We start from the raw sequence: 144,179 nt of genomic DNA, 5'->3' as shown, positions 1-144,179 counted from the left end.
GTGGAAAAAATATTAAAACGACGTACGGTCAAGGGAGTCAAACAGGTTTTTGTAAGCTGGAAAAACTGGCCTGAGAAATTCAACAGTTGGATCAAGTTTGATGAACTTCGAAACGTATAAAAAGGTTTGCACTAAACCTCACAGTTGACACAGCATCATGAACCGTCAGGTAGAGGATGATGGCTTTTACGTTACTCTTCCATCTAATGCTAGCATGGAAGTGTTTAAAAATAATACCAGTTCAAGTTTCCGTGTAAATTTAGCTCAACATATTGATTTAGAAGGCCAATGGATGGTTGCATTAGCAGAGATTTCATACCCTCATACATGGCATAATTTACCGGATTATGATGTTTTTCAAAAAATTTAAATCGGGTTTACGCATTAAATTCAGCAAAGTTCAAAAGAGATTTGCATTTCAAGCAAGCAGTCCGTATGAAATGCGCTTCTTCAGCACTCTAGCTTATATGATGGGCGTGAAACCAGGGGAATGGATTCATGTTTCTGAACCAAAACTGGCTCCTTTTCCGGCGGATATAAAGGCTGGTTTCTATCACCTATATTGTTACAGCGACGTGGTCAGCCCTCAAATAGTAGGCGACACTTTTGCACCTTTACTGCGGACCGTCAAAGTACAAGACAAATTCAGTGATATGATTACTCAGACGCTTAACCAGAAGACATATTGAAAATATCAATATAGACATTAAATCGGACCAAAACGTTCCTGTAAATTTCGTCTATGGAAAGACCGTCATAAGACTACACTTCAGACCGGTGATATCACAACGTAGCCTGAGATAAATTTTATTTGTATAAACTATTCCAGAGATATGTATATAACCTCTAAGACTGATCGGTTATCATTCATATTACCCTGGTCATTCAACACTGCATCAAGCAGGCAAGAGAGAACATGGCACAGAATTTGGATTTGGATCACGTCTGAGACGTGATCCAAATCGCTTTGTAAATTACTATGTAAGTCAATCAGGCGGTAATCTGCCAGGGTTTTATGGGGCTCCGGTCATGTACGGACGCGGAATTGGATCATTATTTTCAAAATTATTCCGCTTCATATCCCCTCTGGTTAAAAAAGGATTTGCAATTGCAAAACCCCATCTTAAAACGGCTGCATCAAATATCGCTTCGGATGTCATCGGTAGAGCCGTGAGTAAAATGAGTGGTTCTACACACACCGACGGTCAAGAAGGTTCAGGAATTATGGTTTTATCCAAAAGACCCAGAACAAGACCCCCTGGTGATTGTTTAAGGACGGTTAAAAAACAACGACAAACGCGAAAAAGGAGATCAGTCGGAGCAGACAAACGAAGAGGAAGGAAGTCATCCGCCTGTTTTGATATATTTAAATAATGGCTCTTTTACATAACAAATCATCAGAGTGCACGCTGGCAGAGTTGGACTTAGTTTCTGCCCCGATGATGCAGCTATCGATCGAAGATAAAATTTACACCGATGTTGGATGGGTGCAAAAACTTGTTATCACTCATGTAAAAACCTTGGGTTGCAAGGCACCTGCACTATGCCTTCCTCCCTGTGTGTGTGAGATCATTGTTATCTTTGTGAGAACCAGCCTCCTTTCCGTCTCACACACACACACCCTGTCTGAACTGTCTGTTGAACTGTGCATATAAATAAAGAGATAGGGTGTCAAAACTTTGTAGTTTCACTGCAAAGTGGGCTACCCTTGTCACAAGTAACTATGACTGTATCGTTCTTACCTCTGAGTTGACTAAATAATACAAAACATTTATTGGTCCTTCGAAGCCAGATTAATTCAATAACCTTATTTCTCTTTGCTTTAACAGTGACTCTGGGATCCGTGGGGGAAGCCTGACGTCGAGCGAAGCACCGCTGCACAGCCTCCACTAGCCGGAGTGGCTGAAAGTCCCGGTGTGTGTGAATTCACACCTGGCCAGTGGGTTATTGCCTTCCTCTGCGCGGGGTGACTCTCCCAGGGTCCAAAGAGTCACCAAGAAGTCAACTCCGAGGTGAGACAGTTTTAAAATACAGTTCATAGGAAAAGTACTTAACAGTCGTTGGTAGTGCGTCGCCGGTAAGGACGCTGCATTCGAATGGTTTTATTCCACCGTGAAAGGAATAGTGACAAATTTGGTACAATTCCGCCGTGAAGGGGATTAAAGAAAACGACTGAGGATTATTCTCCTGAGAGGGAATAGAGTAAGCGCTATATAAATAAAAGAAGAAAAGTACTTAAAAGTCGTTGGTAGTGCGTCGCCGGTAAGGACGCTGCATTGGGATGGTTTTATTCCACCGTGAAAGGAATAGTGACAAATTAAGGTAGGGCCCCGCCAAGAAGGGGGCCAAATAAAACGACTAAGGGTTATTCCCCTGCGAGGGAATAGAATAAGCGCTATAAAAGTAAAAAGAACGGAGTAAATTGAGCTCATAAAATAACACCAAGTTAACTTAGAAAAAATTACAAGGTACCTGAAACTAACTGTGTGACTGTGTTGTGTGTGTTTGGAGGACTAAGCATTTTAATAGAATCATAGCAGGATTCTGCTAGTCCTGTGTTTTCTTTTGCCCAGATTAAAACTACGTACTGGTGACTTTGGAGATTCAGGTCGGATTTCATTCCAGAAAATTAACACCGCTGCGAATTAGTCGCAGTAGAAGGCCGTGTTAATGTCCTCTCCTTAAAGTCTCATGCCAGTGACCTTTTATCTGGGACATTTATACTATAATTAAACTAACATAAAACATAATGGGGAAGAAACAAAGTAAACTAATTGACTTAGAAGGGGATGTAAAGTTTATGGAGAACTATGTAAAAGGAGCAGGTATAATCTGTCATAGATGGAATAAAAAATAAAAAACATGGGTTTTTGGGCAAATTAGATACAAAGGATGTCTTAAAATTACAAGGGGATCTAAAATTAGCAATAATGAAAACTAAAAAGAGAAAAATAACAAAGAACAATGGGGGAAGAACAGAGAAAAAGCTCTGATTTAACAGAAATATGTGCACGATGGCATAAAAATACGGATTTTCAGGTAACTTAATTATCACTGAAATCCTAAAACTACACGGGGATCTTAAACTGGAGATTATGCATTCAAAAGATTCAAGAGACAATAAAAAACCTTGCCAGATTATAATTTCAAAGGGGACTTTTCAGTCCCTGAGTGCTCACAGTTGATAAACAGATTAAAACAAAAAGATGAATTAAAAAAACAACAATAAGAGCAGCTTTTAACTGACATAGCCATAATACTGAGGCCTTAAGAAAAGCACAGGAAAAAACTTTCAGCTTAACTGAAAACAAATAAAGGGGGGGGGCGGACCGCCACCCATCCCAGGCTAAATTATAAAGACTAAGAGATGGTTTTAGAGGACGTGGTAAAAGAAGTTAAAAGAGGAGGTGACAATGTGGACAACATGGAAACTGTCCAACTGGACAACCCAGTGAACAATGACTAGAGAAGAGAGAACAGAATGTTGTTAAAGAAGTAATCTGAGAGTAAAAGATTTTGTAGGCAAGCATTAGTGAGAAACAGGTGCTTTAAAAATCATTCTATGGTGTTATACTACCAACAATATCATGATAAAATGCAAAAGATTCATTTTACAGGGAAATAATTCCATATTTGGCTCAGATTTTGTGCATTCTTGATTTTTCCTCTTTGAGAGAAGTTAAATTTCAGCTCTGTGAAACGACCTTGACAAAGAGATGCAGCTGCCTGAAAACAAAGATAAAACTTCTGCAAACAGCAGAAGCCTGTCTCTGCTGAAAGGTCTGAAAAAAAATTGTAACTCTACCCTGCATGTGTCAAACTCAAGGTCCGCGGGCCAAAACCGGACCCCAAAAGTTTAGTGATTCTCTAGAAGTAGAGCCTTTTAATATGTTGATTGTGTGCTTGAATGTTATTTTGTCAATCAATAAGCAGTTTTGTCTACATTCTGCCACAATCTGCCTTTTGAAAATGTTTTGAATCTTGCTCTTTATGTATAAAAAAAAAAAAAGAAAGAAAAGAGAAATTGGCTAAAGTCTGCAGACACAAAATGAACCTGGATTGAAGCTCTAACTATGTTTATTTAATCTGAGATCCTCTCCAAATGCAACAGTATATGTCAGTCTACATGAGATACTAACAACTTCACCTACTGGTATAATATAAAGATGTGATTGAATATGTGAAACAAACAATGATGAAAGTTTTTCAACAGGTGATGCTCATCCAGGAGGAAGACAGTGTTCCTAGGAAATGCAGCTCATTCATTAACAATCATTTTTTCTCCTATAGGTGGAAGTTTTGCTGACTAATCATAGGCTGGATCTATGAAACATTATGTGCACAGAACAAATGACCAAGGTTCTGACTGACTTATGAACCTCACTGACCTGACAATGATAACATGACACCCAACAGACAACACCTTTAAGGTGGACCCCACTAAGACCACCTTATTGATTCTTGGTGAATAAAAAAAAAAAATTGAAGCGTTCAAAACAGACCTTGTGGAAACAAAAGGGGTTATGAGGAAACAATGTGCATTTTAAGAATAATAGAAGTCAAATTATGTTCAAATCTTTGCAAATAAAATGACTCTGACAGAGAAATAAGTAAGTAGTGTGTGAATGTGTGTGAATGGGAATGACTGATTTCATTGTAATGCATCTTTGAGGGACATTAAAAGCGCTAATAAAGGTCTGATGTTCTGATGATCTTTGCCAAATTTATATCTTAATAAGGTTTCCAGAATCTTTTTCAAAAAATCATTTAAAGATGGCAAAGGTTCTACCTCTACTGAAAATACTGATAACCATAAGAAAGTTCATAGACCCGTCTTGAATTTTTCCTAATTCTTTTACAAACAGGTTATTTAAACTTTCATGTGGCCAAATGTCTGTGTTTGACTTTCTGTTTTTGTGAAATAAATGTCTGTTTCATGTTATGTAAAAATTAGAGTCCTCAACATTACCATAATAATATTAGGTCAGTTCTCTATGGTAAAACAAAAAGATTTTAACAGATGTTTAGACGTTTTCCAGTCAGGTTCAAAATGATTGAATTAGACTCAAACTTAACATAAGATTAAATTAACCTTAACAGAATTACTGAACTGGACTGAAATAGAGAAAACTTGAGTTAATTGAAACAAACTTTAGTTACTTGAACTAAATACAAAGCTGACTGAAACTGTATGTTGTATCTATAAAACTGGGTAAGATAAACTAAGATTATAAGATATAATATGCCCTTCATTTTTTTGTGTTCATCAGTGAGTGAGTTTTTATTTTTTATTTTTAATAAGAACTAAACCAAGCATTATTTATAATAATAGCAACTACCAAAAATATTGATCTCATTTTTAAATGTAATAAGGACTTACTTTATAAAATATAATAAAAAAGAATAATAAGAATTTGGAAAAACAGAGGCTTTAAACCTCTGCAGGAACAGCACTGACACTGTCAAAGGTAGATCCTAATACAGGAATCTGGAAGCTCATTCTGGCGTGGATAGTCAAAGTCCATCCAAGGATACATTTAGATGAGGCAGAGGGACAAATACAGGGCTTAGCTGAGAGCAACATGCATCCTGTCCTAGCTGCTGTCCCACCTGAACTATGGTCCCAATCATCAACTGATGTAGGACTTATAAAGGGGTTCCCACCATACAAGGTTAAACTAATATCTGAAAAAAGGCCATTAGTCCGTCAATACCCCTTAAAGCCAGAAGCTGAAGAAGGTACTAAGCCAGTAATACAAGATATGTTGAAGTCAGGAATATTAAGAGAAGCACCTGACGCTACATGCAAGACATATCACACTGACATCACTATTATTATCACAGCCAAACATAACTCTAAAAAGATGTGCCCTTTAAATCCAAGTACTCTAATACCTACTGCAGAAGATGGAAAACCACATTCTTATAAAGCAAAAGTTGAAGAAGACACCAAACCCAGACAAGACATTTCTCAAACCCTTATACCAGATTCATGTGTTGTGTTTGTAGATGGCTCAGCATCTAAAGATGAATATGGAAAGAATAGAGTTGGTTATGCAGTAACAACCATCGATAGGATAATAGAAGCTAAATCTCTACCCAATACATGCTCAGCCCAAACAGCAGAATTATATGCTGTAGTAAGAGCATGTGAATTACATGAGGGACAAATACTTACTATATACACAGACAGCCAATACGTTTTCGGATCAGTACATCACCATGCTAAGATTTGGCAAAATAGAGGTTTTAAAACATCATCAGGGACAGAACTAACTCATTTCAACCTATTAAAGAGAAAATGTCAGATCTGCTATTTATAGACACAGATGTGCTGAAAGACGCCCAACAGTCAGCAACCAAGACAGAAATAAAGGCCTGGCTAAAGAGAGGAGCACAGAAAAAAGATGACATCTATCAGATAGAAGATAAACCAATCCTCCCAAAAACATTTAACAACACAGCGGCTACAGTGACACATTGGGAAGACCCACGTGTCAAGGGGGGAATATGTCACATCTGGTAAAGCATTAATGCTACACTATAAATATTTCTGACTATGCAAATCATTTTTGCAGATCATGCATAATTTGTTGCAAACACGGGGAAAGAAATATTGCCTAGTTGTAATAGATGAACCTAGTGACACATTTCTTCCCCACATATGGTATCCCACAGATTATAAGGTCAGATAATGGAACTCATTTTGTAAATAAATTAATAGAACTAAGTTCTAATGCATTAGGGTTTCAGTTAAAGATTAAGGAAAACAATGGAAGAAACAGGGAGGCCATGGCCCGAATGCCTATCCCTGGTTAAATTATGGATGAGAATAACTCCAAATAAAACTGGTCTTACTCCATTTGCCACCTACTGTACATCATTGTATGGCTCCACCCACTATATTCTGAGTCTGAGATCACGTGACACCAAGTTGCTGATGTGAATTTGTATTCTCAAAGAAATAGTACATGGCAGACCGTTTTCTCTGCCCTCTGACATGAATGAAATAGAGAAAGCACAACAGGAACCTTCATTAGCTGAGTGGATGAATAAAATGTTGCAGACAAAAGAAGAACAAATGTCCAGTGGTCTGCCGATAATCTCTGCTCCTATCCCACAGAATGAGGCCTGGAGACATGGTCCTGATTAAGACACTCCACCGGAAGGATTGAAGCACTCCTTGGTGGAAAGGGCCGTTTCAAATACTCCTGACAACGCCCACAGCTCTGAAAATAGCAGAGAGGCCTTCCTGGATCCATAAAAGCCACTGTAAGCCAGTTTTGCCGTTACAGGAGCCAAACCAACCGACGGGGTAGCAGAGGAAGTCCGGGTTCAAAGATGGCCCAGCGTCTCAAACCGGTGAAGAAAACAGCTGATCTGCGCCCAATTATAAAATGGCTCTCTGTAACATGTGGACAGGACTGATAAGCCTGAGCTTAATTCTGGTAGCAGGACTCTTTCTCTATCTAAAGCAGGATCCACAGGAAGTGATACCGAACCAGAAGAGATGGACATCAGACGGGACCCATCTCAGAACACTGACGGAAGAACATGACGCACATCCATTCCTACAGAATTTCTGGTATCGTTCATGGTGGCATATGCAACACTGAACTAGGTAGAAATACACAAAAATGAAGGGGACGATTATGATGACATGTTGTAAATAAATCACATCAAAAGCCTGAGTGTACTCATACATTATATTTCATAAAATGACCTTACAGCAGAAAATCGAAAGAAGTTGTTGCTTAAGTGAAATGAGAAAAAGTACAATGATGACATAAACAGGGCAGATTTTTTAATTCTTTTATTTTTATGATTTCAAGTATTATTCTTTTATTTTTATGATTTCAAGTATTATTCTTTTATTTTTATGATTTCAAGTATTATTCTTTTATTTTTATGATTTCAAGTATTATTCTTTTATTTTTATGATTTCAAGTATCATTCTTTTATTTTTATGATTTCAAGTATCATTATTTTATTTTTATGATTTCAAGTATCATTTTATTTTTATGATTTCAAGTATTAATCAACATTTAACTTTTAATGGTCGCCGAGGGCGGCGGGGCCGTATGAGTATTTCCCACAAAATATAATCTGTTTACCGTCCGTGGGTTTTCGCTCATACAAAGTATTTTTCTTACTCGTTTTTATATTAAATGTTTTTACTTGTGATAAAAGGAGGGACTGTTGGATGGGTGCAAAAACTTGTTATCACTCATGTAAAAACCTTGGGTTGCAAGGCACCTGCACTATGCCTTCCTCCCTGTGTGTGTGAGATCATTGTTATCTTTGTGAGAACCAGCCTCCTTTCCGTCTCACACACACACACCCTGTCTGAACTGTCTGTTGAACTGTGCATATAAATAAAGAGATAGGGTGTCAAAACTTTGTAGTTTCACTGCAAAGTGGGCTACCCTTGTCACAAGTAACTATGACTGTATCGTTCTTACCTCTGAGTTGACTAAATAATACCTAACAACCGAGATCCAGCCTTTATCAGCAATCACCGATGGAGGCCCGATCGAGTTTTTCATTCCGGGAGATGGAGAAAAGTATCTGGATCTCAACGATACACTGTTGCATCTCAGAGTGAAAATTACTAACGAGGATGGAACAAACCTGCCAGATGATGCACCTGTAGAGCTCATCAACTACCCGTTAAACACCATCTTCAGTCAGTGTGATGTCACTCTCGGAGATCGAATGATTTCACAATCCAGCGCTACACATCCATATAGAGCCATGATTGAGACATTGTTAAACTTTTCTGAGGATTCTTTAAAAACCCAGTTTAGCTCTGGTCTTTTTTATAAAGACACTGCAGGTGCTCTGAACTCTATTGTTACAACTAACGGGCCAAATCAAGGTCTTAACAGCAGAGCAGGCTTTACGGCAAATTCCAGGGAGGTACATCTCCTAGGCCCCCTGCATGCAGACATATTTTTCTGTGAGAAACTTCTTTTAAACTCTGTTGACCTCAAAATTAAAGAGCCAACAATGCCTTTTGTCTCATGGCAGCAAGAAACTCCACTTACAAACTCAGGATATTAGGAGCATCTCTTTTCATCAAAAAAGTTACCGTCTCTCCAGCTGTACGACTGGGGCACGCTTCAGCTTTAATGAAGGCAAATGCTCTGTATCCACTTTCACGTGTGAATGTAAAAACATATTCTATCCCTGAAAATTCAAGGGTATGCAACCAAGAGAATCTTTTCTTAGGCGTCTTTCCCAAGTATGTGGTGATTGCATTACTGAATCATGATGCTTTTACAGGAACACGCAATCTCAATCCGTTTGACTTTAATCATTTTGATATGGAATATTTAGCTTTGTGTAAGGATGGCAGACAAATTCCTGCTAAAGCCTTCCAGCCCAATTTTAACCAAGGTCATTCAGTGAGAGAGTATTATAACTTGTTTACGGCTACAGGACAACATCTAAAAGATCTTCCGCTGAGTATAACACGTCCGGAATTTAATCAAGGATACTCTCTATTCACATTTAATCTTAACCCGGGGGAGGACACAGATGCTCTATCTCCAGTTTCCAGTGGAAATTTAAGATTGGAATGCGCTTCAGAAACCCGTTGCCTCATACCACCATCTACGCTTGTTATGACTCTATTTTAGAGATTGATTCAAAGAGGCGTGTGCTGGTGGATTATTATTAATCTAATCAGACATGAATAATCATGAAATTGAGAGCCTGATGCATCATCTGCTGGGAGATTTGTTTTGTGGTGTATGGCCGTGCGACCAGCTGCCGGTGCTAGCTGACAAATTCCCAGGGCCGGCCTACTTTATTGTGAACACACATCCTTCACACATGCCGGGAGAACACTGGTTAGCTCTGACTTTGAATGAGAATGGTCAATCCAGCTTTTTTGACTCTTATGGATTCTCTCCGGATTTCGAGTTCTACCCGTCAAGCATCGTAACATTTTTAGAAGACAGATCCTCAAAAATATTGTATCATAATAATCAGCTTCAAAACACTCTGTCCACTGTGTGCGGTCACCATTGCATTTTTTATCTATGTCATAGAGCGTGCGGATTATCAATGCAGCAAGTGTTGACGAAATACACCGGAGATGTGATTAAGAATGATTTAATGGTATCTAACTTTGTGAACAAATATCAGAAATGTGTCGTTAATCAAAGTTGTACATTTTATACTCACAGAACATGCTCTTTGGAGATATTTATGGATTGTTCTGGAATTTAAATTGTCTTATTTTTTTTTTTTCATTGTTTTTTTTTTCTTATGATTTAATATTTGTGTAATGATATCATATGTTAGTGTGTGAAGTAGAGAACGAAGTTAGACTTGAAAAATATAATCAATAAATATTTTATTGAATAAAAGAAATAGGCTACATGTTTCATTTTCTTATAACGGTTTATGGTGAAAATGTAATCCATCGAGGTGGTATTGTCGTCTTACAAAGAGACTTTTTTGATCTCCCGTCAGCATTTTTTGGATCTTGGGGAGAATGAGGTATCTGCCTTCTTCTTCTTGTTCTTCTCTGCTTAACGCTGCTTACCCCCATTTTCAATAGATGTGCCCTCTGTTTTGAACCGTCTATATTCTTCACGAGCATAAGGGTTAATGACTGAAGATATAGGGATGTTTACCTCTGACAAGGTGTGTAGAAAGTCAGACCATCCTCGGGTTTGTGATGCTCCAGATTTTTTAAATGGCAGCATGAGATTTTTCAACAAATCAATCATGTGGGACCCTTTTACAACATTTCCTTTAAATACAAATTCACCTCGCGAAGTCCAACTCTCACTTCTTTCGGATAATTTCTTCAAAATGTACTCGGCATTTTTACAGTTGTGTTTAGGTAGGCTTTTCAGTACTTTCGTAAGAACCTGATCCTTAGGGGCCTCGTCCTGCCCTCGGCCTTGTTTTTCTTGGGACCGCTCATGTTCAGGAACCTCTGTGTCACGCTGCAGCGTTAAACTTACCCGCTGTTTTTCTTCTTTGACACCTTGCTTAAGTAAAGTCAGATACCTCTGGAGAAGAGCATCGTATCTCTTGATTTTTTCATAAGAAGTCAAACCTGGCTCATTTAATATCGCTCTCATTTCAGCATCCAAATTCTCCTCTGCCGTCTGTCTGATGGACGTGTCTGACTGGGTCAGACGCTTGAATTGATGAGGGGAAATGAGAAACATCTTCTGCGATGTTCTGAGAGACATTATCTCCTGATTATACCACCCACTAGATCACCGATCAAGGGAGCAAGAGCCGTTAAGATGGGGATAATAAAACCACCTCGTGGCTTTTTGAGAGCCAGCTGTTTAGTTTTTATCGCGGTTCTTTTATCACCCAACAATCTGATGATATTTCTTTTGTTTCTTCAATTGTCGGTGTTGAGAGGGTGATAGTTTAATGTTACCTTTTAGGATATTCAGTGCAATCTCGCACAGAGCCTGAATAAAGTCGGGAGAGCAGTGTGCGAGAATATCTTTGTGCTTCTGCGGAGTGGCCTCAAACAAGGCTCTGAATAATGGTACATTCCTTTTTATACGCGCAGACATGATGACTTACTTTGTTCTGGGCACGTACACAGCAGGCCACTGCTGAGGAAATATGCCCGTTCTCAGTCTGAAATGTTCTGGGCAGGTAGGCGTAAAATCGATGATTAAATATCCATGAGCTTCTCTCGTTGCGTCTTCAAAACTCTCCAAGAAGAGACCCTTTTGAGATGGAAACATTTGGCGGGCCAGTATATTCAGCTGGAGTTTATCTCTCGGGTTCTTAAACAACACCATATAATTACAGTTCAAACTAATAGTGCGACTGAACTTTCCCTGATGAAAAACATTCCGAGTCAGCATAATAACGCTCATATTTCGATGATGTCGATACTGGGTAAAGACTTTCATCACGTTTTCATCAACTGAGGCTTGAGCAATAGCATCGTCTAGAATGATCAGATGATTCTGATCAGGAGGAAACAGGTTTTCATCTTCAAAAGAATGAGGCAATCCTTCCACAAAGGTAATATTTTTATTCATCTTCTGCAATTCAGCATACATGGGTTGAAAAGATGTGTAAATCCATACAATATTTTCTGGAACAACATCCATGACATGATTACAGTTTTGTAAAATACTTTTTACAAAGAAAGTTTTCCCGCAGCCGCCGGGTCCAACTATCATACATGAGAAAGGTGTTCTAAATCTAGGACCAAAATCAATCTCCTGTAAATCCATGTGACTTTTTATTTTATTTCTTCTTCTTCTTCAACTCTAATAACCGAAAGGCAGAGTTGTCCCGTCAGAAAAAAGGCATCTCTTATCATACACCAATCGAAGCTTTTTAAGAAATGTCGCGTTTGTCAAACGGAATCTCTTTTTATCCCTCCTGATCGTGTGTTGAGGGATTTCAATGACACCCTCACTTGACCTCTGTAAGTAGCCCTCGACCAGCTCTTTGATGCTGTCAAAATTGACCCTCTCGCTGCATTCATGCGTCTGAGTGATGCCTTTAGCACGTATCACTACTTTTTTAAGGTTTTTAGTTTGGTATGCATAACTCTTGGGTCCTGTCGATGCAAACTTTGAAATGCTGTCACCATCTAACTCGTGAGTAAGATCACCCAGATAATTTCCCGATTCCAGAGGAGTTTCACCACTTTTTGTCACATAAATCAAACTGTCCGTGTCAATACAAATCAATCTGTCCTGTAACTTCTCCATGCTGCTGAGAAGTTTTAAACGTGCATAAGCGGTGGTGAATGCTGCAATAAACACATTGTTTGCCTTGCTTGGAGGAGAGATGACACGTTTACTGAAATTCCACTGCACTACACACATTTCAGGGTTGAAAAAATGAAAATAGTTAACCCTGTATTTACTCGAGAACATGAAGCTGAAAAATTCTTCAGGGTTAGTGATGACTGTGGTCTGAGACAGATCACTTCTTTGTGCAAATTTCCCCCAAAAACTGTTTAAACACAATTTTGCAACCTGCCTTTTGGCAAGATTCACCTCGATTTTCTCAGGGTCTAATTGGATGCCCTGATGCAGTTTGTAGTCGCTTATATACTTTGACTTACTCTCCTGATCCACTGCTTCAGACGGATAGCCTGAAGCCTCCTGCTTACCTTTCAGGAAGGTGTAGATATACCCTTTAAAGATTGTGTCACTGCATTTAACATTTACTTACCATATTCTGATTGTGTCAAGATGAAATCATCAAGGTCATCAGCAGTGGGTTCTATGACAAAGAAACAAATATATATATATATATATATATATATATATATATAAACAATATATATAAACAATATTAGAGAACATTCACATGCATTTAATGATTTCTTAAAGATGAATACTTACTTACTTACTTTTAAAGATGTCATTGTACTTTTGTGAATCATTAGAAGTAGATGCCACAATTTCCAGGTTTCCTGAAATATTTACCGACATTTTTTCTTGTCAGTACTGGTATTTTCAATGTAACAAGTGTTGTGTTTCAAAAGACATTCAGCATTTGAAGACCCTGACACTGAGGTTAGCCAATGAAACAGAGCCCCCGAACAACATTTACACACAATATTTATACCAGAACATGACAGTGTTATCTGTTGTGGAATTTTCCTAACCATCAAAACGTCTGATAATGGTTTTTGCAGCTTTCTCCAATAACACAGAGGTTCAGACGGATGAGGCAACCCAAATGACAGTGTTATCTCAACTGCAAAGACTCTATGTTTTAAGACCAAAACCCTTCTTGAGTTCAAAGGTGATATGGTTATCTAAGGAACAGACCTAACTGCTCTTCCTGACATCGCCCCTAACAGATGGATATAGAATAACTGTAACTCCCTGAATAACCTTTTACTCTAAGATGAAAAAGTAAACGTTTTAGAAAAGCTACAGGTAACTAAAATTATCATTCCTTTTTCCTAAAATGGAGTCTCTCATGATTCAAAACAAACACATCATTGCTAGAGTCAATTTATAACTTGGAAACAGTATACTGAGGGATTGTAAAGTTTTTTTTTTTTTTCTGTTAATCTCATTTTCGTCTTACCTTTCACCTGCTTTCCTGTCTGTTGACGCAGAAGCTGAAGGTTTTCTCGTTCCATCGATGTAGGGATGCACAATCTTTTATTTACTTTTTTTAGGTCTTTTCTATTTTGAACTGATTTAGACTGGCTCATATATTCAACAAATAGGTCCTGCTGTAAAGCAAAATGAACTTACAGTTCTGTCAGGTTACATTTATTAGGATTTCATGTGATAGGTCAACATTAAGTTGATTATACCTTTAAAATATAAAAGGATGCATGTCTTTTTGTTTTTAGATGTATTAACGCCTGAAAAACATACATATTATTAATAACACCCTTAAACACACCCCTGTGTGTTTTAATTGGCTCATTTAAGGCCTTCCCCGTAACACCCTTAAACACACCCTTGTGTTTTAATTGACTCATTTAAGGTAATGACGACAAGCAATCAGCATCCACGGTTACGCCCCTTGGACACACCCCCCTGCTTGACCACGTGACCTCCCGCCCACATGGCGCCAACTGGAAGTCCCGCCCTCACCGGAAGTCCCGTCCACCTGTCAAAAAGTTTGACAAAAGGGTGTACTTAAATTCTCTTGCAAGGAAGCTACGACTCACTGCTAGTACTGCAAAAAGAGTGCCCAAACGAAGCACTACCAACCCACAAAAATGCATAAATTAACACTTGCACCCCACCTTCATGGGCAGCAAGGCAACTAAATATGGGAAAGAAAATGAAGACAAAGCCATACAGCTCATGGAGGCCCAAGGGCACACTGTAGAGCGGAGGGGCCTGGTGTTGTGTCCTGACCATCCCTGGTTTGGAGCAAGCCCAGATGGAATTTTGGATTCAGCACAGCTCCTAGAGATCAAGTGTCCCCTAAAGAGTGCCATGTCCCTTGCAGAGTTTATTACTCGTCCAAATGGTGACATCAGACGCTTGGAAGACGGGAACTATGTCATTCTTCCAAATGGGCAACATGGATACTACCTCCAGGTGATTGTTACCTTTAATCAATGATCTAATATAATAAGTTACTTGTGAATCTTCATTAAAAGAAACCATGGCATTAATTCTTCCAGGTCCAGCTTACAATGATGTGCCTCAGGCTGGAGAGCTGCAAGCTGGTCATCTGGGCACCAACTGAGCACCTGGAGTTTGACACTTCATTTGACAAAGACTTTACAGATGCACAAATGAAGCATCTTGAAAATTTCTACTTTTCACACATGCTTCCAACATTAGTCGATGAATTTGCTGCAAAGAAAATACAGCTCTGCCCAAAATACCTCGATCTCTTGAAAATACAATAGGCAAATAACTGGTTTTATGTGTAATACACTTCCAAAATGCTCCAAACACTAGAACATTAAAAAATAAACAGAAAACTCCTCCAGACATATTAGGACATACAATGGGATTAGACAAAAGTACTTTATTAATCTCCAATTGGAATATTGTATATTACAACAGAGAAAAAATATTTCTTATATCTATATGTATTTCTTATATATGTATTCTTATAAGAATACATATGTTAATAAGTGACGGTATGAACACAAGAATCACAAATACTTTAAACATTTTTTTAGTTCCTAGTTCAATAACAGGTTGAAAGGTTAAGAATTTTGTTTAGCTTTAACACAAATATTGCACTTTTAAAACTATTCAGCACATTACCATATTAGAGTTGTGTTAACGTTATTGTAAGTAAATTGGCATCTCAGATGTTTGAGGTAATGTTCAATAAAAGAAGTACATCTAAGAGCAATATTACATTTCTTTTCACTTGAAATAAGCTCAGCTCTTAAATTCACTAAGCCTGCACAAATCCTGAGCATTTTGTCAATTTTAGGCACCAAGTTAATTGGCACCGTTTGAGACAGAATCTTGTACACCTTGAGACGCCTTATTGCTCGTTCAACATGAATTCAGGCGTGTGCAATGCGGCGTGTGCGAGTGACTTCCTTGTTGGTCAGCTGGCATCCTTTGCGTGTGAATGCTGGAATGATAAGATTCACACCACGCTCCTCCAGCAAGTCCCCAACTGTGAAACCACGGTTACCCATTACCTCATCTCCAGCATGTAAATAGTCCAGAAACCCTGAGTTCTGTGTAATGTACCTGTCACTGTATTTGCCACCATAAGCATCTGAAATAAACATGATAAGCCCAGAGGGAGAAACAGCCACTAAATATTTCACTGTGTTGTTGGCATAGTAGTGACTGTATGATTCACTTCTGGAGTCCAGATTTTTTGCTTTCTGCAAAACTGTCTCTGTGCAGTCAATTACACTGGTGGTGTTAGCGAAGTGCTCCCTAAAAGCTTTTGGCAATGTTGCTTTGATAGTTTCACGGGGCAACCAGATAACGAGGTCCTTGGTGTGCTCAGACATTATGTCTATCCAGATTCCAGTAGTTTTACTGACCTGACCCTGTGACAGTTTAAACCGCCGCGCTAAATCTGCCATGACAAAGTTTTGTCTTAGCTTCATCAAAGTAATTAGAATTTGGTCAACAACAGGCACTGATGAGGAAGCTGGAGCAAATGGCTGAAGGCAAGACACAAGTGTGAGAAACTCAATGAGTGGAATCCCTGTATATAGGAGAGAGTCCTCATCAGTCTGCAAAACACTTTCTGAAACAGAGTTAGGCAATGCTGGGGATTGTGCACTCATTACACATGAGATTGTGGGCCCCTGAGAGTAGCTGTGGTCCTCCATCCCAGGGCATGACCATTGTTGTTGGGCATCACAGGATGGCTTCAGTGTTGTACACAGTTCCTCACTCTTGTCAAGCTGATCTGATGATAAAAATACAGCAAAAGATATTGAAGATGTGTCAAATTAGGGTTTTCCCTATTATCTCTCATATATATATATATATATATATATATATATATATATATATATATATATATATATACACACACACACACATTTTAGTTACTGCGTTTATGCCTAACCCTGACAAAAGTCTAGTAAACATACCAGAAAATGTCCTAAATAGATAACAAGTACACACATACACACGCACCTATATACACATTTACACAGCAAATAGTCATATTAAACGACATCATTGCCGGTAAAATCCAACAATCCGTCTCCTTACACAAGAAATCATACCTGATCTCATGTCGCTGCTGTCAATCCTTCTAAGGATCCGGCGTCTCTTCTCCAGTGGTCTGTCGTAGCCCAGCCACAAACTAGGATACTGGTTTTCCTACGTTGGCTTTTTGTCCACAAAATGAAACGAGCATACATACAGCGTTTTGGGTGGTCTCTTCAAATTCAGATTTTTCAACCACATTCTTTTTTTCTTTTTTTCCCCTCATCGGTGGGCAGACGATGAAAACTGTACCGCTTTTCACAAGAACACTGACTTTTAGCATTAGGCGCATGTTCAACGCACTGTTGTTGAAGCCACAAATTAAGCTTGGTCTGGTTATTAGTACAGCCACGAATAGCGCAACACGTACCAGAGCTCCGCAAAGACATTTTAGAAAACAAAACTTTTGCTTGATGTCCTCTAGAAAACGCAACTGTAACTTTTAAACTATAAGCAGATTAGCAACGAATCACAAGCAAGAGCAGTAAGACTACCTTAAAACTACTTCCGGTGTTCCGCCGGAAGTTCTACCCATAATCGTAACTACATAGGCCCTCCCAGGAATAAGGTGGATAGAAAAGTAAATACACTGAGATCAGGCACAAACACTTGGATGTGAATGCCATGTTTTACGTGAGTTCTGCCTCAGTAAAACCGGATTACAGACGTAATAAAAGCACAAACACATAGTCTGAGAGTAAGTCCTGTGAAGTGATATAATGAACTGTGAGCTGACATAAAATTCAGCAAGACCAGGCTTTTTGGTAAAAAACTCATGAGCTGTGCGCAGAGGAAATAATCTGTGTTACAGACATTATAGGCGGAGTGAGTGAAAATTTGTGTATGACTGGAGAAGCAGCTGTGGAGAGCAGCTCTCTCATAAGCAGGTGACTGAATGTAGTTTTCTATCTGGAAATCTTACGGATAGACTGCCGATTGCTGCTTTTGATGAGTAACAAAATATTTATCTGTGAAAACTCAGATTACAGACGTCTGCACAAACACAGAAGGAACAATATAAGCGGTGGAGATAACACCGTAAGATATAAAAATAAATGAGCTGTGAGTTGGGTAAAACCAACGACATCAGACAGAAATGAAAGTAAAAATAATGAGCTGTAAGTTGTGTATAAATAAACCAACAAACAGACTTTAGGGTTAGAAAAGTGAATGAGCTGGACACACAACACTCTGGCAAATATTAGACAAGATTTATAGTTTAAGTCCATGAGCTGTGAGACACTCACACACACTGGCCACTAAAAACAGGCTTTTGGGGGTAGAATGTGTTCTGGTGTTTTGGAGGTTGGTCAGAACTGAATGAGTGAGTGACTGAGATAACGCATTAAATATATCTTTTAGAAAATAGAATAGTAATTGTCATAAGATGGAAAGAACAAGACAGATAGAGAGTGGTTTTGTAAGAAAAACAAAATGCAAAAAAAAGGAGAGGGATTTGGCACTAACTAAAGGATAATTAATTAGATATGAGGCGGACGTCGTTCTACAACACCACAGGGTCGACCCAAAACAAAAGGTAAGGAGATCTATATTTATTCTCCTTTTGCCTGCTAATAGTGTAGGTGGTGTTGTGGAATAGATATCTAGATGTCTTGATCAGTTTTGGGTAAAATATTTGTTGGCTGAACTAATGAATTACGGTAAAGAAAGGATATATTGCGTAAAAATATTTGTTGCCTGTTGTGTTTTCGTATTTGTCTAACTGGATTTACTATGCATATGAGTGAGGAGAGAATACAAATGAGTGGCTGCGAATGGCTGCACTTGAGTGTGAGTGACTGTAGAAGCGGTGATTATATTACAACTGTATTGCCATAGATTCAACAGAAGAAAAAAAAAGACAAGTTGTTCAACATGGCAGGAGAGATTGATTGTCGAAGGAGGGGTAGGAATGGATGACAGGAAACCGTTAGGTAGATGGTTGAACCAAGAATATAAGAGGTATCTGAAGGATAAAGAAAGTTGGTTGATTAAAGCTGATGAGGAAGGGCGACTTGGTGGAATAAAGTGTAAAGTTGAAGCAAAAGAGCTGAAGTAGGGCCTAAGAGAGACACAAGCACAAGAAACGTTTAGACTTTTAAGAGGGGTTACACTATTTGAATCAAAAGTGCATGATTTATATGAGAAAGCTTCTCAACAGATGACAGAAAAACAGTTTAAAGATTCTGGAAGAACACACACCATAACTACTCGTAGCCAGAGCGGTCCATCCAGATTTCAATGTCCGTTGTTGACTTCATCAATTGGAATGACAAATTATGTCCCTTTTTTATTGGGAGATGTACAGGCATTAGTGGATAAGTTGCCACCTATTGTAGGATGCGGACGGGTCAGGTTACAGGAATTAGATACATTGATTAAAGGCATGACACTGGCCTTGGGTGACTTTAGAGCAATTTTGGGACGATCTGTGCGTCCCTCGGTGGCTAGGGAGATAGAACAGAATGCTGATTGCAGTAAGGATCCTGATGACACACCCCTGACAAATGTAATGACAGCCCTATGAAGGCCATAAGAAATCAGACTCCGTTGCAGTCCCTCAAATTGATAGGGACCCTAATCAGCATCCTAATGAACACATTAGTGCTGCAGTGGACACGTGGATGAGACACACAGGAGTTAATCCTAAGGGTGACGGGACAGGAATGGGACAGCTGTTTAAAAAGCCATATTAAAAGGAGTTCCTGTTGACATGTGTCAAAAGATGAAAAATAATCCTGATTTGCAGGGAACAGACTTTACAAAGTGGGAAAAACATTTAATTCACCATTGACATACAGCTCAGGAGGCAGAGAAAAAGAAAAGAGGAGAAAGAGCATTTACAGAATCAGCTCCTTAAAATGCTGCTTAAAGAGGCCAAAGACAAATTAAATAAGAGAAAAAGTGATAAAACTGAAAATGTAATGTTAGCTGCACCTCAACCTGTTCCTCCGGCTGCATCTCCATTAACACACCCCTACGTCTGTGACTGATCAGTGGCAAGGAGGGGGGTTACCCCCTCCTCCACCCTATCTATTTTTATAATTACAGGTATAGAGGCCCTGGTCGTGGAGGCGGATGGCATGTTGGTGGTCAGTTGGTCAATGGTGGATGGTGTAGGGCACCCAGAGGACGGGGTGGAGCCAGCAGGGCACTGGGAGATGTGTGCTACAACTGCGGTCAGTCTGGACATTGGGATCCACAGATGGGTGGACACCTGTCTTATAGCCCATACTGACACCCCTGAGGAGGACCAAGGCAGCATGGGCACAGCAGATCCCATGTTGCCTGCAAAGGTGGAAGAGAATTGTCTGAATTTTTAGTGGACACTGGAGCTACTTATTCCACCATAACACAGCAACCTCCTAAACCACTGCTCTCTACCAAGACTGTTTCTGTGATGGGCTTCTCAGGGGCTGCATAAATTCTGCCTGTGACTGTACCACCTCCTGTTCAGATTGGGACTCAGAGAGTAACTCACTCTTTTGTGCGTTCACCCAGCACACCTGTTAATTTGATGGGCAGAGACTTATTAGTGAAGCTGGGAGCATCAGTGCTGTGTGGTACTGATGGGTTAACGGTAACTTTTCCAGATGGTTCCTTTTTGGCATGTGGACAAATGCTTCAGCATGGACAATATTTTTTACAGCCAGTTGCAGAGGAATATGCTGACATCTACTGGGGACTGCTGACCGCACCTTCTTCTCCAAGCAGCATCTTCTCTGTGTATCAGCTGTAGAAACCCTGGATTCAAAGTCTCTGCCTCTACACCTCTCCGCCTGACCCGCCCCATGTCACTCTGTTCTACGACCGTTGTCACACTGAATGGTACCAGGATTTGTTTAATGAAACAGTAGAAGGTAGGACATGGCTGCAACAGTTGATTTAACACCTGACCAAGCAGAATGGTATTTAATGTCAGATGAAGCTGTTCCTCATGTTTCTCTTTCTTTGCATCCTGAGCATCAAGCTTAGGAATTGGGAGGAGTGGTAAAGCGCTCTCTGGCAGCTGGGGACTGGCAGGACACCTCAGTCACCAACTTAAGTTTCTTTTCAGGTTGCATCTCCCTTGCTTATTTGGGTTCCACAGTATCTGCCAAAACAAATAAGCTCAGGAAGGCGTCAGAGACACTATTGAAGGCCTGAAGGCAGCAGGTGTGTGAGACACCTCAGCCTCAGCATGGAACACGCCCATCCTTCCTGTAGAGAAATAAGGTACTGGAAAATACCGCATGGCACATGATTTAACAGCAATAAATTCAGTTCGGGTGACTCCTACTGTTCCTGTCCCAAATCCCTATGTTGTTCTCTCCAACCTTGAACTTTCACCTCAATGGTACACATGTATTGATCTAGCTAATGCTTTTTCTGCAGCACTTACGCTCCCAGACTACACCACACCATTTTATTTGGATGTTCCTGTAACAAAACTGGCAGTAAATGGAGTTTTGTTTCAGAAAAAAGGGGGAGAGAGGAGAGTGCTGATGTACATTTCAGTAATGATGGATAACATGGAAAAACGCCACCCACAATGTACACAACATGCAGTAGGGTTGGCAAAATTAATTCAAAAAACAGTTCACCTAGTGATGGGACACCCTCTGAATGTTTCAACAACTCACAGTGTGGTAGCATATGTGAACTCTCAAAGTTTCACCATGACAGCTCTGAGACAACACAGGCTCAGCAAAATCTTGGAGGCACAAACATCACATACACACATGAAGGGATAAACATGGCAGATAGAATAACTACCGGTACACCACATGTCTGCGCAGAAAAAGTGGAGTTTAATGAAAAAATCAGACCAGATCTACAAAGTACATCCCTAACAGACGCCCGAAACCTGTACACAGATGGGTGCTGCTTCAGACATGACACAGAAAGACTTAAGGCAGCATACGCGGTTGTGGAAGACACAAGGACAGATTTTGTCACAGTACAGGCTGAGGACAGGATTCAGAACTGCAGGACAGAAACCCATTAAACATGAACAGGAAATGAGAAAGTTGGCTGAAGCTTTGTTGCTCCCTCAAGAAGTAGCCATCATTAAATGCAAAGGACATGACAGCAGTAACACCAGAGTAGCACAAGGTAATCAGGCCGCTGACCGGGCATCTAAACAGTGTGCAGGATATCAACCCAGGCACAGAATGCTGTGTTCAGAAGCGGGGTGGACACCAGAACCCACCCTGGAAGAAGTAACAAAACTACAAAAGGGGGCCTCTCCTGAGGAAAAATCAGTTTGGAAGGCACGAGGGGGCTCACAAGATCAGAATGGTCTCTGGAGAAGCCCAGATGGACATCCCATCTTGCCACCAGGTCTTACCAAAGTAGCTCTAGAAGAAGCACACGGAGTAGGACATGTGGGAACAATGCAAATGTTGAAAAATCTTGAACACTGGTGGCATCCTTTTTTGAAACCAATGGCAGTGCATTGGATTAATTCATGTGAGATGTGCAGGCAGTTCAATGCCAGACCAACCTTGAAGCCAGCACTTGGAAAGTTCCCAGTAGACCCAATATCAGGAAAAGAGGTTATCATTGATTATACAGACATGACTGAGAGAGTAAATGGGTTCAGATATCTGTTGGTGTGTGTGGATGCATTTACTGGATGGCCGGAGGCGTGGCCTACAAAAAAGGAAGACAGCAAATCTGTGGTGAAGTGTTTGATAAATCATTATATCCCTAGACACGGAGATGGAGACAAGAGTGAGTTATGCTTTTATCAGCAACATCTAGGGACTGGTACCGAGTCCTCACTCCCTCTCTGTTTAAAATCAAGACACATGAACCCTGGCCTTTCTGACCCCACACACACCCACCCTGAATGTTTGTTGAGCTGTGTGTGAGCCAGCATGTGTAGATGGAGAGGGAGGGGTGCTAATACTTTGTGGTCTGTACTGCAGAGCTACCCTTGCCGCATGTAAAAACTGACTCTGTGTCGTTCTTGCCTCTGAGTTGACTAATTAATACCTAACACAGGGGAAGGTTGAAAGAATGAATCAAACCCTTTAAACCAAATTGGCTAAGATCTGTGCACAGTCCAAAAGGAATTGGGTTACCCCTTTACCATTAGCTCTGATGTCTGTACGGAGTTCTGTAAATCAGAAACATGGTTTGACCCCACATGAGCTGCAAACAGGGAGGCCATTTCCAGGCCCACAAACAAGGTTACCGTTTCTCACTGAGTGTGAACAATCTATGTCTCATCGTGATTATTACAGATCTCTCCACAGTCTTGTTACAGCTTTCTCCAAACAGATCCCAGCAGAACCAGAGACCAGGGTTGGAATTACTATATCAGAAGCCAAGTGGGTCCTCCTTAAAGTCATCAAAAGAAAGTGGTCAGAGCCAAGGTGGACCGGTCCATTCCAGGTCACAGAGAGGACAACCCATGCAGTCATACTTGGTATCACTGGAGCCAGTGTGCAGGAGCAGAACCACCTCAACGATCCCTTTCTCAGGTCCAGGAGGATCTGAGCGAAAATACAGGAGAAGACAATCCCACTTTTCTCACCCAAGAAGGGGAAAAATAATCCCCGGGTGAGAGAAATTAGCTCTAGGTCAGTCTACATCTGAGAGCTGAAGATCAGATTTCTCACACCACTGAAGGGGCAGAATAATCCCCAGGTGTGAGAATGCAAGGCTCCAGGTCAGTCTACACCTGGGAGCTGAAGAGAAGAAAGAACAGCAGAAGGAGAGGCGGGAGTGAATGAGTTTCTCTCTCACTGGGAGTGGTGGAGCTTCCCTCCAAATCAAACTGGTCTTACTCCATTTGAAATAGTATATGGCAGACCTTTTCCATTGCCATCAGAAATGGATGACAAAGGAAAAGCACAGCAGGAAACATCATTAGCTGAATGGATGAATAAAATGTTACAAAATCGGAGCAGTAAATTCTGCTCCGATTTCACAGAACAACCTGAGGCCTGGAGACCTGGTCCTGATTAAGACACTTCACAGAAAAGACTGGAGCACCCCCTGCTGGAGAGGGCCATACCGTGTTCTCCTGACCACACCGACACCTCTGAAAATCGCAGAGAGACCATCCTGGATCCACAAGAGCCACTGTAAGCTAATATTGCCGTTACAGGAGCCAAACCAACCGACGGGGAAAGACCGGGTACAAAGGGGTTGGAAACCCATATGGTCCAACATCTCAAACCGGCGAAGAAAACAACTGACCTGTGCCCAATTTAGCATGGCTTTTTGTAACGTGTGGACAGGACTGATAAGCCTGAGCTTAATCCTGGTAACAGGGCTCTTTCTCTGTTTAAGACAAGATCCAGAGGATGCAACATCACACAAGAAGAGATGGACAATATATGAACAAGGCTTGTTTTAATTCTTTTACTTTTATTACATGTTGTTTTCTTTGTTTTATTATATTGTTTCACTCTGCCATGATTGGTGGTTGCCTAGGGGCGGAGGTGTGAGTGTTTCCCACACATAATCTGCACAGAGTGTTTCAATTTACATGTATTTACTCATGACTTATTTGTGATAACACAGGGGGGACTGTTAGGGTTTTTATAACTTTTGTATTGTTTATCACTCATGTAAGTGCTTTTCCTTCCTTACATGTTACAGGAAGGGAGATGGTCACAAGAATGAGTTATGCTTTTATTATTTTATTAGCAGCATCTGGGGGCTATTCACCAGGTCCCCACTTCCCACTTCCTCTGTTTGTTTATAATCAAGACAATGAACCCTAACCTTTCTGACCCCCCACACACACACCCACACACACACACACACACCCTGAATGTTGTTTGAACTGTGTGTGACCAAGCATGTATAAATAAAGAGGGAGGAGTGTTAATACTTCGTAGTTTATATTGCACAGCTACCTTTGCCGCAAGTAAAACTGACTATGTGTCGTTCCTTACCTCTGAGTTGATTAAATAATACCTAACATAAATGAATACATACAGAATAACACAAAGAAACAAACTTACGTAAGGCCTAATGGAGAGATTGCAGGTTTCAGCAAAGCATGGCTGTCTTTACTCAGATGTCTACCTCATTACAAATGCCAGCGCATCTTATACCATCGACTTCAAAGCTTACTGACTGTGCCTCCCCCTTATGCAGTCTGGTGCTGTAAATCAGCCAAGCTCCCTTGTGGTATCTATACCATGCCCAAAAGTCGACATTTATTGCTCTATTGTCCATACAACCAGCATTTATTGCTTGCAGTTGTTGCTTTATTATCCATACAGCCTGCATTTACTGCTTGCAGCTGTTGAGAACTTCCTAACCTCTGTTTCACGCTTGTTCCATCCTGACTCCTGCTGTGACCCTGTGATTTCTCTCCTCTCAGGCTCACAATACATGTTATGTCTCAGTTTTATGGTTATACATGCGAACTTAACTAATAGCATGAAAGTACATAATTTTAATTCTCAACACTAAGCAGTTTCTTTTTTAAACATTCCGGTCCAAAGACGACAACTTCTGTCTTGTCAGAATTTAGAAGCAGAAAATTTAAAGTCATCCAATTTTTATGTCTTCAAGACATGCTTGTTGTCTATCTAACTGGTTGGGTTCATCAGGATTCATGGATAAGTAAAGCTGAGTGTCATCAGCGTAACAGTGAAAATGTATTCTATGCTGCCTGATATTTACCCATTGGAAGCATATATATAGAAAAGAGAATTGGCCCAAGTACTGAACCCTGTGGTACTCCACAATTAACACTGGAGTTTAAAGATGATTTATCATTTACATAAACAAACTGGAATCTGTCAGACAGATAAGATTTAAACCAGCCTAGAGCTGTTCCCCTGATCCCTACAGCATATTCCAGTCTTTCTAAGAGAATATTGTGATCGACTGTATCAAATGCAGCACTGAGATCTAACAGGACAAGTACAGACACAAGTCAATTATCTGAGGCCATAAGAATATCATTAGTGACTTTCAGCAGAGCTGTTTCATTGCTATGATGATCTCTGAAGCCTGACTGAAACTCTTCAAACAGTTCATTGCTGTGTAAATGCTCAGACATTTGATTAGCAACTATTTTCTCAAGAATTTTAGATAAGAATGGAAGATTGGATATACAGTAGGTCTGTAATTTTTCAAGTCATCTTGATCAAGCGAAGGTTTCTTGAGTAAAGGTTTAATTACAGCTACCTTAAAAGCCTGTGGTGCATATCCATCTACTAAGGATAGGTTAATCATACCTAAAATGTGGCTGGTAATCAGAGGGAACACTTCCTTTAAATAATTTGGTTAGGATTGGGTCTAACATACAAGTTGAAGGTTTAGATTAAGCTAATATTTCTGATAACTCAGGAAGCTCCACAGGATCAAAGCAGTCCAAACACAGATCCGTTTCTACAGTTACTTCCATTGTTGTCTCACTAGCTGAGGATGAAGTAATCATCTTTGGGAGTATGTCAAAGATTTTCTTTTTGATAGAACCAATTTTATTTTGGAAGAATTCCATAAAGTTATGACTGCTGAGAGCTAAGGGAATGGATAGCTCAACAGAGCTATGACTCTGTGTAAGTTTAGCAACTGTACTAAAGAGAAACCTAGGATTATTCTTGTTATTTTCTATTAATGATGAGAAATAAGCTGTTCCAGCTTGGTGAAGTGTCTTTTTATACAACAGTAGGCTATTTTTCCAGATTAAGTAGGAATCCTCTAGGTGTGTAGAGCGTCATTTTCTCTCCAATCTTCTAACATTGTGCTGTAAAGTACGCAGCTCTGAATTAAACCATGGAGCTAGCCTTCTATGAATAATTACCTTCTTTTTTAAGGGGGCTGCATTGTCCAATACACCATGCAATGATGAAGTAACACTATGAACAAGAGAATCAATTTGTGAAGGGGAAGAAACAAAATTATTGCCCTCCACTATGCTTATCTGTGATAATGAGGAAATCAAAAGTTGAACAGATTCTTTAAAGGTTGTTACAGCATTGTCTGATAATGATCTACCATAATGAAATTTTCTTTCAGGTATGAAGTACTCGGTTAAATTAAACTCAAAGGTTATTAAAAAATGGTCAGACACGACAGGGTTATGAGAACATTTTTTTATGTCTTTACACTCAATGCCATATGTCAGCACAAGGTTCAGAGAATGAAGACAAAGGTGGGTAGGTTTGTTAATGTTTTGAGCAAAGCCAATTGACTCTAAGATAGCATTAAAGGCTATATTTAGACTATCACTTTCAGTGTCAACATGAATGTTAAAATCCCCCACTATAATAACTTTATCTGTATTTAACACTAAATCAGATAAAAGGTCTGAAAACTGATCTAAAAATTGAGAGTAAGGGCCTGGTAGATGGTACAAAACAACAAACAGAAGTGGTTTTAGTGCTTTGCAATTTGGATGAGGAAAACTAAGGATTCAATATTCAAAAGAGTTGTAGCTATTGATTGGTCTGGCACTAGTCAATAAATCGGACTGAAAGATGGTTGCTACTCCTCCTCCTCGCCCGGTATTTCGAGGAATGTGAAAATTTAAATAATTAGTAGGAGTTGACTCATTTATAGTAACATAATCTTCTTGCTGCACCAGGTTTCTGTGAGGCAAAATAAATCAATCTGATTGTCACAAATCAGGTCACTAAGTACCAAAGTCTTTGAAGAGAGAGATCTTATGAGAGAGAATTTAAGTGCACCCTTTCATCAAACATTTTGACAGGTGGGCGGGACTTCCGGTGAGGGCGGGACTTCCGGTGGGAGCTATGTGGGCGCCATGTGGGCAGGAGGTCACGTGGTCAAGCAGGGGTGTGTGTCCAAGGGGCGTAACGTGGATGTTGATTGGTTGTCGTCATTAGGGGCGATACCTTAAATGAGTCAATTAAAACACAGGGGTGTGTTTAAGGGTGTTAAGGGGAAGGCCTTAAATGAGCCAATTAAAACACACAGGGGTGTGTTTAAGGGTGTTATTAATAATCTTTATGTTTTTTCAGGCGTTAATACATCTAAAAAACAAAAAAAATAAAAGGCATGCATCCTTTTACATTTTAAAGGTATAATCAACTTAATGTTGACCTATCACATGAAATCCTAATAAAGGAACTGTGTAACCTGACAGAATTGTAAGTTAATTTTGCTTTACAGCAGGACCTATTTGTTGAATATATGAGCCAGTCTAAATCTGTTCAAAATAGAAAAGACCTAAAAAAGTAAATAAAAAAAATTGTGCTTCACTACATCGATGGAACGAGAAAAACCTTCAGCTTCTGCGTCAACATACTGGAAAAGCAGCTGAAATAGGTAAGACGAATATCAGATTAACAGAAAAAAAAAAGAACATCAGTATACTGTTTCCAAGTTACAAATTGACTCTAGCAATGATGTGTTTGTTTTTGAATCATGAGAGACTCCATTTTAGGAAAAAGGAATGATAATTTTAGTTACCTGTAGCTTTTCTAAAACATTTTACTTTTTCATCTTAGAGTTACAGGGTTACAACTGTTAGGGGCGATGTCAGGAAGGGGCAGTTACGTCTGTTTCTTAGATAACATATCACCTTTGAACTCAAGAAGGGTTTTGGTCTTAAAAACATAGTCTTTGCAGTTGAGATAACACTGTCATGTTCTGGTATAAATACTGTGTGTAAATGTTGGGGCTCTGTTTCATTGGTTAACCTCAGTGTCAGGGTCTTCAAATGCTGAATGTCTTTGAACCATAACACTTGTTACATTGAAAAATACCAGTACTGACAAGAAAAAATGTCGGTAAATATTTCAGGAAACCCGGAAATTGTGGCTTCTTCTACTGATAATTCACAAAAGCACAATGACATCTTTAAACGTAAGTAAGTAAGTAAGTATTCATTTTTAAGAAATCATTAAATGCATGTGAATGTTCTCAAATTTTGTTTATATATATTGTTTATATATATATATATATATATATATATATTTGTTTATTTGTCATAGAACCCACCGCTGATGACCTTGATGATTTCATCTTGACACAATCAGATTAAAACTGTGTAAAGTATGCAAACGGATATACGTTATTCCAATCAGTAAACCGAATAAACCACACGTGTGTAATGTAAAATGCAGTATTTGCGGTGAAAATGTACCCCCCAGCCTAGACATTACATGCGATGATCATAAGTGTTACATTCTGCCTTGCAGTGCAATTAATCAGCTTGATGATAAACTGATTTTTTATGATTTCGAATGCCTCGTCAATGAGAGCGGCATGCATACCCCCTTTCTGGTCTGTGCTAAAACGTTGAAAGGTGATGAATGGTACGCTTATGGACTGAATTGCACCCAAAAATTTCTCCTGCATTTCAGGAGGCCAATGTACAAAGGTTACACCTTAATAGCGCACAATGCGCGGGGGTACGATGGTTACCTGATTCTCACAGCAATGCTGCAGTTAGGGATTAAACCTCATATCGTCATGGTAGGGAGTAAACTTCTCTGTTTAACCGACCCTGATTACAGGTTAAAATACATTGATAGCCTGTCCTTCATGTGCATGAAGCTTAGTGCCATGCCGAAAGCGTTAGGCTTTACCGATCAAAGCAAGGGTTCTTTTCCCCACCTATTTTCCTCTGAACAACATCTCCAGTATGTGGGGGCTTTTCCTCCTCCATCCTGCTACGCTGTAGAACGCATGAGTCTTCAAGAACAACAGGTGTTTAGCAGCTGGTACAGAGAAGCGAGCAAAGAGGTCTTTGACTTTAAGAAAGAAGCTATTCGTTATTGTAAAAATGACGTTGAAATTCTTTTTCAAGGATGCTTAAAATTCAGAGACGAGTTCTTTAAGGAGACAAGTGTGGATCCGTTTAAAAGTATCACAATAGCATCAGCCTGCATGAAGGTTTTTGTAACCAATTTCCTTCCTCCTCAAACCTTAGCCATTCCATCACCTCTGGACTACAGACGTAGCAGTAAAACGTTCTCCAGCGCGTCCATTCAATGGCTCGGCTGGATTGCAGACAGCAGAGCCATATTTATCGAGCATGCATTAAATAGGGGTGAAAAGAAAATCGGGCCATATTCAGTGGATGGGTATGCAGAGATTAACGGTGTCAAAGTTGCGTTTGAATTTTATGGCTGTTTTTTCCACGGCTGTAAAAAGTGTTACATGCCTCATGACAAGTGTCTGTTGAGAGGGGTCGCATTTGAACAGTTTTACGCAGCCACTGTTGAGAGAAGCAAGGTGTTACAAACTGTGTACGGCCTTCGTCTCGAAGTCATATGGGAGCATGAGTGGATTGAAATGAAAAAATCAGCTTTCTTGAGAAAGTTAATGCACCCGAACCGCTATCCCCCCGGGATGCGCTGTATGGTGGACGCACCTGTCCTATGAAGTTGAGGTACACAGCGGAACCGGATGAAACTGTACACTATGTGGATTACACATCTCTGTACCCTTATGTAAACGCCAACTGCGTTTTTCCCCTCGGACACCCCACCATCATTTACAAAGATTTTGATGACCCCAGCAGCTACTTCGGTATAATCAAAGCTGTGGTCTACCCACCACGTAACCTGTTGTTCCCTGTTTTACCTTACAGAACATCCCAAGGTAAACTTGTGTTCACTCTCTGCCGCTCATGCGCTGAAATAAATCTACAGAGACTATGATAAAAAGCATTTCGGGGATGAAGATTAATTTCTGTGGTATTGCCATAAATAACATTTCTGTGTTCTAGAACTGGCAGCACCAGTTTTGTGACAACTCTTTTACGGACTGGAAGGGAAAACATTCTACAGAACAATAAAGTGAAAAGTTTAAGGCAACAGGCTTACAAACAATATTAAATTTAGGATTTCAGCTCAACCGCTTAGCCTCATCTTTGTCTGACTCCAAAAGTTGGGTTTTTCAAAAACCTCACAACAAATAATTAGTGATTAAACTTGGTTAGACTTTCACCCTTTTAAGACTTACAGATAGGAGGAAAAATGCTGCTAACTCTATAGTTTCAAAAATAATACACCTACCATTGCCTTCTGACTAGATTAAAATTAACGTAATACATTTAAGACTTGGTTTTTCACAGAGAGCGGTAGGTGCATTAAATGATATATTTGATTTATTTAATGGCATTAAAAAACAATTGTACAAACTATTTATGCATGAATAGTTTTATTGTGGCAGGTATTATTACGAATTCATTTTCAACTTTCATCACTTGATGGTGCCAAAGGGTAACAAGATGCCATGTCTCTATAACGTTTGCGTCAGACCACCAGATACGAACGACTCCTAGACAGAATAGCCTCACCTTTTTCTAAAGAGAATGATACCCTTTAAAGCTAATCTATCTGCCCTTTCATCTCCCTTTTCCTTCATTAGCTGGGAGCAGCCCGACAAATGGGTCCATTGATACATTATCACTTAGGTCATAAGATCTCTGGGGTTCAGAAACAGTATGACTCAGAAGATTGGGGCTGGGGGATGGAAAAAAAATGTGGTTGAACAGGGTGTAAGAGGAATGAATGAAGGCCCAAGGTATGAATGATGTTTTGATGTGTGCCATCTGAGTGAAATCTGCGGGAATCAAATATGTTTAGGTTTCTGTATGCTCATAATTTGTTTTAAAGTTTTGATTTGTAGTTGTGTTAGGAAAACAAATGAACGTTTTGGAGTACTCCAAGTTTTGTTTTTCATATGTTTTTTCTCTAACGTTGGTGTTGACTGTATGTGTTCGGATGCTCACAAGTTGAAACAATTATCTGGGTTTCAGAGGATGAAAACTTAAATTTCTTCTGAATTTTCTTAAGGTGAAATTGGACGCAAATTATCTTTGAGGTGGTAACAAAACCTAATAGAACCTGTCATTCTGCTATAGGTTTCTGATTGAATAATTTGATGATAAAAGGTTTCACTGCCCAATCTTCTTAAAGAGGGTAGGCCAAAGCGGTAAAGGTTATGTGTCATAAGTGTTTGCCTAAATTTTTGTCTCAATATTTGTCTTAAATATTTGTGTTACTTTAGACTTCAGAGAAAACAAACAAACAAAAAAAAATCCTAGGATGAAAAAAACTGAAAAATTAGAGTAATGACTGGTTACAGTGGTTTGTTAGTTATGAATAACTCAATGATGGTCTGATTAAGGTTGTCCAGAATATGAATATTACTTTTATCTAGAATTGGGGATAGATACAGGGAAGGACCATAAAGGTCTAATTTAGGTAGATGTAATCAAATAATTAACATACTGAAAAAGTTGTGTATCCAAAAACTCGACACCTTCATGGAAGATGTGAATATTTTGTTCTGGGGATTATTTAAAACTTTTTTAGGGACATTAACGGTTTGGACATTGACTAGTGGTTAAAGGACAATAAATAATCAATTGACACAAACTCCAGAAGACTAAGATGGAGGCTTCAACCATCTCCTGGATCAAAGACTACCCGACAAACAGACCACAGTTTGTGACATTGAAGGGTTGTGTGTCTAAGCAGGTCGTCTGCAACACATGAGCACCACAGGGCACTGTACTCTCACCATTCCTTTTTACTCTGTACACCTCAGACTTCCAGTACAAGACAGACTCCTATCATCTGCAGAAATACTCAGATGATTCTGCAGTCATGGGTTGGGTCAGAGATGAACAAGAAACTGAGTAGAAGGAGCTGGTGGCCCGCCGGTGTGGAAACAATGATCTCATCTTGAATGTGAATAGAACAATGGAGATGATTGTAGATTTTAACAGAAACAGGAATAGGTCAAACACTATTTCCATCATGGGAGAAGAAGTGGAGATGGTGAAGGAGTATAAATACCTCGGAGTTCACCTGGACAACAGACTGGAGTGGAGATGTAACAGTGAAGCCGTCTACAAGAAGGGACAGAGCAGACTGTACTTCTTGAGGAAGTTTTGGGCCATCAGTGTTTGCAGCAAGGTGCTGCATATCTTCTAAACGTCTGATGTGGAGAGTATGATCTCTTCTGCAATCATCTGCTGGGGTAGCAGCATCAGAGCCAGGGACTTGAAAAAGCTCAACAAGCTAATAATGAAGGCTGGCTCTGTTCTGGGGACTCCTCTGGAACCTCTGGAGATCATTGTGCAACAAAGAAGGATTCTTAAAAAAATGAAGAACATTCTGGAGAACCCGGAGCATCTTCTTCATGAGACTGTTGTTCAAACAACAGTATGTAAGTAAATTAGTTTCATTAGAATCACTTTTTTAGACATTGAACCTATAACGCTGAATTTTTATCCTGTGCAAAAATTCAACTGTAAAAATTCACCTGAAACAATTCACCTTCAGAAATTTGCTTGCAAAAATTCACCTGCAAATGTGTTGACCTAGTGGTGACTCGTGCCAAAGCAATCAGCACTAGATCGAGTCAAGTGGCTGATAATGCATCTTGATATTGGATGCCACCTGCCAAAAAAAATCCAAGAATCCAAAAAGAAGAGTCGTGCGGCTTTTAGCCAATCAAATTACGCTCATTTGATCATGTGAGTCACTCGTTTGCTTCTGCAGAGGCTCTTTTGACCCAAAAGGTAGTGATGAAGCTGAAGTTGGCTTCCAGTGGTAGCTTCCAATTCGGAAAACAGTTAGAGAGCAGGTTTTGGAGAACGTTTTGGAGCAGAACAAGTTCTAAGATTGTCCAAATGGAAACAAGCTCTAATATGGCCCTTTATTAAATTTTCACAAATCAAATAAAGTTTCACAAATTCCAAATTGTGTTTATAGGATTCTGCTATTAGTGTAGAATGATCTAGTCCAGGTTTGAAGTGTCTAAGTACTGTTGATTTTGACTTGGAGCAGATTAAAGATGCTCAAGGTAATAAAAAACTAAGTTAAATTGTTCTTTAACTGTTATGCTCAAAACACTTGGCCATCCATGTTTTTGTACACTTCAGAATCCATGTTTTTTCCATGTTTATATCCATGGCTGGTGCACAACAGATTCCTCAGAAAACGTTTTAACTAATTTGATTGAAATAAATTTGCAACTGCATTGTTTGACAACTAGGATCAGTTTATAATAAATTGTACCTAAGTTGGAATTTGTAAGATTGTATTGAATTTTTTTGAGTCATTTATTTTGTAAATTTACTTATGATGATATTTGATGTGAATTTGTGCTGTATAAATAAACTGAATTCAACCTGAACTGAATCTAACAATAAAATATCCCCTATTGAGTAACTCTAGATGTTTGTTCTAGAAAACATCTCTTGTTTTTAGCATTGATATTTTTATGTCATTTAGGCATACAAATCTAGCTATAGCTTATATAGTACTGCTATAAAGTTAAATTAGTGTTACAGCTTTATTTGATAGTGGTTATTTTAAAGGACAGAGATCTAAAAATCCTTCTGTCATACTAGGTTAATATCCTTCCAAAATTGTTCTGTAAAATGAATGCACATCTTATGAGGCATGAATAAGTTCTGGAAATTAGCCATTTTTACTCTGCAATTGCATTACATGTATTTTGTCAAATAGCTAATTTAAAACTGGAATGTCAAAGTTTAGGATTTTGGACTTGCATATTTTGACTTTCCCCTGTAGGAGTAATATATCCTGACTTGGGTCAAGGCATTAAGCTTAAGCGGTAAAACTTGGCTTTTTCCTTGCAAAACAACACTTTTACGAATATTTGTGCCAACTCTTACATGCCATCATTTACGCATAAAACTAAAAGCTGTCTTTTTTGAAAACAAATTTTGGGTCTATATTCAGTTGTGTACAAAAACCAGTGGTCATAAATCGCCTTCATTTCCCACATTGCATCGCTTTTAACACATCAGCCATATTGCTTTCGCCTAAACGCGCCTGGCAACCTCGGGCCGTGCTTACAACTGAACGTGTAAGTAAAAGAACAATAATTTTTAATGCAGCTTGTAGCAGTTTTACTTTTGTATTTTAATTCCTGGATGAACCACGTTTCGGAAACGAGCTAGCATTCGGCTAAAACTAGAAGATGATATTTAGAACCCGCAGTGCAGACCCACGGGTGTCGTTTCGATTGCCTCTTTCTCTGTTGTTTTCTCTGTCACAGCAATAAATTACACTCAAAACTCCTTCGTTACACCCGGGACAGCAGCTCACGGTGTATCTCTTTGTGCTCTTTAAACTGAGCAAAAGCAGGCCAAATGCGCCTATCTGGGATTTCCATGTCCCACCTCGGGCTTGTTTTGTTCTCCAGTGTTAACGCTCCGAAAAATAGCCACAACAGCATCTGGAGCTGGATGCTAGTTAGCTTTAGCCGTGCTCCGAAGCTTCCCCTAAAATCTGTGCGCGTGGACTATGTGAGCTAGTAAATCAGAATGAATGCGCCACATAAACTCATTGTTGCTTTGTGGATCAAGATATTCAGACTAAGAACTGCGGTTCTTTAAAATCATTAAAATCTGCAGTTTTAGATTTGTGCGATAGATGGTTAACGTAAAGGGGGAAAGAAAACATCTGTTTTTAGCTCTCCTGTTCTATTGACGTCCTGCTTGCAAATCTGTCAGATTGGTGTGATGTGAAAAAAAGACTACCCCCACTTTCTCCTTCAGTCTGTCACATGTGTGGCAACATGGTTACACAGCTGCAATAGCGTCTGCACAGATTTTATTTTCACCGAAATTCAGGTTTGTGTACTACGTTTGATAAAAGATACAGAATCGCCACTTTTAGTGGATCTTCAACCAGTTGGTTTACCAGTAAATAAATAAATCAGTCAATCTCTCAACGTTGAGGGGAAACGTGTAATAATATTAAAAGAAACAGTCACAATTATTGGTTTTGTTGTCCTTTCCCTCGCCTATCTGACAACTACAATTCGTCAAGGCAGTAACTTCACAATTTCTTTGAACTTCCAGAATAAAGTTTATAGTCACATTCCGATTAATGCAATTTTCTTGCCATGACATTGATCTGTGAGGATATGTTGTTTTGCCCTTTGGTATGTGGGAAGATCATTCTAAGAATAAGTTAATCATCAAACCTACTTGGGATTGATGGAGCTAAAAAAAGGTCTGAATTTTCCATTTGCTGTATAGATGATTAATACTAGGTCTTTAGCTCAATCAGTTCTGTGATTTTTTGCCTACTTTATTTACCACACAAACACCCAAAAAAGACACAAAACAAATAGAACACAATCCAGTAATTTACCTGTGATTGATAGGACGTATTCTTGAATTGAATGTCTAAATATTTCTTATCTAATGTTTTGTCAACAATTCAGTTTTCATGTTTCATTGATAGTATTTCTCCAAATTCATACTTATTGGGCAGATGACATGTGACATAACATGTTAAAACAAAGAGCCAGTTTTACTTAATGTGGGATTTATAAATGGAATTATACATGCTTGCTGCTGACTGTGTATCACAAAGAGGGCAGTTCAGTACATAAATACAAAAATTTTAAAGGTGATGGAAAAATCTGTAATCTTTACATGCAAAAGTTAGTTTCGACAACCAATATAAGATTACGTTAGGGGTTTTATTTGTGATTGGTGACTGTTAGGTTTGACTCTCACACCTAGTGAATTGCTTTAATACTGCCTGTGTTGCTAAAATCAACAATTTCAACGAGACTTGGATGTCAAAATGCTTTCTGCAGCGGTTTATTGTGTAATTATGTTGAACTGCAACTTTATATATGGTAGTCGGGCATTCAGGATCTAGAATAGAACAAAATAATGCACTGTCATTCAGTAGTTAATTTCTGTTGTAACAGTAAAGTGATATAGTAGAAGCACACAAAATAAAACAAAATTAAAACAATAATAAGAAAAAATTTAAAACACAATGCAATGGTAAAAAAATGTTATTGTTATGAATAAATATTTAAAGAAGATCAGCCTATTCCCTACAATTATTTAAGGGTTATGCACCTGCCAACAGGACCCCTCAACAAAATCACTACATGTAGTAAATTATTAAACATCTGTACATGTTCACATGTTGCCAATTTACTGTGGCAGGAGATGAACTATATTGTTTCCAACTTATGGCTGTAGATCAGTGATTCCCAAACAAGGGTACTTGTACCCCTAGTGGTACATGAGCACATTGCAGGGGATATGTAGAAACATTTAATATTTTATTTCCAAGATGACGAGTAAATATCATCAGTTAGTAGGGATAATTCATAGATATGTGATGCTTTATAAGGACCCAGGTGCAAAATACACCAAGCTTTTATCAACCGAAAGAGCAACAAATGCACAATAAAACAACTACAGGTAGGAAAGACTAGAGCAGGAGTGTCATTGCTGTTCACCTGCATGACGCTACCAGGAGAGAGAGAGAGAGAGCAAAAAGTAACAATTGTTTCCGCTCTGTCTAGAGATCTATCAAAGTCTCTCAAAGACAAGCAATCTCAGGTGTCTCATTAAACCTCAATCAAATGTTGAAAACAAAGTAAAACTCATATAATGAGCCTGAACATTATTTACAGAGGGGACCTAATATGCAAAATTCACTTTTTGATCATTTTCATTCTTACATTTGGGTCTCTAATGCTTCTACGAACAGTCCAAATGCCAAAAAAACTATTCAGCTGTTTTTTGGCTATGAATAAATAGGAATGTTTTATTTTTTTCTAGAAAACGTGTGGTTTTAAAAGCTGTGTAATTATGACGCCACAATTACACTAGCAACGTTAGCTGAGTCCCGCCCCTGACTAGCAACTGATGCCGAGCTCCACCCACTTGATTTTCAGTAGAGGATAACATCTCACCGGCTGGTTTTACCTTACACGCGCTTTACAACGCAGGGTTCTCACCAGGACTTTTTATGAGCATGGGGTGGGGTGTTCTTCTGCAAGCCCGTCATGACGCTGTTTATACCCACCTTTCGAAGATGACATGATTTTAGAAAGTTTTACCGTTGGCGGTTGCATGGGTTGAAAGGAAGCGAGAGCAGACTTGGCACATGTGCTTGAGCCGACATAAAAACCACATGGAGAGGGTGGCCAGATGTCAAAGGGCCGCTATGCTCATAAAAAATGACCGTAGCGGCCTAATTTCAGTGTAGTGGCCCACTATGCTGAAATACGCTGGTGAGAACCCTGCAATGGCTGCCCTCAAAGGCAGATGTTCTGTTGTTGCCTGCAAAGACCCTCGTGCACATTCTCATTCTGTCGTATAACAGAGATTGGAGGCTTCATTTTATTTTTGAGGGTGTCCGAGCTACCGCACAGTCAGACACCTCAGATCTCCCCCGAATTCTTTTCCCCAGAAGTATCATCAGTGCTTGCAATCACTTTCTTTTAAAGGGAATGACTCTCAAACTGTTCTATACTCTCAACACTTCCTATTCTAAATAAGGCAGAGGAATGGTTACAAAGATCAGTGCTGATGGCTCCCGTCCCTAACCCGCTCGGTGATTGAAGTGACGAAACGGCCCCAAAATACGGTCACACATGGTTTTTATGTCTGGTACTCCCTGCAAGGGATGTTTACTCCCTCAGTGTTTATCAGTAGACTATGTGTCACCATTCTTGTGTCTATCTGATAGTGTGTAATAGAAAGTGTGGCTGCTGCAATATTATCGCTCCTATGACAGTATGTACCACAATCAACACAATGCACTAAACTTCTTGTCAACTGTAGGTCATTGAGAATTATTATCCTATTCTAAGAAAAGTGAAAACATTAGCATTCATACTTTATCATTCTGGTCTGTGTGTGAAAGCGCATCTATAACTTATAATAAGCAAGGTTATTCCCAACGAGGGCAATATTCCGGTTACACTGCCGAAAACGGTACTAATTTGTGCGAATCACTTCACCACGGACTGCTTTGAGAACTCAAATCAGTACAGAAATGTGAGTACTTCTTGTTGTGTCTCAAGGGCAGAACATAGTCAGGCGTACTGTGACCAGCGTGCGCACTGTCCACGTCTTCGTAGTTGAGTATACCAATTTTCTATATTTCTGGTGAAAAATTCCCACATTTCCCACACTTACTACCTCGTCCTTAATACCATCGGGCGAGGAGGCAAAACTAGTAGAACAGGCCGTGTAGCTTTGGAAAAACAAAAAGAAAAGAAGTGGTGTTAAAGGCCATTACACCAGACTAGGGACAAAGAAGAGGTATACACCTCTTAGTGCAAAGCAGAGAGTGACCGTGACGCTGCGCGTACTCCCGACTGTGTGCTCGGAGCAGTGTGTGACATACTGGTCCTTCTCAAAAAATTAGCATATTGTGATAAAGTTCATTATTTTTCATAATGTCATGATGAAAATTTAACATTCATATATTTTAGATTCATTGCACACTAACTGAAATATTTCAGGTCTTTTATTGTCTTAATACGGATGATTTTGGCATACAGCTCATGAAAACCCAAAATTCCTATCTCACAAAATTAGCATATTTCATCCGACCAATAAAAGAAAAGTGTTTTTAATACAAAAAACGTCAACCTTCAAATAATCATGTACAGTTATGCACTCAATACTTGGTCGGGAATCCTTTTGCGGAAATGACTGCTTCAATGCGGCGTAGCATGGAGGCGATCAGCCTGTGGCACTGCTGAGGTCTTATGGAGGCCCAGGAAGCTTCGATAGCGGCCTTTAGCTCATCCAGAGAGTTGGGTCTTGAGTCTCTCAACGTTCTCTTCACAATATCGCACAGATTCTCTATGGGGTTCAGGTCAGGAGAGTTGGCAGGCCAATTGAGCACAGTGATACCATGGTCAGTAAACCATTTACCAGTGGTTTTGGCACTGTGAGCAGGTGCCAGGTCATGCTGAAAAATGAAATCTTCATCTCCATAAAGCTTTTCAGCAGATGGAAGCATGAAGTGCTCCAAAATCTCCTGATAGCTAGCTGCATTGACCCTGCCCTTGATAAAACACAGTGGACCAACACCAGCAGCTGGCACAGCACCCCAGACCATCACTGACTGTGGGTACTTGACACTGGACTTCTGGCATTTTGGCATTTCCTTCTCCCCAGTCTTCCTCCAGACTCTGGCACCTTGATTTCTGAATGACATGCAGAATTTGCTTTCATCCGAAAAAAGTACTTTGGACCCCTGAGCAACAGTCCAGTGCTGCTTCTCTGTAGCCCAGGTCTGGGGAATGCGGCCCCTGTAGCCCATTTCCTGCACACGCCTGTGCACGGTGGCTCTGGATGTTTCTACTCCAGACTCAGTCCACTGGTTCTGCAGGTCCCCCAAGGTCTGGAATCGGCCCTTCTCCACAATCTTCCTCAGGGTCCGGTCACATTTTCCTTCCCACAGACTTCCCACTGAGGTGCCTTGATACAGCACTCTGGGAAGAGCCTATTCGTTCAGAAATTTCTTTCTGTGTCTTACCCTCTTGCTTGAGGGTGTCAATAGTGGCCTTCTGGACAGCAGTCAGGTCGGCAGTCTTACCCATGATTGGGGTTTTGTGTGATGAACCAGGCTGGGAGTTTTAAAGGCCTCAGGAATCTTTTGCAGGTGTTTAGAGTTAACTCGTTGATTCAGATGATTAGGTTCATAGCTCGTTTAGAGACCCTTTGAATGATATGCTAATTTTGTGAGATAGGAATTTTGGGTTTTCATGAGCTGTATGCCAAAATCATCCGTATTAAGACAATAAAGACCTGAAATATTTCAGTTAGTGTGCAATGAATCTAAAATATATGAATGTTAAATTTTCATCATGACATTATGGAAAATAATGAACTTTATCACAATATGCTAATATTTTGAGAAGGACCTGTATAAAACAGTTTGATGTAGAGATTTTTTCCGGCCGAGCAGTTTATTGTATTATACCGCGTACATAAAAATTTATCCTTGCACAGACATGTCCAGCGGACGTCTGCTTTGCACGGATGTGCTACTTTGTCTTGCCCTTTTATAAGTTTCTGTTTCGTTTTCACTTGTATGAAGTCCTTGGTGCGGCCAGAAACAGCTAATTTCCAATAAAACTGACGGAGCCCTAAAATAGGTCCAATCTAATAATCTGAGAATGATTTTGCGCAAAAAAATTTATTAACGTGTTTTGTATAGCCCATAGACCTATCCCAAATGTTTAAAAGGAAAAATAATAGGTCACCTTTAAGTGTTCTGTTGTTGATTTTATTTTTTTTAATGTCTGTTTATTAGGGACTTGGTCAAAAGAGCTCCAGTTTTTGTTATAACAAAAGCAGATTTATAATTTATGTTTACTTTGTATTTATTTAGATTACATATTCACTTTTACAGCAACAAAGTTGTTGTTGTCTTTACAAGTTGAAGAGATTAGATACAATGTTTTTTATTTTTATTTATATCATCATTTGTTGTACATTCTGTTTTTGCTGACACATTTGACTGAGGGCAGAGTTTTCTCTACCATTATCCAAGGGGGCGCTCCCCTCTGCCAACAAGGTAGCAATAGGTAGTTTTCATAGTTGATGTCATTCATTTTATTAGATCACTTCGTGAGCGATTTTTCTGTCCCTGCATCGTTGCTACTCTACTTTCAATGGCCAAACTTGACAAATACTGGACGGACCTGGACAAAACCCAAAAAGCAGGCAAGGAAATTGTGTTTTTTAAAAGCCCCAAATTTCGTTTTGATGGCAGCATTTCCTCTAATGCGAGTTGCAGCAAGACTAACTCACCTACTCCTGGTACATGACGAAGGTACAAGTTTATAAAATAGCCATAGTGTTTCATGCCCTGCCACTGAAACGCAGCTGAAGTCCAGTCACCAAAGAATAAAAGGTTCTGACCTGGCTTGGCTGTCGCAGGTTAACTAATTTCCCTGGCTCTATAAGACTGAGCTTGGTAATTGGATAGAAAGAGAGATAGAGAAAGAAAGACAATATATAAAGATTAAAAGAGACAGAAAGATGTAAAAGATGTAATAAAGAGAGAGACAGAAAGATGGAGAGACAGATAAATATAAATAAATTATTTTAAGAACTCAAGTTTTATTGAACTTTTCAAAGGCGTGGTACATGGCAAACTTGGTACATTTCTCCATACAGGAACAAATAGTATATAATTGACAACTCCGGTGACAGACACGTTTTTGTCTCAAAAGTCATTAAATGCGAAAGAAAATTAATACCTAATGATATCAGCTTATAAGTACATAAACAGTGTCCGTAACCTGATAACTTAGTGAGGGTCATTATCTACCTTCATTTGGTCCCAAAACCTGTCCCAAGGGGTCATCCCATCCCCCTTGTTGTAACTAAGCATACATTGATAGGATGCAGTTTCGGTCATTGCACCAACCCATTCTTTCACCTGTGGCCTTATTGATGCCTTCCAATGTCTTAAAATTACTTGGCAAGCTGTTATTGTACCCACTGAAATGAAAGAAAATTACCATTGGTTATATTGGGTAACTGAGATTTATCCCCCAGTATGCAGAGCACTGGATTTGAGGGAATTTCTGCTCCAAACCAGTTACTTAACATATCTAGATCCTGAGTCCAAAAAGGTTTGATTAAAACACATTCCCACATACTGTGGAGGAAAGTACCAAGTTCCTTTTTGCATTTCCAACACAAACCATCATCCAGGAGCTTCATCTTATACAATCTAGATGGTGTGTAGTAGTACCTATGTTATGTTGTGTAAGTTTACTCTTCGTCTTTCTCACATATTTAACACAATCAGCCACAATTGTTCAATTGTCCATCTATCACTTTCAGGCCTTGTACACACGTAGCAGGGTTTAAAAAAATAAATAAAATCTCCTCTAGATTGTTTTTAAAAATAATATTGCACATGTGAGATTTTTTCAAAAACGTTTTCATCCACACCAACCTGCAGAAATATGCCACTGAGCATTGTGTTAAACACTCCAGATGCATAGAGAGCAGTGTACTGCAAAAATGAAACCTATGTCAGCCAATCAGAATCCTTCAAAACAATCACGACTTCCTGTTGGGTATACAACATGGCTTTAGGAGGTTGGTTTGTGTGGACAGAAAAAGAAGTTAAACTTTTAAATACGGTTTTTTCTCAGTTTTCCCAACAGCCAGCCCAGGTTTGATCCAAAACCGTCGATGGCGACGTTGAACAGCATTCTGGGAGCGAGAGCTGGTGCAAAGCGGCGGATCTTCAAGCGCACTTTCTCCTCTGCCCCAGAATGTGTTGCAGCAGCAGGGCTTGTAAGACACAACAAACAAAAGTGTCTGAACCAATGTAATCAGCACCTCTCTGACAGCATTCATTTTTACTCCACTGTTTGGCCAAGTCTATAAACAATGGTTGCACATTTGACGTCGGCGCCACAATATTTGTCACAGACAGTGATGAACCATAAAAGTCTGTTTGATCATGGATACACGCAGGCACCAAAACTCAAAAGTTTTTTTTAAATATTCAATTTGGCCGGAGTTTTCATAATTATTTATTTTTAGTGATGTAAAACGGAGTTTATGTGTGGGTGAAAGGCCAAACTGCATAAAAAGTTACTTGTTTTCCCAGAAATCTCTCTACGTGTGGACAAGGTCTCAATCTCTCCACCAAAAGCCCTTTGCCAAATCATCTTTAACTGGTTAGTCGTCACTGAAAGAAGAGTTGAATATTTTGTAGAATTGTGAGGCTTTTCGTTCTCCAATTGGGAGTCTCATGTAGTCTATCACATGTTATCAGTAATATTGTAAAGCTTTGACATAACACAACTCCTCGTTTGAATGTCCAAAAATGATCTTGTCCCACCAAATTAAATTTCTGCCTTAGTTTATCATATGACAAAAACACCCCATCTTCAAAAAGGTCTTTTAACTGTGCTTAAACAATTTGTGTGCCACTGTTTCCAATACACAGGTTTCTTCCCAATACAGACATCAGAATTATACCAAAATGAAAAGTAACTTTTTAGAGATTCTGTAAGTTTAAACATTTTATGTACTCTGTTCCAGACATCCCTTGAATATAAAAGTTTTGGATTTGTAATGTTAGGCCTTTTTATGATAATACCTCCATGGGTCGGTGAGGCTAGCATATCTCCTGTTCTATCACCATCCAAGCAGTTTTAGTCTCTGTAGCTTGCCACTGCCTTGCTATTTTGGTCATCTCAAAAGCTAAATAGTACAATCTAAGATCTGGGGGCCAAGTCCTTCTTTCTCTTTATGTGTACATAACTTTCTCAGTTTTATTCGTCTTTTCCTGCCCCATAGGAAAAATTTATTACTTCGTCCAATTGTCTAAAAATGGTGGACGGTGTCTTGATTGGTAGCATCATTGCCACATACACTCACCGGCCACTTTATTGGGTACACCTTGCTAGTAGTGGGTTGGACCCCCTTTTGCCTTCAGAACTGCCTTAATTCTTCGTGGCATAGATTCAACAAGGTACTGGAAACATTCCTCAGAGAGTTTGGTCCATATTAACATGATAACATCACAGAGATGCTGCAAATTTGTCGGCTTCACATCCATTGCCCCTTTTCCATTAGCTCGATTTGGCCAGCCCAGAACAGCTCCGCAAGGCTGATAACCTGGCCCCGTGGGACTCCCGAAAAAATGTCAGCCTCTACTCTGCACATTGTGTGTTGCATTTCCATAGACCTGCTTTCGGTCCACTGAAGGGAACACCTCCTGGAGGCGCAGCTTTAAAGCATCATGTGTTGTATTTGTGAGCTTGATTGAGGTTCTTCTTCAATTCCAAGAAGATATACAGGTCCTTCTCAAAATATTAGCATATTGTGATAAAGTTCATTATTTTCCATAATGTCATGATGAAAATTTAACATTCATATATTTTAGATTCATGGCACACTAACTGAAATATTTCAGGTCTTTTATTGTCTTAATACGGATGATTTTGGCATATAGCTCATGAAAACCCAAAATTCCTATCTCACAAAATTAGCATATCATTAAAAGGGTCTCTAAACGAGCTATGAACCTAATCATCTGAATCAACGAGTTAACTCTAAACACCTGCAAAAGATTCCTGAGGCCTTTAAAACTCCCAGCCTGGTTCATCACACAAAACCCCAATCATGGGTAAGACTGCCGACCTGACTGCTGTCCAGAAGGCCACTATTGACACCCTCAAGCAAGAGGGTAAGACACAGAAAGAAATTTCTGAACGAATAGGCTGTTCCCAGAGTGCTGTATCAAGGCACCTCAGTGGGAAGTCTGTGGGAAGGAAAAAGTGTATCAGAAAACGCTGCACAATGAGAAGAGGTGACCGGACCCTGAGGAAGATTGTGGAGAAGGGCCGATTCCAGACGTTGGGGGACCTGCGGAAGCAGTGAACTGAGTCTGGAGTAGAAACATCCAGAGCCACCGTGCGCAGGCGTGTGCAGGAAATGGGCTACAGGTGCCGCATTCCCCAGGTCAAGCCACTTTTGAACCAGAAACAGCGGCAGAAGCGCCTGACTTGGGCTACAGAGAAGCAGCACTGGACTGTTGCTCAGTGGTCCAAAGTACTTTTTTCGGATGAAAGCAAATTCTGCATGTCATTCGGAAATCAAGGTGCCAGAGTCTGAAGGAAGACTGGGGAGAAGGAAATGCCAAAATGCCAGAAGTCCAGTGTCTAGTACCCACAGTCAGTGATGGTCTGGGGTGCTGTGTCAGCTGCTGGTGTTGGTCCACTGTGTTTTATCAAGGGCAGGATCAATGCAGCTAGCTATCAGGAGATTTTGGAGCACTTCATGCTTCCATCTGCTGAAAAGCTTTATGGAGATGAAGATTTCATTTTTCAGCACAACCTGGCACCTGCTCACAGTGCCAAAACCACTGGTAAATGGTTTACTGACCATGGTATCACTGTGCTCAATTGGCCTGCCAACTCTCCTGACCTGAACCCCATAGAGAATCTGTGGGATATTGTGAAGAGAACGTTGAGAGACTCAAGACCCAACACTCTGGATGAGCTAAAGGCCGCTATCGAAGCATCCTGGGCCTCCATAAGACATCAGCAGTGCCACAGGCTGATTGCCTCCATGCCACGCCGCATTGAAGCAGTCATTTCTGCAAAAGGATTCCCGACCAAGTATTGAGTACATGATTATTTGAAGGTTGACGTTTTTTGTATTAAAAACACTTTTCTTTTATTGGTCGGATGAAATATGCTAATTTTGTGAGATAGGAATTTTGGGTTTTCATGAGCTGTATGCCAAAATCATCCGTATTAAGACAATAAAAGACCTGAAATATTTCAGTTAGTGTGCAATGAATCTAAAATATATGAAAGTTACATTTTCATCATGACATTATAGAAAATAATGAACATTATAACAATATGCTAATATTTTGAGAAGGACCTGTAAACCGAAATCCTATGATCGCCAGAAAAGCTTGCACCTCCTCGTTACTCCAAGGGGTGACTTTTGAAAATAGTGGTTGTTTTTATGTTTTTTTTTTATGCTGGTCGACTCTTACGGCCGGCCACAGCCTATCAGTGAACAGCCGTTTGTTCACGTCACGTACAGTACCAACTCGGCCTCGCTTAGCCCTGCTAAGAAGGAGGTACCAAAAAAGTAGGTACCGGTACTGAAATAACAGTAATGGAAATGCTCGCGAAGCGAGCCGAGTCGGGCCAAATCGAACCAGTGGAAAAGGGGCACATGATGCGAATCTCCCGACCACCACATCCCAAAGGTGCTCTATTAGATTGAGATCTGGTGACTGTGGAGGCCATTTGAGTACAGTGAACTCATTGTCATGTTCAAGAAACCAGTCTGAGATGATTCATGCTTTATGACATGGAAGTAACCATCAGAAGATGGGTACACTGTGGTCATAAAGGGATGGACATGGTCAGACACAATACTGAGGTATGGTGTGGCGTTGACACGATGTTCAATTGGTACTAAGGGGCCCAACATTGTAACGCGTGGTTATTTGAGTTACTGTTGCCTTTTTATCAGCTCGAACCAGTCTGGCCATTCTCCTCTGACCTCTGGGAGCAACAAGGAATTTGCGCCAACAGAACTCCTGCTCACTGGATATTTTCTTTTTTTCGGACCATTCTCTGTAAACCCTAGAGATGGTAGTGCATGAAAATCCCAGTAGACCACCAGTTTCTGAAATACTCAGACCAGCCCGTCTGGCACCAACAACCATGCCACGTTCAAAGTCACTTAAATCACCTTTCTTCCCCATTCTGATGCTCAGTTTGAACTGCAGCAGATCGTCTTGACCATGTCTACATGCCTAAATGCATTGAGTTGCTGCCATGTGATTGGCTGATTAGAAATTTGCATTAACTAGCAGTTGGGCAGGTGTACCTAATAATGTGGGTTGGTGAGTGTAGTAGAACTGCGGGGTAACTTATCATTTTTATGACACAAATTTTTCCCCACAATGTTAGCTTTAGTTTTCCCGTTTGTCAAGGTTTGTATCTTTTGAAGTAAGGGGTTAAAGTTTAGTGCTACTATTTTGTCTATATCTTCAGAAAGCTCGATACCAAAATATTTCAGTCCCTTTGGAATCCACCTAAAATTTAACTTCTCTTACATAAATGATTACTGTTGGGAGTAACTACATTACAAAATAATAGTGTTAGCAACAGTTACTTTTTCAGTAAAGGAGTATTCTAACTAATTACTTTACTAATTTCTGTAACACCATTATAATATTTACAATGTAACGCGAGGCGTTACTACAACTCAATAAGCAGGGTTTAATAAGAGCACAGTCTGCTGCTGCAGAGATCTGCTTTTCTCCCACAGCTGCAGTGAGTATTTTTTAAAGCTCTTCAAGGAAAAAGCAGGAGAGGGGTCACGAACAAATAGCGGCATACTTGATACCGATTAGCTGAGAAGGCAACAGGTAGGCGGGTCTTCACACAGACAGAGAAACCAACAGCAAGAGAGAAACATGACGATGGAGGAGAGTCTTGTAAATTCAATGATAGCGTTCAAAAGTTGGAGTCATAGGCAATACTTCAGGTTCGCTGAAGTTAAACGCAAAAATGTGCATGTGATTTGCAAGTTATGTCTGGGAACAAATAAATTATCCACGTCGGTGACCAGTAACTCCAACCTTATGAAGCACTTCGCATCGCCTCTAGGGTGACCAAATGTCCTGATTTGTAAAGGGACTGTGCTGCATTTTTCACTCCTTGCCCGGTGTTTCTCAAACAGAAACATTGTCCCACATTTGACCAGGTCAAATTCTGATAAGTCAAACGAAAATACTGGAGCTCTTTTGAAATGTGAGGAAAGCAGAGCTGCAGTTATCATCTCAGAGACCCATCAGCTGTCATTAAAAATACGCAGCAGCGTCCCACGTCATGACCAACCGCACCAGTTTGGTCAGTAAAATAAAAGAAGAAACGGATTTTCTTGTATAGCTATCAGTAGGCTACATAGAATATAATGGAAAGTATTTCACGGAAAAGAAAAGAGATTGTTTTAAAGCTTGCCAAAGTTATTAATTTCACACGGAGGGGAGCACAATGTGAGGCGACACTGTGAAAGTGCATCGCACAAGAAGTGCACAGCTAAAAATCAACCTGCTGATCTAAGGACCTCTTTTACGTCAAACCCAGAGAGGACTGCCAGACAGATAAGGTAACAGCAGCCGAGATGACCAGTTTTATACTTTAAAAGCTAGTAGTTTTTTTTGTTTGTTTTTTTTAGCTTCTGCTAGTTCATTGTTGTTCATTAACAAGCAAAGCAGAGACTGAGGAATGTAAATGTGACATCTTAGTTAGATTAAAATTTTTCATCATAGTGTTGGTAATGTGTCTCACAATGTCCCTCATAAGCATCCTTGTTGTCCCGGATTCGTTTTTTTAATATCTAGTCACCCTAATAGTCTCACCCTTCTACATTACTTGTGGCTAATAACCCGAGTCCTGCTGCGGCCAGCGTGAAGTCCGACCACCCTACACAGTGCAAAGAGAAAAGGCGTAATTTTTCTGGCCAGCAACTTGTAACATAATTTTAGATTCTAAAAAGTAACTGAATAGTTACTTTGCCTAGTAACTAGTTACTTTGATAGTGCAATAACTGAGTTACTAACTCAGTTACTTTGTGGGAGAAGTAACTAGTAATCTTAACTGGTTCTTTCTTACAAGTAACGTTCCCAACACTGTAAATGAGATACATAACTTGGAGAGAGGCATTGCCTCAGATTTACTCCAGTTAATGGAATAGCCTGAAAATGATCGTATACAGGTCCTTCTCAAAGTATTAGCATATTGTGATAAAGTTCATTATTTTCCATAATGTAATGATGAAAATTTAACATGCATATATTTTAGATTCATTGCACACTAACTGAAATATTTCAGGTCTTTTATTGTCTTAATACGGATGATTTTGGCATACAGCTCATGAAAACCCAAAATTCCTATCTCATAAAATTAGCATATCATTAAAAGGGTCTCTAAACGAGCTATGAACCTAATCATCTGAATCAACGAGTTAACACTAAACACCTGCAAAAGATTCCTGAGGCCTTTAAAACTCCCAGCCTGGTTCATCACTCAAAACCCCAATCATGGGTAAAACTGCCGACCTGACTGCTGTCCAGAAGGCCACTATTGACACCCTCAAGCAAGAGGGTAAGACACAGAAAGAAATTTCTGAACAAATAGGCTGTTCCCAGAGTGCTGTATCAAGGCACCTCAGTGGGAAGGAAAAAGTGTGGCAGAAAACACCGCACAACGAGAAGAGGTGACCGGACCCTGAGGAAGATTGTGGAGAAGGGCCGATTCCAGACGTTGGGGGACCTGCGGAAGCAGTGGACTGAGTCTGGAGTAGAAAAATCCAGAGCCACCGTGCACAGGCGTGTGCAGGAAATGGGCTACAGGTGCCGCATTCCCCAGGTCAAGCCACTTTTGAACCAGAAACAGCGGCAGAAGCGCCTGACCTGGGCTACAGAGAAGCAGCACTGGACTGTTGCTCAGTGGTCCAAAGTACTTTTTTCGGATGAAAGCAAATTCTGCATGTCATTCGGAAATCAAGGTGCCAGAGTCTGGAGGAAGACTGGGGAGAAGGAAATGCCAAAATGCCAGAAGTCCAGTGTCAAGTACCCACAGTCAGTGATGGTCTGGGGTGCCGTGTCAGCTGCTGGTGTTGGTCCACTGTGTTTTATCAAGGGCAGGGTCAATGCAGCTAGCTATCAGGAGATTTTGGAGCACTTCATGCTTCCATCTGCTGAAAAGCTTTATGGAGATGAAGATTTCATTTTTCAGCACGATCTGGCACCTGCTCACAGTGCCAAAACCACTGGTAAATGGTTTACTGACCATGGTATCACTGTGCTCAATTGGCCTGCCAACTCTCCTGACCTGAACCCCATAGAGAATCTGTGGGATATTGTGAAGAGAACGTTGAGAGACTCAAGACCCAACACTCTGGATGAGCTAAAGGCCGCTATCGAAGCATCCTGGGCCTCCATAGGACCTCAGCAGTGCCACAGGCTGATTGCCTCCATGCCACGCCGCATTGAAGCAGTAATTTCTGCAAAAGGATTCCCGACCAAGTATTGAGTGCATAACTGTACATGCTTATTTGAAGGTTGACATTTTTTGTATTAAAAACACTTTTCTTTTATTGGTCGGATGAAATATGCTAATTTTGTGAGATAGGAATTTTGGGTTTTCATGAGCTGTATGCCAAAATCATCCGTATTAAGACAATAAAGGACCTGAAATATTTCAGTTAGTGTGCAATGAATCTAAAATATATGAATGTTAAATTTTCATCATGACATTATGGAAAATAATGAACTTCATCACAATATGCTAATATTTTGAGAAGGACCTGTAGTGTCCATCAGATGTGGCAGAGAGGTTAAAGGCTTGGATACAACTGCTAAAATGACATCAGCATATAATATTTATGTTCATTGTCTCCTCTCTTTACATAGACACACAAAGAATACAGAAGCACTGATCCAGGAGTACTTTCTATGGGAAGGAAAAGTAAATGTTAGTGGATGTAGCTCCTTTAGTTGTTTCATCTAGAAAGAAAGAACAGATAAACTTTGAGCCAGTTTTCAAGGATAGAGTCTGAAAGAGAGCACATATAATTAGTTACAGTAAAAGCTCAGTCAATTGCTATATCTAGGAGAGAGAAAGGGTTAAACACTGAAAGACAGGGCCAAGTGGATCATCTGTAGAAGGTGAGCATTAAGTTGTTGCCAGCAGAAGCTTGGGCAATGCCCCTCTTCAGGAAGGTGTCACAGGTAGACACAGAGTCAGGCCAGGTGTAGCTTCTAGGAAGAGAAAAGAGAGAGAACATAAAGTTAAAAACTGAAATAACAGCAAATAATGCAAAATTGGAGAGTAGTGTGAGAATGTATTGAAGAGGGTATAAGTGGTCATTATGTCTTCCAGCAGCCTAAGCCTATAGCAGCATAACTACAGAGATAGTTTCAGTTTATGTATTTATGTAGCACGTATTTACAACAATGTCGTCTCAAGGCACCCCACAAAGGGTCCGTAATGGCGCAGGGCTGCCAGGGAGGCCAGACCAAACCACTGAGTGCCAGAGCCCGGCCACCCCAGAACGGGCCACGTGTAGGGGCACTAAGTAAAATAATAAACTGATAAAGTTTGTCTAGAGCCCACTGATGACCATTGTTACTAAAAACCACAAGGACTGGGATACCTCTTTCTCTCAGACTGATTATAACCATTGGAAAATTTGGGTGTGTCAGCCTCCATCTATCTATTAATCCTGCATCACTGTTCAGCATATGCAAGGTCTCTCTAATTGGACATGAGGGGGGGTCTGAATGAACTCCTGTCCAATACTGGATCCATAACGTCATTAAAGTCCCCAGCTAAAACAATTTCACCCTCCATGTCTCCTAGTATTTTATTTACCTCATGGAAACAATTGTATTCTCCCTTATTAGGTGCATATATGTTGCATAATACAAGAGGCACTCCTTCGATCACTGGCTCCACACAGATAATCCTTCCTTCTTTACTTTTGTTTGTTTTAGCAAAATAAAACTTATGCTCTTGTGAACCAAAATAACAACACCATTACGTTTACCTGAGAATGAGCTATAAAACACGTTCCATCTACCCCCTTTTAAATGTCTCCGCCTTCAAACGTTGCATGTGGGTTTCCTGTATAAAAACGAAATCTGCCTTATAGTTTTCAGAAATAATATTGTCTTCCTCCTTTTAATCGGGGTACTGCATCCATTTATATTCCATGAAATAAATTTAATTGGTCTACTAGTCATGTTTTGAATGAAAATTAGTGGGCCTATTAATAATAATTATGCCATAAAAAGGAGATAAAAGGGGGAGGGTGGAAGACTATGTGCTTTAAATGTCTGTCTGCATCCATTTATAATGGAGTATGCTATGGTTTTTGGAATCCTCCTACAATGTACCTGCCTGTTTTTTAACACCTATAACAATGTAAACTAAATTTGCACATAAGAAACAAACCAAAGACGTCTGGCTATTGTAACTCAGCCAGTGTCTTGAGTTCTGAACGCTCCTCGCTGTTGGAAAAAAAAGATAAAACACATAAAGACTCAGGGGTTAACGCCGCTCCCATGGTAACGTCCTGTGTCTCAACACATATACTTACATTGGGCTGAAACAATATCTCACCTCCCTCCATTTATCAACTCACATTTTGTCCCCTCCATTTGTGGTGTAGCGTTGCGGGGAAGGCCAGTGTGTATCTAATATCCAGCTCTTGTAGCTTGCTTTCCTCTTTTGCGCCAGCTCTCTAGACATGTCCGGAAACACAGATAGGCGTCATTTTTCCCAGACAAATCCTTGCTTTTCCTTGGCTGCATGGATCACCCTATCAACTTCTAGAATTGCGCCGCTCAAGGTGGCAGCAGGTTGGAGTCGCTCTGTTACTTTTCGTTTTGATTAATTCTTATAAAGAACTCAAAGTTCTCTTGTGGTGGATAAAATAGATTTTTTTTGGACGATTATCCTTTCTGGTATCTGATGGTGTGCAGCTGGAAGGATTTTTGCTAATACTTTTTTTTGGACATTTGTGATGATGCATTTGTGATGATGCATCGTCACTTCTTAACAGTGTGAACCACAGGTTTAGAAGCTCTTAGTTTCTGCCTGTAGGCTGGGATTAGGTGGATAAGACAATAATCTGAAAACCCAGAGCAGCCCTGGTAACAACATGATACGAGTCCTTTAAAGTTGTGTAACAATGGTCCAGTGTGTTTTTTTCTCTGGTGGGACACTTAATATGCTGTCTGTATTTGGGGAGTTCATTGGAGAAGTTTGCTCTGTTAAAATCTCCCAGTATTATAGTGAAAGAGTCAGGGTATTTTTTTCTCCACGTCTGTAATCAGCTCAGCAAGATGTTTTTCTGTAGCAGAAATGCAGCCATGCGGTGGAAAATATGAGCCAATTATGATAAACCAGGAAAACCCTCGGTGAATAAAACGGTTTGCAGTTTATGGAAAATGTCTCCAGATCAGGACTGCTAACCCCATGCCATTACTGACCCACTGTCAAACCGGTCATGCTGAAGGATGTTGCAGGCAGCAGATCGCTCTCCACGGTGTCTCCAGACACTGTCACGTCTGTCACATGTGCTCAGTGTGAACCTGCTTTCATCTGTGAAGAGCACAGGGCGCCAGTGGCCAATTTGCCGATCTTGGTATTCTTTGGCAAATGCCAAGCGTCCTGCACGGTGTTGGGCTGTGAACACAACCCCCATTTGTGGACGTCGGGTCCTCATACCATCCTCATGGAGTCTGTTTCTAACCGTTTGTGCAGACACATGCACATTTGTGGTATGCTGGAGGTCATTTTTCAGGGCTCTGGCAGTGCTCCTCCTGTTCCTCTTTGTTGCCCTCCTATGGCCTCTTCCACATCTCCTGGTGTACTGGCCTGTCTCCTGGTAGCGCCTCCAGGCTCTGCACACTACGCTGACAGGCGCAGCAAACCTTCTTGTCACAGCTCGCATTGATGTGCCATCCTGGATGAGCTGCACTACCTGAGCCATTTGTGTGGGTTGTAGAGTCTGTCTCATGCTACCACGAGTATGAAAGCACCACCAACAATCAAAAGTGACCAAAACATCAGCAAGAAAGCATAGGTACTGACAAGTGGTCTGTGGTCCCCACCTGCAGAACCACTCCTTTGAGTGTGTCTTGCTAGTCGCCTTGTCTTGCTAAGATTTCCCCCTGTTGTCCATTCTATTTGCATAACAGCATGTGAAATTGATTGTCAATCAGTGTTGCTTCCTAAGTGGACAATTTGATTTCATAGAAGGTTGATTTACTTGGAGTTATATTGTGTTGTTTAAGTGTTCCCTTTATTTTTTTGAGCAGTGTAGAATATATGCATTTTACACTAATAACTAAGGAAACAAATCATATGCAGGCCTAGAGTTTCCCTAGCTTGCGGACATCTTGGATTCTGAACCATCCTTTGTTCTTCTTTTAAAATCAGAAGCTATAATCGAAATCCAACTTCATCTTCGAACTAACATCTCTGTGTGAATGTTTCACCTGTATGTGACATCCAACATCCTTATTGTCATCCATCCACTGTCTTCCACTTATCTGGGGTTGGGTCGCAGTGGCAGCAGCCTAAGCAGAGACACCCAGACTTCGCTCTCCCCAGCCACTTGGGGCAGCTCGTCCAGGGGAATCCCAAGGGGTTCCCAGGCCAGCTGAGAAACATTGCCCCTCCAGTGTGTCCTGGGTCTTCCTCTGGGCCTCCTTCCGGTGGGACGTGCCCGGAGCACCTCACCAGGGAGGCGTCCAGGAGGCATCCTAACCAGATGGCCGAGCCACCTCAACTTGCTTCTCTCGATGTGGAGAAGCAGCGGCTCTACTCTGAGTCCCTCCCGGATGACCAAGCTTCTCACCCTATCCAACCCTCACCGGAAAAGAGTCCGACTTACTGCCGGTAATGCGGACTAAGCTCTGACACTGGTCATACAGGGACCTAACAGCCTGTATCAAAGGACCTTTTACCCCATACTCCTGGAGTACACTCCCACAGGATTCCCTGAGGGACACGGTCGAACGCCTTCTCCAAGTCCACAAAGCACATGTAGGCTGGTTGGGCAAACAACCATGCACCCTTCAGGACCCTGCTGAGGTGTAGAGCTGGTCCAGTGTTCCAGGGCCAGGACGAAAACCACACTGCTCTTTCTGAGTCCGAGGTTTGACTATCCGACGGACCCTCCTCTCCAGAACCCCTGAATAGACCTTACCAGGGAGGCTTAAGAGTGTGACTCCCCAATAGTTGGAATACATTCTACGGTCCCCCTTTTTGACTAGGGGGACCACCACCCCGGTCTGCCAATCCGGTGGAACTGCCCCTAATGTCCACGCGATGCTGCAGAGTTGCGTTAACCAGCACAACCCTATAACATCCAGAGCCTTAAGGAACTCCGGGTGAATCTCATCAACCCTCTGGGACTTACCACCAAGAAGCTTTTTAATCACATCGGTGACCTCAGCACCAGAGATTGGAGAGCCCACCCCAAGGTAAGGTCCCCAGGCTCCGCTTCTTTAGTGGAAGACGTGCCATTGGGATTGAGGAGGTCTTCGAAGTACTCTGCCCACTGACCCACAACATCCTGAGTTGAGGTCAACAGCACATCCTTCCCACTGGTGAGATACCGAGTCCCCCGGAGGAGCACTTGTTGGCAGTCGGACGTCTCGGAGTTCCTTCGGTCCTTGGTCCCCAGAAGCGATTACACACACTAACACTGACTCTTAAATGAACGACTCTCAAGCAGTTTCTAACTTTCAGCTCCTTTTAATCTAAGATTGTGGTAGATTGTGTAGTAACGGGTGTCTATCCTTAATCTAAGTGTGCCGTGGCATTCTAATCAAACCAGTTACCGACTGCTCCACTATCAAACCCAGTGTCCCAGCCTCAGGTCATTCATGACAAACCTTGGGCCATTTATCCCTGTAATGTGTGTCAAAGAGCATTCTTATTCTATTCTGTCAAAAGGGCAACATTAGAACGTCTGCTTTATAACACTATGGTATAAATGGGGAAAACAGCTATGAGTAATATTAATAAAGGCTATTCCTAACAACCACCTCCAAGGACTCCAAAAAGGGTGGGTAGTGAACTGCTGTTTAGTGCATAAGCACAAACAACAGTCAGAACCCGTCCCCCCACCCGTAGGCGGAGAGAGGCAACCCTCTCGTTCATCGGGGTGAACCCCAACGTACAGGCACCAAGAAGGGGGGCAACAAGTATGCCCACCCCAGCTCGGCGCATCTCACCAAGGGCAACGTAGACTGGAAGAGTGTCCAACCCCCCTAAAGGAGACTGGTTCCAGAGCCAGAGCTGTGCGTCGAGGTGAGCCCGACTATTTTTAGCCGGAACCTCTCTACCTCGCACACCAACTCAGGCTCCTTCCCCACCAGAGAGGTGACATTCCATGTCCCAAGAGCCAGGTTCTGCAGCCGAGGATCAGACCGTCAAGGTCTCCACCTTCAGCCGCCACCCATACCACATTGCACCCGACCCCTTCGGCCCCTCCCACAGATGGAGAGCCCATCGGAAGGGGGACCCATGTTTCCTCTTCAGGTTGTGCCCGGCCTGGCTCTAGAGTGGGTCCCCGGTGACCTGCATCCGGGTGAGGGAACACTGTTTTCATTTATGGAAATCATCATTATGGGTCTGTGGGCTGCACTTTGTCTGATCCCTCACCCAGGACCTGTTTGCCTTGCCCCTGACAACATAGCTCCTAGGATCATTGGGACACTCAAACCCCTCCACCACGGTAAGGTGGCAGCCCAGGGAGGGGATCCTTATTATCTTGTATAAATCTGTCTTACAAAAATCTAGATTTCCCAAACTTCCGAGAATCCAATAATGATTTACTGAGTTGTCTTTTCCAAAAGTTGATATGGTCTCCTGTATTTTAGTCCTTTTTTTAACGCCCAGTGCCTTAACTCCACCACTCTAATGTGTATACTTTGTTTTTCCGTTCTAGTGTTGGAGTCATGACTCAGACAGTGCAGACGAATGGGGTCCAGTCCCTCAGCAAGACCTGGGAATTAAGTCTCTATGAACTACAGAGAACACCACAGGTAAAGTCTCACCAAGATCGCTTTTCATGTATCAATTAGTTTTCTTCCCTGTTATTGAATCAGTTCACGGCTGCAAAAAGTTAATCCCTCCACCCAAGCAGCACTGCAAACTCCTGCTGGAGGTGGGTGGGTCCGGTAAATATTCCTATGAAGAAAGGAGTATATAATCCAACCTATAAATTATGTTTCTCCTCCTACTGGGATATGGAAAAAAACTCCAAACTGATGTGTACAAAAGGTGTCCTGATCAGATGTATGTACCATGATGTACCATGATGTACCATGTTAGCTGACTCCTCTTAATGCAGAAAAACATAAGTCTTTCTCTAAGCTTCTTCTAAATGGCTGAGCCCAGCCACCCTCTTCGTCTTCCTTTTGTTTCAGCTTTTCACTTAATTTGTCGCCACAGCGAGTCACTTGCTCTATCTAATCCAATCCTTTGCATCCTCTTCTCTCACAACCACTACCTTTATGTCCCATTTCACTCCATCCATTAATCTTCTGTTTGGTCTTCCTCTAGGCCTCCTGCCTAGCCTCTGCATCCTTCTAATATTGGACTCACTATCCCCCCTCTTAACAAGTTTACAACATCTCAGTTTGGCCTCTCTGGCTTTGTTTCCAACACACCTAACATGAGCTTTCCCTTTTATGTACTTATTGGGTCCCTCTCATTCACACACATTTTCTGTCTTTCTCCAACTAACCTTCAATTCTCTCCTTTACAGGGAAAACCTCCAATCTCTAGATTTTCTTCCACCTGTTCCCTTCTCTCACCACAGATCACAATGTCATCTGCAAACATAGTCCCTTCATCCTGTCTAACCTCATCTGTCAACCTGTCCATAACCACAGCAAACAAGAAGGGGCTCAGAGCCGATCCTTAATGCAGTCCCACTTCCACCTTGAACTCTGTCAAAACTACAGTACATGTCCTTCTCAAAAAATTTGCATATTGTGATAAAGTTCATTATTTTCTATAATGTAATGATGAAAATTTTATATTCATATATTTTAGATTCATTGCACACTAACTGAAATATTTCAGGTCCTTTATTGTCTTAATACGGATGATTTTGGCATACAGCTCATGAAAACCCAAAATTCCTATCTCACAAAATTAGCATATTTCATCCGACCAATAAAAGAAAAGTGTTTTTAATACAAAAAACGTCAACCTTCAAATAATCATGTACAGTTATGCACTCAATACTTGGTCGGGAATCCTTTTGCAGAAATGACTGCTTCAATGCGGCGTGGCATGGAGGCAATCAGTCTGTGGCACTGCTGAGGTCTTATGGAGGCCCAGGATGCTTCGATAGCGGCCTTTAGCTCATCCAGAGTGTTGGGTCTTGAGTCTCTCAACGTTCTCTTCACAATATCCCACAGATTCTCTATGGGGTTCAGGTCAGGAGAGTTGGCAGGCCAATTGAGCACAGCCATGGTCAGTAAACCATTTACCAGTGGTTTTGGCACTGTGAGCAGGTGCCAGGTCGTGCTGAAAAATGAAATCTTCATCTCCATAAAGCTTTTCAGCAGATGGAAGCATGAAGTGCTCCAAAATCTCCTGATAGCTAGCTGCATTGACCCTGCCCTTGATAAAACACAGTGGACCAACACCAGCAGCTGACACGGCACCCCAGACCATCACTGACTGTGGGTACTTGACACTGGACTTCTGGCATTTTGGCATTTCCTTCTCCCCAGTCTTCCTCCAGACTCTGGCACCTTGATTTCCGAATGACATGCAGAATTTGCTTTCATCCGAAAAAAGTACTTTGGACCACTGAGCAACAGTCCAGTGCGGCTTCTCTGTAGCCCAGGTCTGGGGAATGCGGCACCTGTAGCCCATTTTCTGCACACGCCTGTGCACGGTGGCTCTGGATGTTTCTACTCCAGACTCAGTCCACTGCTTCCGCAGGTCCACCAAGGTCTGGAATCGGCCCTTCTCCAAACTCTTCCTCAGGGTCCGGTCACCTCTTCTCGTTGTGCATCGTTTTCTGCCACACTTTTTCCTTCCCACAGACTTCCCACTGAGGTGTCTTGATACAACACTCTGGGAACGGCCTATTAGTTCAGAAATTTCTTTCTGTGTCTTACCCTCTTGCTTGAGGGTGTCAATAGTGGCCTTCTGGACAGCAGTCAGGTCGGCAGTCTTACCCATGATTGGGGTTTTGAGTGATGAACCAGGCTGGGAGTTTTAAAGGCCTCAGGAATCTTTTGCAGGTGTTTAGAGTTAACTTGTTGATTCAGATGATTAGGTTCATAGCTCGTTTAGAGACCCTTTTAATGATATGCTAATTTTGTGAGATAGGAATTTTGGGTTTTCATGAGCTGTATGCCAAAATTATCCGTATTAAGACAATAAAAGACCTGAAATATTTCAGTTAGTGTGCAATGAATCTAAAATATATGAATGTTAAATTTTCATCATGACATTATGGAAAACAATGAACTTTATCACAATATGCTAATTGTTTGAGAAGGACCTGTACTCCTCACTACTGTCTTACTGGTCTCATACATGTCCTGCACCACTCTAACTGCTACTCCTGACCTCCTCATACAATACCACAGCTCCTCTCTTGGCACCCTATTGTAAGCTTTCTCTAGACGTACAAAAACACAATGCAGCTCCGTCTGACCTTCTCTGTACCTCTCCAACATCCTCAAAGCAAATATTGCTTCAGTTAGTACTTTTTCTTGGCATAAAACCATACTGCTGCTTACAGATGCTCACCTCTGACCACAGGCTAGCTTCCACTACTCTTTCACATAACTTCATTGTGTGACTCATCAAATATTTTGCTCTGTGGTTGCCTCAACTATGCACATATCCCTTGTTCTTGGAAATTGGTGCCGGCACACTTCTCCATTCCTGGGGTATTTTCTCGGTTTCTAAGACCTCATAGAATAGCCTAGTCAAAAACTCTTCCCCTGTCCCTCCTAGACACTTCCATAGCTCCACATGTATATAATCAGGATCAACTGCCTGTCTACAATTCAACCTTCCTTAATTCGTCCTTACTGATGTTTGCTCCATCCTGAATCACAGTAGTTGCTTGTCCTGCTCTTTGTTCTCTCATTTCTCTGATTCAATGCTTCAGATTCCTCCTTCCATCTATCGTTGCATGTCAATACATTTTCATCTCGATCCTTAATCAACCTAATCTGCTTAACATACTTCCCATCCCTATCCCTCAGCCTCACCAACCTGTTTAAATCCTTCTCTTCCTCCTTTTTGTCTAACCGATCATTCTGTATAAGTCACTGTATGCCCACTGTTTGGCCTTAGCTACCTCTGCCTTCCCTTTATGCTGTGTCTACCTGTACTCCTGGCGACTCTCTGCACACTCCAGTGTTCTACTTCGTTTTAGCTGATTTATTTCTCTGTACACACTCCTGTACTTCCTCATTCCACCACCAAGTTTCATTATCAACTTTCCTTCTAGAAGAAATATCTGGTACACACCTACTTATCCACCTGGTAGCATTAGTTGTAGTTGTCCAGTCATCTGGAAGCACCACTTGGCCACCTAGAACCTGTCCCAACTCATCCCTGAAAGCCACACAATTTTCTTTCTTTTTCAGCCTCCAACACTTTGTCCTCTGCTCTGCCTTAGTTCCTTTATATTCCTCACCATCAGTGTCATTCTACACACCACCATCCTGTGCTATCTGGCAGCATGGCCAACTATTGCTAATTTGCAGTCACCAAATTCCTTTAGATTACATCATCTACACAAGATGTAATCCACCTGTTTGCTCTTACCTCCACTCTTGTAAGTCATGTTGTGTTCCTGCCTCTTCTGGAAGAAAGTATTCACTACAGCCATTTCCATCCTCTTTGCAAAGTCTACCACCATCTGTCCTTTTGCATCCATGTACTGGATACCAAACCTGCCCATCACCACCTCATCACGTCTGTTCCGTGCTCCAACATGTCCATTGAAATCTGCACTAATCACCAGTCTCAACTCTGGGGATATTCTGCATCACGTCATCTAACTCGCCCCAGAATTTCACATTCTTCTCTAACTCACATCCCTACCAGTGGGACATACCCACTAACAACATTGAACATCACACCTTCAATTTCTAGCTTCAGACTCATCACCCTATCTGACACTCTATTCACCTCCAGAACATACCTGATGAACACCTTCTTCAAGATACCTCGGACACCATTTCTCTTCACAGCATGTTATATTGGAATTAAGTTACTATATCACTGTAATTAGGACTGTTACAGCTATCTCAGGCTATAAAATGGTCTTTATATGATATCCATGTTACAATGTCTTTTTTTTTTTTCTACAATTTTGACAGAATATCAATTATCCAATTATATTTTTTACAAAGTTTTTATCAAACCATAAACGACAGGAAATGTCATATTTAGAGTTAAAACAGCCCTCAAGCTGCATGGTTAGCAACTGAAATGTTTTGAAAGTACGATGAGGACCAATGGCTTTTTTGTATCAATGGAGGGTTCCTACAAAGTATTGAAAAGGATTGAATTTGAATTCTTTATTTTCCACGTCCAAGTATTGATAAAAGACAAATGGTTGTAGAAAATTCCTTTAACCTTTTTCTTTGTTTCATTTAATGCTTGATAAATGCAGTGTTTATCATATTGATTTGTTAAACTGACATGACTTATATTTAATTGGGCACATCACTTCTATAGTACCGGTATATATTTTTTGACTTACTAACTGAATGCACACCCATTCCAAAAACATGCGCAAACACTTCCTTCTTCCAAATGGGGGAGTAAATGAACAGTACTCTGCCATTGTTATTGTTGATACCTTGATCTTCTGTGGGTTTTAAACTGTTCAGCAGCCGTTATGTTGGGCGCATGTGAATTAATATCTACTGATTTCGGTTGAACTGTGCCAGTCATATTAGCCAGGGCTTCCCCATAAGAAAGATTCAATTTTTCTCTCTTAATGACAACGGAGACCAGGACGTTTTCAAGCCATTACACTTTGAAACCTGTCCTGAAATTGTGGCATGGTCCATTGACTTGAAAACGAACAGTAGAAATGCAACCAAATTTGTCAGTTTTTACCAGAAAACATTGTGTAAACAGGGTGTTTGTTGTAATTTCAGGACTGTTTTGTTTTAATTTTTGCATATTCAATCTTATTTTTTAAGCAAGTACAGTGTTAATACTTAGTATTCACATGTTCAGAATGTTATAGGAAATGCAGAAGAAAGAAAAACGAGAAGAATCAGTGGTGGGTTTAATTTTTTCACAAAGAAAACAACCAATTTTGATTAAAAATGGCCCTGATGAAGGATAGCCTTTCTGAAGACTGGGGGGACTTATATTGCCAAAAGTATTTGCTCACACCACCAAATCAGTGTATTCCAATGTTACAATCACTTTAATGGCTGCAAGTTTTGGTGATGAGAAACTTGACTGGCCTGTCCTGATCTCAACCTTCTTGAACACATTTGGGATGAATTAGAGCGGAGGCTGCAGTTCTGGTTTTCTCATCTAACTATACAGGTCCTTCTCAAAATATTAGCATATTGTGATAAAGTTCATTATTTTCCATAATGTCATGATGAAAATTTAACATTAATATATTTTAGATTCATTGCACACTAACTGAAATATTTCAGGTCTTTTGTTGTCTTAATACGGATGATTTTGGCATACAGCTCATGAAAACCCAAAATTCCTATCTCACAAAATTAGCATATTTCATCCGACCAATAAAAGAAAAGTGTTTTTAATACAAAAAACGTCAACCTTCAAATAATCATGTACAGTTATGCACTCAATACTTGGTCTGGAATCCTTTTGCAGAAATGACTGCTTCAATGCGGCGTGGCATGGAGGTAATCAGCCTGTGGCACTGCTGAGGTCTTATGGAGTCCCAGGATGCTTCGATAGCATGGAAAATAATTAACTTTATCACAATATGCTAATATTTTGAGAAGGACCTGTAAACACTCTCCTAAACCTTATAGAAGATGTTTACAGAATAAAGTTGCAGTTGCTGCCAACGTTGGGTCCATCACCTGGACCTTGTAGAATAAGAATAGGATGTCATCAAGGTTCATGTACATGTAAAAGTAGACATACAATATAGTGTACAGTCCCTTTTCCACCGAAAACCCCAGGATATAAAGCTCCAGGATTTTTTTTACCTGGGTACTAGAAATCTCAGGGAATTTCGGCCATTTTTTATAGCCATGAAACATTACGATGCTAATTTAACATTGAAGTTCTTAAAATATGTTTCCTCTCGTTATATTGTGAAAACAGTCGGTAAAAGTGACTTACTCTTAGTACGTCGGCAAACCGAAGGATTGTCTGTTAGTCAATAGTACACAGCAAACTATCCCAACTAACAGCACTATCTACCAACAAATCCACAACACTCTGACGTATTTAGCACCATGATAGAAGTTAGCCGTTTCTGCTAGCTCCTTTACAGAACCAAAAGCTGAGGTGGTGACGCTGTTTCAAAGACCTTCTCTGTCCCACCCCCTTTGTACTTGCATTACAACCTGCATGTTGAGGAGAAAAAGATGATACAAAGACCAAAGGAATGTAAAAAATAAAGATGGAATAAAATGGGCTAAGGGAAATATGTTGGGTGACAAAATACAACCGGGATATATTAGAGGCGAATATATCAGTGCCTAAGAAATAAAAGGACAGTAATATATTTTTGAGGAAAAAACATGTTTTAAATATTTTTGGATGGCAATAAGTATGAAAAAAAATAAAAGGTATAGGAAAAATAAACCAGCAAGAAATTCACTTGTATTAAATAAACAATGCAGAGTTCAAAAAAAGTATATGATTTGAAAATAAGTGGTTTAAATAAAAATATTGGATTAAAATAGAAATGTATACATTTACATCTAATTAATTGATAAATTATTGAATAAATTTCTTTTTATTATTTTGTTGCATTTATTGGCACACCAATTTATATTTCTAGCTACCTTTTGGCCTAGTAATTATTTTATAGTAATTATTTTATTTTTGTAATTATTCTTAATTCTGTGGGGGGTGCTCCAGGAGTATGGAATCGGGGGCCCTTTACTAGGGGCCAACCGGTCTCTGTACAAGCGGAGCAGGAGTTTGGTTCGCATTGCCGGCACTAAGTCGGACCTGTTCCCGGTGCATGTTTGACTGCGGCAGGGCTGCCCTTTGTCACCGGTCCTGTTCATAACTTTTATGGACAGGATTTCTAGGCGCAGCCAAGGGCCGGAGGGGGTTTGGTTTGGGGACCAGAGGATTTCGTCTCTTCTTTTTGCAGATGACGTGATCCTGCTGGCCCCCTCTAGCCAAGACCTACAGCACGCACTGGGGCGGTTCGCAGCCTAGTGTGAAGTGGCTGGGATGAAGATCAGCTCCTCCAAGTCCGAGGCCATGGTTCTCGACCGGAAAAGGGTGGTTTGTCCTTTTCAGGTTGGAGGGGAGTTCCTGCCTCAAGTGGAGGAGTTTAAGTATCTCGGGGTCTTGTTCACGAGTGAGGGAAGAATGGAGCGGGAGATCGACAGACGGATTGGTGCGGCTGCCACAGTAATGGGGGCGCTGTGCCGGTCCATTGTGGTGAAGAGAGAGCTGAGCCGAAAAGCGAAGCTCGATTTACCGGTCGGTCTATGTTCCTACCCTCACCTATGGCCATGAACTTTGGGTCATGACCGAAAGAACGAGATCCCGGATACAAACGGCTGAAATGAGCTTCCTTCGTAGGGTGGCCGGGCACTCCCTTAGAGATAGGGTGAGGAGCTCGGCCATCCGGGAGGGGCTCGGAGTAGAGCCGCTGCTCCTCCACATCAAGAGGAACCAGTTGAGGTGGCTCGGGCATCTATACCGGACGCCTCCTGGACGCCTTCCTCGGGAGGTGTTCCAGGCACGTCTCCCCGGGAGGAGGCCCAGGGGACTGCCCAAGACACGCTGGAGGGACCTTGGGCTCCCCCTGGAGGAGCTGGAGGAGGTGTCTGGGGAGAGGGACGTCTGGGCGTCTCTGCTGAGTCTGCTGCCCCCGCGACCCGGTCCCGGATAAAGCGGAAGACAACGAGTACGATTTATTCTTACATATGGCAGGATTGGTCCTCCATTGAGCAGTGGTAAAGTTATACAGTTTATTAATTCCTTCCATTAATAAGCAGAAAAAGATTAAATTATTATTTCATTTTTTACCAATCTGCATCTGGCCGGAGTTGTTGCTTAACATCGTGATTAATTTACAATAACTACTAAACACGGATTAACACACTTATTTTTCTTTTATTATCATCAGGTAAACTCAAATCAGATAACTACAAAATATGTTTTTATTAAAAGGTTTATTAAAATAAAATAAAAAAAATAAACAGTCCAGCATTACAGGGAATTAATACTTTAACTGTCTAATCGTAAACAAATATTTATATAAAGCATAATATGCATGGACAGTGGAGCAGAGGATGGCAAGCTCCCTGGATCGCTTCTGGCAGACTGCATCCAAACCTGGAACTGTGGTCTCTCCTCCTGCAGCACCGTCTGCATAAAACTATGAAAAATTAAAAATATAAAAGAGTTCATACTTCACTAAGTTAGGTTTACATTAAAAGACAGTCTTATGGAATTGTGTATTGCTTATGTACATAAAAACTTTTAAGTACTCTGATCATCAGTACTGCATTAAAACATTTGCCTTAAAAAAACTGTGGTGAGGCTTCCGGTGACGTCATAATACGAGTTACAGCGTAACAGCAGAGCTCTGTCAGAAATTACTAAAAAATATTGACAACTGTATATTTTGAGAACCTTCTCTCCTGTAAGGGATGGTGAAAATTATGAGCACCTCCACAACACAAAAAACGTCCAGCAAACAAGGGACTTCGAAAGAGACAGAAGACAAACAAAAGGAATCGCCAAGTCTATGTGACGCTAGCATAAATGCTATTAGATGCCAGCTGAATGGGGAGGCCATACTTCTAGAGCAGATTGAAAAGCTCCACAAAGAGAACGAGGGTCATAGTCAGACCAAACATCTTTGGATCACTTGGAATAGGCGGTGGCGGATATTAAGGGACAAATTGATGAACATGAAGAGGGAATTATTGGTTTTGAAGAAAGGATGGACACGATTGAAGATATGGAGGTACTGCAGCAGGGGGCGCTCTGACATTTGCTTCGCTGCGATATGGAACTCACAACTGTGCAGAGGTGGAGAATCTAGGTCCAGAAAGTAAAAACACTGCCTAGTTTTCCTTCATCCTGTTCACTTAACCAGGTGATTAGTCCCTGTCTATGTTGTGGAGATAGAAATTTAAATTGTTGGGACTAAACTCTGTACAGGCTTTTTACTTTCTGGACCTGGATTTTCCACCCCTGCAGCTGTGTGTGATGATCTTCAAAATAGAATGAGAAAGAATAGTCTGAGAATTTTTCAAATACCAGAGGGGAGCAAAGGTGAAAATATGATTGAATTTGTGATATATCTGTCACGCAATGTGCTGACGCTTCCACCTGAGATGGACATTAGGATCGAGAGAGCACACCGCTCACTTAAATCAAAACCTAAAGACCCAGGGGCTCCTCCCAGGGCTATCATAATAAAAGTTTTAGACACCGCGGTAAAAGACAGGGTTCTACAACAAGCGTGGAGCCAAAAGAGGGTTTTGTTTGAAGACAAGAGGATCTTTTTTGACCAGGACTATTCTCCTGAATTACAAAAAGTGAGCCAAAGTACATGTTGTGATTAAACAACTTTTACAAAATGGCATCGAGGCAAAGTACCTGTACCCAGCACGCCTTAAATTGAAGTTGGACTCAGGAGAAAAAAAATCTTCAATACACTGCTGAGTGCTTTCGAAGTGCTGAAGGATCTAGGTGTTCAGATCCACCGTGGAGAGAAAGAACACCTTGAGCAGAGACTGATGGAAGGGTGGACCAGCAACACGAAGAGAAAAGAGGAGAGACGCTGTCATCAACTGACTTAAAAGTCATTATGCAGGAAGAGGACTAACTTACTGGAAATAAGGTAATATAAAGCCCAAATAGTCAAGGTTGTATGAGCTATTTAGTTAATTTGGGCATATATGGACACAGTCTAAGTAGAAGATTACTGTGCTTAAAAAAAAAATAAATAAATAAAAAGTTGTCACGGATAATTTTAACATTTTTTGTTTTAATTCTGATGAGAACTGGGTTTTTTTTGTACTATAGGTGTACAGCACTCAATGACAATGACACCTCTTTTATATGTTTGTGTAGTATTGGTCGTTTTTGCACATGTATGTGCTCTTTACCAGAGGGAGGTTAGGTCACCACTCTCTGTCCCATCACCAATGAGTCAGACATAGTTTCATCTAGGGGGCTGTGGCTGAATGGGAAGATGGAAGTTCAGTTCTGTGTTCAAAGGGTTTATGTTTTACTTCACCTGACATGTATGATAGATTGTGGTATATTTAACTTTACACAGCTATTTTGTTCTGTGTTTTCTCAAGAGTACTATATGGAAGGACAGGGCAACATGATTTGAATAAATATACTAATAATGTCTTCACTGAATGTAGTTACTTATAATACACTGCTCACAAAAATAAAGGGAACACTTAAACAACACAATATAACTCCAAGTAAATCAAACTTCTGTGAAATCAAACTGTCCACTTAGGAAGCATCACATGCTGTTGTACAAATGGAATAGACACAATAGAGACATTAGCAAGACACACTCAATAAAGGAGTGGTTCTGCAGGAGGGGACCACAGACCACTTGTCAGTACCTATCCTTTCTGGCTGATGTTTTGGTCACTTTGAATGTTGGTGGTGCTTTCACACTCGTGGTAGCATGAGACGGACTCTACAACCCACACAAATGGCTCAGGTAGTGCAGCTCATCCAGGATGGCACATCAATGCGAGTTGTGGCAAAAAGGTTTGCTGTGTCTGTCAGCGTAGTGTCCAGAGCCTGGAGGCGCTACCAGGAGACAGGCCAGTACACCAGGAGATGTGGAGGAGGCCGTAGGAGGGCAACAACCCAGCAGCAGGACCACTACCTCCGCCTTTGTGGAAGGAGGAACAGGAGGAGCACTGCCAGAGCCCTGCAAAATGACCTCCAGCAGGCCACAAATGTGCACGTGTCTGCACAAACGGTTAGAAACCGACTCCATGAGGATGGTATGAGGGCCCGACGTCCACAAATGGGGGTTGTGCTCACAGCCCAACACCGTGCAGGACGCTTGGCATTTGCCAGAGAACACCAGGATTGGCAAATTGGCCACTGGCGCCCTGTGCTCTTCACAGATGAAAGCAGGTTCACACTGAGCACATGTGACAGACATGACAGAGTCTGGAGACACCGTGGAGAGCGATCTGCTGCCTGCAACATCCTTCAGCATGACCGGTTTGGCAGTGGGTCAGTAATGGTGTGGGGTGGCATTTCTTTGGAGGACCGCACCATATGCTGTTGCGGTTGGCCCTGGGTTCCTCCTAATGCAGGACAATGCTAGATTTCATGTGGCTGGAGTGTGTCAGCAGTTCCTGCAAGATGAAGACATTGAAGCTATGGACTGGCCCACCCGTTCCCCAGACCTGAATCTGATTGAGCACATCTGGGACATCATGTCTTGCTCCATCCACCCAACGTCATGTTGCACCACAGACTGTCCAGGAGTTGGCGGATGCTTTAGTCCAGGTCTGGGAGGAGATCCCTCAGGAGACCATCCGCCATCTCATCAGGATCATGCCCAGGCGTTGTAGGGAGGTCATACAGGCACGTGGAGGCCACACACAATACTGAGCCTCATTTTGACTTGTTTAAAGGACATTACATCAAAGTTGAATCAGCTTGTGTTTTTCCACTTTAATTTTGCGTGTGACTCCAAATCCAGGCCTCCATTGGTTAATACATTTGATTTCCATTGATGATTTTTGTGTGATTTTGTTGTCAGCACATTCAACTTTGTACAGAACAAAGTATCCAATATTTCATTCATTCAGATCTAGGATGTGTTATTTGAGTGTTCCTTTTATTTTTTTTGAGCAGTGTATAAAAGGAATCAACAACCGTATTAAAAGGAAAAAGATTTTGGGACAGTTAAAAAAAATTGCATTATTCTATAACTTTGCTTCAAGAGACACACCTATGGGAAGTAGAACACTAGAATTTAAAAAGGGAGTGGGTGGACCAAGTTTATAGTTCTTCATGTGGTGGGGGGGAGAGAGGGGTAGCAATACTGTTTAATAGAAGTGTTTATTTTAATAATGAAAAAGTATTTCAGGATTCAGAGATATGTTATGGTGGCCGGTACGATTGCAGGACTTAAAGAGAGAATTCATAAAGATCCAAACCCGATGGAACAATATTTTATTACCATTCTAGAAAAGAAATTGTCGACAAAAAGACATGTTTCCAATTTGTATAAGAGGCTCTCGCTTGATATTGCCCAGAATACTTGGTATATTAAAGAGAAATGGGAATTGGAGTTAAACATTATAATAGAATATGAATTATGGGAAAACGTATGTAAAAGTAGCCATAGAGGGATAAATAGTCAATTATGGAAAGAATTTCACTCAATACTCTTGTCAATTCTAATTTTGTTAAAACGCCTTCGGCTGCATTATGCTTATGAAATTGTGGAACAATAGGTGACCATGCGCATATATTCTGGGACTGTCCTGTCATCCAGATGTACTGGAGAAATATCAAGGAGGAACTCGAGAAGATTTTGTGGATGGAGGTACCATCAAGTCCTCTGTTTTATCTACCAGGTGCCATATCAAGTAAACATTTTAGTGCAGATCAAAACTACATTACACCTATTTTGTTACTGATTGCAAAAAAAATAATTACTGTGAATTGGAAAGATATAAAACCTCCAACTATAGTTGAGTGGAAACAAAGAGTTAAAACAAATACATATAATGGAAAACAAGACTTCTATTTTACAAATGAATGTTGATCTATTTAATCAAAGATGGTGCTGTGTAGAAGTGAATCTAACAATTTGATAGAGGGTTGTTGTAACAAATGCTGAATGGAAACTATTTGATATGCCCTGTCCTGAATCTACAATGTTATGTGTGTATGTTTTTGTGCAGATATGTGTGGCTGTATGTCTCATCTTTTTTTTTTTTATTTCCGTCTTGGATAAATGTCAGAATTTGTTCTGTAAAAATTTCCAAAATAAAAAGAACCCCTGAAGGCTCCCACAGAATTTGACGTACTGTGAGTGGCTTGGACTCTGGCACTGTGTGGACATCTGAGGTTTCGTAGTGGAGCGTACCAATTTCCTACATTTCTGGTGACAACTACATTTCCAAAACTTTCTGCCATGGCATAATCAGATGAGGAAGAATGAACTAACTTGCCATGTAGCTTTCACAAAACAAAGAGAAAAGAAGGTGGTATATAAGGCCATGAAACCAGACTAGGGATGAAGAAAGAGAATACACCTTCTGTCTGTTGCCTGCCGAGCAGTTTTTGTGACACTGCAGTTGTAAAAATTGATCTTTGGGTGAATGTTTCTGGCAGATGTCTGCTTTGAGTCAGCCTTGTGTATGTGCATCCCTGGCGCCAAGTACGCCTGATTATGTGGGAGAATTGAGAGAACGCATGCACTCAAAACATCTGTGTGCTATAATCTACATTTGGATGTGTTTCTGTCTGTCTCAGGAGGCTATAACAGACGGACTAGAGATAGCAGTGTCACCCAGGTCTTTGCACAGTGAACTTATGTGTCCTATCTGTCTGGACATGTTGAAGAACACAATGACAACTAAAGAATGTCTGCACCGCTTCTGCGCTGATTGTATCATCACAGCTTTGAGATCTGGGTGAGTTTTTTTTATCCAAAGACTACAAAGCTTTCTTTGCTAATGTCATGGATTATGTTGGTACTACTGTTAAAATCTGAATATCTGAATATCATCTGAACCCCTTGCTTGTTCTTTGTTACTGATGTATGCACAACTTCAGTACTTATTAAAAATATCTTTGGTATTCTATGTTCACAGATTTTACTGCCATGTTATTTGTAGAGTGGGGTCTCTTCCTACTGGCAAAATTTCCTAATCAGTTATACCTATTCAGTCTTTTTCTGTCATGTTATGAACTTTATATGTTTGCCATACTAACTAACCTCTTTAGGGTCTGACGTAAAGCTTGGGTAAACTGGGTTTTTGCAGTTTTCAAGGTGAACAAGCTAATAGCCAATATTTTTTCACTTCTGGATAATCTCTCTTATTATAAAATCATGAACTTGTAGTAGTTAAGAAATGGCATTATCGCCCTTTTTTAAATTGACAGCAGCAACAGTTGTTGATCTGTCTTTTCCAGGAAAGAGGTCCCCATATGCAGTCTTAATTCGTTTCAAAACAGTAAGGATCGACTTTCTGCTAATACACTTTGTGTTTTAACTTAGATTTTGATCCAGTAAGAACAGATTATTTGCTATTTGTTGTACATCTGTGCTTGCAATGACCCCATTGTAAGCGCTATAAAGGAGCGGTTTATTTAACATGTAATGTCATAGAGAAATTAAAGAGTATGCTCACATTTGTGACCGGTGAAAGGAAAGGGACAGCTTTTATAGTAGGGGACTCCAAAAGTAGTTCGGGAAACACTGTATATGTTGCACATTTGATAATCATTTCCTGATATATTGAACACCGAAGCCTTTCAGTGGAGGAAGTGAGATATTGCCCAAAGATGCCTCACAGTATTGATGCTGTGGATTAGAAATGGGCGATTATATTATCACAAAGTTTCTAATAGTGATGACGATAAAAGTAAGAGTAACACATACCAATGATCAAACTAAATTAAATCAAAGTAACTAAATTAGTCAATAAACTAAATACATTGTATGCTAATCAGCACACATTAATTCCAATGAATCATATATCCAAATATATACATATTTGTTGATTCTATCTTTGATTAAATTGTGGGAAAACAGGTCAAACAGCAGAAGTAAAACTCCCAACTATGCTGTCAGTTTTTAAGCTTCGCAAACATCATTTAATAAAGTTCATTGTCAGCAAGATAAATCCCAATTCTTATCATATTTGTTTCCTCCAAATACTATGATTGATAATTGCCAGTCCATGCTTTGGGTTTGGCCAATTTCCGATATGTAGCTGACTACTGAACCACTAGAGTTATATTATGATGATTTCTTTTAATGTCTGCTGTCGCCTTCTATCTGTGCAGGAATAAAGAGTGCCCGACCTGTCGTAAGAAGCTTGTTTCTAAGCGCTCTCTGCGTCCAGATCCCAATTTTGACGCACTGATTAGTAAGTAACCACACAGAAGACCAGTAGGCATCTTTAATTCTGAAATTTGTCCCATACAAATGCTAACACTTTGTTTTAGAAATGATTTAAACGTTTAGCTTTTGACAGTTTATTTTACTTTCACATTCTTTCAGGACCATTATTAACAGTCTGTCCTTTTAGATTTATTTTTGAGTTTAATAATGGATTAAGTTATTATGCGTTCATTACACATGAATTATACATTCATAATGCTTTCAAATGGGAGAACTTATTGTCAAATTCTGTAGTTTCAGGGAAAGGTAGCCCTGTAACCTATATGGAAATTTTGTTTCCTTTGTGCCAGTAAAACACAATGAATCAGCTCTTAAAAATTCAAGTAGACAAACCCTTGAAAGGTTCATTTATTGTGAAGACTCCAATCTGCCCCTAAAAGAATAGCCAACCCATTTTTGGATAGCCATGGAGCAGCAGCTTACTGTGCAGCCTGATTAGTAATAATAAAAGCTTCTATTTAAAAGCATAATTTCAGCTGAGTAGCTGCACAAAAATACATAGGCGCTACTTCCGAGACCTGTATCTTGTTTTTCCAATTTCAGGTAAGATTTATCCGAGCCGAGATGAGTATGAAGCCCACCAGGAGAGAGTTTTGGCTCGCATTAGCAAACACAACAATCAGCAAGCTTTGTCCCACAGCATAGAAGAGGGGTTGAAGATACAGGCAATGACCAGGTAAACACAATCCCTGAGACAGGTGCTGCATAGAGATGCTGCATGCTCGGTTACTTGGTGTTTCTCTCATTGTCAGGCTGCAGCGTGGAAAGAGACACACAGTCGAAAATGGCAGTGGAGCTGAGGATAACGGAGACTCCTCCCACTGTAGCAATGCGTCTGTCCACAGTAATCAGGTATGGCCTATTGTACAGAAGTAAAGTCATGTGATTCAAGAGACTTGTTACAATATAGCATGTGTTATGACATAACTGTTGCAGTAAAACACATTTATAATATGTTTTCCAGTCACATGTTGTCTTTTGATACCCTAGGAGGCAGGTCCAAGCATCAAGCGCACCAAGACAAGTGATGACAGCGGTTTGGACATGGACAATGCTGCTGAGAATGGGGGAGGAGACTCTGTAATTGATGGTGGTGCCAGTGAAATAGAACTGGTGTTTAGGCCACACCCCACCCTGATGGAGAAGGATGATGGTCACAACAGGTGTGCTCACGAAAAAACATATATTTAGAAATTCTAAATTGCCAACTTGGCAATTTAGAATTTCTATATGTACGTTCATAATAATGAAGTAGCGTCAAACATACATTTAGATCTGGTTGTGCAATGTCATCTACAAGTCTGCTCCTGACTGTATCTTTTGCAGTGTGGAGTTTGTTCCTCGCTACATTAAGACATCTGGTAATGCCACTGTGGACCACCTTTCTAAATACCTGGCAGTTCGACTGGCTCTGGAGGAATTGAGAAGAAATGCTGAGGCCAGTCCAGTTAATGTTGAGGCAGCGTCAGAGAAACAGTACACCATCTACATACCTACAGCTGGGAACCAGTTCACTGTGAGTACTCACATTGTCAGGGACACACTAATATATATGCTGGTCATAGCCCCACAATGAGCTGTAATGCTCCTCTTGTATTAGAACCTACTCTTCTTGGATCGGGTCAGTTTAACATGGTTTGATTAATTTTGTATTACAATTAGGTACCATCTCAATGGGGATGGGATCATTAATAGCCGGGTTACCCCACAGTCCGAAGTGACGAGATGGGGACACAAAAATACAACAACAGCCTAGACTGCCACTCTGTTTACGGCTGTTGTCAAACTCGGCGTGAAAGAAGAGAGCCAGAGAAGGCTCTGGGTCTAAAAAGGTCTTGAGTCTGTTCTCAACAACGAGAACCGGTTGTTCTTTCTTTTGAAACAATTGCTGTATTAAATAAATGGGTACACCCATGTCTGCTTTTGTTAGGCTCAGTTGACACACCATGTACAGAGGCTAAAGTCGGTTTAAATGTTAACGTCTGTTCACAGGTTCTGAACGGTTCCTTCTCTCTGGAGCTCGTCAGTGAAAAGTACTGGAAGGTCAACAAACCCATGGAGCTCTACTTTGCACCCACTAAAGAACACAAGTAAATGTGCATCAGAATACACAACTCCACAACTCCATCCATACATACATAAACATACACACCTGTTGGAGGTAAACAGATGGACATGGCTACAGCTGCACACACAAACAAACGGAGAAGAATGTGTGTCTGACAGAGACCAGGAGGTTTGGTTAAACCTTCAAATGGACTCCTGTGAATAGAAAAAAAACTCTGTTTTATATTTTCTGTACCTTTGTTGCTTGTTAGACAGCAGCAGATCAGTACAGCAGATTACACCTCAAACAGCAAGTGTAGAGCTTCTCAACATACAGCCTTCATTCATTGCCTTGGCCTTCACTGTTAAAGCAAAACGATCTGGTATATTTGTGTATTATGTTGTAAACTTTGTTTTCTGTGACAAACATGATGATGTTCCTGCACCTCATTGTAAACAAACAACTCTGCCCAGAATTTAGAGCATATTTTATTATAACACTGCTGTTATGATCCATTTTCTGCAAAATGAAGAAACAAAAAGATGAAGAGACAAACTCACCCAATAAACTAATTTCTCAGTTTCCAAACTGTAATTGAGCATGTAACATGCATCTGAACTGTATTTAAGGATTCAACTGTAAATATAAGGAGAATATGAAGCTTGTTATTGATCATTGAAAATGTTCTTCTAAGTACGCATTCTTTGAAACCCCTTCTTCGAGACCTGCTTGTCCTTTGGCCTAAATTTCAAAAGTTTTTGAGGCAGAATGAGTCTCGGGGACTTTTTTGCTCCTTTTTAAAGTTTATGTTCAAAAAACATTTTTGTGTCTGAAATAAGATCAGTAAGAACATGTGAGAACAACCAGTTTTTCTTTAATAATAATTGGGATATGACATTTAGGAACGTTTGAGTTAAACTGTTCTAAAGGAGAATTTAAGTAGTGCTGTATAAGCAAATTAAATGTAAAATCTTTGTTTTCTCTTTTTTGTGTTGCATGTCACTGTAAAGTTTGAGAAATTCCAAATGTCTGACTGGCCAGGCTTGATGTTTGTCATCTGAAAACCCTGACTTGTTTTGTTTGAGCATTCTTCTTTCTGTTGTCCTGATCTGTTGCCATAGAAACAAAATGTCTTTTAAAATCTGTGGCTGCACTCTGTGGCTCATCCTTTTTATAAATGTCTTTTGTAACACGGAGAGGAAGCTATGTGTATTATTCAAAGGGGGTGGGGTGGTATGGGGAGTGTTTTTGTCAGACCTCTTCAGCATTCAGTGCCCATTGAAACTTTGTGGTTTGATCAGCAATGACACACCCGGTCTCTCACAGCATCCAAGGAATGAAAACCGTTAGAAAAGTTCAGTTCTGTGTGTAGCTAACTAATGGATCTGAATGGAACAGGAGTTGCAGAAAAAGAGAATTTTGAAGAATTCTAGTTTTTCAGAAAGCAAAATTGTCTCACTTGACTGCGAAGTTTGTATGTAAAATCTTCTGACTTTATTTAACAGTGAATATCCGCAAGGCTGAAATACACATTTCTAGGGGTTTGACATGCCTGTTTTCCTTTTGCCTGATGAAAGAACCTGCAGGTAATTCTATGTCTGCTGCAGTCAGCCACCAGGTGTCAGAAACACTTAACAGGAAGGAACTTTGGAGAGATCAGTGTGTTGGGTTTGCATAAAAGAGGAATGTTGATGTTAATTTTAAATTAACAAATTTCTTCTGCAGTTCCAAAACGGATGCTGGCCATTTCTTCACTTGACAATTTCATACATTGGCAGCATAGGTCGTTTCATAGCAACTTTTTGGAGTCATCTACTGCAAGAGGTTATGCATCAGTTTATACTGTACCTGCATGGGGGACTTTTGCTTGCTGCTTTGATTAGGGACGATTTATAGTTATTTTCTTTATTGGCTCAGAATGGACTGTAAAGAAATGTGGCTATGATTACACAATCCAGCAGCAGCAGGTCATAGGTCATAAATGTACTCGTACTTGTCGTCTTCCACTTTATCCGGGACCAGATCGCGGGGGCAGCAGACTCAGCAGACACCCAGACGTCCCCCTCCCAGACACCTCTTCCAGCACCTCCGGGGGGAGCCCAAGGCGTTCCCAGGCCAGCCAAGAGACATAGTCCCTCCGGCGTGTCCTGGGTCGTCCCCTGGGCCTCCTCCCGGTGGGACGTGCCTGGAACACCTCCTGAGGAAGGCGTCCAGGAGGCATCCAGTATAGATGCCCAAGCCACCTCAACTGGCTCCTCTCGATGTGGAGGAGCAGCGGCTCTACTCCGAGCCCCTCCCGGATGGCCGAGCTCCTCACCCTATCTCTAAGGGAGTGCCCGGCCACCCTACGGAGGAAGCTCATTTCAGCCGCTTGTATCCGGGATCTCGTTCTTTCGGTCATGACCCAAAGTTCATGGCCACAGGTGAGGGTAGGAACGTAGACCGACCGGTAAATTGAGAGCTTCACTTTTCGGCTCAGCTCTCACCACAACGGACTGGCACAGCGCCCCCATTACTGTGGCAGCTGCACCGATCCGTCTGTCGATCTCCCGCTCCATTCTTCCCTCACTCGTGAACAAGACCCCGAGATACTTAAACTCCTCCACTTGAGGCAGGAACTCCCCTCCAACCTGAAGAGGACAAGGCACCCTTTTCCAGTCGAGAACCATGGCTGATCCAGGAGCTGATCTTCATCCCAGCCGCTTCACACTCGGCTGCGAACCAACCCAGTGCATGCTGTAGGTCTTGGCTGGAAGTGTCCAGTGTCCCACGGCCGGGACGAAAACCACACTGTTCTTCCTGAAGCCGGGGTTCGAATATCGGCTGGACTCTCCTCTCCAATACCCTGGCGTAGGCCTTACCAGGGAGGCTGAGGAGTGTGATCCCCCTGTAGTTGGAACACACCCTCCGGTCACCCTTCTTATGTAGGGGGACCACCACCCCAGTCTGCCAATCCAATGGCACTGTCCCCGTCCGCCACACAATGTTGAAGAGGCGTGTCAACCATGACAGCCCCACAACATCTAAAGACGAGGTACTCAGGGCGGATCTCATCCAACCCCGAAGCCTTGCCACCGCAGAGCTTTTTAACCACCTCGGTGACTTCAGCCTGGGTGATGAAAGAGTTCAACCCCGAGTCCCCAGCCTCTGTTTCCACCAGGGAATGTGTGATGGCAGGATTGAGGAGATCCTTGAAGTACTCCTTCCACCGCCCTATAATGTCCCCAGTCGAGGTCAGCAGCTCCCCACCCCCACTGTAAACAGTGTTGGTGAAGCACTGCTTGCCCCTCCTGAGGCGCCGGGCGGTTTGCCAGAATCGCTTCGGAGCCAAACGGTAGTCCTTCTCCATTGCCTCACCGAACTCCCAGGTCCGGGTTTTTGCCTCTGCCACCACCGGGGCCACGGCACGCTTGGCCCCACGGTACCCGTCAGCCGCCTCAGGAGCCCCACAAGCCAACCACAGCCGATAGGACTCTTTCTTCAGCGTGTCCACCACCGGGTTCGGGGATTGCCGCCGCGACAGGCACTGCAGACCTTACGGCCGCAGCTACGGGCAGCAGCATCGACAATGGATGTGGTGAACATTGTCCACTCGGACTCTATGTCTCCAACATCCCTTGGAATCTGGTCAAAGCTCTCCCGGAGGTGAGAGTTGAATACATCCCTGGCCAAGGGGTCTGGCTTACTTCTCCTCCAGCGGATCCAACTCACCACCAGGTGGTGATCAGTGGACAGCTCAGCCCCTCTTTTCACCCGAGTGTCCAAAACATGCGGCCGAAGGTCTGATGATATGACAACAAAGTCGATCATTGACCTCCTGCCTAGGGTGTCCTGGTGCCAAGTGCACTGATGGACACCCTTATGTTTGAACATGGTGTTCATTATGGACAATCCGTGACTAGCACAGAAGTCCAATAACAAAACACCGCTCAGATTCAGATTGGGGAGGCCATTCCTCCCAATCACGCCTCTCCAGGTGTCACTGTCGTTTCCCACGTGGGCGTTGAAGTCCCCCAGCAGAATAATGGAGTTCCCAGGAGGGGCACTATCCAGCACCCCCGACAGGGACGCCAAGAAGGCCGGGTACTCCGCACTACCACTTGGCCCGTAGGCTGAAATGATAGTCAGAGACCTCTCCCCAACCCGAAGGCGCAGGGATGCGACCTTATCATCCACTGGGGTAAACCCCAACACGAGACGACTGAGCTGAGGGGCAACAAGTAAACCCAGCCTGCCGCCTCTCCCCGTGGGCCACTCCAGAGTAGAAGACAGTCCAGCCACTCTCGAGAAGATGGGTTCCAAAGCCCACGCTGTGCGTGGAGGCGAGCCCGACTATTTCTAGTCAATATCTCTCGACCTCCTGCACCAGCTCAGGCTCCTTTCCCCGCAGCGAGGTGACATTCCACGTCCCTAGAGCCAGCCTAAGCATCCGGGGATTGGGCCGCCGAGGTCTCCACCTTCGTCCACCGCCCACTCTTCTTTGCACTGGTCCCTCACGGTTCCCCCTGCAGGTGGTGGGCCCACTGGGGGATGGTCTTGCGTCTCTCGTTCGGTCTTGGCCCGGCTGGGTCCCGCGAGGAGCAACCCAGCCACCAGGCGCTCTCCGATGAGTCTCGACCCCAGGCCTGGCTCCAGGGTGGGACCCCGACTCCGCCGTACCGGGCGACGTCACGTGCCTCGATTTTGTAGTCGTCATGAGGGGTTCTTGAACCGCTCTTTGTCTGACTCGTCACCTAGAGCCTGTTTGCCATGGGAGACCCTACCAGGGGCATTTAAGCCCCAGACAACATAGCCTCCAAGATCATTCGAGCACTCAAACCCCTCCACCACGTTAAGGTGGCGGTTCAAGGAGGGGAGGTCATAAATGTTTTCATGATAAATATGAGATTTAAGCATTTTAATGATTTATCTCTAAAATTCACGAAGATACTTGGCTACTAAGTTAAAAAAGTCTGGGATGCAATGGTTGAAGTGCATGTGCGCAAAATAATTCATGAAAAGTAGAGGAACAAAGTAGTGAGGCAGACTGAGCCAGTGACTTCCATCAGCTGTGGAGCTCAAAAGGGTTAGAAGGGTTTTGTCAGCACATTGTAAAGTTCAGAATCTCATAGTTAATGCAGACATGATCTGAGCACAACGCAGGTACATTTAATAACTACATTCCAAATTTTAGTAAAATCAAAGTTTTGGATTTAAATAATGCTGTTTCATAAAAAAGGAGCCAATGTTAGATTTTTTAATTCCTTATTTTGACTTGTTAGTCACTCTTCAAAACTAGAAATTACAATTAAATTTTTTTTTTCACTTTTTAGGATCAGAATTTTGAACATAAATTTGTATAAAATTTGTATAAAATAAGCCCTCTTTTTATAACCTTTGCAATATAGGACACCTGAATTTTGTACATACCCAGCAGTCTTCCTAACCATTTTAAATGCCCTGTTACTAGCAAAAACAGATCTGGATGAAGTTTCCTTTTCATTAGTGTTAGGTATTTTTGGGATGGAGCACAACCTGGCAGGATTTATAATAATGTGACATGTTTTTAAGCTTTCAGACTGACCTTTGAAGACTAAAGAGGAAGATTTATGTCTCAGAAAAAAACTACTTGGAAGTGGAATCTTATTTTATTTTCATCCATTGTTGTGCAAACTGTGAACCAATGAGGGTCACCCACAAATGAGCAAAATTACTTTATTCTTGTTATACAGGTCCTTCTCAAAATATTAGCATATTGTGATAAAGTTCATTATTTTCCATAATGTAATGATGAAAATTTAACATTCATATATTTTAGATTCATTGCACACTAACTGAAATATTTCAGGTCCTTTATTGTCTTAATACGGATGATTTTGGCATACAGCTCATGAAAACCCAAAATTCCTATCTCACAAAATTAGCATATTTCATCCGACCAATAAAAGAAAAGTGTTTTTAATACAAAAAACGTCAACCTTCAAATAATCATGTACAGTTATGCACTCAATACTTGGTTGGGAATCCTTTGGCAGAAATGACTGCTTCAATGCGGCGTGGCATGGAGGTAATCAGCCTGTGGCACTGCTGAGGTCTTATGGAGGCCCAGGATGCTTCGATAGCGGCCTTTAGCTCATCCAGAGTGTTGGGTCTTGAGTCTCTCAACGTTCTCTTCACAATATCCCACAGATTCTCTATGGGGTTCTGGTCAGGAGAGTTGGCAGGCCAATTGAGCACAGTGATACCATGGTCAGTAAACCATTTACCAGTGGTTTTGGCACTGTGAGCAGGTGCCAGGTCGTGCTGAAAAATGAAATCTTCATCTCCATAAAGCTTTTCAGCAGATGGAAGCATGAAGTGCTCCAAAATCTCCTGATAGCTAGCTGTATTGACCGTGCCCTTGATAAAACACAGTGGACCAACACCAGCAGCTGACAAGGCACCCCAGACCATCACTGACTGTGGGTACTTGACACTGGACTTCTGGCATCTTGGCATTTCCTTCTCCCCAGTCTTCCTCCAGACTCTGGCACCTTGATTTCCAAATGACATGCAGAATTTGCTTTCATCTGAAAAAAGTACTTTGGACCACTGAGCAACAGTCCAGTGCTGCTTCTCTGTAGCCCAGGTCAGGCGCTTCTGCCGCTGTTTCTGGTTCAAAAGTGGCTTGACCTGGGGAATGCGGCACCTGTAGCCCATTTCCTGCACACGCCTGTGCACGGTGGCTCTGGATGTTTCTACTCCAGACTCAGTCCACTGCTTCCGCAGGTCCCCCAAGGTCTGGAATCGGCCTTTCTCCACAATCTTCCTCAGGGTCCGGTCACCTCTTCTCGTTGTGCAGCGTTTTCTGCCACACTTTTTCCTTCCCACAGACTTCCCACTGAGGTGCCTTGATACAGCACTCTGGGAACAGCCTATTCGTTCAGAAATTTATTTCTGTCTTACCCTCTTGCTTGAGGGTGTCAATAGTGGCCTTCTGGACAGCAGTCAGGTCGGCAGTCTTACCCATGATTGGGGTTTTGAGTGATGAACCAGGCTGGGAGTTTTAAAGGCCTCAGGAATCTTTTGCAGGTGTTTAGAGTTAACTTGTTGATTCAGATGATTAGGTTCATAGCTCGTTTAGAGACCCTTTTAATGACATGCTAATTTTGTGAGATAGAAATTTTGGGTTTTCGTGAGCTGTATGCCAAAATCATCCGTATTAAGACAATAAAAGACTTGAAATATTTCAGTTAGTGTGCAATGAATCTAAAATATATGAATGTTAAATTTCCATCATTACATTATGGAAAATAATGAACTTTATCACAATATGCTAATATTTTGAGAAGGACCTGTATTTGGTACCAGTGTGTGTGTGTGTGTCTGTGTGTGTGTGGATCTGTACTGCATTTTTTTCTGGTTGGAAAATAAAACCTAATCTGTGTGTTTAACATAAAGTTTTCAAACTTGGAAGTACCACATGTTGACTAATTTTCTGATTAATAGGAAGTAGGTAGCCTTAGTGTACAGAAAGTGCCTATTTTACTAAAGAAAATAAAAAGAATTATCTTTTAATGAGATTCAAACTGCCATTTAAAAGTTTAGACAGCCCCCAAACATTTCTCCTCCTTTTCTTCGTCAAACAAAACTCCAAAGACAATGTTGTACAATGTTAAAGATTGTTCAAGCTTGCTGCTGTTTGTGTTGTTCGGGTCTGCTTTGCATAATTGCACCTCCACATTTCCTGCCATCCAGTCAGAGAACCATAGAAGCATCCATAGGATCAGGAGACTGGAAAATCCAAATCTTTTTACAGATTGCCATTTTATAAACACTAGGCTTGGCTGATTAGTTTTAAAATTTAAAAAAGATTTGGCTAAAAAAATTGATTCAAGGTCATTTGAATTATGCCATTTACTCGTTCTCGTCTTCCGCTTTATCCGGGACCGGGTCGCAGGGACAGAAGACTCAGCAGAGACGTCCAGACGTCCCTCTCCCCAGACACCTCCTCCAGCTCCTCCGGGGGGAGCCCAAGGCGTTCCCAAGCCAGCTGAGAGACATAGTCCCTCCAACGTGTCCTGGGCCGTCCCCTGGGCCTCCTGCCAGTGGGAAGTGCCTGGAACACCTCCCGAGGAAGGCGTCCAGGAGGCATCCGGTATAGATGCCCGAGCCACCTCAACTGGCTCCTCTTGATGTGGAGGAGCAGCGGCTCTACTCCAAATTATGCCATTTATTCATTTTAAAAACAAATTTGTACCTCGTCTAAAGAGGATTAAACCAGGGAAAAATTGAGTACAAACAGCCTACAATTTAATTTGCACTGGAATATTTCTTATAAATTGGCAAGTTATGAATAAACTAAAGAAAACTACAGAATATGAAATTATGTGCACGTGGATAACAGCAGTCTGCATGTTATTTTGATTCCTTGGTATAGAGAACTTTGATGGCATCCTATAATGCATGGTGGAGGAAGCGTGGTCATTTGTGGGGGAAGGTGTTCTATAACTATATGAGTTAAAGACATTAAGCCAGTTTCCACACCAGCTGGGGCTGGTTTGGTACGAGTTATAGAAGGATTAAGGAATCAGCAGAAACTCATTTCAAACTGAAAGAAGAATTTACGTTTTAGAAATGTTGTCTTCTGTTTGCTCTGCAGTGTTGAATGTGCTGAAATAAAAAACAAAATCACATTCTGCATCATCTGTCCTACATAGAACCGAGTACAATACTGAAGGTGATGAGGACACGTGTTTATTTTAAGAAGTATGAACAAAATGACTGTTCTGCTCAACAATCGACTTTACTGGTCTTGTGACAGATTGGGCTGAAGAAGAAAAGCTTATTTCTTTTTCTTATTACCTTAAAGGATAAATGAGCAATCAGTATTCAGGTTTAGATCTTTATTTAGTTTATTTCATATATAAAAAGCATCCACACAACAGTGTCATCTCTAAACCAGATTACATGTGGTTTTTGTGGAAAAAAGTAGAAAAAGGAAAGACTAAAACTTGTCTACAAAGTTAGAATGTCTGATGTAAAATGAGGTTCAGTCCCCAGATGCAGTGGGTAAAAACCAGGGAAACGATGTAAAAGGATTAAGCACAAGGACAGCTGAGGCGGGTTAGAATGTTGCAGTGATGCAAACGGAGCAAGGTGGTGCATTGTCATTAAGAAGAAAAGGGGAATTCTGCACAGCTTGCAGATGTAAGCAGTTCCAGGTGCCAGCACCTTCCTGGCTGCACTTCTGAATCCCAAAGTTGTGGGTGAAAACAGGAATAAAGAAAGTTACGCATCAGAAAGACACACAGCTCCAGTTTCTTTTAAAATACACCAGTTCTGAATATCAACTGTGGTGACTGAGACTGCAGATCATTTGGGATCATCAGACAGTCTTCCTTGCAGTCAGGACTCGGACGATGGAGCCAACACCGCCCACTGCCAGAGCCTGAGGAAACAAGTGAAAAGGAGAACAGGACACCAGGTCAGGAGTCTGCAGCAAGCACAAATACAGGTCCTTCTCAAAATATTAGCATATTGTGATAAAGTTCATTATTTTCCATAATGTCATGATGAAAATTTAACATTCATATATTTTAGATTCATTGCACACTAACTGAAATATTTCAGGTACTTTATTGTCTTAATACGGATGATTTTGGCATACAGCTCATGAAAACCCAAAATTCCTATCTCACAAAATTAGCATATTTCATCCGACCAATAAAAGAAAAGTGTTTTTAATACAAAAAACGTCAACCTTCAAATAATCATGTACAGTTATGCACTCAATACTTGGTCGGGAATCCTTTGGCAGAAATGACTGCTTCAATGCGGCGTGGCATGGAGGTAATCAGCCTGTGGCACTGCTGAGGTCTTATGGAGGCCCAGGATGCTTCGATAGCGGCCTTTAGCTCATCCAGAGTGTTGGGTCTTGAGTCTCTCAACGTTCTCTTCACAATATCCCACAGATTCTCTATGGGGTTCAGGTCAGGAGAGTTGGCAGGCCAATTGAGCACAGTGATACCATGGTCAGTAAACCATTTACCAGTGGTTTTGGCACTGTGAGTAGGTGCCAGGTCGTGCTAAAAAATGAAATCATCTCCATAAAGCTTTTCAGCAGATGGAAGCATGAAGTGCTCCAAAATCTCCTGATAGCTAGCTGCATTGACCCTGCCCTTGATAAAACACAGTGGACCAACACCAGCAGCTGACAAGGCACCCCAGACCATCACTGACTGTGGGTACTTGACACTGGACTTCTGGCATTTTGGCATTTCCTTTTCCCCAGTCTTCCTCCAGACTCTGGCACCTTGATTTCCAAATGACATGCAGAATTTGCTTTCATCCGAAAAAAGTACTTTGGACCACTGAGCAACAGTCCAGTGCTGCTTCTCTGTAGCCCAGGTCTGGGGAATGCGGCCCCTGTAGCCCATTTCCTGCACACGCCTGTGCACGGTGGCTCTGGATGTTTCTACTCCAGACTCAGTCCACTGGTTCTGCAGGTCCCCCAAGGTCTGGAATCGGCCCTTCTCCACAATCTTCCTCAGGGTCCGGTCACATTTTCCTTCCCACAGACTTCCCACTGAGGTGCCTTGATACAGCACTCTGGGAACAGCCTATTCGTTCAGAAATTTCTTTCTGTGTCTTACCCTCTTGCTTGAGGGTGTCAATAGTGGCCTTCTGGACAGCAGTCAGGTCGGCAGTCTTACCCATGATTGGGGTTTTGAGTGATGAACCAGGCTGGGAGTTTTAAAGGCCTCAGGAATCTTTTGCAGGTGTTTAGAGTTAACTCGTTGATTCAGATGATTAGGTTCATAGCTCGTTTAGAGACCCTTTGAATGATATGCTAATTTTGTGAGATAGGAATTTTGGGTTTTTGTGAGCTGTATGCCAAAATCATCCGTATTAAGACAATAAAATACCTGAAATATTTCAGTTAGTGTGCAATGAATCTAAAATATATGAATGTTAAATTTTCATCATGACATTATGGAAAATAATGAACTTCATCACAATATGCTAATATTTTGAGAAGGACCTGTAAACCACCAAAAGGTTTCAAGCAACTGGAGAAAATTATAGTGGCTTGTAAAAGTATTCATACCCCTTGAACCTTTGCACATATTGTCACATTACATGCACAAACATAGATACATATATATTTTTTGGACTTTTATGTGAAAGACCAACACAAAGTGGTATAAAATTTTGAAGTGGAACAAAAATTATACACAAAACACAGAAAAGGACATTGTGCAAAAGTATTCAGCCCCCCTGAGTCAATACTTTGTGGAAACACTTTTTAGGGTGTCTCGACCAGCTTTTCACATTTGTGACTGAAATCTTTGCCCATTTTTCTTTGCATTACAGCTCAATTTCAGTCAGATTAGACGGATAGTTTTTGAACAGCAGTTTTTAGATCTTGCCACAGATTCTCGATTGTGTTTAGCTCTGGACTTTGACTGGGCCATTCTAACACATGAATATGTTTTGTTTTAAATCATTCCATTGTAGCCCTGGCTTTATGCTTAGGGTTGTTGTCCTCCTGGAAGGTGAACCTCCACCTCAGTCTCAAATATTTTGCAGACTCCAACTTCTTCCAAGATTGCCCTGTATTTGCTTCCATCCATCTTCCCATCAACTCTGATCATCTTCCCTGTCCCTGCTGAGGAGAAGCACCCCCAGAGGAAAATGACCAAAATGTTCAATTACTAAATAATGTATTAATGGCTCTTTTGAAGTATTGGCTAAAATCTAGAAAGTCCAAAACATCAAATAAGAATTTGTGGTTTATATTGTCAAAAGCTTTAAGAATGTCAATAAACAAAATAAAGCTGTTTTCAGTTATGTAATCCTTATAATCAATAAAGTCTAAAATCAACATAATATTGTTACTCATGTATATTCCTTGGATAAAGCCTAATTGACAATTGTCTATAATAGTATCTAAACACAACTTTAATGTTTCTGCAAAAATGTGAGAATATTTTGGTATCATTATTAATTAGTGTAATTGGCCTCTAATTATTGATTTGTAATGGATCCTTATCTTATTTTAGTATCAATATAATTAAGCCATGAGACATTGTAGGGGGACGCTTACAGGTTTCTATCAACTCCTTAAAGACATTTAGCAAAACGTCAGAGATGTAGTTTTGAAAAAAAATTATAACATTTCCCAGTAAGGCCGTCATTACCTGGGGATCTATTAATCTTTAGTTTACTGATTCAATGTTGGAGCTCTTCCAGGTATAATTCTTGATCACAGATCTCCTTTTTATTTTTGTAAATAGTTCGTGCCCTATTTTTAATTGTTAAAAGTAGAGGCCATCATTATCAGGTCTTTAAGTGGATAGCTTTTGGCAAAATTCCTCAATAAAGAGAGATTTGTTGAGAACTTTCAGATATTGATTTAAAGTTTATGTATGTGATACATTTTTTGATTTCTCTTTTCCAAATTATAAAAATTATTTGCTGTTCCTTTTGCCATGCTTCATCCATTTACGTTGAGAGCGTATTATGTTACATTGTTATAACCATATATATTCCCCAATATGTAAATAGTATCCATGAATTCCAGAACCAAAACAACCCACCTCCCAGAACTGTCAGCAAGTTTTTAAGTATTTTTCCCTGAAAAGAACCTCTTAATATAGTAACACCAGCTCGTTTGTTATTCCCAATTGACATCTTAATATTATCTCCCATTGGGTTTTCCAAAAATTAAAGTCAGAAGCCACAGCATGTTTCCTGTAATAAAAAAAAATAATAATAATCAAAATATATCTTAGTCTTTACAAAATAGAAAAAATGCCATTTTTAGCAGATCATGAATACGCCTTACATTTAATGAATAAAGACAGAATGAATTATACAACAATAAAATTACTTAAAGATCAAAGTTGCTGAGTACGTAGCCCTTACGTAGAACAGAGATACTGAGAAAGTGGCTGCAGATCAATGAGTTTCTTATTTCTGTCTGATTTTCTTCTCATCAGTGAAGGCTCTTGCTTCAACAAAAAAGGTTTTCTTCCCCTGTTTGCGCACCTCATCAAAATGTGGCCAGAACTTGTTGTGCATCTCCTTATCTTTGCTGGTTAACTCCACACCAAATTTTAGCTTTCTTGTTTTGAGGAACTCTGAGCCCTTTGCAGATTTCCAGTTTTGATCTTTGGTTGATCTTGAGATTAACCTTATTATTACTGGCCAAATGTTGTCACTTTCTTTCTGGCCAATTCGGTGGCTCCTCAATGGTGTCAGCATTTCTTTTTATTATCGCAGCAAGGTTTCCAGCAATTTGTTTTACTTTTTCAGCTACAAGTCGCACAATATTATCTTGTAGTTCAGTTAATGTTGGCTTTATTTTCCCCCTTTTCAGCAGAGGTGTGCATGAAGCTGAATCAAAAAGTGTTCTCCAGAGCAGAATTAGTGTATTTGTGCATCTCATTCGTTTTCACAATGTCCATACAGTTTTCAGATAACTCTTCTTTTTTTGAAGCAAATAGGAGTGATTTGCTTGCCTTTTTTACCTTGTTCTCTTGGTCTTTTGTCAGCCATTGCACGTTGCATTTATATTTATTTAACTTTCTTGTTATGCTATGTTTTGTTACCTCGGTAGGATTACCATCTGAGCTCCATCAAACTCTTACACCTCAACTTCCTAGAATCCAGTGAAGTCAGTCTTTATATTATATTATCAGGCATTGTCAAATTGTTAGATTAAAAAAAATCTGGTTTGCATAAAAGAAAATGTCCTTTAAAAAAGGTGAAAAATAAAATAAAAGGTATCAGCGTATCTCCGACTTTCTCGGCCGCCATCATGCCCTCCACCCCAAGAGAAAGCACAGTTTTTTCCTAACCAGTTTCTCAAAATAACAAGTTAGACGTGTTGAAATTCTTACATATTTCTGAAAATGTGTAAAAGTGTCATAAAAAACACTTAAGACATGAACCTGGAATTATTTGCTTCTTTCCTATGTTCTCACATGACTGCAATCTAAACTTTGTCAGCAATTAGAATCATAACCTCCTAACCAAACTGGAGAATTGTATTTATTTTGTTACCTATTTCATGAAACCGGACAGTTGATGTGATATAAAACTAAATGGTATGGTGGAAATCTGTATTATAAAATAGGGAAAGGGAGGGAGTTGTGGAGCATTTTAATAACCATCAGGTATCCGGGGCTGGGTGCTTTGGTAAATGGACTGAACTTATACGGGTCCTTCTAAAAAAATTAGCATATTGTGATAAAGTTCATTATTTTCCATAATGTCATGATGAAAATTTAACATTCATATATTTTAGATTCATTGCACACTAACTGAAATATTTCAGGTCTTTTATTGTCTTAATACGGATGATTTTGGCATACAGCTCATGAAAATCCAAAATTCCTATCTCACAAGATTAGCATATTTTATCCGACCAATAAAAGAAAAGTGTTTTTAATACAAAAAACGTCAACCTTCAAATAATCATGTACAGTTATGCACTCAATATTTGGTCGGGAATCCTTTTGCAGAAATGACTGCTTCAATGCGGCGTGGCATGGAGGCAATCAGCCTGTGGCACTGCTGAGGTCTTATGGAGGCCCAGGATGCTTCGATAGCGGCCTTTAGTTCATCCAGAGTGTTGGGTCTTGAGTCTCTCAATGTTCTCTTCACAATATCCCACAGATTCTCTATGGGGTTCAGGTCAGGAGAGTTGGCAGGCCAATTGAGCACAGTGATACCATGGTCAGTAAACCATTTACCATTGGTTTTGGCACTGTGAGCAGGTGCCAGGTCGTGCTGAAAAATGAAATCTTCATCTCCATAAAGCTTTTCAGCAGATGGAAGCATGAAGTGCTCCAAAGTTTCCTGATAGCTAGCTGCATTGACACTGCCCTTGATAAAACACAGTGGACAAACACCAGCAGCAGACCATCACTGACTGTGGGTACTTGACACTGGACTTCTGGCATTTTGGCATTTCCTTCTCCCCAGTCTTCCTCCAGACTCTGGCACCTTGATTTCCGAATGACATGCAGAATTTGCTTTCATCCGAAAAAAGTACTTTGGACCACTGAGCAACAGTCCAGTGCTGCTTCTCTGTAGCCCAGGTCAGGCGCTTCTGCTGCTGTTTCTGGTTCAAAAGTGGCTTGACCTGGGGAATGCGGCACCTGTAGCCCATTTCCTGCACACGCCTGTGCACGGTGGCTCTGGATGTTTCTACTCCAGACTCAGTCCACTGCTTCCGCAGGTCCCCCAAGGTCTGGAATTGGCCCTTCTCCACAATCTTCCTTAGGGTCTGGTCACCTCTTCTCGTTGTGCAGTGTTTTCTGCCACACTTTTTCCTTCCCACAGACTTCCCACTGAAGTGCCTTGATACAGCACTCTGGGAACAGCCTATTCGTTCAGAAATTTCTTTCTGTGTCTTACCCTCTTGCTTGAGGGTGTCAATAGTGGCCTTCTAGACAGCAGTCAGGTCAGCAGTCTTACCCATGATTGGGGTTTTGAGTGATGAACCAGGCTGGGAGTTTTAAAGGCCTCAGGAATCTTTTGCAGGTGTTTAGAGTTAACTCGTTGATTCAGATGATTAGGTTCATAGCTCGTTTAGAGACCCTTTTAATGATATGCTAATTTTGTGAGATAGGAATTTTGGGTTTTCATGAGCTGTATGCCAAAATCGTCCGTATTAAGACAATAAAAGACCTGAAATATTTCAGTTAGTGTGCAATGAATCTAAAATATATGAATGTTAAATTTTCATCATGACATTATGGAAAATAATGAACTTTATCACAATATGCTAATATTTTTAGAAGGACCTGTATTTTAGGTTAAGTGCCTTGCCGAGTGGGAACATGGACATATGGCAGGAGGAAGCTGGAATCGAACCCACAACCTTCTGATTGCAAGACGACTACTCTTCCTACTGAACCACAGTCGCCTGGTGTGTGCTGGCTCACTCCCGGTGGCTACTTGCCAGGCCTCTGCTTAGGGAGTGATATGTCCCGGGGTCTCTGGCTGGATCTGGTAGGGCGTAGACGGCTGCTGGCCCATCGCTGAAGCTCCCTGGGGCTTCTGCATTGTGGCTGCTAGGTAGTTCCCCTGGGACTCTCCCCTGTTCTTCTCTCGGGGTGGTTGCAGTAGTCCTGGCAGTGGTTCTCCTGAGGTTCCTGTGCTCTGGGGGCCTTTGGATGTCTGTGGCTCAGATCTCCTCCGTATCTCTCCCGGGTCCAGGGGGCCAGGTCTGTGGCTCCTCACACTCACTATTGCATATTTTTTTATGGAGAAACCTTGTATACACAAGCGCACTCACACTCAGACCCACAGGTGTTTAGATTGAGGTGTTAACAGATACATAAATGTTCTATATTGAGCTGCATTTACCACCAAATACATCTTGCATTAAAAAGGACTGTAGCCTCTGTATATGGTTGCGCGCTTAACCCCTACACCATCAGCGCCGCACCCTCAAAGCAGTTTCTAATAAAGTTTCTTTTTATATATATCAAGCAGAGCTTTAAAGTGTTAGCTGTAACTCTCCACTTGTGAAAGTAAATCTGTTGGGCTTTTTGTTGTCGCTCAGACAACAATTCTAAGCGCTACTCTGCCGGACAGGACACGATTAAAAAATAAATAAATAACCATCAGTCTTTGCTGTGAAGGTCGGAATGATGCGGGGACAGACCCAGTGTAAATCAAGTTTAGGAGTTTCAATTATATTCTAATGTGTTGAGAGGGACACACACATCAGCACTTACCTTTTCATGCCACTGCAGCAGGACAGCGCTGCTGTTGTCAGATGGTTTCTCAAAACCTCTGTAGATGTATTTCATCAGCAAGTCTACTCCTGCTTTGTCCAGTGAGCCCACAGCTTTTTCTATGTCACTACTCTTAAAACTGCTTAGCACTTTGACCACCAGCAATTCCGCTCGGTCCTGCCGCACAGACAGAGGAACATTGTCAGTCAGGCAATATACAGCAAAACTACTGTGTCTTCACAGCATTAGACTGTGTGCTTGTAGATAGTGAGAAACCTCCAAAACCTCCCACGCTGCACTAATAACTTTAAGTTTGGTAATTCTAAAAATAAAAGACTTTCCTTTTAGCAGCTAAAGACACCACCTTAAATACCTTACCGGGTGATTAAGTCATGCATAGATTCTGTGTTTGAACAGGAAATAAGCTGTCCATCTTTAGAGGCTCCAGGTTTATCAGATGGATGGCTTGCAATTTATCACTAGATTGCTCTGGTAGACAGCAGTGTGACCATTCTCATAAGTACCATCTCTGATTTATGAGCAGATGCCAAATAAGCCCAGCTTTTTAAAATCTTCTCTGATGTATCCGTCTGGCCTCTTTTCATCCAGGACAACAGACCATTAATCAGTGTTGCTCCATGTTCTCTGGCTGCTTTTGTAAAGGTAGGCGCTTGGCATAAATATCCAGAATGCACAGGCATAGATACAAACGAAGAACACAAGTGATCATAAAGGGGAATGTCAGATATTCATACCTTAGCATTTTGGTTCTTGGTATTTATTGGGGGGTTCTTCAATACAGCATGGAGAGCTCCAGTCATGTTCCCTTTGCAAGGAATTAGTCAAGGATCACAAGGAGACAGGAAGTACACTAGCATTCACTCACTGAACACAAGCATGAGAGAAACACTGCAGAAGGGCAGCACTGGATGCCCTTCCTTATATGGTATAGAACATAATCAGTTCCTCATCATTCTAAAACTAGATCTCAACAGAGTTCAATCAGCTCAGACAGAAAAGCCAGTTTAATTACTTTGATAATTGTGACCCTGAAACATCTGAAGGCATTCCTTAAATTTAAAATTAGTTACAACCTGAGCAGGAACAGGGTAGCCTGCACTGTTTAGTTTTCAAGAATTAATTAAATCTAGCTGATTTAGAACTGCATAGAAAATATGTCAAACCAAAGGAAGCCTAACAACAAGCTGAGAAACATATAGAGTAAAAGAATGCGGTAAAAGTGTGCGGGGACCACACCCTCCTGCTCCTGCAACCCGGAAACAAGCAGTCTGACAAACTAAACATACTGTCACATTCAGGTGCTGACGACTGCTTAACCCACAGCTAAGCCTGACACCATCACCAAATCACCTCCAAGGATATTGTCTAAGAAGGAAGTCCACTTCTGCTTCGTCTGGACCTCCCTGGTTCTCACCTCCGTCCTCCTCATCCACAAACTTGTTTTCGTCATATTCATCTACATCTACTTTCCTGAAGCGGTCAGAAACGGTGTTCTTAGACATCCCAGATGAAACAAATTAATATGTTCGGGAAGAAAATAAAATATGGGCAAAGCGACTCCAAACACTTTCTGATGTCCAAAACTACTTCCTCTTCCCAACACTTCCGCCTCCTTTCTTCTTCGAGTTTAGGTCTCTCTTCTTCTTCTTTATGATATTGGCGGTTGGCAAACAACTGCCGCCAACTGGTGAGTTTGGACCACACACACACATATACTAAATCCTATTATACAACTTTTTACTATGTGGTGTTTTATAAAACCAACGTCTTTTCCTTTCTTCCTCTCATGAGTTTTGCCACCTCTCGTTCATTTTTGTTTTATTGTACCTTTATTTCTTTTACACCAAACCTCACATTAGTGTTAACCAATACCCGATTGAGCCATAGAAATTAATACGTAGACGCCTCTTTGACTGGGTTGGCCCGCTGCTGAGACGTAACCGTGTGTCCGCTATATTGCAGGAGGCAAGGCTGCGATGTGAACTAATACAAAGAAAGGGGCTTTATTTCACAAAGCACATTTTATCAGAGTTTTACTTTAATGCTTCACCTTATTTATTCACACACATACTTATGTTTGTAGGTACGATGAAGAATTAGGGCCAGGCTAAGAAATTGGTTGTTTTTTTTATCACAAGAATACAGTCAGAGTTTTTATGAAAACTCTTACAAAATAGCGCGGCTCTCCATGATTTGGTTTGGACAACGGTTCGAACAATTCCATGCTGCACACGTACAAGGCATTTTGGCTCTCCGACTTGACTCCACAAAAATGGCAGCGACGTCGGAACGCCGTTCAGCGTTCGATAGGGCGTCGACTTATGGTGATAGCCAGCGCCACAGAAAGAGAGAGTTATGACACTCGGAATGCGGAAGTCACGTGGGTCATGGAGCTGCTAATAGTCCCAAACACCAGCAGCTCCAGCATTAGAGGAAACGCATCAGGAGAAGAAGGCAGCGGCAGTTTACACGTCCTGAGCGGGCTTAAAACGTTATCTGGCGAGTAATAAATTGATTTTAAAGGTGGCTTTTGCATAATCTGGATTGTGAGTGGATCAAGATGGCTAGTTGTAGTGGGGGGCTTTCGAAAGATGAAAATATGGATATAGGATGGTCTATGGTAGAAAATAGAAGGGGGAGAGGGGAAAAAGATAAAGTTAAAAGGGGACTAAATGCTGGTAAAAGAGCTCTTCATGATGAGGAAGAAAGAGTTGAAATAAGAAAGAAAATAATGATGGAAAACTTTAAAATTATATTAAAGTTTAAGGCTGGACAGGATATGATTGGAGTAAGTCCTATCAGTTTGTCAAATGGATTAAAGAAAGTTGTTGGAGATGTAGAGTTAGCTCAAGTCTTAAGGGATGTAAGCATACTTATCATTGTAAAAATGCTGAGCAAAAGAATAAGGTCCTAAAAATACAAATGGTATGTAAAAGAGAAGTTCTGGAAAGAAAGGTAGTTGGGGAAGAAAGAGGAGTAAAAGGAGTAATATCAGGGATTCCTGTTGGAGAAAACATGGAGGAGCTAAAGAAAATAATAAATGGAGGAGAGATCACAGGGATCAAACGATTACATGCTTTCAGGAGTGGGGAGAAAATGGACAGTACATCTGTACTACTGGATTTCAAAGATAAAGTTCTGCCTGATAAGGTGATGATTGGTTATATGAGCTCTAATGTAAGAGCTTATATTCCACCACCTCTCAGATGTTATAAATGTCAAAGTTATGGACATATTGCGAACGTTTGTAAAGGGAAACAGACATGTGGTAGATGTGGAGGTGAACATCCTTATTGCGAGTGTGGAAACAATCCAGTTAAATGTAAGTGTGGAGGAAGTCATACTGCAGCATATGCAGGGTGCATGGTAAAAAAAGAAGCAATTGAAATTCAAAAAGTTAAAACTGATAAGAGAATCACTTATGCTGAAGCAGTGAAAGAGGTAAAAAATAGTGATAATGATCCAAAAGCAAATTTTTATAGGAAAAGAGGGGAAGACAATAATCAGTGTAATATTACATTGGAAAAATTGATTCCTTTTCTTGCATATATCATAAATTGCTCAGAACAAGCAAGAACTAAAACTGAGAAAATAAAAATCATTGTAAAGGCAGCTACAAAGTTTTTTAATGTCAAAGATTTATCATGGGAAAACATTCATGATGAACTTAGGCATGGGGAAGGATCATCTGAAGCTGAGGCTTCTCAAATTGTTAAACAATACAAAAAGTCATAAAAACCCTAACAGCGTTCCATTGTAATATTAGAATTATGTATCACTCATCTAAGTGCTTTTCCCTCCTTACATGTTAAATAAAGGAAGGGAGATGGTCACAAGAATGAGTTATGCTTTTATTCTTTTATTATTTTACTAGCAGCATCTGGGGGCTATTCACCAGGTCCCCACTTCCCACTTCCTCTGTTTGTTTATAATCAAGATAAATGAACCCTAACCTTTCTGACCCCCCACACACACACACATACACACACACACACACCCACCCTGAATGTTTGTTGAACTGTGTGTGACCAAGCATGTATAAATAAAGAGGGAGGAGTGTTAATATTTCGTAGTTTGTGTTGCACAGCTACCCTTGCCGCAAGTATAACTGACTCTGTGTCGTTCCTTACCTCTGAGTTGACTAAATAATACCTATCAAACGCTCATAGTCTAATAGCAAATGGTCAGGAATTTAAAGGCTTCATTAATAATTGAAATACAAAACTAGACATAATATGCATTCAAGAAACATGGCTCAAGCCGTCATTGCAGTTTAGTGTTCATAGTTACTCAGTCTTACGTAAAGATAGAATAAATGGGAATGGAGGAGGTTGTGCCTTAAAGGAAAACATCAAATTTATTCATCTCCAAATAATAACAAACTTAGAACTTATTACTGTAGAAATTTGGACAAATAATGGGAATATTACAATAATAAATTATTACTATCCTTGCAAACAATTAGTAAAGTTAAAACTTGAAACTATCCTAGAACACTGGAGAGGGAAAATAGTTTGGTGTGGGGACTTCAATGCACATAGCACTTTATGGGGAGATCAAGATTATTATAATGGAGTAATTTTAGAAGAGATGATTGAAGAAAAAGAATTGGTAATATTAAATAATGGAGCAGGCACTCAGTTTGATTTGGTAAGAGGTAAAGAATCGGCTATTGATTTGATCTTAGTTTCTCAATCTTTTGCTGATAGTTGCAGCTGGAGAGTATGTAAAGAAAGCACAATGGGAGTGATCATTAACCAATTTTTGTCAGGATGGGAATAGATTCAGAAGAAGACCAGGTAGAAATTGAGGAGAGATGGAAATTTGGGAAAGCAAATTGGGATAATTTTAAAGTGATGAGTGAGGTTAATATGAAAAATGTAGATACAAGTAAGCCAATAAATGAATTAAATTCAGAAATCAGTAAATGTATTATTAATACAGCCAAAATATTCATTCCTAGAAGTAGTGGAATTAAAAAAAAGAAGATAGTTCCTTGTTGGACACCGTTCAACAGCAATTAAACACTGGAATAAGGCTTTTAAAACACTTAAGAAAATTATTTGTTTCCAAAATCTAATAAATTACAAAAGGAAACAGGCAGAAGTTAGGAAAACTATAAGAAATGCTAAAAGGGATTATTGGAGGGAATATTGTGAGTCTTTGAGGAAAAATACTGCATTAGACAGGGTTTGGAATACTATTAAAAAAATGTCTGGAAATTCAAAAGAAAATTTTTTCACATTGATAAAAGATAAGGTTAATATTATAACAGATAATAAAAAATAAAGCTGAATTATTAGCAAAAGTGTTTGCAAAGATACATACTACAGAGAATCTAAATCATAAAGAAAAAAAACGATGTGAAATAACATTACAGAGAAATATTGAATTATTACATAACAATGACGATTATGAGGAATTTTTTAATATGAAGTTTTCTTTAACAGAGTTAAATAAAGCACTGAAGAATTCCAGTAAATCAACTCCGGGGGGTGATCAAATCAGTTATAGTATGTTAGTGATGTGAATAAAGTAATATTATTAGAATTGTATAATAAGGTGTGGGAGGAAGGGATATTACCTGATAAATAGAAGGAAGCCATCATTATACCTATTTGTAAACCTTGCAAAGATCCTAATTCAGCTGAAAGTTATAGACCAATAGCTCTAACATCATGTATAGGTAAAATTATGGAAAAAATGGTAAATAACAGATTAATTTGTTTTTTAGAATCTAAGAAGAAGATTTAGAAAAGGCAGAAGTACAATAGATCCTGCATTATGTCTGGAACATTAAATTAGACGTGCTCAGATTAATAAGGAGAATTTAATAGCAGTTTTCTTAGATGTGGAAAAGGCTTATGACATGTTATGGAAAGAAGGGCTGTTGATTAAAATAAAACAAATAGGTATAAGGTGTAAAATATATAGATGGATAAAAAATTTCTTAACTGAAAGAAGTATTAGAGTAAAAATAGGTGGGGAAATAAGTTCAAAATATCAAGTTGAAAATGGTACTCCCCAAGGTAGTATAATAAGTCCTATGCTATTTATTATAATGATTAATGATATTTTTAATAGTATAGATAAATCTTTTGGTGTTTCATTATTTGCAGATGATGGTATTATTTGGAAGAGGGGAAGAAATATAGAATTTGTAAATATGAAATTACAAGAGACCTTAAATAGTGTAGAAGCTTGGGCTTTAGAATGGGGATTTAGGTTCTCAACATCCAAATATAAAGTTGTTGTTTTTACAAATAGGAAATTAAATAGTAATGTAAATCTCAAATTATATGGGAATGTTATAGAAAGGATAGATCAAATAAAATATTTGGGTATCTGGTTTGATAAAAAACTTACATGGAAGATACATGTTGGTGAAATAGTTGGAAAAAGTAAAATAATTTTAAATATAATGAGATGTTTGAGAGGTAAAGAATGGGGAGCAGATAGGAAAGCATTAAAAACTATTTATATTGGACTAATTAGATCAATATTTGATTATGGATGTATTTTATACAATTCAGCTTCAAATTGTTTATTTAAAAAATAGATAGAATACAATATCAGGCATTAAGACTTTGTTTCGGAGCGATGAAAAGTACTCCAGTTTCAGCTCTACAAGTTAAGAGGGGGGAGATTCCGCTGGAGTTCAGGAGAAAACAATTAGCCATAATTTACTAAACAAATATTAAAGGACATAATGAACGTCATCCTCCATATGTTACGCTGCAACCTTGTCAAGAAAAAGTAAAGAAGTTTTGGATGGATAATAATAATAAATATAATAAAAGATGTAGGAATAGATAACTTTTTAGTTAGTCCTGTGGTTGTTATTGCTGTTATTCCATCATGGATCTTTGGACAGGCTGAAGTTGATTTAAACTTACTGAAAAAAGGGAGACTGTTAGGAAGGAAAGAGGTGGAAAGTTATATAGAAAAAGAATATTCAGAATATATACAAATATATACAGATGCTTCTAAAATGTTAAATGATAAAGTAGGTATAGCATTTGTAATTCCGGATTTAAATATTATGAGATATAAAAGAATAACAGATAAATTGACAGTATATACAGGTGAATTAATGGCTATTTTAATGGCTTTAGAATGGATTGAGGAAACACAACAGAGGGAGGTTTTAATTTGTTCAAATTCAAGTAGTGCATTAATAAGTATTCTAGAGTTAAATTCAGATTCAAGGCAAGATATTATATTGGATATAATTAACTAAATTTTTAGGATTAAAAATTATGGTTCTCATGTTAAACTAGTTTGGATTCCTGCCCACATTGGTGTGGTAGGAAATGAGTTGGCTGATAGTTTTGCTAAGAGTGCTGCAAAAAAGAATATGGTTGATTTAAATATTAAAATAAGTAAAAATGAGGTAGAATATTATTAAAATGTATATCAAGAAGAAATGGCAAGAACAGTGGGATAGAGGAGGCAATGCGAGATTTTATTATAGCATCCAAGTTGGTATTTACAGCAGGACTGTTACTTAACATTTGTTTTATGTTATTAGTTTTGCATTTGCTAGTCATGGGTGAAGTTGAAGTAGATATTAGAGTCTATCTCAAGACAGAACAAGAAATTAAGAATTATTACTGGAACATAGCATCAATACACAGAACAGTAACAAAAAATACTTTAAACAATCAAAGGGAATACACTGAATACACAAGAATACACTGCTGTATTCTTGTTGATTTGGAATGCTGGAGCTGACTGGTTGATGGGGAGGCTGTCAAAAAAAATCAAATCAAAGTGATCAGAAATTATATATATATATATATATATACACACATATATATATATATATATATAGAGAGAGAGAGAGAGAGAGAGAGTGTTTTGAAGAAATACATTTACTTTTCTTCGTATTTACTGGAAGGCATTTACTTTTTTTGCCTTTCAGTATGACCTTCCAGCTATGATAGTGATTGATTCTGAGTCCTCTAAACTGTTCCTGTATTGTTTTCAGGGAGGTCAGCAGATGTGGTAACTGACTTCAAAGGGAGCTGCTGCCAATGATGCTAAGGAAGATGAACCCTCATTTGGACTTGGGCACATTACTACCTTGTCCAGATTTGATCAGATACAGTTTGGTGCAGATGTAATTAATAAACTGTATAAATGGTAGTGCAAGTACTTCTTTATTAAAGCTAGTTTTGCATTTTACATATCTTACATCTTACAGTAAATTGTTTGGTCATTTATTTTTGCACAATTCACAGTTGTTTTGTCATTTAATACGATTTTAACTACAGTTTCAATTAAATGAATATTTTAGTCAATGAATTACAATTTTACAACAGTTGTCAGACTACAGTCACAATCAACTCTGTTATAGATACAAGTACTCAGTTCGCATGACAGCAAAAAATTGAATAATTATGTCTTCCACAAAAATTAAGAATTCATTCAAGGTCTTCAGTCATATTTTTATACAGCTACTTATTTTCCTCATTCGTTTAAAAATTATTTAATTTTTAAATTAAATAATAAAAAAATGTAATTCTGCTCATTTTCCATCTGTAATATTTGGATATGTTTTTTGAAATACATAGGCAATAGATCTTTCCACGTAGTATGGATGTAGTAGGATGTAGATCTGAAGGTAAGTTTGATCAGAGCTCAACTGCTGGCACAGAATACAGTTATAGCATACCCGTGCTAGCATGCGGAGGAGATCAGAAAGAGCATTTATAATAGGTATTGTAACTTCTGTTTGGATTTTCAAATTATGATTTAGTAACCAGTAATCAGTTCATTATTATTTAATTACCAAAAGTCGCTGGATAGAGTGAAAAAAGTTGCTTTTTGCATTAAAGCCTGAAGCCACTCAAACTGACGACACCGCTGAGATGTTTGGAACTATTGAGAGCTACATGAACCCAGTGCCAGCTTGAGTGCCAACAAAATCATGAAGAAATCCAGAGGATGAGCAGCGGACCCAAGGGTGGGGCTTGCCCTTCACACACTTCCTTATTGGGCTGTGTCCCCTGAAGGACATCATTTGCCCATCAACAGAGTTGTCCTCCTCTGGGATGATATCCAGGCATTGTTTGCAAAACATATCCAACCATGGATGGATCTTCCAGCACTTATCCTCTTCATGTCTGTTTGTCAGATCTATATTGTAACGAATGTAGAGATGCAAGCAGGGTCTGAAATCGGTTGCACAACATGTTGTCTGCAACCATGGGACACCTTGTATCATTTTCCCAATATGCTCGATTTCCCGACATTTGACAAAGACCCATGCGCAGGTAGAGGCCAATCAGTGGTATTAACATTTATGTGACTGTTGTACACTGTATAAATTTGTTTGTACTGCAGTTCTATTAGCAACTGCTGCATCTCTTCTGTGATGTACTTTTGGAAGTACTCCAGTGGAGTATAGATCTAATCAGGATGCTTGGCACATGGTTCCTTGAATGTGCACTCAGGGGTTTCAAAAGTTTTCTGTCTCCAAGAAAATTTTTATCCTTTGATTGCTGCCTTTTACTGCCCAGGGTTCATTTGGCCTATTTGTAGCTCTGCATCTAAATCACCGGAATCAAATTCCATCTTAATCGCTAGACCTACCTGATTTTTCAACCTCCATGTCTTTGCTGGGGATGTAATTAGGGTCTTCAGGATCTTCATCTGAGCTACATTTGCATCCCTCATACTCACTGTCCTCTCCATTGATGAACTCAAGTTTATCTTGAACATTGTATGTTATCTTCATCCATTCTATAAAAAAGTGAAATAACAATAAAATATCAGGTAATTGGAAAGTGACTAGGCTAAAGTTAAGTTAAAGATTCATCACATATTTCCATCTGAAAAGACTCACAAAGAGAGGGTTGGCAATTAGAAAAGTTTTAATGATGTGAAATTACATAATTATATCTTTGGCGCTCGGACCTGGGAGGAAGACATGAACGTTAAGAATGATATGAGCTAGGATGAACATTGTAAAGCTTATATTAGAGATGTCTTCCCCCTGATCCGACACTGGTGGTGGATTGGTGGCCAGGGAGCGAGGAGGCCAGGAGTAGATGGGAAGGAAGATGGTGGAGGTGGAGTGGAGGAGGGATGAGCTCAGCTGACAAGCGAGGAGGAACACAGCCGAAGGTCCTTTAAAAACAAGGCGTCGGAAGGTGATTGGATAATGAATCAGGCGGACCGGATGCTGATTGGAAGGCCGGGAGACGCACAGGGAAGTCATTGGACGGTGAGACGGCGAGGGTGTCTTTCATTCTGAATTTTCGTTAAACTCCATTTTTATAATTTGATATATTTTCTATGCTTACATTTGTTTAAATATGATTTAAAAAGAACAACAGAAAACATGTTAATCTAAAATAACTGAATAAGTTAAATTGATTAAACATTTGATTATTTTTGATCTTATTGAGACAAATATGTCATAAAATTGTTTTTTACTATTTGGAGTTTAGTGCACGATGTGACATATATGTCACAGCGATATTTGACAAACTTATTCTAAATCAATTTGTTTTAGAAGTGCTGTCAAACTAAGTGCTGTCAAATGTCCTATGTTACTATATGTGAAATAGAACATGTTACCTTTGTTAAGAGAAAAGAAGGTTTCAAAAATTAGCTTAGTGGTCCTGTTAGCTGCCCAGGTGCACCAAGACTCTGGAAATGATGCCTTCGGTACCCAGAGTCCCTCACTAGTCATATTACTATAATCAGGATGTTCATTAGATGTCACTTGGGGACTTCATTAGTTTAAAGTCAATGTCAAACCTTAAAAAGAAACTTTAACCAATGTACAAAGATGTGGTGACACCAGTGTCACTGTAGGTCTTTAATGTTGAGAAAATTAAATAAGTAATTCAATTTAATCTAGTTCTACTTTAATTCTATTTGTTTTTTGAATCAGTTGTCTTTTTCCCTCTTAGGGCCTGATCTTCAAAAGGTTTGCATTTACTAAACCGCACACAAACCTGTTTGCAACCGCAAAGCTGATCTACAAACGTGTGCAAAATCAGCAGAACTACGGGCGCAAACGTTTTAGCGTGTTTGCCTTCATGTATATGCAGAACACATGATAATGTCTCATACGTGCAAATTTATGGGAGGAGGATATGCAAATGTAATCCTTTACCACACGTAATCCAATTTTCAAACCTGAAAGGGATTGCGGGTGCAATTTTAGCTTGTGAATTTAGCACGTTTGAAATTCAGGTTGTAACTGGGAAGCAAAAATGTCTGCTGTCTTTGGCCATAAGGAGGCATAGATAAAATTACAGATGATGTGGAGAAAGAATCTTCTGTACATGTGCCAACAGATTTGGGTTGGAAAAGATAAAAATATTAAAAATAAATGAGAATAGAGGATTCCATGTAGGATTATTTAAGCTCTGATTTGGAACCAATCACAAACAAAAGCCATGATATAAAAACTTCTTGAACATCACGCAACAGGCCAACTGTGCTTTGATGTTAATAATATAATTAATACGGAAGAAATACAGACATTATAGTACAGATTAAATCCTTAATTTGCAAACTAGATGCTAAAATCACTTCTTAGCAGGTGAAAAGTCATCATTTGAAGGCGACATTTCCATGTGGTGAAAAAGACAGTGTATGCTTTAACATTGTCACTAAACTAAACACATTGCATTATTGACAGCAATGTTATGTCATTGCAGGGCAATTGAGGCTGGATCAGTTTGATTGCATTGTATAAATGTGAACATATGCCAGGGGAGGGTTTTGTTTATGCAGTTTAAAATTATTTTGTGTCACCAAAAATTTGAGCAATCAAACACGTTGTACAGCGTTGAAATATTGGCAAAACAAACAAATTAAAAACAAATAATTAACAGACATGTTTGTCTGTTATATTGTTAATATTGATTGGCAATTTGTTGTGAGTTATGTCGAGCATGATAGGAGAAATAATCTCGTCACGGCAACCAAAGGGTAGCAGTCTAGAAAAGCAAGGGCCGAACAGAACAGAAGGAAAAAATCAGCAACTGGATCAATCCCTGCATATTTCCAGCAACACAGCAGAGGATCTGTTTGCAGCCAGCTAGTAGCACACGGAATTTCCTCATTTAAATTGGGCGGTCTGCACCTGTTTTGCACCTAATATCCATTGCATGCACAATCTTTGAAGATGCACGCAACATGCCCACTTATTGCACGTGCAATTTATTTATAACACACGCAAATTAGCACGTGCTATTTGGGTTTTTTGAAGATCAGGCCCATAGTGTATTATAGCATACTCTATTGTCTCATCATCTCCACAGTACTCACAATCTCCAATGCAATGTTTCCCTATAAGGAATGGCGTGCTGTTTAGCCCAGTGTGTCCAAATCTGACGTGGAATGACTGTCTCTTCTCTCCTCCTCCTCCAGCTAGACTACTTCTCATTTCTCAAGTTTTCCTGTGGACCTTAAACTGTCGTCCTTTCCTTTTTTTCACCCATTGCTTTTGCCATCTCTCTTTGATTTTCTGTTTAAGCAGATGTTTGTGTTTATGTTTTACCACAACTTATAACAAAACTTATTAATATGTTTCCAGTGGCCTCATTTGCAACCTTATCTGCCATTTCTTTTCCCTTAGCACCATAACTGATACCCATAAAAAGTCGATCATTACAACGCCCCTAAACTGATAAAGGCCAACCGGTTCATCCCAGAAATTTGAAATTTGGTACACAGGTAAAAACCTCAAAATCAAGAGAAAAAAGTCTCTTAGGTTGGCTATTTTGGGTCAAAAGGTAATTTTTGGGTGTTTTTGATTTTAAATATACGTTAAAGTTTAACAAACTCCTAAGGATTTGGAGCTATTTGCTTCAAATTTGGTCAATATCTCCTTAAGGTATTTGGGATTAAAGTTATGAAAATTGTGTTTGAGCATGTCTAGGGGGTGTGACCAGGCCTCTAACTGTGCGTCCTCGCCAAAAAATTTGAAATGCTATAAATTTCACATAAAAAGACAGAACTATACCATGTATGATCGATCCACAGTTCTCGATAATCCTATGTGGTCATATGCTGACATTATCAAAGCCCTTCCCCTGAGAACGTTGGTTATGTATTGTAACCCCAGATTTTGTGAGCATAGGTGCAGCCTATAGCTTATAGTTAGAGTACCTTAGGTTATCCTGAGCTATCTCTGTAGTTATGCTGCTATAGGCCTAGGCTGCTGGAGAACACAATTAACAATTTCACTCATTCTGCTACATTCTCATACTACTCTCCAAATTTGCGTTATTTGCTGTCATTTTAGCTGTTGACTTTGTATTCTCTCTTTGTTTTTTCTCTTCCTAGAAGCTACATCTGTCCTGGCTCTGTGTTTAGCTGTGGGACTTTCCTGGAGGGAGGCCTTGGCTGAGCTGCTGCTAACAACTTCTTCTCCTATAGATGATACACTTGGCCCTGTCTTTCAGTGTTTAACTCTGTCTCTCCTACAGGGGGAGACAGGGTTAAACACATAGCTACTGGCTAAGCTTTTACTGTGACTAACTGTATGTGCTCTCTTCTATACTCAGGACTTAAATACTGGCTTAGAGTTCATCTGCTTAGCTGTCTTTCTCTTCTAGATGAAGCCACTAAAGGAGCTATAACCATTAATGATTTACTTTTCCCTCCCATAGAAAGCACTACTGGATCAGTGCTTTGGGTTTCTTTATGTGTCTCTGAACTGTTCTCTCAAACCCCCAGTCGGTCATGGCAGATGGCCACTCACACTGGACCTGGTTCTGCTGGAGGTTTCTTTCTGTTAAAAGGGAGTTTTCCTCTCCACAGCATGTTCAGTATGATGGATTTCTGCAAAGTCAATGCAAGGATGAGCCTGTAGAAACATGCTCATCCAGGAGGAGTGCAATCTGCTAGAAAAACATTTTAACCAATCTGAATAATAAACTGATTTTGAATGCACTGTGATAGTTTGGATTAATTGGAATGTATGAACCTGACTTGAAATTTGTATGACTGACTAAATTGACTTTATAAAGTGCCTTGAGACAACATGTGCTGTGAGCAACTGCTGGAGCACCGTCTCCATGCATTTGGAGAATGTGTGTGGGACGAGAGTAACCAAACACCAGGTAATTGTACTGATATAGGATCCCCTCAGAGGCGAAATGCAGATATTTGTGGTTTCGGAATGATGGAGATGTGAAAACAGCCATCTGTCAAATCTATGGAGGAGATTCAGTAGCTCTGGTAAACATTTTCCAGCACCTGCCGTATTGTCAGCATGGATCAGGGATCTTTCCATGATTGATTTTTTTAAACAAGGACAGATCGAGAATGGGTCTCATTCTCCCGAAAACAGTGCTTTCCTCTGCTTTATCTCTGAATGGTGGGGGGTGTGACAGGGACTGCAGTGTGTAACCTCTGCTGATCAGTCTCTCCATCCAATTGTCCAGCAGCATTTTGCTGCCCCTTTGAGTAGTGCTCTAAGAGGGGCATGCATTTATTTGCTGTGATGTGCTTCATGGACATGAGCCAGTAGAGAGCTCCAGCTGCCATTGCCCACCTTGGAAATTTACAGGGACAAATCATGGGGCCTCTGCTCAAAGAGGGGTGGAGATCAGCTTCATCAGGGAGTTTTATGCTTGGGCTTACGGCTGGACTCTGCCAGGAAAACAGTGCATCAGTGAGGGGCCATTTCAGAGGGGGCTCCAGCTGCACATCCTCTGTGTTCACTCCAACTGACAAGTCGGGGAAACAGGACGGAGAATTTTCAGGAACCTTGCTTTTAGTGGAAAGTTCATGTTTAATCCCAAACAGTTAACATTTTACGCACATCCCTCCAATCAGTAATTTTTTAAGACCTCTGTCCTGTCTCCTGTGGAGGGTTGGACCAGGAGCACAGCAGCTGCTGACCTCTGCGACGCTGCATGGCTGTGGTTGGCAGCTTCTCCTGCACAGATTGAAAATGGGGAACGAACAGTCCATCCAGACTGAGAGGATGGAATCTTCCCTGATGAAAGAGGGGAGATGTAGCCGCAATTCAGTATCGTCAAAGTTACAGAAATCCTCTGCATCTTCTTGCAAGAGATCCAATTCTCGAGCATTCGTTGAAATGGCTAGGTGAGGAAAGCAAAGGTGTTAGTTTCTGCTGAACCCTGTGTAGCTTCAGCAGCGGCCACACACTGAAGGATGTGATCAATGAGCTTAGCTGTGATCTGATAGCTGGGGAAGGGGGGCACTGGCCGTTGTCCCACATTCCGGGCCGACCTGACCCCGAATACCAAGGTCAGGCTGGGCTCCAGTGCAGGAACTGGAGGCATTTGAGGGAGGCCTAGCGGCGCAGGGACTGCAACATCTTTAGCGCCAGGTACTTTGCTATGATGCTATGATGGTGATGTGCAGAAATGGGGTGATTGCCAACAGCGGGAGGTCCTGAGCATGGACTGGTGGTCCACCTACCTTCGGTCCCTTTGTCTGAAGAAGAGGGAGGGCCGGAGTGCTGTCAGATCGTCCGATTCCCACCTAACATCAAAGACATCTAGCGCTACTAATGGGTCTAGCGGGTAGCTAGGGGGAATTCCCCTTCTACCTTTCAAGAGAGAAGATGCCGTGCTGCCATTGTTTCCCTGCCTGCAGCAAGGGCAGGTGGGCTGCAGGGATAGGGCCAAACCCCAGTGGTCAGGTCCAAGGCAGCCCTCGCAGATGGCATGCAGGTCATGAACCATGATGTTACCCATATGACGTACCAGGCAAAGCGGATGGTGCTGCTGCTCGCCATTCTTCTTGCTCTTAAGAATTTTTAGGAATCAGTGCTCTTAGCTGAGGCTATGGGAGCCGATTACCCTGTCAATTTATACGCAATACATACAGACCAGGGTGAGACCCACCCAGTAGGTGGATGTGGATTAGTTTTCAGTAGGGATAAACCCACTATCCCGACTTGCGATAGTAGTAGGGATAAGGCAAAGCCTATGGTCGTATAGGCTTTGCCTTAAAGAGCAAAGCCAACTCACTAAAATTGCTGGGTAAAAAATAACCCAAATTTTGACCCAGTGCTGGGTCAAATTTGGACCGAGCCAACCCTGGGTTGTTTCAACTCAACAGGGTTGGGCTATTGGTTTGACCCAGCATATTGGGTTAGGACAATAGTCCAAAGATTGGGTTAAATTGACCATTGCTCATAGATAAGATTGCCAAATTTTGGATTGAAACTCATAACCCATCACAAGGGTTATTATATCACCAACATTTGGGTTAAAACTGTTTATATTTACTTTAAAATTCACTATAATAAAAACTACCTCAGACTATCTCAAACCTACTTTTATTTCCATGTGATACAAAATACAGACAGAAGAATTCATTCAAAATATATCAAACAATGAAACTTACAAAAATACAATACAGGTAAAACAGATTTAGAACAAACTACACATAAAAATGTCAGCCATTAAACATGTCGTGAGGCGACATCTTTGGACTTTGTTGTGGTTTTATGTTTTGACTTTAGTTTGGTTTTGTAGTCATGGCTGTTGGTTTATTTCCTGCCACCTAGTGTTTGTTGTTTTCTCTCCCTTCACTCCTTGTTCATTTAGTGGTTTCTTTTCTATTACTTGTTGTGGTTTTCTTATGATTATGACTATTACTATGTTTGTTGTTTTTCTAGTTCCCTTGTCTTCCTTGTAGTTTCTAGTTTAGTTTCCCATTTAGTATATCTGTGTTTATTTATGTTTTGGTATTTGTTCACCTGCGCTCTTTGTTTACTAGTTTATTTTCTCTGTTCCTCCTCGTCCTGGTTCCCTTTCTGTGGTTTAGGTTTTGTTTATTTACAGTCAGGGTTCCTTTATGGGTTCTTTGTTAATTATTAGGTTTTGGTGTTTCTTCTATTCCCTTTAGTTTATCAGTTTGCTTTAGTTGATGATTATTCTAGGTTCTTCGTCCATAGTTTTGCTTTGATCTGTTTTCCCTGAGTTTTGTTATTTATAGTTTTGTTTTTTTAGTCAGGGTCCTTTGGTTATGTTACTGTCTAGCTTCCCTCATGTTGTCCCCTTTGGATTTATGTTATGGTTTAGTTCTCGTGTTTTGTTTTGTTTCTAGCCTTGTCACCTTAGCAACTATTCACTTTCCCTCAGTTTTCTACAGCCTGGTCCACACCTGAATTTCATCTCCCCCGATTTCCTATCTCTCATTCTCATTGGTCCATACTCCACTTCCCTCTGTTCATAAGCTCTCTGTTCTTGTTTGTTCCTCACTGGTTCCTTCCGTTCGAATCCCTGTTCATATCTCCGTTCACCTACCTTCGTCTATGTACCTTTGCCTACTATGTTCCTGCAGTATCAACTTTGTAAGTTTTTGGATTTCTTGTATCTGCAGTGATTTTGCTACGTTCTTGCTATGTTTGGAAAACCTTTTGAACTTATCTTTGAATAAAAGAAGAAGACTCCTTTAAACATGCAGCTGCCAAGCTCTTGTCTCTGCTTTGGTCACTCTAAACCTCAGAACGCGACAAAACAAGGAGTAACTGTGGATTTTATTCCGTAGTATTTAATATATATCCACACTCTCGCAAAATAGCAGCAGGAAAACTCCCTCTAGGATCATTTCTTGCATCTTTATGAAAATGTAACCTTTCATCATAGCTAACTGAGCCCTCGTTAATTGTATCATATTTGATTCATGACCTGGGACGACTGTTTGAAAAAAATCTCAAACCTGTGCCCTTGACTTTGGGTAACTTACATCAAAAACAAAAAATGCCTTGAAGCAGCCATCAACAGCACCCAAAAGAGATGGGTGTTCCAAAGCAGATCCATTTATGTATAATAACAAAAGCTTGGGAATAACATCGCCTGTACCCCAGGATAAGGACATATGGGTGCTCTGTTGTTGCACTTTGTAGATACTCCACCATGTTTGTCCCAACCTGCTCGATCTGAAAACTCTTTTCCCAACTTTGTAAGGTGCAGCAGGGAGGAGTACTGGGAACAGCTGCTGGGTTGTATCACCTTGTTTATCTGTCAAACATAAGCTCAGGTTAAAATGTTACCTTTAAGTAAAAAGGGTCTAAGAAAAACAATCACAAAAAACATTTCTTCTGAACTTCAATACTTTGGGGGAGCAAGTCGATGTTTTCAAGAAGATGCCTAAACCTTTCTTTCTTGGCCATACGGATGATCTTTTCAAGAACAAGGGGTTCCAGTTTTCAGTTAATTTCCCAGAAGGCTCTGGATGCAAAACTGTGAAATCCTGCAAAATCTAACAATCAGAAAAGACAAGAATACAAATCAAATTGTAATGCTTGGGGACTGACTGAATTCAACCTTTTGTATGGCAGCAACAACTGTTCTGGATGGTCTGATGTTTTAATTTTCATTGCAATTGTACACTGTACATTTACACATAGTATTGCTTTTGAGTGTTGAGCCTTTGTCTAAGAGATGTAACCTCACCGTGTCTGGGATGTCCAACAAGCGTGGAAACTCAGCAAAAATTTGCTCAAGTGGGACAGTACCATTTGATCGGATCCACGTTGCTCTATGGATGGCAGTTTACATAATTCTTTTGGGCAACATGATGTTTTTCAGCGATTCTGTCAGTTGGACAGCTCGTTCTAGACTAATCGTTGATTCTGTGGGAAACAGAAGTATATAAATTCAAACCAACAATGTTACCCACACAATTGATAAGAGCTTAGATTGCTGTAAAAAGCAAAGGGATTTAGAAACAAGTCTGTCTTCTAGTACCAGGCAAAATAAATTTGTTTTTTTATGGTTCCTGTAGTGCAGAATTTTTCTTCCTGCCAGAACAAAGCCTTTTCCTGACATTGCAGACACTCCTCAATATATCCAGTTGCTGGCCTATATTTTCTTCCAGCGCTGAACCACGCATCCTGACATTTTTAAAAAGCATCAAAACCAGAGACTTCAAAAAGCTAAAAAAAAAAGCTAAAGAAGGCAGTCTCTGTCCTGGGGACTCCTTAGAAACCTCTGGAAATCATTGTGCAAAGAAGGATTTTTCATAAAAAAGCATTCTCCATAATGAAGAACATTATGGAGAACACTTAGCATGCTCTTCATGAGACTGTTGTACAATAACAGAGTATCTTCAGTCAGAGGTTTCTTCAGATCTGCTGTAAGACAGACGGCTACAGGAGATCCTTCCTGCCCACAGCCATCAGCATCTACAACAGCTCTTTGAAGAAACCTGTATAATAGGAGCTACAACAACATTCAATTTCCCTTTGGGATGAATGAAGTATTTTTCAATTGAATTGAATTCAGGTTCTGAAATAATGATCCTAACGAATCTCAGTCTTTCCTCGGAAATGTTGGGCCCAGAAAAACAGGCAGAATTTTGTTATTGAAAAGAAAAAACTTTTCAAAAAAAATTTGAAAAATGTTTGCAGTTCTGAGCTCAAACAGCATGCTTGACAGTTGCTTAGGTACATTGTTGATTACATAATCCTGTGCTAATTAGCAAATAACATTATAACCTATATATTTATTGTTTGCTTTATTGCAGACCAATTATGAAAATGAAAGAACTAATTGAAGATGTGGCTGTGAACTTAGTTCAAGATATTTAGGTGAACTACGAACTATATGATGAATTAATTTATTTAAACCTGGCTGAACTGTGTTAAGAACTAGTTCCTTTTAAGAATTAACTTGAACGACAATGCTCAGATAGAAAGAAAAGAACAATGACACAGACCAGTCCTTAGTTGTAAAATGTTATGGATGTATGATTCTATGGCCTTTTCTAATCATCTCTTTGCTGCACTTATTAAATATATCTGCCCTTGTTGCTTATCTGCTGCACCGCTCACTGCTACAGCTTACACGTCATAACTGTTGATATCACATAAGACGCAACACATAGTCAAGGATAAACTGATACAAGAGGATGACACCCTTTAGGAGGGTTAAGAACAGGCATAGATAAAAGCAGGACTCACGCTCCATTCTTTGCTCCTCTCTTGCATACATGTATATGTTCGACACACTGGACGATAACCTTCACAATGGTGTGTATTGGCATTCTGATAGCTGGCGTAACAGTAATTACAAATATATCTGCACCCCATAAAACCTTTGAGATTTTTTATCCCATAGTAATGACCTTGAAATAACAGCAAAAACAGAGGGTTTGAACGATCAGGGAAACTGGTCTCAAATTTACACAGAGCAGTAGAGCCCGTAGTTCTGTGAAACACTACAATTTTTCTCTTCAGAATGGTTTCAAATTTACCAATATCACTAAAAGTAACTGCTGTTTGCTCGTCGAGGCCTGCCTGATGCTGCCATCTCCTCCCCAGTTCTACAGCACGGTCATCAGTAAGCTCAGGGTCAGAGACGTGTGCGAGGCTGATTGCAAAACATAACTGATTACCGGTATTGTTTATAATATACAAATGACGCATTTTCTTATTAAACAGTTACAGTCTAACGTTCCTGCAGCTTTACGCTTAGAACCTCCTGCTGGGTCATTAACAACCTGAAGAACAAAATCCATGTTATTATCTACAGGTATATTTGCATTCGATTGTACTAAATCGTCGAGGAAGTTTTCGAAAGCAGGCAGGATCATATTTCCATCATCTGTAACAGTAAATGTGACGTGACGATTGAGATTTTCACCCACTAATTCCAGCTGCACAACGTCGTTACGTCTGGTTAACGATCTTGCAGCGTCGGCTAATTCAATTATAATACGCATGATGTCTGTATAGAATGCTGCTAAATCTGGAACGTTACTTGGACAGGGCGGCGGTATGGTAAAAGGTCTCCTTATTTCATGGTTATTAAAATGTTCACGTTCAACCACAGCTGGAGGATCTCGCTCTATTTGATCAGAACTAACTGCTACGTCCGTATTGAAATGACCCCCGTGCTGATCTGCGGCGTGTGACGTAGAAGGATTCTGATGAGTGTCAGGTGAATCATTTTCCTCAATGCTGCTGTGTGGAGACGGTGCGCTATTTACTTCTGCATTAACGGGAATTTCGTTAAGTTCATTAACTAAATTTCTTATTTCATCCAGGGCAAGTCTGATTCGGTTATCCATTTCTATGAACATAAGAAACAAAATAAAAATAAAACTAACCTACAGAAAAAACAAAAGAAAACAAAAAACGGTGGAGACGGTGCGCTATTTAAATCGGAAAGAGCCTGATTGATTACGTTTAAAACGTCACCGTGCCGATCTGCGGCGTGTGACGTAGAAAGATTCTGATTATTTTCCTCAATGCTGCTGTGTGGAGACGGTGCGCTATTTAAATCGGAAAGAGCCTGATTGATTACGTTTAAAACGTCACCGTGCTGATGTTCATTTATTACATTTCCACTGTTAGCAGGAGATGCATTTAAAACGATGTTATCTGCTACTTCTCCATTAACGGGGATTTCGTTAAGTTCATTAACTAAATTTCTTATTTCATCCAGGGCAAGTCTGATTACTTGATCAGAACTAACTGCTACGTCCGTATTAAAATGACCCCCGTGCCGATCTGCGGAGTGTGACGTAGAAGGATTATGATAATTTTGCTCAATGCTGTGTGGAGACGGTGCGCTATTTACTTCTGCATTAACGGGAATTTCGTTAAGTTCATTAACTAAATTTCTTATTTCATCCAGGGCAAGTCTGATTCGGTTATCCATTTCTATGAACATAAGAAACAAAATAAAAATAAAACTAACCTACAGAAAAAACAAAAAAAAACAAAAAACAAAACACAGTGATCAGTTCAGTTTAAAATCACCTTGATGTCACCAAAATGCTTCTTTAACAGAATCTGACATGCTGCCAGAAGCGTTAACGATGAGGCCTTATTACGAAGATTCCGTGAGGCTGTAGAGTCTTCCTGCGCTGTCCGTTTCTGTGACCAATCTGTCCTACCATCAACGTTACCTCTGTAAAGAGAATGAACAAAAAATAAATAAATAGATAATAAATATATATATATATATATTGAAATAATCACATTAAAGCTGGAAAAAAAATAAAGGAATTCAAATTAATTCAGTATGTATGTATGAATTAAAACGTACCGTTCATTAATCCACTCACTAGTGTTGCTCTGCTTTGTAGCGCAGAGAGTCGCTGTCTTTTGGCCGGGGTTAAATATTCTGTAAAAACAGAAGACAATAAAAGTTATCTTACGCTGCGCAGCACAGCGTTCATAAATAAAACGAAAAATAGTTTTTAAAATACACAAGTTTTTTTTTTTTTTTATCTTACTCCGATTCTTTGCGGTAAAACCTCCAGATTTCACTTCTTGTTGAACTGAAACGGTGCCTTTCTGCTGAAAGCTGTCTTGATCTTTGAAAAGCGACCTTCTGGTGGGCGGATTCAATGTGGCATCTTTGGATGTATCTGTAAACAGGTTTAAATGACATTTTATTGAACTATGCTTAAAATACACACATATATATATATATATATATATATATTGTTTTTATTTAATTTTTATTTCCTTACCTTGCTCCTGCTCGACAGCTGTGTCTGCCACAGAGCTCTCAGTCGAATCTGTAAACAGTTTTTATCTGAGGTTTAAAATACATTCACTCTCAAAGAAAAATAGTTAGTTCTTAGGACTTACTTTCTGGTGGTGCCGGTAACTTGTCCGGTGTGTCTTCAGGGGAAATGATAATAATTGACGGGGGGGTATTCAAAGAATCAGTTTTAATTTCTGTGTTAAAAGAAAGTTCAGTTGTTGCGGTTTTTTCTTGTTTGGAGATAATTCGCCTTCTTAATTTTGACTGTCGATTCCAGCCGCTGAACCCTCCAACTTGATCATTCGGGTTTACCTCTCTCATCAAATCTATAAATTGAAGCATTGTCAAGGGTTAACTATAATATATATATATATATATATATATATATATTTTATTGCATTTAACATTTACTTACCATAATCTGATTGTGTCAAGATGAAATCATCAAGGTCATCAGCGGTGGGTTCTATGACAAAGAAACAAATATATATATATATATATATATATAAACAATATATATAAACAAAATTTGAGAACATTCACATGCATTTAATGATTTCTTAAAAATGAATACTTACTTACTTACTTATGTTTAAAGATGTCATTGTGCTTTTGTGAATTATCAGAAGAAGAAGCCACAATTTCTGGGTTTCCTGAAATATTTACCGACATTTTTTCTTGTCAGTACTGGTATTTTTCAATGTAACAAGTGTTATGGTTCAAAGACATTCAGCATTTGAAGACCCTGACACTGAGGTTAACCAATGAAACAGAGCCCCAACATTTACACACAGTATTTATACCAGAACATGACAGTGTTATCTCAACTGCAAAGACTATGTTTTTAAGACCAAAACCCTTCTTGAGTTCAAAGGTGATATATTATCTAAGAAACAGACGTAACTGCCCCTTCCTGACATCGCCCCTAACAGTTGTAACCCTGTAACTCTAAGATGAAAAAGTAAAATGTTTTAGAAAAGCTACAGGTAACTAAAATTATCATTCCTTTTTCCTAAAATGGAGTCTCTCATGATTCAAAAACAAACACATCATTGCTAGTCAATTTGTAACTTGGAAACAGTATACTGATGTTCTTTTTTTTTTCTGTTAATCTGATATTCGTCTTACCTATTTCAGCTGCTTTTCCAGTATGTTGACGCAGAAGCTGAAGGTTTTTCTCGTTCCATCGATGTAGTGAAGCACAATTTTTTTTATTTACTTTTTTAGGTCTTTTCTATTTTGAACGGATTTAGACTGGCTCATATATTCAACAAATAGGTCCTGCTGTAAAGCAAAATTAACTTACAATTCTGTCAGGTTACACAGTTCCTTTATTAGGATTTCATGTGATAGGTCAACATTAAGTTGATTATACCTTTAAAATATAAAAGGATGCATGTCTTTTTTTGTTTGTTTGTTTTTTAGATGTATTAACGCCTGAAAAAACATACAGATTATTAATAACACCCTTAAACACACCCCTGTGTGTTTTAATTGGCTCATTTAAGGCCTTCCCCGTAACACCCTTAAACACACCCCTGTGTTTTAATTGACTCATTTAAGGCATCGCCCCTAATGACGACAACCAATCAACATCCACTGTTACGCCCCTTGGACACACCCCCCCTGCTTGACCACGTGACCTCCTGCCCACACGGCAACCACATGGCGCCCACATGGCCCCCACCGGAAGTCCCGCCCTCACCGGAAGTCCCGCCCACCTGTCAAAATGTTTGATGAAAGGGTGCACTTAAATTCTCTAATCTGTTCCACTTTTGATTTCCTCATTATCACAGAAAAACACAGCGGAGGACAATAATTTAGTTTCTTCCCCTTCACAAATTGATTCTCTTGTTCATAGTGTTACTTCATCATTGCGTGGTGCATTAGACAATGCAACCCCCTTGAAAAAGAAGGTAATTATTTATAGGAGGCTAGCTCCCTGGTTTAATTCAGAGCTGCGTACTGTAATGGAAAATTCTTTTAAAGTGCTCTGATATTCCCTTCACCTCTCTCCTCTGACCTCTGTGTTTTATTAGTGTTCTGTTATTTAGAGCAGATGGACTCTAAATTCAAATGCTGGAGAGATTTATGGTTAACACTTCCTGAAGTGTATATTTTAAGGGAAGGTAGATGGGTGCCCTCATAAATAACTTTGTTAACTCTGACCCGGGGAGGGTCTAGGGGCCATATTTCTAAAACTCTTTGAAGTTGAGATAACACCCTCATTTTTGGTATAAATACTGTTTGTGATTTCTGTTCGTGGCTCTGTTTCACTGACTAACCTCAGTGTCAGGGTCTTCAAACGCTGAATGCCTTTGAATACAACTTATTAAGACAAAGTCTGGATTTTCTCTTGTTATGAGTCAACTTCTACCCACTTTGATAAGAAAATTCCACAACAATTTTAGCGTCACGAACAGGATCTAACGTGCCAGAGGAGACCGCAAGAGGGGACACGGACGCCTGGCCAGCCTGAGAGTTGTTCTCAGTCCACTTCCATTTTACGGAGGGGAGTCCTCATGTCCGCCTGCAGCTTCTGGCTGATTAGATCCGAACTATTTGTCTTCAAATATATCTGGGTGAGAAGTTGCTCTGTATGATATAATGTATATTATCATTTTTATTACACATTAACCATCATCTCCTAACTAATTAATTAGGTTCCAGAGTTGCGAGAGGGAGGACATCAGCTGAGGGCCCGGTTACCCTGCAAAAGGAATTGCAGGGAGGTTCTCATTGGTAACGATGGGATAAAGCAAAACACAGGGTTTTGCGGGTGGTTTTTAGCAATTTTCTACACCTCATAAAGGAGAAAAGCCAGTGGGCAGACGTGCCGCTGAACAGGTAAAAAAAAAAAAATGGTTCCGGAACCTTGAGGCATCAGGGGTGTCTCCTTCTTCATACTCTGATTTATAAAATAATGAAAGGAAAAAGTGGGGATGATTGTGTTAAATGTGCTTTAATTTGGAAGATAAGTTTGGTTTTTCACAGCGTGGAAGTTTGAGTGTAAATAAGTTAAATAGTTTAAAAAGTTTCAAGTAAAACAGTTGATGAAAAAATAAATAAAAAAACATAAGAAAAGATTAAAAAGCACAGAGTGCATCAATTAAGGGGTTAAAGAGTTAAAACTTTCCTGAAGGAAGTTTTGTTTGTCTTAAATATTGCAATCAGTCGGAAAAGAAGGTAAAAGTGAAAAGGGACATTAGAGATGCGAAAAGAAAGTTTTTTTAGAAAGGATTATAGTGCATGTTGTGGAAGGAAGTGACAGGCAGGGGGACAACTGACTGACTGACTGATAATATTTCTTTGTGCAAAATCTGAACCTATACTAAACTTTTCTTCTGCCTCTCTCACACACAAATACACACATATATGGGATTTGAGTTCAACATCTGCATTTTTGAGTCTGGATTTTAGAAACCTGCCCTTCTCCATGGCTACTCCGCCAGAGACGCTTCTCCAGCACTGCCTGAAAGAGAGAGATTTGCCTTCCTGTCTGCCTGCTTGTTGCAAATCGCAGTGTGAATTTCCACAAAAAAACGAAACTCAGAAGTCTGGCCCGAACCCACTGAGATGGACAAAGTTCCATGCTGTTTGCAAGAGCCAGAAGAGTGATACACTGGATTTATATTGAAAGCATCTTATGCGGGTAGAAGAGAAACCGGAGCAAAGTTTCTTCTTTCTCCCTCCTGGAGAAGTTAAAGTGGACAAAGAATGATTGAATGTCTCACCAACAGACCTGGGAAGGGCCTGGTTGTTTTTTGGACTGATAGAGGACTGTGTGCCTGACAGTCTGACTCTGGAGTGATTTAGAAACTGATGGGGGTAACGTACAAACACACACACATTTGCATAAATCTTTTCCTATTTTCTGCAATGAAGAACGCTTATTAACCGCTGCTCATGTGACACGCTTGCTTGACGTTGACAGATATAGCGGGTTAAAATATTATTTTAGGGTTAGAAAAGTATCTTTAAAAGGGTGATAACTTAACTCATTTGATACTTTCCAGTTAATTCTTTTAGAGAAACAAGTTCTCTTTCGTCGTGGAATATTCAGGGTCAATTATTCTAGTTATTAAAAGTTATTAAAAGCAGAGGAAGTTACAACATCTCCAAAACTCAGCAGTAACCATGTGTTTCTATGTTATTCTCAGGACAGATCTCATGAAGGAGTATTTTTAAAACCCAGCGCATGCGTAAAACCTGATGGGTTTCTCCTTCAGATATTATTTTCTGTTGTCAGAGTTTGTATCCCATAAATCTAATGGGTAGAGACCTCATTAAAACAGGCTTAGTTCTACTGCAGATGGTCTTCATACAGTCTCTGACACAGTACTTACAGTTTGGTGCAGTTTTTTGTCCGCAAGTGCTAACTGATGCTTATGGAAAGTACAAATTCATTGTTTTTCATAGCAGCTGCTGGGAAGAGATTATATTAGTGTTTTTTTCTTCCCTCTTCTGATTCATGCAGCGTGTTGATTTACACTGTACCTTATATCAGGTTCTGACAAAAACTATGAAAGGTTTGGTTCTGCAGGTTCTTTTTTCTCCCTTTGGAGAAGGAAAGGACACCTGATCAGTTCTGTGTTGCATAGAAATATTAAAACACTTGTTGTTTTCTAAGATATCACCAGCTAAAAACTTTTAAAACTTTTGAGAGTAATTGGTTTTGTTAAACACATTTTCCTTGGTAAAACAAACCTTTAAAATGAGTATGAAAAAATTGGGTTATTTAGAAAGAATCTGATTGGACAGTGGTACCACACAAAAATTAAACTACCCTCATGCTTCCTAAAAGACTCTGCATGAAAAGGCCTTCAGAACCGTGGAGTTATTTTCCACCACAGTAACAAGTTTTTTTTAAGCATGCTTTTTCTTTATTTTAAAACAGATCTGGTTTTTGTTCTTGGTTTTTTTAGCATAATGTTTGTCTGAAGTTTCTTATGAACTGGGTTAGAAGCAAATATGATCTGAGGTAAATTTTGAGCTGTGAACTAATAATTTTAAATCTGATTATGGTCCAAGCAGAAACAATATATTTAGCCAATCCTTCAATCTCTGCAGAAAGTTAACACCATTGTTCAATGCAGTAGTACTCAACTTGTGGTTCCTGGACTCCTGAAGCCTGTAAGCCATAGATTTTGGGTCCATAAAATTATAATACTTAATTAAAGGTAGGCTGATTACTTATTAAAAATAGATCTAAGTCAATGATGAGTTCCAGTCATTTTGGTGAATTTGAAATGCAATAATACTCAAAAATGTCTACTCTGGGGAACACAGATTGGGGTTGAAGAGTTTAGTTTTGGAACCAAGGTTAGGATTTTTATAACAGAATCAAGACAAGTAAAATCCTTTATTTTAGGAAAAGAAAAGAAATAAAGGCTCTCTTAACAGTAAGAGGATGGTTGGCTCAAACTCAAGTCTCCTTGTTTGATTTCTTAAGGTTTAAAGATTAAAGGAATACATAGGAGTACAAAGGTACACAAGGTGATTTCAGATTACTAAGAGATAAAATATTGGAACATTTATCACCATTTGGATTATTAAAGAGGGGTTCTAGTAATAAGTTCTCCCCAACTCTCAAAATTTAAATAGCCAAATTAAAGAAAATGATGTTTGTTCTTTTTGAAACACTATGTGGGAAAAAGTCCAGTTTGGAGACAAGCTTCTTATCTTAATTTCTGATTAAGTCAAACACTGCAGTTTTGTTTAGTTTGGGTATAACATGAAAATGTCAACGCTGACTTTTCTAATTTCCCCTCGGGGATCAATAAAGTATCTTTGAATTTGAATTGAATTAAATAAAAAATACTTCTTTGCATTTAACTTGAAATTCTGCAATGCAGCTGCGATCAAATTGAGTCAAACAAAAAGAGAACTATAACAATAACTCTCAGGATTGTAGTTATTATTATAGAGTTACAGTACAAAGAATTAGCAAAAGGTTTCAGCATCAGTAAATTTGGATTAATTTAAGAGAAAACTGTTGCTGTGCTTCTAAATACTAAGCGTACTAAGATGTATCTGTAAACAGGTTTATATGACATTTTATTGAACTATGCTTAAAATACATATATATATATAATTATATATATATATATATTGTTTTTATTTAATTTTTATTTCCTTACCTTGCTCCTGCTCGACAACTATGTCTTCCACAGAGCTCTCAGTCGAATCTGTAAACAGTTTTTTATCTGAGGTTTAAAATACATTCACTCTCAACGAAAAAATAGATAGTTCTTAGGACTTACTTACTTTCTGGTGGTGCTGGTAACTTATCCGGTGTGTCTTCAGGGGAAATGATGATAATTGACGGGGGGGTATTCAAAGAATCAGTTTTAATTTCTGTGTTAAAAGAAAGTTCAGTTGTTGCGGGTTTTTCTTGTTTGGAAATAATTTGCCTTCTCGATTTTGACTGTCGATTCCAGCCACTGAACCCTCCAACTTGATCATTCGGGTTTACCTCTCTCATCAAATCTATAAATTGAAACATTGTCAAGGGTTAACTATAATATATATATATATATATATATATATATATATATATATATATATATTTTATTGCATTTAACATTTACTTACCATAATCTGATTGTGTCAAGATGAAATCATCAAGGTCATCAGCGGTGGGTTCTATGACAAAGAAACAAATATATATTTATATAAACAATATATATAAACAAAATTTGAGAACATTCACATGCATTTAATGATTTCTTAAAAATGAATACTTACTTACTTACTTACGTTTAAAGATGTCATTGTGCTTTTGTGAATTATCAGAAGTAGAAGCCACAATTTCCGGGTTTCCTGAAATATTTACCGACATTTTTTCTTGTCAGTACTGGTATTTTTCAATGTAACAAGTGTTAATGGTTCAAAGACATTCAGCATTTGAAGACCCTGACACTGAGGTTAACCAATGAAACAGAGCCCCAACATTTACACACAGTATTTATACCAGAACATGACAGTGTTATCTCAACTGCAAAGACTATGTTTTTAAGACCAAAACCCTTCTTGAGTTCAAAGGTGATATGTTATCTAAGAAACAGACGTAACTGCCCCTTCCTGAAATCGCCCCTAACAGTTGGATATGGTATAACTGTAACCCTGTAACTCTAAGATGAAAAAGTAAAATGTTTTAGAAAAGCTACAGGTAACTAAAATTATCATTCCTTTTTCCTAAAATGAAGTCTCTCATGATTCAAAAACAAACACATCATTGCTAGTCAATTTGTAACTTGGAAACAGTATACTGATGTTCTTTTTTTTTCTGTTAATCTGATATTCGTCTTACCTATTTCAGCTGCTTTTCCAGTATGTTGACGCAGAAGCTGAAGGTTTTTCTCGTTCCATCGATGTAGTGAAGCACAATTTTTTTTATTTACTTTTTTAGGTCTTTTCTATTTTGAACGGATTTAGACTGGCTCATATATTCAACAAATAGGTCCTGCTGTAAAGCAAAATTAACTTACAATTCTGTCAGGTTACACAGTTCCTTTATTAGGATTTCATGTGATAGGTCAACATTAAGTTGATTATACCTTTAAAATATAAAAGGATGCATGTCTTTTTTTGTTTGTTTGTTTTTTAGATGTATTAACGCCTGAAAAAACATACAGATTATTAATAACACCCTTAAACACACCCCTGTGTGTTTTAATTGGCTCATTTAAGGCCTTCCCCGTAACACCCTTAAACACACCCCTGTGTTTTAATTGACTCATTTAAGGCATCGCCCCTAATGACGACAACCAATCAACATCCACTGTTACGCCCCTTGGACACACCCCCCCTGCTTGACCACGTGACCTCCTGCCCACACGGCAACCACATGGCGCCCACATGGCCCCCACCGGAAGTCCCGCCCTCACCGGAAGTCCCGCCCACCTGTCAAAATGTTTGATGAAAGGGTGCACTTAAATTCTCTCAGATTCTTTAAAGGTTGTTACAGCATTGTCTGATAATGATCTACTATAATGAAATTTTCTTTCAGGTGTGGAGTACTCAGTTAAATTAAACTCAAAGGTTATTAAAAAATGGTCAGACAAGACAGGATTGTGAGAAAATTTTGTTATGTCTTTACACTCAATGCCATATGTCAGCACAAGGTCCAGAGAATGAAGACAAAGGTGAGTTAATGATTTGAGCAAAGCCAATTGAGTCTAAGATAGCATTAAAGGCTATATTTAAGCTATCACTTTCAGTGTCAACATAAATGTTAAAATCATCCACTATAATAACCTTTTCTGTATTTAACACTGAATCAGATAAAAGGTCTGAAAACTGATCTAAAAATTGAGAGTAAGGGACTGGTAGATGGTACAAAACAACAAAGAAGTGGTTTTAGTGCTTTGCAATTTGGATGAGGAAAACTAAGAATTAAAAATTCAAAAGAGTTGTAGCTATTGATTGGTCTGGGACTAGTCAATAAATCGGACTGAAAGATGGTTGCTACTCCTCCTCCTCGCCCAGTATTTCGAGGAATGTGATTTAAATAATTAGTAGGAGTTGACTCATTTATAGTAACATAATCCTCTTGCTGCAGCCAGGTTTCTGTGAGGCAAAATAAATCAATCTGATTGTCACAAATCAGGTCACTAACTAGCAAAGTCTTTGAAGAGAGATCTTATGTTCAGTAGGCCACATTTAATTGTTTTATTTTTAGTCTGAGTTGTGTTTATTTTTATTAGATTTTCCTGATTTCCTTGTTTTAGATTATTTTTCAATCTATTCAATTTTGGCCGTGGGCGAGACACTGTCTTAATAGGGTAATGGGTGGGTAGCAGTACAGAAGCTGCAGAGAGGAGTGTTAAACTACGACCCTGCTTCCTGGTTTGAACCCTGGGTTGTCAGAAGTTTGGAGAACTAATAAATTCGGCCAGATTCCTAGAAAGAAGAGCTGCTCCATCCAAAGTGGGATGGATGCCGTCTCTCCGGATCAGACCAGGTTTTCACTAAAATGTTCACCAATTATCAATTTAGTCCACATTGTTTTCTGGATACCACCTAGACAGCCAGCGGTTGAATGACAGCATGTGGCTAAACATGTCGTCACTGGTCAGATCGGGGAGGGGACCAGAGAAAATTATGTAGTCCGACATTATTTTGGCAAACTTACACACCAAAGCAACACTAACTTTGGTGACCTCCGATTGACGGGGTGTCATTACCGCCAACGTGAATTACAATTTTACTGTATTTACGCTTAGTTTCAGGTAGGATTTGATGTCGCCCGTTCTGGCCCCTGGCAGACATTTGACTATGGTCGCTGGTGTCTCTAGTGCCACGTTTCTGACTATAGAGCTGCCAATTACCAGAGTTGGCTTCTCAGCGGGTGTGTTGCTGAGTGGGGAAAATCTGTTAGAAATGCAGTCGGGTTGGTGGTGACCTGTGGGCTGGGATCTAGGACTATGCTTTCTACGTACCGTCACCCAGCCGGCCTGAGGCCCGGGCTCCAGGGGCTCTGCTGAAGGATTGCAACAGGGAGCTACCCCCGGTGGCTCCGTGCTGGCTAAGACCTAACAAAGACAGATCCTGATACCTTGGAGTTTTTTCCACTGAGCTCCCGCCTCAGAGTTTTACAACCTTTTGTTTGAGATTTGGGGCTATCTGCTGTTAATGGCTAAGGGATCGGCTGCTAGATCTCCTTCTAGGGCGTGGCCCTACCGTTCTACCAGCTGATAGCCGCTGTCGACACACACCATTGGTGAAAGGCTTCACCATGTAGTGGTTCTGTGCCACTTTACAAGTTAATTAAAGTTTTTGTGTTATTCTTCTCATAAACTGTTGATTTGATCTTCATAGACACTCAGTGCACATATATTTTCTTTTTTTTTTCAGTTAGTAATGTTCCCCTTTTGTAGAATAGTGCAAGCTTAATTAGGTGGAACCTGCTGATCAGAATAGTTGGTTGTAAGAGGGACAATTGGTTTAATAAATGTTTACATAGATAAAGAGATAGCATTTGTGTTTATTTTGTGTAAGAGTGATTGTGTGTCAAAATAAGGTTAGTGTTCCACACCATGCGGTAAAACGATTGATAACACTGTGACATTTGGCGTGGTTTTGGTTAATAATTATGGATTATTAATGATAATTAACTAATTGTAATTATTAACTGCTGTGAGCCCAATAATCGCACCACCAGCGGGTATCTCTGTTCTCAATTCGTAAGAAATGATTTTTGATTAGAACTGATTTCTTCTAAATTATGATATTTAATGATCATTTTCATAAATATTTATAATCAATAATCATAATTCCTTTACACCCGTATCGTTAAGGGTGCGGGTTGTGTGCTGCGAGGCTTGGCACCAACAACAACAGTAATAGCACAGTAGGTGTACAATTGTATTGTTTTTGTATTAATTTGTCACAAAGAGTAGCTTTAAGAGCGAGAAAGAAGGCTTCAGAACTTCATCTGTGCAGTCAGTTCCTACTTTGAAATACTTTACGGCACATTGCAGCTCCGCTTATAGACCGGTCTGACTTGCGAAGCTTGCTGGGCAGCTGGACTGGCACTTCCGCTGCCTGATCTCGTCCCGGCACCTTGGGATTTCCCGCTACCTGTTATCTGTTTGTGGGGGATGAAAGTGAAAATAAAGCGTTTGGTAGGTATGTGGTAAATAACTGCAAGTGCCAGAATATTAAATGTAATATTTTATGCCTGACATTTTTTACAAGTTTAAGTTGATTTAGACATTTATTATAAACTGTTTTGCCACAGTTCTGTAAGAAAAATATTTTAATGCAGTGCTGATGATCAGAGCACTTTTCTTGCAGAACAATTTTCTTGGACATAAAAAATACACATTCCCTATGATTGTCTTTCCATGTAAACCTAACTTAGTGGAGTGTTAACAGTTTATTATCTTTCATTTTTCATAGTTTTATGCAGATGGCTCAGGAGGAGGATAGACGACATTTCTAGGTTTGGATGCAGTTTTCCAAAAGCTCCCATGATCCTCTTCACCCTTGTGTCCTGCCATCCTCTGGTCCAGTGTCCTCACATCTTGTACTTTATATAAATAGTTGCTTATGATTAGATAGTCAAAGTATTAATTTCCTGTACTTCTCAACTGATTATTAGCTTTTTATTCTAATTAAAATATTTACTAAAAACATTTTTCTGTACGTATCTTATAAACGTTTACCTGATGATAATAAAAGAAAAATCTGTGTGTTAGTGTTTTGTAGTTATTGTAAATGGAGGGTCAAGATGTTGTCATACCCAACAGTATCTGAAATGTATTTAGATGCAAGACCTACAGACCATAAACAATATTCAAAAATGTTTATTTTGGCAAACAGGGAGTGATATGTTCCATATATTTTTGCTGGTTTTGGTCAAGACTGTGGCAACATTATTTAGGATGAGCTAAAGTTGATGATTTTACATACTTTTCAAAAGGCATGATTACAACAATCTAAACCACTTTAAAGAATGTTTACAAATGGATCAACTACATTTAAGTTTTCTGACATGCTATGAAACTACCTCCTCTTAGACGAGCTGAGTGATCTCTACTCTGGATTTTTGGGAACCAAAACAATGGCTTCTGTCTACATTACGAAATTCAGACACTCACTAGTATTTTGGATACACGCAGTGACTGTCAGAAATTGGTTAGGTACTGACACAAAAATATAAAGTTGTGTCATCATCATGACTATAGTAAAGCTAGATTAGACCTGAGCTAGATTAGGCATATACAAGTTATATTCAATAAAATAGAATATGTGTTTTGATGAAGCTTGGGGAACTCCTTATTTAGCATCATAAGTAATACAAAATTTTGAAAAACTTTATCTGGATAGAGAAAAACGTTTCAAGGAATTTAATCCAAATAGAGAAAACCTTTAATCTGTATGCACTAAATTCTGATAAGAGATGGTTATAACGACAGTACTTAAAAGCCCTAGTGTGGCAGGTTTATCCTTGTTAAAAGAGAGAAGTTACTCTACATTGTCATGCTTGCCCAAGATGGGGAAGTGCATGGAACGGAAGAGTCTTTCTAATCTGTCTAATCTGAGAACCTTTCACCAATGGGCACTGAATGATTTATATATTTATATCTGACTATATAATTAAAGGGAAATTAATTATATTTTTATTTTTTTAAACCGTATCCTGTCCGGCAGAGTAGCACTCAGAATTGTTGTCTGAGTCCCAAGAAAAAGCCCAACAGATTTACTTTCACAAGTGGAGCATTACAGCTAACGCTTTAAAGCTCTGCTTGATATTCATAAAAAGAAACTTTATTAGAAACTGCTTTGGGATTATTTCAATTGTTACAGACGCAGAGACAGAAATGAAAAGGAAAAAAAAGAAGCATGGAAGAGAGAAAGTGGAGAAACAAGGAAAAGGGGAGAGAAGGAGAATACGGAGGAAAGAAAGAAGGATGAAGAGAACACAAGATAACACCCTGCTTGCTTTTACACCTGCAGAAATGTTTATATTACCAGCCTTTTTACCGAAAAGTGCACGGTACTTATGAATGCAAGATGTATTTAGTGGTAAATGCGGCTAAATATAGAACATTTGTGTATCTGTTAACGCCTGAATCTAAACACCTATGGGTCTGAGTGTGAGCGCGTTTGTGTATACAAGGTTTCTCCATAAAAAAATATGCAATAGTGAGGAGCCACAGACCCGCCCCCCTGGACCCAGAACTGATACAGAGGAGATCTGAGCCACTGACATCCAAAGGCCCCCTAGAGCACAGGAACCCCAGGAAAACCACCGCCGGGACTACGGTAACCCCCCCCAGAGAGGAGCACGGGAGAATCCCAGGGCAACCACCAAGCAGCCGCAGTGCAGAAGCCCCAGGGAGCTGCAGCAACAAGTCCACAGGCCACGCTGGCAGCCATCTACGCCCGAGCAGATCCAGCCATGGACCCAGAGACCTGAGACCCCGGGACATATCACTCCCCAAGCAGAGGCCTGACTGAGCCCAGGGCTCCAGGCCCTGGCAAGCAGCCACTGGGAGTGAGCCAGCACACACCAAAGCACCCAGCCCAAGATGCCAAGGACAACAAGTGAAACAATTTCTACTACATTATCTGGGGCCATAAAAATATCACAAGTGACTTTCACCAGTGCTGTTTCAGAGCTTTGAAACCTGACTGAAACTCTTCAAACAGGTCATTGCTATGTAAATATTCACACACTTGATTAGCAACTATTTTCTCAGGAATTTTAGAAAAAAAACGAAAGATTGGATATAGGTCTGTAATTTAGTAAATCATCTTGATCAAGCAAAGGTTTCTTAAGTAAAGGTTTATTTACAGCTACCTTAAAAGCGTGTGCTTCAGATCCATTTACAAGGGATAGATTAATGAAATCTAGAATGGGGCTGGTAATCAAATGGAACACGTCCTTAAATAATTTGGTTGGGATTGGGTCTATGTTGGAGCATTTGTTCGCCACTATACCTCCCAGTGTCCGCTACTATATACCCCAGTATCGTCTGCTACCACAACTCCCAGCTGGAATTGCAGCTAAAAGGAAGGGGCATCGCAGCTATGATGTCACAGTGGGCTATATAAGGACATAGGAGACGCCCCACCATTACTTTTTCTCCCGCTGGCAACCGAGACGCGGTTACCACGCAACGGAGGCACATCATTCTGGAGAAGAAACCACACATGGGTTTCCATTCATTCTCTTCACTGGCCAAACTCACGAGAAGCTCAACGAGCTAAGTTTTCTGGGATCTGAATCCAGGCGGTGTTTTGTTATTGGACTTCTGTGCTAGTCACGAATTGTCCATAATAAACACCATGTTCAAACATAAGGGTGTCCATCAGTGCACTTGGCACCAGGACAACCTAGGCAGGAGGTCAATGATTGACTTGTCGTATCATCAGACCTTCGGCCGCATGTTTTGGACACTCGGGTGAAGAGAGGAGCTGAGCTGTCCACTGATCACCACCTGGTGGTGAGTTGTATCCGCTGGGGGAGGAAAAAGCCGGACAGACTAGGCAGGCCCAAGCGTATAGTGAGGGTCTGCTGGGAACGTCTGGCGGACCCCTTGGCCAGGAATGTATTCAACTCTCACCTCCGGGAGAGCTTTGACCAGATTCCAAGGGATGTTGGAAACATCTAGTACGAGTGGACCATGTTCTCCGCATCTATTGTTGATGCTGCTGCCCGTAGCTGTGGCGGTAAGGTCTGCAGTGCCTGTCGCAGCGGCAATCCCCGAACCCGGTCGTGGACACCGGCAGTGTTGAAGAAGGAGTCCTATCGGCTGTGGTTGGCTTGAGGGACTCCTGAGGCAGCTGACGGGTACCGTGGGGCCAAGCGTGACGCGGCTCGGGCGGTGGCAGAGGCAAAAACTTGGACCTGGGATGAGTTCGGTGAGGCCATGTAGAAGGACTACCGGTTGGGTTGGCCCCAAAGCGATTCTGGCAAACCGTCCGGTGCCTCAGGAGGGGGAAGCAGTGTTTCGCCAACACTGTTTACATTGGGGGTGGGGAGCTGCTGACCTCGACTGGGGACCGGGTGGTGGAAGGAGTACTTCGAGGATCTCCTCAATCCTGCAATCACACATTCCCTGGTGGAAACAGAGGCTGGGGACTCGGGGTTGGACTCTTTCATCACCCAGGCTGAAGTCACCGAGGTGGTTAAAAAGCTCCGCGGTGGCAGGGCTTCAAGGTTGGATGAGATCCGACCTGAGTACCTCAAGTCTTTGGATGTTGTGGGGCTGTCATGGTTGATACGCCTCTTCAACATTGCGTGGCGGACGGGGACAGTGCCTCTGGATTGGCAGACTGGGGTGGTGGTCCCCCTACATAAGAAGCGTGACCACAAGGTGTGTTCCAACTACAGGGGGATCACACTCCTCAGCCTCCCTGGTAAGGCCTACGCCCGGGTATTGGAGAGGAGAGTCCGGCCGATAGTCGAACCCCGGATTCAGGAGGAGCAGTGTGGTTTTCGTCCCGGCCGTGGAACACTGGGCCAGCTCTATGCCCTCTACAGGGTACTCGAAGGTTCATGGGAGTTTGCCCAACCGGTCCACATGTGTTTTGTGGACCTGGAGAAAGCATTCGACTGTGTCCCTCGTGATGCCCTGTGGCAGGTGCTCCAGGAGTATGGAATCGGCGGCACTTTACTAGGGGCCATCCGGTCTCTGTACAAGCGGAGCAGGAGTTTGGTTCGCATTGCCAGCACTAAGTCGGACCTGTTCCCGGTGCGTGTGGACTCCGGCAGAGCTGCCCTTTGTCACCGGTCCTGTTCATAACTTTTATGGACAGGATTTCTAGGTGCAGCCAAGGGCCGGAGGGTGTCCGGTTTGGGGACCAGGGGATTTCGTCTCTTCTTTTTGCAGATGACGTGGTCCTGCTGGCCCCCTCTAGCCAAGACCTACAGCACGCACTGGCGCGGTTTGCAGCCGAGTGTGAAGTGGCAGGGATGAAAATCAGCTCCTCCAAGTCCGAGGCCATGGTTCTCGACTGGAAAAGGGTGGCTTGTCCTCTTCAGTTTGAAAGGGAGTTCCTGCCTCAAGTGGAGGAGTTCAAGTATCTTGGGGTCTTGTTTACGAGTGAGGGAAGAATGGAGCGGGAGATCGACAGACGGATCGGTGCGGCTGCCACAGTAATGAGGACTCTGTGCCGGTCCGTTGTGGTGAAAAGAGAGCTGTGCCGAAAAGCGAAGCTCTCGATTTACAGGTCGGTGTAGTTTCCTACCCTCACTTATGGCCATGAACTTTGGGTCATGACCGAAAGAACGAGATCCCGGATACAAGCGGCTGAAATGAGCTTCCTCCGTAGGGTGGCCGGGCACTCCCTTAGAGATAGGGTGAGGAGCTCGGCCATCCGGGAGGGGCTCGGAGTAGAGCCGCTGCTCCTCCACATCGAGAGGAGCCAGTTGAGGTGGCTCGGGCATCTATACCGGATGCCTCCTGGACGCCTTCCTTGGGAGGTGTTCCAGGCACGTCCCACCGGGAGGAGGCCCAGGGGACGGCCCAGGACACGCTGGAGGGACTATGTCTCTCGGCTGGCCTGGGAACGCCTTGGGCTCCCCCTGGAGGAACTGGAGGAGGTGTCTGGAGAGAGGGACGTCTGGGCGTCTCTGTTGAGTCTGCTGCCCCCGCGACCCGGTCCCGGATAAAGCGGAAGACGACGAGTACGAGTACCTTGTTTGTTGTTGTACAATTTGGGCAAAGATGGAGAAAACATCCCAGACTGCAGCTGGAGATGTGTCAAGAGGGCCCCACAGAAATGCAGCCACAGGAAGCAATTGGAGCTTTGATTTTATTGTCATCAGAGGAGCGTAAAGCTCTTATTGATTATAGCATTGAGGATTGTGAAGCAAGGATTCAGGAATTGCTCCAGGTCATTAAGAACCCACCAAAGGACACACAGGTGGCCGATGTTTTAGGACAGCTCACTCTTTTATATCAGCGAAGGATCAGGTTGGAAGTTGAATAGCGTTTTAAACTACAGTTTATGCTGAATAATACTTTGCAGACAGCAGAGGCAACTAGGTGTGAACTGTTAGAAGTGGAAGAGAGGTTGGAAGCAGCCAGAAGGTTGGAGGTAGCTGAGCGTAGCCAGGACTGGGGGTATCTCCACCCCCAGTCCCCCATCCCTGGAGGACTGGGGGTGGAGATAAATCCTGTCTCACAGGTTGAAACCTCTGAAGTTGACCCACACGTGCAACACCCTGAGAGAACCTTCCACTCAGAGCAGGAAAACATAGAAGATTTAAATCTCTGTTCCTCCACAACTTTCATGAAAGCACACGTTACGACGTTACTATATACTGTAAAACAAAAAACCTCACCATGCAAGAGATCTGTAAACACGCTCAGATGGCATGGGAAACACGTGGATCAGAAGGTGAGGCTAGAGTTTTACAGGTCCACACAGAAGAAGACAGTGGTGCGTCAGAAGGCAGAGAAATGCCTTCAAACAGAACCCATGTTAAGAACAGGTTAAAGGAACAACTTATGTTCGGTCAGATGGACCGGGGGGGTGGTACTGAGTACCAACCACAGTCAAAGTTGCTGGACCGCTTCCGGTCGAACAGACGACCTGACCATCATGTGAGGCCCAAAGGTAAGCCTGACGGTAAAGGTTGGAGTCAACATGCAGGATGGAACCCGAGGAGAGAGATGAAGGTGGCCTTCCGCAAGATTCTGACAGAAGCAGTGCGCCAGGCATGCGCCCAACCTCCACCATCATTAGAGGCAGCTGACCATCCGGTGAAACTGGATCCAAAGCCCCCACCAGCACGACTAGGCGTGTACCCAGTATCCACAGCCATCAGAGGCTACCTGATCAGATGGAGAGACAAACCTGGGAATCTCCAAGAACCCCTTGGGACCTCTCCAGGAGAAACACCACAAACCATTTCTCCAAGGTTCTTAGGTAAACTGAACCAAAATGAACATACAGGTTCCCTATACTGTCTCACCAGTATAGGAGGACATGTCAAACTGAGGTTCCATTTTAAAACAGGATCAGAGATCAGCCTGATGTTCTCGGTCTTGTTTGAGGAGGTGAGTAGAGCCATGCTCTCCCTCACTAAACCATTTCAGGCTGAAGGGTTTAAAGATTAAAAGAATACCTAGGAGTACAAAGGTACACAAGGTAATTTCAGATTACTAAGAGATAAAATATTGCAACATTTATCAGCATTTGGATTGTAATAAGTTTCTCCCCTACTCTCAAAATTTAAATAGCCAAATTAAGGAAAATTATGTGTGTCCTCCTTTTGAAACACTATGTGGAAAAAAGTCCAGTTTGGAGTCAAGCTTCTTATCTTAATTTCTGATTAAGTCAAACACTGGAGTTTTTGTTTTGTTTGGGTATACCATAAAAATGTCAACGCCGGCTTAAAATACTTCTTTGCATTTAACTTGAGCAGAGAAATTCTGGAATACAGCTGCGATCAAATTGAGCCAAACAAAAAGAGAATTATAACAATAACCCTCAGGATTGTAGTTATTATTATTACAGAGTTACAGTACAAAGAATTGGCAAAAGGTTTCAGCATCAGTAAATTTGGATTCATATATTCATATTCATATATTTGTGATACAGAATCTGAGTCATGACTTCATACTTGGTGGGAATTATTTATTAGATTCAATTTGTAGGGTTTATGCATCCGAATTACATTAGATGTCCATTAATCTAATACTCATCTTTATACAAGACAAATCAGGATGATATGTGACTAATTTCTAAATGAGACATTGATGAACTGAATAACTAAAGTTTGTGTTTTGTTGTTAATGGAACTTAATTGCAGTTTAAAACATCTGGATTTTCTTTATGTTGCTTTCGTTAAATTCATAGTGACACATAGTTATGTCAGACTTCATTTATTTGGTTCTATGTAATGTGATCTTGGTTACTAGACCATTTTTGTACAAACGTTTGCTGGATTGTCGCATGGGTTGGACCCTGCGCCAGGAGAGGGGAATGTCAGAATAAAGTAACATGGGGTTCCAAAAGTTTTAGCACTCATGGGAAAAAGGGTAGCTCATACCTCCAGTGAGGACTTAGTGACAATGCGAGAGAGACGTTGTACTTTGTTTATATAAACCACATTCTGAAAACCTGTTTGACAGTATGGTGTTGATTCTTTTGTGAAATTTTACATTTCCACCGATTAGACCATTTTTGAAATTCTCTTTGGGTATTCTGAAACTATAGAAATATTGACCTGTAATCAGACCTTCCACAAACATCATGTCACCCTTTTGATATTCAGAATATTTAGCTGATGGTCACTGCCAGTATACCAGGTGAAGTCAGAAGATCAATTCTTTTGATTTTGTTGGATGTTTTGATGAAGTTCATGTAGTTAAGCACTTAGGCTTGAATTGAAAATTAGCCAACGTTGTGAAGGCCCTGTTCTCACTTATATGAGATTGAAGATTGAGACAAAGGCAAATCTCAGTCCTTTTGAAGTGCTGTGTGGCAGGTCTCCTAATTTGGGCATGGGGATATTGCCAAGATCATTTTCTTCCACATCTTTGTGTGAAGATGGGATATTGTTTTACTGTCAAAACCTGTCCACTGTGTTTTCTCAAGTTTCACAGACGGTGAAGGCTGCATTACCAGAAACAGCCACTTCCACCCTCCAGTCCTTTACTCCTGGCGACTGGATTCTGGTCAGACAATCTAGGAGAAAACACTGGAAGTCCAGGCGCTGGAATGGCCCATATCAGATCCTACTAGACAACAAGGAAAGCTGCAGGAAAGCTCCAGGTCCTCCAGGTTCATCTGGCTTCCAGGACACAAGTCATCTTCCAACTGGATCATCCATGGCCTGAAAGGTGTGAGGACAGCGGACCACCACAAGACAAGGAACTGTAAGCTGATCACTGGCGAGTGATTGAAGAGGTGGTTGAAGAACATTGTTCTTACAAGGGCACAATAATCCCTTGGGCAGTGCAACGTTATTTCCAAATCTACTTAAGGCCATCGCATTGCCTGAATGTTAGAAATCATAAGGTCATTTGCCTCACTGCACACACATCACAGTGAGAGACACATAGGAAACATACAGGGAAGACCTCTACACATTTGCACATAACCTTTCTCTGGATGATGGACTGGCGACGTCTGCAACAGAGAGACAGTCAAACATGCGCCATGATGCTTATTCTCCTTAATTTCTTAACATTTGGTGGCTACTAGGCTCCTTTGCCTGGACAGCAAGGGTCAGCCAAATTTTTTCTCCCACTTTGACAGCGAAACTGACTCTGAGGAGGAAATCTCGGATGCTTTTATCTAACTTTCATGTTTATTGCTTGATATCTATCATTATGGTATTATTACAAAGTTGAATGTGTTCATTTCCATCGTTGTTTAGTTGGACTATGGAAGCCTAACTTCCAGCAGGTTAGAGTTCCTGTTTCTAAACATATTTCTAGAGGAGCTTCCTAAACCGCCCACCTGTACCAGACTGGTAACAGGGCAGCTTGAAGCGCAGAAGCCACTCAAGAGAGGCAGCAGGATTTTTGAGTTTTGTTTATGATTTGTTTTCTTTGAAAAAAAACTGTTCGCTTTCAGTACCAGAAGAAAGGACATTCCACTTCAAGGTCACAATGCAGCTATATGGAAGATGGTCTGTTCTGATGCTAATGATTGGTATTGCAAGTATTTTATTACTCTTGTGTTCATTTGGGGAAAGGTACAGCAAAGATAATTTGTTGCTAATCTGAGTAATTATGCCAATAATACTCCTCAGCTGATTCGAAGAGAGATTCATCACTTTTCTGGCTACCATGATCATGCTGATAATGTCTGGTGGCAACTGATGCATCAAACCATGAGGAAGATAAGAAATGGCAGTTGCTATGTTTGTTGTTTGATTCCACGTGCTATTAATGATCAACCATTTTTAGTACCTTTTCCTATTGATACTACTTTCTTTCCAGATAGGCAACATAACCAGCTGGTGGAGGTTATTTTTCCTTGGGTGAGGAATTATATTGTAAGGCAAAGCAGAAATGTTAGTAGATTTTCTAGTGAGCCTAATTTAATATGTGCTACTACAGGAATTCTTTATAGATTTTGGGGTAATAGGAATCAATAAGATATCCAGATATAGGTACAGATATTTGTATCGCACAGGAGGAAAACACACCTTATTTCCTTGGAAAGACAGGAGGTTGCAAAACTATTATATCTGTTTCATGTGCTTTAATCAACAGACATAAATTTGAGTCATGTCCTATCCGAACTGCTGCTTATACTATTTCAGGATCTTTGCTCCCAGATCCCTTTGTGTTAACTCTTAATTTTACAGCCTTACCGAATGGAAGTAAGTTGTATGGCCAGGCAGGTAAATTAACCAGGGTTCTTGTTACTTTTCCTAGTAGAGATGGGTACTCATGTCCTAAGAACATGGTTTGGATGTGTGGAAATAGATCATATCTGTATCTGCCTGCCAATTGGTCTGGAGTATGTTATCTAGCTCATTTACTACCTACAGTCACAACTTATAATTCAATCAGCCCATTATTAGAGAGGAAGGTTTCACTGTTCTGACCAAGGAGCAGCAAGCTCTTAGAACGATGGGTTTGCAAAATAGAATGGCCATGGATTATCTGTTAGCTGAGAGGGGTGATGGTTTTGAAGAATTTTCCTTTAGTTGTGATTATCTTGTAATCAGAAGAAAGGAGTTGTAATGGAAATTCTTTTAATTAAGTGTTCCAAAGTGTATGACCTTTAGGTTACCTCACTCCTCAGAACATCTGTGTTAGAGGAGGAAGCTGTAAAGCCATTATCAGAAGTTTAATGGTTAAAACCCATCATTTAGGGTGATGCCTCAGGAAGAGCAGATGGGTCTGTTCGTAGATAACTTTGTTACCTCTGAACCCGAGGAGGGTCTAGGGCCATAAAACACAGACTCTTTGAAGTTGAGATAACACTGTCATGTTTGGTATAAATACTGTGTGTAAATGTTGATCGGGGCTGTGCTTCACTGACTAACCTCAGTGACAGGGTCTTCAAACGCTGAATGCCTTTGAATAAAACTTATAAAGACAAAGTCCGGATTTTCTCTTGTGAGTCAACTTCTCTCACAATTTGATAAGAAAATTCCACTACAGACAGATGAGAAGTTACCGGGTTTTTTTTCTTTAATTCGATCACGGACGCGTGATCCCCCCCTCCCCCTCCTTTTCTTCAGACCTGATCCATCCTCAACCGGTGTAGAGCAGAAATCAACTTTGATCTTCATAGACACTAAATGCATATATATATTTTTCTTTTATTATTATTATTAGGTAGTCATTGTTATTCCCTTTGTGTAGAACGGTGCTTGGTAGTTAGGTGAAGGTTTTTGGACCAGAATAATGGTATATCAGGATTATTTGGCTTCAATAAATCTTCATATATATAATTAAGAGAAGCGTTTGTGTTTATTTCGTGCAAGAGTGATTTATCTGTCAAAACAAGGTCAAAGTTCCCCCACCTTCGGTGAAGCGGTTGAATAAACAGTGACAGTTTGTGGTTTTGGTTAACAATTTGTAATTATTAAAGAGCTTTGAGCCCAAAATCACAACACCAGAGGATATCTCTGATTTCTATTCGTAAGTGGTGATTTTTGGTTAAGAAATTTATATTTTTCAAATTATTATTTTAAATTATGATTCTTGATGAATATTAATTAATCAATAATCATAGTCCTTACAACCGAAAGAACGAGATCCCGGATACAAGCGGCTGAAATGAGCTTCCTCCGTAGGGTGGCCGGGCACTCCCTTAGAGATAGGGTGAGGAGCTCGGCCATCCGGGAGGGGCTCGGAGTAGAGCCGCTGCTCCTCCACATCGAGAGGAGCCAGTTGAGGTGGCTCGGGCATCTATACCGGTTGCCTTCTGGACGCCTTCCTCGGGAGGTGTTCCAGGAACGTCCCACCAGGAGGAGGCCCAGGGGACGGCCCAGGACACGCTGGAGGGACTATGTCTCTCGGCTGGCCTGGGAACACCTTGGGCTCCCGGAGGAGCTGGAGGAGGTGTCTGGGGAGAGGGACGTCTGGGCGTCTCTGCTGAGTCTGCTGCCCCTGCGACTCTGTCCCAGATAAAGCGGAAGACGACGATTAGGTGAAGATTATTGAATCAGAATAGTGAGGTGTATCAGGGCTGTAAATTTAATAAATATTCACCTAGATAAAGAGAAAGTGTTTGTGTTTATTTTGAGCAAGAGTGATTTGTCTGTCAAAATAAGGTCAAAGTTCCCCACCTTCGGTGAAGCGGTTGATTAAACAGTGACATCTAGTAATAGTTATCAATTATTACATAGTTATCAATTATTACATCTCCACTGGATCAAAGCAGTCCAAACACAATATGAGCCTAAGCTTTGTAGTTTATAGGATTGTAGGATTTGTACAATCAATTTTATTGACTGAATGCATCCTTTCAGTTCAATTCAATTCAATTCAAAAATACTTATTCATCCCAAATGGAAATCAATTGTTGTTGCAGCTCATAATATACAGGTTTCTTCAAAGACCTGTTGTAGATGCTGATAGCTGTGGGCAGGAAGAATCTCCTGTACCGGTCTGTCTTACAGCAGAGCTGAAGACACTCTGTTGTTGTGGGAGAGTCTCATGAAGAGGATACTCAGGGTTCTCCATAATATTCTTCATTTTATGAAGAAACCTTCTTTCCACTATGATCTCCAGGGGTTCCAGAGGGGTCCCTAGAACAGAGTCAGCCTACTTTATTAGCTTGTTGAGCTTTTTCAAGTCCCTGGCTCTGATGCTGCTACCCCAGCAGATGATTGCAGAAGAGATCACACTCTCCCCAACAGACCTATAGAGGGCCGAAAGACCTAAGCTTCCTCAAGAAGTACAGTCTGCTCCGTCCGTTCTTGTTTTATGTTAATTTGTTGCACCACCACATATGGATTATGACACAGTGGGTCCCAAACACTGATCATTTGATCATTCAACATCACATTGTTGTTTTTTACTTTCTGTATGCTCTCTGGATATTTGTATGGTCATTATGTCACTTCTCTTCTTCTTGTCCAAGTATCTTATCTAAAGACTATGAAACAATTGGCTGGAATTTGTGCTTGGGCTGTAGAAACAATTTTCTACATTTTTTAAATTGAATGAGATAGTTGTAATCCTTATACAAAAATAGCAACAACAACAAAAAAAATACATAGAGAGTGCCGAATAGTTTTCTGTGAATGATTAAAAGAAGGAACATGTCATGATGCAAATGTTTCTTTTTTTCTATCGCTCAGAATTGTTGTCTGAGTGCCAAGAAATTGCCCAACAGATTTACTTTCACAAGCAGAGCATCACAGTTAATGCTTTAAAGCTCTGCTTGATATTTATAGAAGAAACTTTATTATAAACTTATTTGGGAATATTTCAATTGTTACGGACACGGAGACTGAAATGAAAAGGAAAAAAGAAGCTCAAAAAAGAGAGAGATGGGGGAAAAAGGGGAGAAAAGGATGAAAGAGTGGAGGAGAGAAAGAAGGATGAAGAGAATACAAGATTACACCCTGCTTGCTTATACACCTGCAGCTGTTTTTTTTTTTTGTTTTTTTTTGTTTATAACAAAATATTACTCAGTAATTCTGAATGTAAAATGTACTTAGTGAGAGGTGCAGCCCAATATAGAACATCTGTGTATCTGTCAACACCTGAAGCTTAACACTTGTGAGTATGGTGTGGACGCGCTTTTGTATACAAGGTTTCTCCACAAAAATATGCAATAGCGAGTGTGAGGACCCACAGGCCTGCCCCATGGTCCCTGGACAGACACTGAGGAGATCCGAGCCACAGACATCTAAAGGCCCCCCAAAGCACAGGAACCCCAGGAGAACCACCACAACTACTGCCACCCCCCCAGAGAAGAGCAGTGGAGAGTCCCAGGGGAACCACCCAGCAGCGACAGTGCAGAAGCCCCAGGTAGCCACAGCGACGAGCCCACAGGCCCTGTCGGCAGCCGTCCACGCTCGAGCAGATCCAGCCATGGACCCAGAGGCCCAAGACCCCGGGTCATGATGCTAATTTAAAATTGCTTGATGCATTAACTACATTTAGATGAGCATTTTTCTTTAAATCTTCCATTACAGCTGTTCTTTTCTTTCTCCCTGAACTTTCTTTTTAGCATTCCTGTCCACTTCTGCCTGATAGCTTCCCCACATAAACGGTTATGTTCTTTCATTTATTTCAGTTTCGTCTCATCATAAAATCTGCTGTGCTGACTTCTTCTCACTGTTGCACCTTTCTTGGTTTGGTAGTACCAAGCGAGACTTCTCAAGATCAAATTGAAATTTTTCCCCACTGCAGGGACCTCACTTCTAGGAGCGCGGACATGGTTAAATACTTGGATAACTGGGTCATGCATCTCTACAACTACAATCCTTGTACAATGCTTTTGTTGGGCAGTGGTTCAAGCCTACAAAATGGAAAACTGGTGGCAAGGTCATGCCAAGGCTCAGTGATGCATATGAGGAGAGAAGGCTGTACAAACCAGAACTAGAGCCTATCAGGATCTGCCATTTTGTTCTTTGTTTTTGTTCACTTTGCTGTTAAAGGTTTTCTCTGTTCCTTTGATTAGTAGTTTACTTGGTTTAGTTAATATTTGCTTAGATTCTTGTGCTTGTTTACATGTCCTCAGATTTAGTTCTTTCTAGAGTTACTATTTATGTTAGCTTATGTTTAGGTTTCTTTTCCCTTTTTCTCATTTACTCAGAGGTTTGCTTCCCTTTAGATTATTTGTCCTCCCCGATTCCTTGTGTTTTTATAGTTCTATGTGTTTAGTTCCTCTCTGGTAGTTGTAATAAGTTATTGGTTACTTCCCTTTACATTCTTGTTTTAGATTGTCGGGTGTATTTGGTTTTCGCTTCCCTGCTCCTCCTTGTGAGTTAGTGGGTTAGTTGTGTTTATCTTTAGATCTATTTTCCCTTTGGTTTATTTTATAGTTTAGTTTCTCTAGTGTCCCTGCGTCTCCCAGTCCGGTCACCATAGTAACCATTCATTCCCTCAGTCATCACAGCCAGTTCCCGCACCTGTTCCCACTTCCCATCTGATCACCTTAGCTTGCTCTCATTGGTCCATTCTGGTCCTCTCCCTGCTTGTACACCTGGTTGTGCTCATTTTTCCCACTGGTTCCTCATGTCCCATTCCTGTGAAATCCCTGATATCTCCTGATTTTGGATCTTTGTGTCTACAGTTTATGTAAGTCCGTCTCTGATCTTTATTAAAGAAAGAAGACTAAATCTCAAAACGCCGTTTCTGAGAATTTGTCTGCGTTTTGGTCCAAACCTACCCCTTACACTGACAGAGCTGCTGTAATTGCTAAAAAAGTCTGTGCTATGAATCAGAAAAAGGCGGACTCAAGATACAGCCAGACACAGTACTGAAAGTTTAAAAGGTTTATTCAGCCACAGGAAAACGTCACACAGGTAACACTCCTCACAGCTTCCAGGAATCACTGAGGCAGAAAGAGGGATTAGTGACTTGTAGTCTCTCCAGATTTTGCAGGGATCAGAAAAGTCACTAACCTGCTTTTGTCTTGAGTGGAACTTGAAACCCAGAGGGGAAACCTGAGTGGGTGGCAGGCGGTGATCTCCACAGCACAGGTAAGAAGTGACTCCAGGCTGAATAATCCGAGGGCTAGGCTGGCTCAATAATCCAAGGACAGAAACAGGGTCAACGATCGGAACAAGAGGCGTCAGGCAAGGGGCAAGCAGAGGCATAAACCAGATGCAGGAATCAAGGTCGACAACCAAAATCCAAATAGTCCGACAGGGAGCAGGCAGAGGCATAAATCCAAAAGGCAAGGCAAGGTCAAGAACAATGATCAGACAGGAAGGAACACTGGATATCTACTCACACGATGGCTTTCAAAAATCTGGCACCATGTGCTTGTCAGAGTCAGTATATATCAGGGAAGACACAGGTGCTTGGCATGCCACAGATTGCACTGCACTGCAGCAGCCACCAGGTGCATTTCATCTACTGATTGCAGCCAGGGAGACAGGGTAGAGCAGACGTGCCAGAATCATAACAGTCTGTGCTTAAAGGAAGTTGCCAGAACAAACTGTGAACCGCAGTTTCCTGGACATGGGTTTGTGAAGTTGCAGACTGGTCAGTGCAACCACACTGACTCATGTTATTTGTCAACAGTTCCCATGGTGGACACTTGAGTATCAGAAACAACTATGGAGCAACACAAACACATCATATGGTCAGGCTTGTGTGCTTGGATCCACTTTCTGTTTCACAAACGAAGTGGATCTACACAAGAGCAAATAAGATACTGTGGACAGTGTTCTGCATGGAAACTGTGTAAACTATGTAATACAAATTGTTGTTGCTGACTAAGTAAATTCTCTCATAGAAACAGTGTTCCTGATGGCTTTGGCCCCTTTCAGTAGTGTTAGGAATAACCTTGCTTACTATTACTTATAGATGAGCTTCTACACACAGACCAGAATGATAAAGTAAAAATACTAATGTTTTCACTTTTCTTAGCATAGGATAATAATCCTCAGTGACCTACATTTTGACATTAAGTTTAGTGCATTGGGTTTGATTGTGGAACGTACTGTAATAGGAACGATTGGACTGCTGCAGCCACACTTAGATTCAAGGTTCGACACCTTCTATTACACACTATCAGATAGACACCAGAATGGTGACACATAGTCTACAAATAAACACTGAGGGAGTGCACATCCCTTGCAGAGAGTACCAGACATAAAAACTATGTGTGACCTTCTCTTCAGGGCTGTTTTGTCACTTCAATCACTGAGCGGGTTAAGGACGGGAGCCATCAGCGTTGATCTCTGTAACCATTCCTCCGGCTTATTTAGAATAAAAGTGTTGAGAGTATAGAAATGTTTGAGAGTCATTCCTTTTAAGAGAAAGTGATTTTAAGCAGTGATGACGCTTCTAGGGATGATCCGGAGGAGCTCTGAGGCGTCTAACTGCCAACAGGGTGTGGTAGGTCGGACAAATTGGTGTTTCCGCCCATGCCCCAAAAACGCTTCATCCTCTGGCTAGGGCCACAAACGGATGAGATATCAAAGCCTGCGGCTGCACATTGTGTGATGAGGAATTTTCTCTTAAAAATCTCTAGTCTTTTTCTTGAAAACACTTTGACTGTGTTGGTGGCTCTGAGTGAGCTGAAATGTTGTATCCTTGGAGGCAGAAAAATGGTTAAGATCATAAGTTAGATTTTGAGAAAAGGAAATCAATTATAAGACATGTACGAAAGCTGTCCGAATGTAGCGGTGTGAATCCGGGAAGGAGAGGTCCGGGCCTTCTGAGAATATTACAGTCTACGGAAGCAGGTGTCATTTTGTTCGAGATAGATCTGACCCAAATACAGAAGCACACTGAGAAGCACAACTGAATTAGTGAAAAGTGTTTTATTTACAAAGTGATACTGGAACGTGAACAGTAGAATTGCCAAATGCATGGAAAGAGGGGAAGGAGAACTGGTGAAAACAAGAACTATAATCTTGAGGAATAAACGAGAATTAATAATGTTAATAGTAGAACGGCTTACTAAGTGAGTGAAGTCAGGTCGCCAGGGGTAGAGGGAGTCGGGACCCAGGTGTGTGAAGTGGAGAAAATCCAGATGGTTTACTTGAGCTGCAGATTGAGTTCTGGTGAGTTCAGGAGTTAATTGAATGTTCAGGTACTTGCGTTGGAGGATGGACAGGGTACGCTTCTGCCTTGGTTCAGGAGATGGAGGATAATAGGAAGCTGCCAGCTTGGTACTTGAAAACGAAATTCAAACGAAATCCACCAAACATAGGTAATCTTGATCGTCCAGAAACTTCTGGAACCGAAGTCAAAGTTCAATGAAGAATGATCAGAAGGTTCAGGTTTCTGCCTGCGAAGGAACAACATCAGCTTAGAGACAAAGAATGAAGCATAGCTTAGAAGTGGCTGAGCTTGTTACCACAGAAGGCAAACACTCTGGCATCGAAGTGCTAGCAGCCTCCTCCTTAAATACTCCTCCCATGCAATCAGCAGATCAGTTGATAGCTTACAGTTACAATATTAGTTTTAGTGCTGTTGTGTAAATGCATTAGTAAACGTAACACGTTGGTGCAATTATCTTGTATATACTTCTTTTAGACATATTTTGATATTCATCAAGGGCAAGTAAAGTAATGGAATCTTGTTTTATTCAGAGGTCTAAAGCAATGAGGCAAGAGCCATTTTTAGCAGCACAGGTTGAACACGGTGGGGTGGAGGCTGGAGGAGGGCGGGTTGTGAAATGCCTCATTTGCATTTAAAAAGACAGAAGCAAAACAAGACAGTCAAAAAGGAAGCTTAAACAATTAGTAAAATCAACGTCTGAGGAGCTAAAATATCGAGAAATTCAAACCAAAGCATTGCAGTTTCACTTTATACAGACCACATCTGAATGATTTAAATAGCAAAAGGAAGAATTTAAAAGCATGACATGTCCCCTTTAAAAGACTTGCCTACTTCTTTGAAAGTAAACACGCAGAGATAATTTATAGATGCGCATACTTGGCTAGGTTGTCAGATCCAGAGCTTCCATAAGAGGTTCAAAAAATACTGCCGGAGAGAGTGTACAAGTTTAAATGGAGTTTTGACAAAAATTCAATCTGGAAAACTCAACCCCTCCTCTGCTCTGTCCAATGACTCCACCATGCGTCCCTGCTCCAACCAATCAGCATCGAGTCCGCATTTCCTCTTCCACCAATCACCATCTAAGGCTCCGCTTCAAAGAGCTTCACTCACAGACATTCTCGCTCTTCAAGCTGAGCTGCGATCCAACGAACATGTCTGACTACGAGTTCGACAACTTCTGTCTGCTCCACGACATACTTCGTGGCGGATCCTCGTCCTCCTCCTTATTCTGCTAACCGCAGGAGTGCTCGCCTAGCCTCCTGCCGTAGCAACCCTTCTCCCACATCTCTACTCAGGGAAAGTGGCATATCTCCGGATTTGGACCTGGAACCTTCTCACCTAGCTCAACTGGCCAAGCTACTGCCTCACCACTTCTACTTCCGCCTCTCTGCCTGCTCAGACGCTTTTCTCCTAAGCTCCCTGCTTGCTTGCATTCTCCTAACTTTTTATCTGTTAGCCAAAATTACGGAAATATTGGACTAAAACTACTTCTTACCAGCGACTCCCAAGGATTATTATTATTTTTTCTAAAGGATTTTGATGTTTTTACAGGTCCTTCTCAAAAAATTAGCATATTGTGATAAAGTTCATTATTTTCTATAATGTAATGATGAAAATTTAACATTCATATATTTTAGATTCATTGCACACTAACTGAAATATTTCAGGTCTTTTATTGTCTTAATATGGATGATTTTGGCATACAGCTCATGAAAACCCAAAATTCCTATCTCACAAAATTAGCATATTTCATCCGATCAATAAAAGAAAAGTGTTTTTAATACAAAAAACGTCAACCTTCAAATAATCATGTACAGTTATGCACTCAATACTTGGTCGGGAATCCTTTTGCAGAAATTACTGCTTCAATGCGGCGTGGCATGGAGGCAATCAGCCTGTGGCACTGCTGAGGTCCTATGGAGGCCCAGGATGCTTCGATAGCGGCCTTTAGCTCATCCAGAGTGTTGGGTCTTGAGTCTCAACGTTCTCTTCACAATATCCCACAGATTCTCTATGGGGTTCAGGTCAGGAGAGTTGGCAGGCCAATTGAGCACAGTGATACCATGGTCAGTAAACCATTTACCAGTGGTTTTGGCACTGTGAGCAGGGGCCAGGTCGTGCTGAAAAATGAAATCTTCATCTCCATAAAGCTTTTCAGCAGATGGAAGCATGAAGTGCTCCAAAATCTCCTGATAGCTAGCTGCATTGACCCTGCCCTTGATAAAACACAGTGGACCAACACCAGCAGCTGGCACAGCACCCCAGACCATCACTGACTGTGGGTACTTGACACTGGACTTCTGGCATTTTGGCATTTCCTTCTCCCCAGTCTTCCTCCAGACTCTGGCACCTTGATTTCCGAATGACATGCAGAATTTGCTTTCATCCGAGAAAAGTACTTTGGACCACTGAGCAACAGTCCAGTGCTGCTTCTCTGTAGCCCAGGACTGGGGAATGCGGCACCTGTAGCCCATATCCTGCACACGCCTGT

The 144,179-nt window shown here is 40.6% G+C and overlaps 2 protein-coding genes across 3 annotated transcripts; one reads left to right on the top strand and one right to left on the bottom strand.

The window, feature by feature from the left end:
* The first annotated feature begins 34,873 nt into the window (after positions 1-34,873).
* rnf2 (ring finger protein 2) lies at positions 34,874-75,552 on the top strand. 2 transcript variants are annotated; one of them, XM_047369046.1, is made up of 9 exons: positions 34,874-34,937; positions 56,908-57,004; positions 70,653-70,813; positions 72,192-72,274; positions 72,853-72,985; positions 73,062-73,161; positions 73,300-73,472; positions 73,636-73,825; positions 74,302-75,552. In XM_047369046.1, the coding sequence occupies exons 2-9, from the start codon at positions 56,918-56,920 to the stop codon at positions 74,401-74,403; spliced, it is 1,029 nt and encodes a 342-aa protein (XP_047225002.1). In that variant the 5' UTR covers positions 34,874-34,937; positions 56,908-56,917; the 3' UTR covers positions 74,404-75,552. The 2 variants fall into 2 exon arrangements, with proteins under 2 accessions (XP_047225002.1, XP_047225003.1); XM_047369047.1 differs by lacking the exon at positions 34,874-34,937 and adding an exon at positions 47,831-48,543.
* Positions 75,553-83,205: 7,653 nt separating this feature from the next.
* Positions 83,206-92,723, bottom strand: LOC124869267 (actin-related protein 2/3 complex subunit 5-A-like). The gene is made up of 4 exons (XM_047367020.1): positions 92,455-92,723; positions 91,827-91,899; positions 91,072-91,248; positions 83,206-83,765 (listed from the first exon to the last, which is right to left on the bottom strand). Exons 1-4 carry the CDS (start codon positions 92,592-92,594, stop codon positions 83,703-83,705), a joined length of 453 nt encoding a protein of 150 aa, XP_047222976.1. The 5' UTR covers positions 92,595-92,723; the 3' UTR covers positions 83,206-83,702.
* Between the last annotated feature and the right edge of the window lie 51,456 nt (positions 92,724-144,179).

This window comes from Girardinichthys multiradiatus, chromosome 6 (genome assembly GCF_021462225.1).
Source record: "Girardinichthys multiradiatus isolate DD_20200921_A chromosome 6, DD_fGirMul_XY1, whole genome shotgun sequence".
Classification (NCBI taxonomy): Eukaryota; Metazoa; Chordata; class Actinopteri; order Cyprinodontiformes; family Goodeidae; genus Girardinichthys; species Girardinichthys multiradiatus.
This window is presented reverse-complemented; position numbering and strand designations above follow the sequence as displayed.

What these genes read in the sequence shown, in the direction of transcription:
- LOC124869267 (XM_047367020.1), bottom strand. Translation starts at nt 92,594, where the DNA reads ATGTCTAAGAACACCGTTTCTGACCGCTTCAGGAAAGTAGATGTAGAT. An exon ending in CCAAGAACCAAAATGCTAAG is followed by an intron (nt 91,249 to 91,826) that starts GTATGAATATCT and finishes TCTGTGCGGCAG; the next exon opens with GACCGAGCGGAATTGCTGGT. An exon ending in TGCTGCAGTGGCATGAAAAG is followed by an intron (nt 83,766 to 91,071) that starts GTAAGTGCTGAT and finishes TTGTTTCCTCAG; the next exon opens with GCTCTGGCAGTGGGCGGTGT.
- rnf2 (XM_047369046.1), top strand. Translation starts at nt 56,918, where the DNA reads ATGACTCAGACAGTGCAGACGAATGGGGTCCAGTCCCTCAGCAAGACC. An exon ending in CAATTTTGACGCACTGATTA is followed by an intron (nt 72,275 to 72,852) that starts GTAAGTAACCAC and finishes TTCCAATTTCAG; the next exon opens with GTAAGATTTATCCGAGCCGA. An exon ending in AAGGATGATGGTCACAACAG is followed by an intron (nt 73,473 to 73,635) that starts GTGTGCTCACGA and finishes TATCTTTTGCAG; the next exon opens with TGTGGAGTTTGTTCCTCGCT.